The sequence below is a fragment of the Neovison vison genome, chromosome 5 (genome assembly GCF_020171115.1).
Source record: "Neovison vison isolate M4711 chromosome 5, ASM_NN_V1, whole genome shotgun sequence".
Classification (NCBI taxonomy): domain Eukaryota; kingdom Metazoa; phylum Chordata; class Mammalia; order Carnivora; family Mustelidae; genus Neogale; species Neogale vison.
The window spans coordinates 15,919,886-16,064,064 of record NC_058095.1 but is presented as its reverse complement, the minus strand read 5'-3'; the positions used below and the strand labels follow the sequence as shown (position 1 = coordinate 16,064,064).

The 144,179-nt window shown below is 40.9% G+C and overlaps 2 protein-coding genes, 2 long non-coding RNA genes and 1 other non-coding gene across 7 annotated transcripts; 4 read left to right on the top strand and 1 right to left on the bottom strand.

Annotated features, from left to right (window-relative positions):
• Positions 1–55,553: 55,553 nt before the first annotated feature.
• LOC122907566 lies at positions 55,554–60,879 on the top strand. The gene is made up of 3 exons (XR_006384727.1): positions 55,554–55,602; positions 58,967–59,020; positions 60,769–60,879. It is a non-coding gene; the product is annotated as an uncharacterized LOC122907566 (long non-coding RNA).
• Positions 60,880–83,965: 23,086 nt separating this feature from the next.
• EFCAB3 (EF-hand calcium binding domain 3) lies at positions 83,966–108,478 on the top strand. Its single transcript, XM_044250371.1, has 9 exons — positions 83,966–84,051; positions 86,831–86,901; positions 93,755–93,898; positions 95,206–95,277; positions 96,339–96,459; positions 99,369–99,562; positions 99,932–100,116; positions 105,856–105,978; positions 108,152–108,478. Exons 1-9 carry the CDS (start codon positions 83,978–83,980, stop codon positions 108,476–108,478), a joined length of 1,311 nt encoding a protein of 436 aa, XP_044106306.1. The 5' UTR covers positions 83,966–83,977.
• Positions 108,479–113,339: 4,861 nt separating this feature from the next.
• Positions 113,340–126,670, top strand: METTL2A (methyltransferase 2A, methylcytidine). Of its 3 annotated transcripts, XM_044247684.1 has the most exons (9): positions 113,340–113,466; positions 113,674–113,765; positions 115,424–115,779; positions 117,937–117,986; positions 118,275–118,335; positions 121,340–121,479; positions 123,388–123,494; positions 124,872–124,937; positions 125,735–126,670. In XM_044247684.1, the coding sequence occupies exons 1-9, from the start codon at positions 113,357–113,359 to the stop codon at positions 125,935–125,937; spliced, it is 1,185 nt and encodes a 394-aa protein (XP_044103619.1). In that variant the 5' UTR covers positions 113,340–113,356; the 3' UTR covers positions 125,938–126,670. The 3 variants fall into 3 exon arrangements, with proteins under 3 accessions (XP_044103619.1, XP_044103621.1, XP_044103620.1); XM_044247686.1 differs by lacking the exon at positions 117,937–117,986 and having other exon boundaries at positions 115,424–115,600; positions 118,319–118,335; XM_044247685.1 differs by lacking the exons at positions 117,937–117,986; positions 118,275–118,335.
• A 742-nt stretch (positions 126,671–127,412) lies between these two features.
• Positions 127,413–132,552, top strand: LOC122907564. Its single transcript, XR_006384726.1, has 3 exons — positions 127,413–127,603; positions 130,963–131,126; positions 132,269–132,552. It is a non-coding gene; the product is annotated as an uncharacterized LOC122907564 (long non-coding RNA).
• Positions 128,347–128,461, bottom strand: LOC122908119. The gene has a single exon (XR_006384898.1). It is a non-coding gene; the product is annotated as a small nucleolar RNA SNORA67 (small nucleolar RNA).
• Positions 132,553–144,179: the final 11,627 nt, after the last annotated feature.

The window sequence follows — 144,179 nt, the reverse complement described above, 5'->3', positions numbered from 1 at the left end:
GATAAAACAAATTAGATAAGATAGATGGTTTTAGAAGTATCATATTCTTAAGAAGTGTATTTTATTATAGGCTGGTTGGCTTGTCCCTATTTTTTTTAGAGCATTAATAAAAACATTCTTTTGACAAGACTTAAAGCAATCATGTTATCTTTTAACCCCTTCTTGTGATTCAATTAGGCAGGCCCCATTGTTTCCTTGCTCTTCTGCCCTTGTATCTCTAACGAGTTGAGATAGTGCTGTTTTATTATGATTATCTTAAAGTAGAATTATTATATATGAAAATTCACATATCACACTTCCCATCTTTTTAAAGGTGGTAAAATTAATGCCAGTGACACACAACTTTATCTGGAAAATTTAGGGATTGAATTAACAAAGAGAGAAAGCCAGGAGCTGCTGAACATATTGCCATTGGATGGTAAGCATTTCAGGCATTGTCGTGGATTTCAGAGAGTATTTAGTTATTGTATAAGATTCTGGAAGCATAACTCTTTAAAGTGCTATTAAAAATTTTAAAAGGTTCCATCCTCGTCATCGCAAATGGCAAGATTTCATTTCTTTTGATGACTGCATGGTATTCCATTGAACTAGAGGGTATCATGCTTAGCAAAATAAGTCAAGCGGAGAAAGACAACTATCATATGATTTCCCTGATATGAGGAAGTGGAGATGCAACAGGGGGGTTAAGGGGGTAGGAGAAGAATAAATGAAACAAGATGGGATTGAGAGGGAGACAAACCATAAGTGACTCTTAATCTCACAAAACAAACTGAGGGTTGCTGGGGGGAGGGGGGTTGGGAGAAGGGGGATGGGGTTATGGACATTGGGGAGGGTATGTGCTTTGGTGAGTGCTGTGAAGTGTGTAAACCTGGTGATTCACATACCTGTACCCCGGGGGATAAAAATATATTATATGTTTATAAAAAATAAAAAATTTTTTAAAAAAAGAAAAAAATTTTAAAAGGAATGACATCAGCAACATGGCATGTAAGTTGTTCCTCCTCTATAATCGCCCATTTTGATCAGTGATTTGGACACCCACACACAAACAAGAGTGTTTTGGAACTAGCACCTTTCTCCAAGGGACCCAGGAGGAGCCTCGATCACCAGTGCAACTGTAAGAGACAGGCAATCTCCATACAGGGCTGCAGAACCAACACAGTCAGCAAAATTGCCTATACCTCTCTCTCGGGCAAAGATCTGGTGAGTGCTGACCCAGGCATGAGAACTTGCAGAAGAAGCCCAGCCTTCCAGGAGGGAGACTCCAGCACAGCATCAGAGAAAAAGAAAGACAAATATGAGTTTGGCCACAGCGGAGGCACTTAAGAGAAACTTTCCCGCACCGCTCTCCCCCAAGGGAGTGATACATGGGCCACAGTGACCTTTCCCACAGGGGAAAGGAAAGCAGTGAGTGAGTGCCTGGCTGCCACAGCAGAGCAGGACCAGCTGAGAAAACCCATTTTTCTCCACCAGCACCCACAGCACTAAGTGGGGAGCTCCCTGACTGGCAAAGAGGCAGAGATGATTTTCAGCTGGCATTCAAGAGATTGCACTCAGCAGGAAGTCAACCCGTGAGCCTCTGCGAGTACAAATACCTTGGGATCTCTCTGTAGTTGTCAGGCATCTCCAGTGCTCAGATGCTAAACCCACACCTCCCCCTATTCTGCTGCTAGTTCCTTGTGCAAGGGCCACACGTGCATCCTCCTGAAGAGCTACTGCAGTAAGCACGCTCAGAAAACGAGCTACCAGGACTCACTAGGGGCGAAAACCATAAACTTAAGCTATAGCGCCACCTAGTGGAAAGCAAAAGTTCTCAATAGCCAACCTAGTGAATCATAAGAACCAGAAAGAAATCATAAAAGCTTAAAGGCATTTCTGTTAAGTGTAAGGTAACATCTCCTTGTGGTTCTGATTTGCATTTCCCTGAGATATAACCTTAGAACTGTCAGAATGGATAGAATAAAAAAGACAAGAAATAACAAGTGTTGACAAGGATGTGGTGAAAAAGGAACCTTTGTGCACTATCATTGGGAATGTAAATTGGGGCAGCCATGGTGGAAAACAATATGAAGGTTCTTCAAAAAATTAAAGTAGAAATACCATATGATCTAATAATTCCACCACCAAAGACACAAAAACACTAGTTTAAAAAGATATGTGCGCCCTTTATTGCAGCAGCATTTATAATAGTCAAGATATGGAAACAGCCCAAGATTGATAGATGAATGGATAAAAAAGATGTGGTATATATACACAATGGATTATTTATCAGCCATAAAAAATGAAATCTCGGGCGCCTGGGTGGCTCAGTGGGTTAAGCTGCTGCCTTCGGCTCAGGTCATGATCTCAGGGTCCTGGGATCGAGTCCCACATCAGGCTCTCTGCTCGGCAGGGGGCCTGCTTCCCTTTTTCTCTATCTGCCTGCTTCTCTGCCCACTTGTGATCTCTGTCTGTCAAATAAATAAATAAAATCTTAAAAAAAAATGAAATCTCCATTTGCAACAACATGGATGGACCTAGAGGGTATTAGGCTAAGCAAAGTAAGTCAGACAGAGAAAAGCAAATTCCATTTGATTTCACTCATATGCGAATCTTTAAATTAAAAAAGATTAAACAAACAAACAAAAACCAGGATCAGACCTATAAATTCAGAGAACAAATTGATGGTTGCCAGAGAGGGGAAGGTGGGAGGTGAGCAAAATGGGTGAGGGGAAGTACAGTAACTGGAGATACAGGCATCCAGTTATGAAATGAATAAGTCACAGATACAGCATAGGGAATATAGTCAATGATATTATAATAGCATTGCATGGTGACAAATGGTAGCCACCCTTCTGTTGAAGAATGTTCCTTCTATCCATACTTTTTTTATGGTTTTTATCAGGAAAGGATCTGTATTTTGTCAAATGTTTTTTCTGCATCTATTGAGAAGATCATAGGGTTCTTATCTTTTCTTTTGTTAATGTGGTATATCAATGTCGATTCATTTGTGGATGTTGAACCATCCCTGCAGCCCAGGAAAAAATCCCATTTGGACATCATGAATAATCCTTTTAATGTACTTTTGGATCTGATTAGCTAGTATCTTGTTGAGAATTTTTGCATTCATGTTCATCAGGGATATTGGTCTGTAATTCTCCTTTTAAGTGGGGTCCTTGGTTTGGGGATCAAGGTAATGCTGGCCTTGTGAAATGAGTTTGGAAGTTTGCAGAAGAATGAAACTTGCTTACACCATAGACAAAAATAAGCTCAAAATGGACAAAAGACCTAAATGTGAGACAGGAATCCATCAAAATCCTTGAGGAGAGCACAGGCAACAATCTTTCACCTCAGCTGCAGCAACTTCCTACGAGCCATGTCTCCAGAGGCTAGGGCAACAAAAGCAAAAATGAACTATTAGGACTTCATCAAGATTAAAAGTTTCTACACAGCAAAGGAAACAATCAACAAAACTAAAAGCCAACCTATGTCATGGGAGAAGATACTTTCAATTGATGTATCAGGTAAAGGACTGCTATCCAAAAATCTATGACGAACTTATCAAACTCGACACCCAAAAACCAAAAAATTCAATTAAGAAATTGGCAAAAAACATGACCACGCATTTCTCCAAAGAAGACATACAAATGGCTAACACAGAAAAAAATGCTCCACATCACTCCTCAGCGTCATGGAAATACAAACCAAAACCATAATGAGATACCACTTCACCCCGGTCAGAATGGCTAAAATGAACAAGTGATCACAGATGTTGGTGAGGCTGCGGAGAAAGGGGAATCGTCTTACACTGTTGGTGAGAATGCAAACTGTAGCTGCCACTCTTAACACAAGTGTCAAGGTTCCTTAAAAAGTTAAAAATAGAGCTACTACAATGAAGCAATTGCACTACTAGGTGTTTATCCAAAGGATACAAACATAGTGATTTGAAGGGGCACATGCACCCCAGCGTTTACCGTTTATCGCAGCAATGCAGTGGAATCGTGGTTACCACAGGCTGGGAAGCATAATAGAAGAATGGAGAGATGTTACTTAAGGATACATACTTACTAGTGGATAAATGAGTCCTAAAGATGTGGTACACAGTAAGGTGATTTTAGATACAAAACTGTATTGTAAACATTAAAATTGCTAAGTAGCCAGATCTTAATTGTTCCCAACACACACACACACACAAAAAAAAATAATTATTTGACATGATCGAGGTATTAAGTAGTGATACAATGGCAATCATATTACAATATAAATGTTTCAAATCAATATACCTTAAACTTCACAATCTTTGTGTCAATCATAACTCAATGTTTAAAAATTAAGAGAAAAATGAATGTAGAGAGAGCCTAAAATATTTTATCCTTACCATTTAAATCTTAATTTGGCAAATAATGTTCTCTTTGGGTATTACTGCTGTGGGTAAACATTTTTAAATGTTGGAACCAGCATCTATAATAAGTCTAAAGCCAAAGATAGGGAAAAGGTGATAAAACAGTTGTAAAAGGGAAAGAAGGGATATTTTAGAAAAAAAGAAGAGAAGAAATCTGTTTCAATGTTAATTTCAAAGTTGCACCAATAATACATCAGATGTCAGAGAATGAATACTTATCTTGAGAATCTTTGTCATTTCTTTGCTTCCTTCTTTGGAGTATAACTAACAATAACTTATAAAATCTAAAAATAAGTATTACTATCTTTCCCAATTTCCACTTCTTGATAAACTAAATTGACCCTTATGTTACAGATAATAAAAAGGTGTATAAGAATAGATTGATGGATGGAGTGAAGACCTACAGAGGTGAGTGAGAAGCATGGTGGGGAAGAGAAAACATCTTCAAGCTTATGCATTTACTTTTCTAAAATCTCTCTTATTTCTCAATGATTAGATTACTAATTCTGTTATTCTTTGTTTTTTAATGAGCTGGTATTCTTAATTTTATGCAATCACATTTGGGAAAATGGCCTATGTATTTTGTCATTGTTGCAAACGTGAAGTCTTACTTAATGGTAAGAAATTTGTGTATTGGTTGTCTTCTTTGCTATAATTCAGCTGTCTTGCCTGTTCTTCTCTTTCTTCTGGGCAAACCCACCCTAGAAATTTCTGTAGTAGTATTTTCTGGGAAATTGAGAGGGAGAATTTTTCTACTCTTAATTCCGAACTAATTCTTTTGATCATTCCAAGACCTTTATGGTGACATTGCTTTTTACTTCCTGTTGGTGTTGGTCAATTTATACGACCAAACATTTTTTCCCTCTCTGGCATAAATACATATTTATTTTATTCTTATCTTTTTCTTTTTTAAGGAGGAAAGGTTAATGTCAATAAACTAGACGATGTTCTTGAAAACATGGGATTCTCACTTGAGGAGGAAGAAATTGAGGAACTGTGCACTCACCTGCCAATTGATGGTGAGCATTTCAAGTACACAGTGCCCTGTAAGGAAATTTTTGTTTTTCTGTGGAAACCTCTCAAACGTACTTATTAATTTCATGGAAAAACCAGAATTTTATAGAAATCTGATCCTAAAGAATGGAGATATACTGTCTCAATATTAATCTTAGATAAAATACCAATAATTGCTCATGTTGCTGCTTGCAGAGTTCCTATGCCAGAGAATACCAAAACAAAATGACAGTCAGTGTTGGGATCAAACAAACATTAAAAAATAAAACAAAAAAATTACATTGAGGGGTGGGAGAGAAAATTATATTTTTTGAGGGGTGGGAGAGAAAATTATAAAGGATTTCAGAGAGCAACAAAAAGAAATTGGAGGGAGGGAAGAGTGCTAGAAACTGTTTGGGTTTTTTATTTTGTTTTGTTTTGTTTGTTTGTCTTTAAGATATTTATTTATTTATTTGACAGACAGAGATCACAAGTAGTCAGAGAGAGAGATGGGGAAGCAGGCTCCCTGCTGAGCAGAGAACCCAATGTAGGGAGCAGAGAACCCGATCCCAGGACCGTGGGATCATGACCTGAGCTGAAGGCAGAGGCTTTAACCCACTGAGCCACCCAGGCACCCCGCAAGTGCTGGAAACTGTTAAACGTTGCTTGTACTGTTGCAAAATATATACAATATATATCTAACAGTTACATTAAATAAATGTATTCGTATTAAACTTTAAATTACACAGTAATTACCCACCCCCTCCAGACTATGTTCAAATAGGTCTTAGGTGGAGTCCATGAATCTTAATTTTAAATAAGCAACCCCCACTACAGTTAATTTTTTGAAATAGCTAACCTTTGGAGCACCTGGTTGGCTCAGTCGGTTAAGCATCTGCCTCCAGCTCAGGTCATGATCCCAGGGTCCTGAAACTGAACCCCACACTGAGCTCACTGCTCAGCAGAGAGCCTGCTTCTCCCTCTCCCTCTGCCAACCCCCACCCACTTGTGCGCTCTCTCTCTCTCTCTCCCAAAAATAAATAAATAAATAAAACCTTATTTTTTAAAAAAAGGAATTGGGGTGCCTGGGTGGCTCAGTGGGTTAAAGCCTCTGCTTTCGGCTCAGGTCATGATCCCAGGGTCCTGGGATCGAGCCCTACATCAGGTTCTCTGCTCAGCGGGGAGCCTGCTTCCCCCTCTCTCTCTCTGACTACTTGTGATCTTTGTCAAATAAATAAATAAAATCTAAAAAAAAAAAGAAATAGCTAACCTTTATCATATAAAGAAAAACATGTATTAGTAAATTTATGTGGCATTAGTACTTTTTTAGGATTTTATTTGAAAGAGAACAAGCAAGAGAGAGAAACACGAAGCAGGGGAGAGAGGTAGAGGGAGAAGCAGACTCCCCACTGAACAGGAAGCCTAATATGGGACTCAGTCCCAAGACCCTAGGATCATGACCTAAGTTGGAGGCAGCTACCTAACCAAGTGAGCCACCCAGGCACCCCACAAGATTAATACTTTTTGGCATGATTTTTAGCAACAGCATCTGATCAGGGCAGTCTATATAACTCTTAGTATCTTGAGCATCTTAGCAGCTTTAACATCTTGAAATGATTCTATTGACTGACTAATATTTGATAAGCATTCTAGAAGTGTTGGTTTACCTAAGCTTATCTAATATGATCTGATGGTGCTTAAAATCAAGACTTTCTGCTTTTCAAAAAAGTGGTCTCCTATTTCTTTTCTAATTCTAACCCTTTTCTCATAATTCTGTAACACATAAGTCAAGCAAGATTATATAAAACTCCTGCTGGAATTGGAATATGGCCCCACCCTAAATTATCTAGAGGGCAATCTAACTGAATGTCTCAAAATAAATATCATTGCCCCTGCTCAGTAAAGGCACCAAGATCTGAGTTTTAAAAATATAACCAAAGACAGGCGCCTGGGTGACTCAGTGGGTTAAGCCTCTGCCTTTAGCCCAGGTCATGATCTCAGGGTCCTGGGATCAAGCCCTGCATTGGGATCTGCTTGATGGGGAGCCTTCTTCCCCCTCTCTCTCTTCCTGCCTCTATGCCTACTTGTGATCTTTCTGTCAAATAAATAAAATCTTTAAAGATATATATATTTTTTAATATCTTTATATATCTTTAAAGATATAATATATATATTCATATTCAAAGAAACAAAGATACAGTGATAAACCAAAGAGAGCCAAGGAACAGGGAGATAGTAAAAGCACTTTAAATAAATTCCTGTTTTATTGCAATGCTCTATTGTTTGGTCTGAAATTATTCATAACCCAGTGGTTGCTTTGACTTTAGTAATAGCTGCAACAGAAGCAGAGATTTAATGTTGTTTGCTTTGTATTGCCAGCACTGAAAATAGGGCCTGGCATATAAGGATGCATCCAGCAAATATTTTACAAGTTAAAAAATGAAAAAATCAGCCTACATCTAGATGTTGACTGATATCTTCCATTTTGGAACACTGACAAGTCTGGACATATCCTCAACTACTGGTAGCCACTGAAAACAAAGAGGGCAGCTTAGATAATCACAAAGGTTTGAGACAACAAGGAGCTCAGGCTAAGCTTAACAGTAAGGTTTATCTCCTACATGAGACCAATCTAGCAAGACATTGATTGATGAATGGATAAAGATGACAGGGTATATATATATATATATATATGTATAAAATTTATATATTTTTTAACAGGAATACTATTCATCCATAAAAAAGAATGAAATATTGTTATTTGCAACAACATAGATGGAGCTAGATGAAGCTAGAGAGTATTATGCTAAATGAAATAAGTCAGAAAAAAAATAGCATAGGATTTCACTCATATGTGGAATTTCAGAAGCATAAAAAACAGTAAAGGAAAAAAATAAGAAAGACAGAGACAAATTAATTAACAGGCTCTTAGTTATAGAGAACAAACTGATGGCTGCCAGAGGAGAGGGGAGCGAGGGGACGGGTCAACTAAGTGATGGGGATTAAGGAGGGCATTTGTGATGAGCACAGGGTGATGTATGGAAGTGCTGAATCACTATATTGTACATCTGAAACTAATATAACACTGTTTGTTAACTAACTGGAATTCAAACAAAAACTTAAAATAAAATAAAAATTTTAAGAATAAAAGAGGTAGCACTTTTATGTAAAGTACAGAAACCAGGGGAGTCAAGGAAAATGAAGAAGCAAAAGAATATGTTCCAAACAAAGCAAAGATAAAATTCCAGAAACAGACCGTAATGAAATAGATAATTGATTAACCTGATAAAGAGTTCAAGATAATGATCATAAAATTGAGGTCAAGAAAACAATTCATGGACAAAGTGAGAATTTCAACAGATAGAAAACATAAGAAAGTACCAAACAGAAATCCCAGAGCTGGAGAATAAAATGACTGAACTAAAAAATTCAGTAGAGGGGTTCAACAGCAGACCAGCTCAGTGGAAGAAAGAATTAGCAAACTCATATACAGGGCAGTGGAATTTACTCAAACAGAGGAACAAAAAGAAAAAGAATGGCAAAGACTGAAGATAGCTTATGGGATTTAGGGGCTACCAGGAAGTAAACAAATATTCATACTTCACAATATCTCCCAGAAGGAGAAGAGAGAGAGAAAAGGACAGAAAGCCTATTCAAAGAAATAATGCCTGGAAACTTACCTAACATGAGGAAAGAAACAGACATGAAGACCCAGGAAGCTCAGGAAGTTCCAGATCAGATGAAACAAAACTAGCCACACTAAGATACATTAAAATTAAATTGTTAAAGTTAAAAGGAAGGAGGAAATTTTAAATGTAGAAAGAAAAAAATGTATTATATAGAAGGAACCTCCCCCCTCATAAGACCATCAGCAGATTTTTCAGGAGAAACTCTGCAGGCTCGAGGGGAATGGCATTATATATTAAAACTGTGTGAAGGAAAAAACTGCCAACCAAAGATATTCTACCTGGCAAAGCTGTCCTTCAGAATTGAAAGAGATATCAAGAGTTTTCCAGGGGCACCTGGGTGGCTCAGTCAGTTAAGCTCCTGACTCATTTCAACTCAGATCATGTTCTGATACAGATAAGCAGAAGCTGAAGTAGTCCATCACCACTAGAGTAGCCTTACAAGAAATGTTAAAGGAACTTCTTCAGATTTAAACTAAAGGATGCTAATTAGTAACAGGAAAATATATGAAAATATAAATTGCTCAACTAAAGGTAAACTGTTAATTTCAGAATATTTTAATGTAGTATTCAAAGATAAATCACTTACTAATCTAGTATGAACATTAAAAGACAAAAGTGTTAAAAATAATTATAACTACATTAATTTGTTAGTGGATACACAGGTAAAAGATATAAGTTGTAAGAACAAAAGCTTTATAAAACAGGGGGAGAGTAAAAATGTGTAGTTTTGGTATTCATTAAGTTTTTATAAGCTTAAAATAGACTTTTATAAATATGTTTTATGTAAACCTCATAGTGACCACAAAGCAAAAACCTATAGTGGATACACAAAAGATAAAGAGAATGGACTCTAACCATACCACTAAGAAAATAATCAAATTACAAAGGAAAAGACCAAGAGAAGAAAGGATCAAAGGAATTATGAAATAGCCAGAAAATAATTATTAACAAAATGGCATTAGGACACAAACTCTCAGCTATAAGACGAGCATGGCCAGAGAACCAAATGTAAAATATGGTTAATAACACTATATTATATAACTTAAATTTTCCAAAAGAGTAGAAAATTCAAATGTTTTCACACACACAAAAAGATAAATATGTGAGGTGATAGATGTGTTAGTTAACTAGGTGGGGGATTCCTTTCATGTATACATATATCAAATTACCATGATGTGCACCTTAAATATATTACAAATTTATTGGCTAATTATACTTCAATAAAGCTGACACAAAAAAAACAAAAAATGAAAATAATTTCTCTTCTTCCATTCTGGTAAATGAGGAACACAAAAAGAAAAAGTTGAATGAATAGAACAGACATATCTACCATATTTAGCTTTTTTTTTTTTCTTTTTTCAACCTTGTGCTTCTATAGTGTGAAAATAAAATATCTAATTGGGGGGGAAAACAGCTTTGGGCAACTGATAAATCCTTATACTTTACTCCACAGTATAAGAATTTTATGTAATGGGTACCTGTATTAGTCTGCTCGGGCTGCCATAACAAAATACCATAGTCTGTGACTTACACTACAGAAATTTATTTTCTCACAGTTCTGGATTCAGGGAAATCCAAGATCAAGGTACCTGCTGATTCAGTTCCTGAGGGGGATTTTGTTCTATGCTTGCAGAGCCTGTCTTCTCAATATGTCTTCACATGGCAGGGAAATAGAAAAGGTGGAGAAAGACAGGGGGAGAAACAGAGAGACAGAGACAGAAAGGGGTATTGTCCTGTTCTCATAAGGTCATAGTCCTATCAGATTGGGGCCTCACAACCTTAACTGCCTCCTAAAGACCTTATCTACAAATAGTCATATCAGAGGTTAGGGCTTCAAAATATGAATTTGAGGGGACACAATTCAGTTCATAGCAGGACAATATCTAAGTTTTGTCTTGCCTTATAGGGGAGAGAAGAGTTAAACTGGATAAACTTCTGGATGAAGTGGGTGAACTTCTGGGTGAGTGAGAAGAAATTATGATAAGGCATAAAAAAATGATCTCTTAATACTTAAGAAGTTATTTTTAAAGTTTTTTCTGTTATTTTATCCATGATATATTAATCCTGTCATTATATTTCTCTTAACTGGTAATGTACCTGTAACTAAAAAAACAACCTTATAAATTAAATGTTATTCATTATTATAATCAGTTGTTACCTACATCTTATTCAAAAGGCCACAGGGTCCATAGTCTGAAAAACAATCTGAGGGGTTTGAAGTGGCGGGGGTGGGAGGTTGGGGTACCAGGTGGTGGGTATTATAGAGGGCACGGCTTGCATGGAGCACTGGGTGTGGTGAAAAAATAATGAATACTGTTTTTCAGAAAATAAATAAATTGGAAAAAAAAAAAGGCCACAGGGTAATGCATAAATAACAACCCGTATGTTCTTTAGAGTTTTTCAATAATATAATTTTATTTTCTACTATTCTAATAGCAAAATGCCAAGGCAGATTTCATATACAGGTAATATGACCATGTGAACAAGCTCATAATTTACACAAAAATAAAACAATAGAGCAAATATTACATGCTGGCGGAATTATTTACACCAGTTAATTTAGTGGGCTCTTAAAACACCCAACTTTCTTCATACTATACCTTGTTCCCAACACTGATGAACCCCTTTTTACCAAAAAGAAGTTCTATTTCTTGGGCACCTGGGTGGCTCAGTCATTAAACATCTGCCTTCGGCTCAGGTCATGATCCCAGGACCCACAACAGGATCCCTGCTCAGCAGGAAGCCTGCTTTCCCCTGCTTGTGCTCCCTCTCTCACTGTGTCTCTCTCCACCAAATAAATAAATAAATAAATAAAATATTTTAAAAAGAAGTTCTATTTCTGAATCTCCCTCCTAATTTTCTGTAATTAGACAACACTTAATGTTTCCATTGCTTTTTATTCTGTATTTGAGAATGATGCTACACAAACATAGTTGATGATGATGATGACTTAAAGCTTGAAGTCTGAGCTTTTACCTTTGTTTTCTTTTTTAAGGGGAAGAAGTTAACTCTGAAGACCTGGAAAATATTCTGAGAAACATAGGGTTAAGACTCAGGCTAAAGGATAACCCTGTGTTGATGAAGAGTTTGCCACTTGATGGTGAGTGTTTACTTGGCCAGTGAGGTGTTCATACACCCAGTAAAAGTTAATTGGTTGCCATTATACTAGACATAATACTGGGCTCTGAGTTACAAAGATGAAGGAGACAAAGTCCATGTCCTAAAAGCACTCAGCGTAGAGATGGACAGCACATACAAAACAAAAACACAAATGCTAGGCACTATGATATGTGCTCTAATATTAATAATATCTATATTGCTATGAAAGTACAAAGGAGATATTGACCAACTATCCCTAGATTGTCTAAGGCTTCACAGAGTGGTTATTACTTCAAACAAGCCTGAAAAGTTTGATGGTAGGAGGTTCCAAGGACTAAAAATAAAAGCTCTGAAAAAGGCGAAGGGGCATTCCTTACCATGGCAAGTTTGGGGAACCATGTACAGTATCATGTTGGTCAATCGCAGAGTACACATTCACATTATGTGGAAAAACACTTTATTAATTTGACTCAGTCTGATCAATAATTCAGATATAATCTATGAAATAAGTTAATAACAATGCCTATCTATGATGATGGTGAGGATAATAAAATGATATCTATGGAAACATGAGAAATTTTTTAAAATATAAAATAAGGATAGTTATTAGATTTTCTATTTCAAAAACCCAGCAATGTTTATTAAAATAATTTCTATATTTAAGTCGTTTTTCTAGATTCAGGAACTATGGAGATATATGCCAGAATCTTGCTGCTTAAAATAAAAGAGTCTCTGCACTTAAAATGTTCATAATCTGGTTGAGTAGATAAGACAGAGATACATATTTTGAGCTTCTGGATAAACACTGCACTTTTTTAATATTTGCATTTATCTTTACGACTTCCTAAAATACTAAAAAGATGTGAAAGAAATTTAAAAAGGCGTAATCCGCAAAAACTAAGAGAAGAGTAGAGAACATTATAGCAGATAAGAGGTGTCAGTTAAATTTCAAAAAATAGAAAGTGGGGACGCCTGGGTGGCTCAGTTGGTTAAGCAGCTGCCTTCGGCTCAGGTCATGATCCCAGCGTCCTGGGATCGAGTCCCGCATCGGGCTCCTTGCTCAGCAGGGAGCCTGCTTCTCCCTCTGCCTCTGTCTGCCTCTCTGTCTGCCTGTGCTCGCTCTCTCTCTCTGATAAATAAATAAAATATTTTAAAAAAAAATAGAAAGTGGATGAAAGACCATAAAAGGTGAAAACTGAGCCTGAAAGGGGAAGCAAACAAGGTCACTTCAAGGACACTCAGTTGGCTCAGTCAGTAGAGCATTCGACTTTTGATCTCAGGGTTGTGAGTTTGAACCCCATGTTGGGTGTAGAGATTACTCAAAAATAAAATCTTAAAAAAAAAAAAAAGGTAGCCACTTCATGTCACAAAACTGTAAAATATTCAGGAAGTGGAGGCACCTGTTACCTCCAAAGTCAGGAATGTGAGTATGGTTGAAAATAGAAGAATTGGTAGAAAGGCTTTAAAAAGAGCAATGTGATCTACAGATCCCTTTCCTCACTCCACAGTTAAGCAAGTATTTCTTATCCATGCTACATAGACATTTACTCTCTGGAGAGGTTAAACTAGAAAGATTCTGGGACATCAGACACAGCCAAGTTTGGGAGTGAATTTTCTAATGAAACAGGGAGATTAAGTAAAAGTCAACATACTGCATGGTGAGATTTTCCAAGTCCTCTTCTCCCACCAGCCTCCCTAGATGCTGGGAGGTGCTTATTCAGATACTGACATCTCTAACCTGCAATGAAAAGACATTTGTGCTACTAAAACAAAAAAACCTCACCAAGAATCGTATGATATATAAGAAGATTCTGTGATATAAAAGACAGAAATAAGAACTAGCAACAAAGAAGGAACTTGGAAGAAATACAGTCATCCCTTTTATGTGTGGGGGAAATGTTCCAAAACCCCTAGTGGATGCCTGAAACCATGGATAATACCAAACTCTCCGTATATGTTTTTTCTTATATATACCTACCTATGATAAAGTTTAATGTATAAATTAGGCACAGTGAGAGATTAACAATAATAACTAATAATAAAATAAAACAATTATAATACTATACTGTAATAAAAGTTTCATGCATGTGACCTCTTTCTCTGTCTCTCTCAGTATCCTACTGTACTGTATTTACCCTTCTTCTTGTGATGATATGAGATGATAAAATGCCTACATGATGAGATGAAGTGAGATGAATCATGTAGATATTGTAATTTAGCGTTAGGCTACTATTGGACTTCTGATGACACATCAGAAGGAAGGCCATCTTTTTCCAGACAGCAGCTGACACAGGTAACTGAAACCAGGGAAAGAAGAACTGCAGATAAATGGGGAATACTGTAGTCAAAGGAGAAAGGAGAAAAATAATTCAAAATAATTTTAACTAATATCTTAGAAAAATGAGAAAATCCCTAGTTACAAAACAAGAAAAGGAGGCCATGCAACAAGATAGGAAGCACTGTGGAAAGGGAGCACTTTAAAAAAAAATTTTTTTAGGGCGCCTGGGTGGCTCAGTGGGTTAAGCCTTTGCCTTCAGCTCAGGTCATGATCTCAGGGTCCTGGGATCAAGTCCCACATTGGGCTCTCTGCTCAGCAGGGAGACTGCATCCCCTCTCTTTCTGCCTGCCTCTCTGCCTACTTGTGATCTCTCTCTGTGTGTCAAATAAATAAATAAAATCTTTTTAAAAAAATTTTTAAAGCTTTTTGGGAAAAAAGTTAAAGAAATTTAGTAATTCAGTGGGTGGAAGGGCTAGAGGATGAATTTGAATATTGGAACAAAAAGACAAAGGAGATGAAAAATAGGAGGGAAAAAGATAAGAAAATTAATCCTAGAAATCCAACAACTGAATAATAGAAGAATTCCCAAAAAAGACAAAACAGAAAACAGAGGAAAAAATTGTGAAATAAATCATATTTTTAAAGGTCTCCAAATTGGAAAGAATGTGACTCCAGATTTAAAGGGCTCACCAAGTACATTCCACAAGGAGCAAAAAAAGAGTCACACCAGAATATACTGTGAAATATCAGAATACCAGAAAGAAAGGGATTTAAAAAGTTTCCAAAGAGAAAGAAGCAGGTCACTTAGAAAGCTTGGGGTATGTGAATAGTACTAGACTTCACAACTCCTGAAGATGAAAGGCAATTGTGTTATACCTTCAAAATTATTAGAAAAAATTTTCCCACCTGGAATTCTATACCTACTAAAACATCCATCAAGTGTGAGAATAAAATTCATATTCTTACATATTTCAAAATAAGACATTTTCTGAGAAGAGTGTCAGAAAAAAAAAAATTCTGTGTAGATATCATTTCTTAAGAAACTACTTTGGGAGGACGCCTGGGTGGTTCAGTTGGTTAAGCATCTGCCTTCATCTCAGGTCATGATCCCAGAGTCCTGCCTGCTCAGTGGGAAGCCTGCTTCTTCCTCTCTCACTCCCCCTGCTTGTGTTCCCTCTCTTGCTCTGTGTGTGTGTGTATGTGTGTGTCAAGTAAATAAATAAAACCTTTTAAAAATAAATAAAAATTTAAAAATAGACAGTTATCCACAAATGAAAACAACCCTGGGAGACCTCAGGAGTCTACTTAAAAACTTTAAGCAACAGGGTGGAGCAAAAACAAAAAACTAAAAACAAAAACAAAACCCTGAAGATGATCACAAAAAAGGGGGTAAAAAGAGCAGTTTTGTTTTGCCTACATCATCCCATCCCTTAGACCAGTACTTCTTACTGCCAAGAAGGAACTCTCCAGCCCAAAAGAGTTCCCCTCACAAGAAAAAGAGAGTGGGCTGTATGACCAGCTTCCCCAAACTTCTGGGGCACTACACAAAGGACCTGCTTAGGTTTCACTCCACCCAGTAACCAACGAAAGTGAGACATCTAGAGATGGCTAAAAGCAAAGAAAAAGGGAAGGGGATCCCAGTATCAGCCACATAGTGGGAGCAAGCATACTTCCCAGTGGCCTTATCTGCAAATGACCCCATCTGGAAATGACTCCCACAGTTATTGCTGCTGAGGACCTCAGCAGCCCTTGCAAACACTAAAAATAACCCCCAGTTTTCATCACTGAAGACCTCATTACAGACCCCAGCAGGCTGCTCCACAGAGGATCCCAGCAGCTTTTGCTGCTGAAGAAACCAACTGTCAAAACAGCCACTGCAGACTTCCTGCAGATTTTGCCACTGAAGTTTTTACTCCATGGGTTTTTGGGCTCACAGAAGCCATCAAGCCTCATCACTAGGAGTGTATCTGCAGCCAGTCCCTGCTGTTGTAGATACCCCTGCTATTATAGATGCACCTGCGCCAGCTCCCACAGTTGAGCATGTCCAAACCACTAGCTCTAGCCACCACTACCACCTTCCTATTCCCTAGCCACTGGACCCGTGAGTGCTTCTAAGCACAAAAGCCCCTGAAGCCACTCTGGATCTCCCACAGCTCTCACCAAGAAATGTGCAGTTTTTGATGTCATGGATCCCAGAAATGTAAGCAGAAAAGACACCACATACCCCCAGACCTGGAGCCACCACACATCCCCTCTTGGCACCCCACACTGCTAGATCCAGAATCGCAACTCAAGTATAACCTTATAAACAGGTGAAGGTCTTTTCTTACCAAAAACAGTCCATAAAGTCTAGAAGAGGAGACCGCTTCTTCACATGCACAGACACACACACAAGCCTACAAGGATCATGAAGAATTAGAGAAACATGACACCACCAAAGGAACACAGAAAACTTCCAGTAATTGACCCCCAAGAAATGGAGATACACAAATTGCCTAACAAAGAATTCAAAATATCTTGTTCTAAAATACCTTATAAAGAATTCAAAGTATCTTGTTCTAAAGATGCTCAGCTATAAGAGAACTCAGAAAAGCAATTTAAGAAATGAAACAATACAAGAACAAAATGAGAAGTTCAACAAAGAGATGGAAAATGTAAAAATGAACCAAACAGAAACTTTGGAGCTGAAAAATACAATTACTGATCTGGGAAATTCAATAAAGAGCTTAAGAACTCAGCTGAACCAAGCAGAAAAAAAAGAATCAGTGAACCTGAAGAAAGATCATTTTAAATTATCCAATTAAAGGAACAAAAAGGATAGAGAATGAAAAGGAATAAAGAAAGTAGGGGCTCCTGGGTGGCTCAGTGGGTTAAGCTGCTGCCTTCGGCTCAGGTCATGATCTCAGGATCCTGGGATCGAGCCCTGCATTGGGCTCTCTGCTCAGCAGGGAGCCTGCTTCTCTCTCCCTCTCTCTCTCTTTCTCTCTCTCTCTCTGCCTGCCTCTCTGTCTACTTGTGATCTCTCTGTGTCAAATAAATAAATAAATCTTTAAAAAAAAAAAAGAAGAAGAAAGCCTATGGGACTTATAGGACACCATTAAGAGAAAAAAAATCTATACATAATTTAAGTACCAGAAGGAGAAAAGGAAAAAGGAACAGAAAGCTTTTTTTTTTTTTAACTGGGCTGATAACTTCCCAAATTTGGGGAGAGATTTGAACACCCAAGTTCATGAAGCTCATAGTTGCCAATAAAAATTCAACCCAGAGAGACCTTTGCTGAAACATAATATAATAAAGGTATCAAAAATCAAAGATGAAGAGAGAATTTTGAAAGCAGCAGAACAGAAGCTTGTCACTTACAAGAAACCCTCATTAGGTTGTCAGCAAATTTCTGAGCAGAGACCTTGCAGGCCAGGAGAGAGTAAGATGATATATTCAAAGTGCTGAAAGAAAAACCATCAACCAAGAATACATTAAAGTCCAACAAAATTGTCCATCAGCAATGAAGAAGAGGTATTTCCAGACAACCCGGAGCTGAGGAAGTTTATTATCATTTGACATGCCTTCCAAGAAATGCCTCAAAGAGTTCTTCAGGCTGAAATGAAAGAATGCTAATAAGTAACATGAAAACATATGACAATATTCAGCACACTGGTAAAAGTAAGTACATAATCAGAATAGAATCCTCTAATGTGCACCATGGTCATGTGTTAACCACTTAACTCTAGTATAAAGGTTAAAGGACAAAAGTATTTGAAATAACTATAGCTACAATACTTTGTTAATAGATACACAATATAAAAATGCAAATTGTGCCATCAAAAACATAAAATGTGAGGAGGGATTAAACAGGTAGAATTTTTGTATGCGATGGAAATTAAGCTGCTATCAGCTTAAAATAGACTTAAAAAGGGAGTCAAACTATATCACTGACAGAAAATCACTAGTTCACAAAGGGAGACAGCGAGAAAGGAAAAAAGGAACAAAAGAACCACAGACAAGCTACAGACTAATTAGGAAGATGACACTAGGTCCAGCGGCTAGGGAACATTATTTGAGAGACAGAGAGAAAGAGCAGGAGCAGGGGTAGAGGCAGACAGAAAGGGAAAGAAACTCAAGCAGACCCCACTGAGTGGGGAGCCCAATGCAGGGCTCGGGCTCACAATCCTGAGATCGTAAACTGAGCTGACGTTAAGAGTCTGACACTTAACCAACAGAGCCACCCAGGTGCGTGCCCCTCTATCATGCTTATTTTATATTCCTGGCCCTTTAATTCCAATAATTCTTATTCAAATGGAATATATTATTCCATTTGTTTCTTTGTGGTTTGTTTTTGGAGCAGTGGTATTCCTCAGATGATGAGTTACTTTGGTCCTGTGCGCCCTTGTTCTCGGGGCATCGTTAATGTGTTTGGAAATGTGCTTTAGGTCAGGGGACAAAGCCAAGCTCTGTTCCACATCAGCCTGTTGGGTTTGAGAAGAAGGGAAAAGGGAAGGGATGAGCCCCAGGGCAGACAGATGCAGATGCAAATACTGTTGATCATTTTCCTGATCTGAAATTGTTCCAGGCACCACCTCTGGTCAGTTTCACCTTTAAACTCAGGAGTAGAACTGGAAGAAGGCAACCTGTACAGATTGTAATCCAGCAGCTGTAGAGATTTGAGGAGAGAGATGGAAGATAATATACCTGAGGCAGCTTTTCAGTCTTCACCTGTTTACATCCAGTCCTCTCTCCAGAAGGGTTTATATGCTGCCCTGATATTATCTTCCACTTGCACTAGGGGTCTAGGTTTTGCTGCTACTTTCTGTTGAAAAAAAAAAAAAAAGGATGGGCAATGGTAATCTCAGAATCATAGTACAGAGAGGTGAGGGCAGAAGTTTCTTTTAGTATTTCCCTAATTGGTCCTTAACTGCACTGCCAGTAAGCCCTCCACTCTAGGCTGTAAGCACATAAGCTCACACCGGGACAGCTTTCCATCACCCACTGGTGTCGCTGTGGCTTTTCATTTCATTCCTAGAATCCAAGCTTCTGCTCAGACTTCAGTTTCTCCAGGGTTGATTTCTGGGAAAGGAGCCAGGAATTCATGCTAGCACGTCATCTATGTAGGAATAGAAATCTATATTTGAATTTTTGTAAACTATGCAGCCTGTGAGAGAGCTCAGTAAGGGATTACCTTGTGGAATTTATTTTCATGGGCTTGTCAATGAAAATATCTAAAACAATATCTATTTGATATCATGTGAAAAACATGTAGAAATGTTAAATGCTAATATTCAAAGAGGTCCTATTGTGGCCATCAGGTTGTTTAGCTCAGAACTCATCTATCTCTTCATTCATGAGTCCCACTGGATCTGCTCTTACCCTTGGGAGCATTAATGTGTATGACCTTATGCAAAAGAGTAGGAAATGAGAATTAGATGAAAAGATATGAAAAAAGTATGGCAAGCACCACCAATAACTGTTTCAATTGTCAAATCATAAAGTGGGTAGATTACTCTTGAGAGCTTTCTGCCATTGGTCTAACTCTTAAGTTGGAATATAAACGGAAAAAAAATGAGTAAAACTTTAAGAGTTGTCCTTTCTGAAATTGCTATGCTTTGAATTAATACAACAGGTCCCCTTACCAATTCCTTTATTGTGTCCTATCCCACAGCTGCTGGAAAACTGTATAAGCATAGATTGCTGGATGGCATAAGGTCTCTCAAAGGTAAGTTAGCAGTCAGGTAAAATTGAGACTCCTTATGTTTTAACATTTAAGTTTTAAAATCCACATTAATTTTTGGTGATGACAAATTTGCCAACCCAACCCATTTATTTATTAAGTATTCTTGTCTCATAGTTTGCAACATTTTTTAAGGCAGTAGTGGTTTTTTGTTTGTTTGTTTAAAGATTTTATTTATTTATTTGACAGACAAAGATCACAAGTAGGCAGAGAGGCAGGCCGTTTACAACTTCTAATGTAACTACATTAAAAGGAATTATTTTTGTCTTTATCATTTCAAGTCCCATTTTTGGAGTAGGATTATAAAGGCAGTGTCTTACCAGAATTCACCAGACTGGCCTAATCCTTTAGTTTTCTCCTTATAAATGTCTCATGAGAGCTATAAACCTCTGGACAAAAGTGAGGAACAGATTCTGTTCTTGATGCCCATGATAGCTCTTTTCATTTAAATGAATTTATTATTCTTTGATTATATTCCCTCTAAATAATGCCTGGCATTTTTTACTTTATCATTATTATTTGCTTCTCTCACTCCCATCCCCTTTTTCCCTAAGGAGTGGAGCTTAATGTTAATAATTTGGGACCCTTCATGGAAAGTATGGGCTTTGACCTGGAAGAAGAGGAATACCTTGACCTACTCAGCAAGCTGCCTGCTGATGGTAAGCTGCTTCTACTGTGAAACTTGGCATTCATATATGAGAATTTCTGAGAGTATATTTAGAATGTGTAGAAACATAAGAAAAAAAAAAAAGAAAGTTAAGGGCCCAGTCCTCAAGAACTCATCAATTCCTACAGTGGACTTTGAGCACCTAATATACATAGGTATTAGGAATATAAAAATAAGATGACAGATTCTCTGTCCTCTAGGAGTTCACTCAGTCTGGTAAGGAGGCATATATGCTGACAGGTCATCATAACACTATGTGGTTGTGCTATAATACTAAAAATGAATTCAGTAAGATCCTAAAGGTGGGAAAAGCTAAGTTGGCCAAGTAGGGAATTGGGGAAAGACCTGTCGGAAGATATATAGAAATTCTCCAGTAAAAAAAAAAAAAAGGCATTCCGTGGGGACCAAGGAGTGTGTTTGTCGTTATGAGCAGTGAGTAATGTACAGAATTGTTAAATCACTATATTGTATACTTGAAACTAATATAACACTGTATATTAACTATACTGGCAGTAAGATTTAAAAAAAAAAAAAACAATGCTGGGACAACCCCCAGAAAACAAGCACCCATGGAAATTCCAGCAGGCGACAAGCATAGTGCAGATGGAGCCTGTCCTTACAAGTGCTTGCTTACACCCAGGCACCCCAGATGGAGGTATTTTTTCTTATTATATTTTCCAGGTATCTTGAAAGTTTACTGAAATACCACAACAGGGATTTTGGTTGTGAAAGTATCAGCCATCTCCCTGAGTATTACTTTTCAGGTCAATGAGCCCACAGGAAATAGCATTACAGACCTGTTTCAGACTATCCTAAGTCTTCTGTGGGACTAGTTGAAATACATGAGAGTGGATGAGACATTTTCCTGCGAGGCACTAGCAATATCAGGCTGTTCCTTCTACATACCCCCATTTAAGAGGAAAATACAACATAAGGATTTTTAGAATGCAAAATTTAAAAAATTTTATTAAATTTCAATTAGATTGATCAAAGCTTTTTAAAAATATCATGAGTGTGCGTAATGAAAGAACACGGCTAAGTGCCAGCTATCATTCCAGTGCTAAAAGAGACATTATTAATGCTCTAAGTCCCATCTTTCCTATTGAAACATTTGCCCCTTTTAAGATGCTGTTCAGCATCATAATCAATAAAATGGAGTTCTTCCTTATCTGAAAATGGAGGGCTACTTTTTATTTTTATTTTTTTTAAGATTTTATTTATTTATTTGAGAGAGAGCATGAATGGCGGAAAGGCAGAGGGAGAGGGAGAAGCAGGCTTCCCGCTGAGCAGGGAGCCCAATGCGGAGCTCAATCCCAGGACCCCCCAGCACCATGACCTGAACTGAAGGCAGACGCTTAATGAAATGAGTCACTCAGGTGCCATGAGGGGGCTATTTTTTAAGTGTCAGCCCAGTGCTCTGCTATGTAGAGCTTATCTTACTAGAATAAAAACTGTGGTTAGAAGTATGAAATTAAGTATCTCTTTCATAATCAGGGCTTTGTCTTTCCACGTTTTCCATTTAATAAGAAAATCGGATAAAATTCTAGAGCAAATCATTAAAATTTACTGAATTTTGTGTTGTACTTCAGTGATAACTTTTATGTCTTCTATTTCTCTCTATTATTGTATTACACATAAAATTCTATCTTATAGATGAGGGGAAGATTGATGTGAATGTGGTAATGGATGAAGGAAATCTTTTTACAGGTGGGTTAGATCTTTATTATCTCATTATTCAACATCTCTATATCCCAAGTATGAATCAACAAAAACCAACCTTCCAGGAGCTTATTTAGCTGGGCCAAGAAAAAAACTTACAAATACATATGAATAAATGCAGCAAAATGTCATCAGTGCTATGTTAAAAACCTACACAAAGTAAGGAAGGGGCAGAATGGTCACTTGTACCTGAGGAAGAGAAATTGGGAAATGCTTTAATAGAATGGGCAACACATGAGCACATCCTCAAAAGTTAGGTCAGTTTTGTCAGAGTAGGATGGGCATTCCTGATAGGGAAAAAAAATAATAATAAAAGCCACGAAAATGAGAAACTGTATGATACTTTATGGAACTAGAAAAAAGCTGGAGTAGCTAAAGCATAAATGCTGTCGGGAGTTTGGCAAGGAATAAACTTAGAGAATAAGAGTGGGACGTGGTGGGCTGAGTAATGGCTCCTAAAGATATCCAGGTCTTAATCCCTAGAACTTGTGGCTGTTCCCTTATATAGCCAAAAAGACCGTGGAAGTGTGATTAAGGTCTTGAGATGGGGAGGTTATCCTTGGTTATCCAGTTGAGTGCTAAATATAATCATAAGCATCCTTAAAACCGGGAAGCAAAGTGATAGTGGATAGCAGAAAAAGTAGAGGGCAATGTGACAACAGAAGCAAGATGCTACACAGCTGGCTTTGCAGATAGGAGAAGAAGAAGAAGTTAAGGAGTGTAAGTGGCCTCTAGAAATAGAATAGGCAAGGGAACGGATTCTTCCTGAGAGTCTCCTCAAGGAACCACCCAGCTAACTCATTGACTTTAGCTCAGTGAAACTAATTTGGAGCTTCTGACCTCCAGAACTATAAGAGAAAAAAACCTGTATTGTTTTACACCACCATGTTTTTGGTAATTTGTTACAGCCATAGGAGACTCATAAATCACAGAGGACCCTGAATACCTAGTAGAATAGTATGAATTTGATCTGTACAGAATGGGGAGGCATTCCGGGTTTTAAGCAGGAGTCTATGTGATTAGATTTGCATATTAGAAAGATCACTCTAGCAGAAGTATAAAGGACAGATGAAGGTACATGTACAAGAATAGAGTCAAGGAAACTAGTGAGAGAGCATGTTGTAATTGTCCAGGCAAAATACAATAAAGGGCAGAAGTAAATCATTCTCTGTGAGACTTGAGAGGAAGGGACATATAGAAGAGATGTTACGGATATAGAATCCATAGAATTTGGTTACTGATCAGGTATAGAGATAGAACAAAAGCATGGAATGAAGGATGACACCTCAGTTTCTGAGCTGGCTAGTTGGGTGGGTGACAGTGACATTGAACAAAATAAGGAATTCAGTAAAGTAAATATAGAAGTAAAGATACAGTTTCCATTTAGTCATATCAGGTTTGAGGCTCCTGTAAGACACCTAAGGGAGACTGAACCTTAGGCAGTTAAAATATGTAAGAATCTGAGGCCACATCTTTTTCTGAGACCATCAGACTTCAAGTCAGGAAGGATACTGATATAGAGAATCTACATACCTGTGGAAGTAAAATTCAGAGGATCTTACCTAAAAGCTTCAATTTTCTCTGTATAGTAGGAAACAGAATCATCTATGAAAAGAAAGTGCCCAGTGGTGAGGTAGAAGACTTTAAGGAAAGTGTTGATGATTTGGGATAACTCTGATAGAGAATAGGAACTAGAGTTGAGGAATATATATGATGAGGAATATATATATATATGAAAACCCTACTGAGAAGTCCCAAGAGTCTAACCAAGGTCGGGATGTTATAAATAAGTAATGGAAATTGCTGGGTAGCTTTATTTTCAACTTTCTGAGGAAGCTCCATGCTGTTTTCCAGAGAGGCTGCACCAGCTTGCATTCCCACCAGCAGTGCAACAGGGCTCCTCTTTCTCCACATCCTCGCCAACAGCGGGATGGGGTAGTTAGGTGATGGACATTGAGACAAGGACATGGGTGTATACACAACTGAGGAACCACTGGGTGCATACACCTAGTGAGCACTGGGTGTATACACAACTGAGGAATCACTGAACTCTACCTCTGAAACTAATAATATACTACATGTTAATTAGTTGAATTAGAATTTAATTTAATTTGAAAAAAATAAATAAATGGTGCTGGGAAAACTGGACAGCTATATGTAGAAGAATGAAACTCGACCATTCTCTTATACCGTACACAAAGATAAACTCAAAGTGGATAAAAGACCTCAATGTGAGACAGGAATCCATCAGAATCCTAGAGGAGAACATAGACAGTAATCTCTTCTATATTAGCCACAGCAGTTTCTTTCAAGATACGTCTCCAAAGGCAAAGGAAACAAAAGTGCAAATAAACTCTTGGGACTTCATCAAAATCAAAAGCTTCTGCACAGCAAAGGAAACAGTCAAGAAAACAAAGAGGCAACCCACAGAATGGGAGAAGATATTTGCAAATGACAGTACAGACAAAAGGTTGATATCCAGGATCTATAAAGAACTCCTCAAACTCAACACACACAAAATAGGCAAACATATCAAAAAATGGGCAGAAGATATGAACAGACACTTCTCCAATGAAGACATACAAATGCCTATCAGACACGTGAAAAAATATTCATCATCACTAGCCATCACGGAGATTCAAATTAAAACCACATTGAGATATCACCTTATACCAGTTAGAATGGCCAAAATTAGCAAGACAGAAAACAACATGTGTTGGAGGGGATGTGGAAAAAGGGGAACCCTCTTCCACTGTTGGTGGGAATGCAAGTTGGTGCAGCCACTTTGGAGAACAATGTGGAGATTCCTCAAGAAATTAAAAATAGAGCTTCCCTATGACCCTGCAATTGCACTACTGGGTATTTACCCCAAAGATACAGATGTAGTGAAAAGAAGGGCCATCTGTACCCCAATGTTTATAGCAGCAATGGCCATGGTCGCCAAACTGTGGAAAAACCAAGATGCCCTTCAACGGATGAATGGATAAGGAAGATGTGGTCCATATACACTATAGAGTATTATGCCTCCATCAGAAAGGATGAATACCCAACTTTTGTAGCAACATGGATGGGACTGGAAGAGATTATGCTGAGTGAAATAAGTCAAGCAGAGAGAGTCAATTATCATATGGTTTCACTTATTTGTGGAGCATTACAAATAGCATGGAGGACAAGGGGAGTTAGAGAGGAGAAGGGAGTTGTGGGAAATTGGAAGGGGAGGTGAACCATGAGAGACTATGGACTCTGAAAAACAATCTGAGGGTTTTGAAGGGTTGGAGGGTGGGAGGTTGGGAGAACCAGGTGGTGGGTATTAGAGAGGGCACAGATTGCATGGAGCACTGGGTGTGGTGTAAAAACAATGAATACTGTTATGCTGAAAATAAATTTTTAAAAAAATTAAAATAAAATAAAATAGTAAAAAAAAGGAAAAAAATTAAAAAATAAGTAATGGCAACTTTTCACATGATTATGATATTCTTCAGTTGCACCAAAATCAAAGATTCTTAAGGCTAATGTGCCAAAAGAATGAAAGCATAAAGGATTAAAAGTATAATCAAGAGAGTGGTTAAGTGCTCTAGAGTGGATAAGAGAAGTGAAGTTATGATGGAAATTATGAGCTTGGAGGAAAGAGAGGAGGGAATGAAAGTCTCTGTAGAAATGGGTGTGGCAGGAGTAAGGAAGTAAAAGAAGTGGAAGAATGTGAGGTTCTGGACAAAAGTAGATAGGTTAGAATTTGAGATTTTAGAGGCAAAGCATTTCCAGGTGATGACAAAGTTCAGGCTATCCATGATGGTTAACTAGTAAAGAATTTAGGAGACAGTCATGAAGGATAAGGAGCTCAAGAAATTTGGAGGCCAGGTTGTGGAATGAACTCTCCATATGAAGACTGGCATTCCCTATAATGATGCCAGGAATGTGGGTGCAGAGGAAGACTGTGAGCAATGGGACAAGCTCCTTAAGTGACCAAAAAGTCAGTGACAATAAAAACAAATCCAAATACCATAATTCTCACAAGGGGAGGGGTTTGAGTATGGCCAGAAAACAGCAGTCAGGATCTAGGAGATTGCAAGACCTAAGGCAAATGGGATGTAGAAAAAAGAGCAGCTTTCTCTCACAAGGAAAAAAAAAATGAAATAAAAAAGGAAAATATCAGGAACAGGCAAAGTTCAGTTAGGAAAGAAGATAAGAGTCTGTAAAGGGACTGAAGATACCGAGAAATTCATACTTAATGAAATATGACTCTGAGAGGGCACTATGGGAAGAGCAAAAAGAAAGCTAAAAATAGAAAAAATCAGAGTGGTAGAACACAGAATAGATTCGAGAGGATAGAAAATGTTGCAGGCTTATATTTTGAAGAATGGGAATGATACAAATGAATGGTGTGGTTAGACAATCTTGAGGCAGAAGGCCCATGTCTGTCAAAACATGATCAGCATAACAGACTAGAGAACTGCTTTGTTGTGTCTAAAGAATCACTCTTTGGGCTGGTTACTAGGGGGGTATCAGAAGCTCCAGTAGTCCAAGGCATCACAGAAGAGGTCTGAAGCAGTCAGGGCTGGGGGCGAAGGAACAACCCTTATAAACATTTCCTCCCAGGCGGTTGTGCAGAAAACTGGCTAACTCCCCAGATAGTATCCTTCCAATGGAAGCACTGGAGTATGGTTCCAGAGGACAAAAAGCAAGGAGGTCCAAACTGCCTACCTAAATAGCATCTTTCCCTCCCCCTTGCTTTCTTAAGATACAATTGATATTTAACATTGTGTAAGTTTAAGGTATACAACATGATGATTTGATACACATATGTATTTCACAATGTTTGCCACAATATGGTTAGCTAATACATTCTTCACCTCACATAATTACATTACCATTTTGTTGTTTTTGTTGCTAAACCGCCTCTTCAAGCTAGAGGGACAAGCCATCATGAAGGAAATTTTCGCATAGCCATCCCACAAGCAGATTGGGGAATAGCTACAGGGGGCAAGGATAAGTGGTGATCCTGCCCTTCTACCCAGCAACTAAAATCAAGTCCATTACCAAACAAAACTTGTTAGCTTTGTGTCTTACCCCTTTTGGGGATAGTCTAGTGTTCCCTTGTCTGTTTCACTGTAGCACTTATATTAAAGCCCTAAGAATAAAAATATCTATGTGCTAGTATTCCTGGGACACTAAAAAGAAACAAGCTGGAAGATCGTTTCTCGTGCATCTATTTTCCTAACCACACTTAGGGAAGCCCAAAAAGTATACTGGGTGGTAGTAGCTGCCAAGAAGAGAAGAAAGCAAGCCCACCAAATCCCTGAGGCATGACAGAGAGCCAGTCTGGGCTTAGAAAGAAGCCCCTGGAGAAAAGTCCCATATGGTTCCATGATACATAATTAAGAAGTCTCTGCAAAATCAAGATTTTAATGTTGGCAGAAAATTATATTTCAACAGCATTATTTTCCTTATTGACTTTTCACTCTACCCATATACTGGTGAATGTGTACATCTCCTGACTCCCAGCCTACATTTGACCATCACTGTTTTAGCCAAAAAGCTCTAAGATTATGTCTTAGCTGGCATTCTTGTTGGGTTTACTTCATTGTTTAATCAGCAAATGTCATATGGACATTTTTTTGTAATATAGGATCATTATTGTTCAGATTTTCAACCATTACCACCTTTTACTTTTTAAAGGTGAGAAGGTTGATACTAGTAACCTGGATAGTTTTCTGGGGAAAATGGGGATAACGCTCCCAGAAGATAAAGGCCTGGACCTACAAAACAAGCTTCCAGTCGATGGTAAGCATTAAAAATATCATAGTGGTGTGGGGTGGGGCATACCCTGGGTGGCTCAGTGGGTTGAGCCGCTGCCTTCGGCTCGGGTCATGATCCCGGGGTCCTGGGATCGAGTCCCGCATGGGGCTCTCTGCTCGGCGGGGGCCCTGCTTCCCTCTCTCTCTCTGCCTGCCTCTCTGTATGCTTGTGATCTCTGTCTGTCAAATAAACAAAATCTTTAAAAAAAAAAAATCACAGTGACCCTCAAGGAGAGTTAAGTATGTGGACTTTTTATAACTAATACTCTCTCTATAAGGAATGTTTCATGCCACCCACTGCTGCCCCCATCACCAAATGATTTCACCAAAGAGTTGTCTCCACTCTTGTTTTATTCTTGAAAGTAAAATAATATAAATTTTTAGAATAAAACATTTCAAAGTCTATGTTTCTGAACTTAAGCATGTTCTATTTAAATTCATTTAAATATCAACACTACTGCCTGACACTTGAATTTTTCCCTTTCTTACAGACAAAGGAAAGGTATATGTGAACAGATTGATGAAAGAGTTAGAGTTTCTTGAAGGTGAGTAAGAAGCTTGATGAAAAGGCAAGTAAAACAAGTCACCAAGCTTTGCTTTGATTTTCAAAATTTCATCCTGTTTTACAATTTTCAGATTATTAATCCAACTTTTCCAACTATTTGTTAAGTCAGTGGTATTCTTTATATGCTTCAAGCACACTGCCATCACCATAATGGTTTAAATACAGTAACCGAAAAGCAGTGGTTCCCAAATAAAGCTATATATCAGAATCACAAGAGGGGCAATAAAGCATTCAAATAGCTAGGCTCCTTTCCAGTCATATTGATCTTGAATTTCCAGAGATAGTATTTAGGAACATATGCTCTTTAAAAGTTTCCCAGAGGATTATGACAGAGTAAATCCATGGATTGGCTGTCTATCTGGCTCAACAGATGGCTGGATGGATGGATGGGTGGATGGGTGGATAGATGGATTTATAATTCTCCATTAATTTGGCAATTTTTGAGTTCTTCTGTGTGAACACATGTAAAGAGGCTGATTTTAGTCTTTTCCATGACTTACAAATACCCGTAACCACTCACTTTCCTCTCTTAAATGTTTTCCTCAAAGTCCTAACAGAATCCCACAGATCAGGGTTTAGAATTCCTGACTGAGTTACCAAAACCACATTGACTTGGTTGGTTTATTTTTACTTTGCTTTTCATTGTCTATGTAGTACCGATACCTAGGCATGATCTATAATCACCCACTCTTGACATCATTGCAAATATCTTTCATGTCTCATCCCTTTCTTCCCTAAGGGGTGAAGGTGTCTCCAAATAAGGTGGACACTTTCTTGGAAATCATGGGACTTGATCTCAAGGAGAAAGAAGTTCAGGAACTGAAGGACTGTCTACCAGTTGATGGTGAGAGTTTTGAGTGACAGTATACCCGTGAGCCAAACTTTGGACTTGAGGCTGGTCTCAGACCTGGAATGACTGAAGATAGGATGCATAAGAGAGGAAGAAAAAGAAAGAGTGAGGCCTTTAGCATAGCTACCAAACTGGGCCCAGTGGTTATCACTTGGGGAAGGATCACCAAGAATGCTGCCCCATATAGATGGCAAGTGTCACTCTTCACAGGAATTCCAGGGTCTAACAGAGAATACTCAGATTTTAATCTTTGAGTCCCTACTGCTAACCCAGCATTAAATAACAATGACTGACACTACATGGTCCTGACATATGCAAGGCACTGTTTTAAGCACTTTGCGTATATTACCTTATTTAATCTTGCAAATAACTCTACAAAGCAGGTTCTGTTTTTATTCCCATTTCACATATAAGAAAACTTATATGTGAAGACATAGAGAAGTTGAGTAGTGTGCCTAAATTCAGAGAGCTAGTAAGTGGTGGACAGATAATCTGGCTCCAGAAACTGTCTCTTAGCCACTCTGCCATACTGCCATGAACTTCCAGAACTAATAAATTTAAGAAGACAGATAGCAGCACTTCATGTAATTATTTGGCATACATTAGACTCATGCCAGTAAAATCAAGGAAAATTCATGAGGATATTTTAAGAGACATCTGTGCCCTCGAAGAAATAGCAGAGATGCAAGATTGATCCAAGTCAGTGAATATGGGCTTTTCTAAATCAGTAGTACCTTTCATTCTTTTATTCCATAAACTTGAATTGAATGCCTCTGATGTGTCAGCCACTGTACTAGACCCTCAGATCATTTGCCTTAATAAGCAGTTTTTCCAAAAATGACTTTTTCTTTGCTTTTTTTAATCCCTTTCATAGCTCTTTTAATCTACCAACCAGTTCAATAAATGCAGATATTTGTCATTGCCTTGTTTTTCTAGTATACTGAAACATGAGAAAAGATACCAGCACAAGGATTTAAAGTGTGAGGCTAATTCTAAACTAATTCTTACAGACTACTTTGTATATCTGTGGCATCATTTGAAACAGAATGCAAAACTCTTTCAGGGGTCCAGGGGTCTCAATGGAGTTGATTAGGGACCACAAAGTAAAAGACATAAGGGCATCTGTCCTTTATAGGCACAGAATATTCTCCACTAAAGGTTCTTCCTTATCCTACTTGAAAGTCATAACATAATAATATTCTTCATCATCATCATCATCATCATCATCATCATGATGCTATAAAATTATAAAAGGATACAAGAAAAGATTATCATAATTGAAAAGATGTAAAAAAGGATAAGCAAGGAAAAATTCTGTAACTGAGAACCTAGGATATGTGTATGGTTTCAAAGCTAATTCATTCTTTATAATATGTTTGCATTTTACTGGAACTTAATTATAAGTAAATATTTCCTTGGGTCATCAATCTTGTGCAGACCCTTAAACCAATCTTGAAGTAGCAGTAGGAGTACAAAATGATTCTTGGTTTCTCACCCTTGGGGGAATTTACAATCTTAGGATTATTATTACACATAAAATTAGGATGTGAACATGTTTGAGTGGTGATGGACTGATACCATTGTCTAAGTTATAAGTGGAGAAAGAGTAGGTTAGGTTCTTGGTGCAGGGTAGGTCTGTAGACAGCTTAAGGTTCCAGACAGAATCTTTCCTATTAGAGCAATAGCACCTTTTAACTACTAGCTTAACGTTGCAATCCAGTGTTTCTCAACACTGCAATTTCTCAACTTGCAATTTTACAAACTACTAAAAATGTATCCACTGGCCTCTAATAACTTCAGACTTGGAGAAATATACTAAAGAAATCAAGTGCATCATCTATGAAAAAGACTTCCAGTTGAGAATAGACACTGCGAAACAAAAGTGTTGTCATCATACCTGGAAATTTAACTGAATACATCAATGTTATTACCATGTTAGCAACCTAAGAGCATCCAGTCACGCATACCAACACGTTATCCTTTAAGAGGATCACTTGATGCCAAGGTGATCATAAGCCCAAAGGTAAGGTCAGCACTGACAAAATGGAAGCATCATTTTTAAACAAGATTTTTAAACTCTCAAAACATGTCAGACCCTGAGGGATGCCTGCCTGGATGGCTCAGTTGGTTAAGCAGATGCCTTTGACTCGGGTCATGATCCCAGTGTCCTGGGATCGGGTCCTACATCGGGATTCTTGCTCTGCAGGAAGCCTGCTTCTCCCTCTGCCTCTACCTGTGTTCTCTCTTTCTCTCTCTCTCTCTCACACACACACACAAGTAAATAAATGAAATCTTGAAAAATAATAATAATAAAATATTTTCTAAAATAAATTTCAGACCCTGAAAAGAGGTCATTTCAGTGCCTGGAAAGAGTAGCCTAATAAGTAGCAGATTGTCTTGAAGGACAGGAGAGTGCTTTAAACCTTGCCTCATGTATTGTGCTGTATAGATTTTGATAGCATAAAATACAGGAGCTATATTAACTTAAATTGATGACATGAAAAAATAATAAACTTCTAAGAAAAATGTTTCTAAATGGTTGAATTTGGGGTTTCTGTTTCATAATTTTTCTAAAAATCTTTTTGGCACTTTTTTATCTTAAAGATAATGGAAAGACTGACTTAAATGTGTTGATGGATGAAGTTAAAAATATCACAGGTGAGTGAGATGTTATGATGAAGATTATATTATGTGGTCTTGAAGTTTTATACGGAACTATATTTTTAACACAATAGTGATTCCTCCCTCCTTTATTCACCTAACAACTGTTTATTCAGAACTTACTACATGCCAGGCATTGTTCTACAGTTATGATACATCAGCAAACAGAATAAATATCATTGATCCTCTGGATCTTACATGCTACAAGGGGAAATAAGCAATAAACATAATAAATAAGTCATTATAAAGTAGGTTTGAAGTGATAGATGCTTTAGAAAACAGTGAAAAGGAAACTAAAGGAGACTGGAAGGGGAAGGAGGCACTTGTGGCTTCAAACAGATCATCGGGCCTCTTTGAAAAGGTGACATTTGAGCAAATACCTGAAGGAGGTGAGGGTTTTATCCATGTGAAGACTTCTAGGAAAAGAGTTGTAGGCAGAGGGGCCATGGACTAAGACCCAAAGACAGGAGCATGCCTGGACTATTCAAGAAACAACAAGAAGGCTAATGTAGCTGAGGCTGAATAAGGAAGGAAAAAGGTAATAGGAGATGAGGAGAAAGAGGTGGTGGATGCAAAACAGGACTGTGAAATCTCTGCCAGGACTTGGGGTTTGTCCTGAGAGAAATGGAAGGCCATTGCAGGTTTTAGACCAGAAATGTGATATAATCTACCTATGGTTTTATTAGATCTTCCTGGATTCTATGTGGAGAACAGGTAGCAGTAGGGGAGTAGAGCCCTAAAAGGGTTTTTAAAGTAACCCATGTGAGAAACGATGGTGATTCTTACCAGGGCAGAAAGCAATGAAGATGTAAAAAGTAGTTGGATTCTGGATATATTTTTAAAGGAGTTATTGTGGTAATGGATTTCACTAGACTTATTGTGGTGATCATTTCATAATTTAAACCAATACCAAACCATTATGTTGTGTACCTGAAACTAAAATAATGTTACATGTCAATTATATCTCAATTCTGAAAAATAATAAAAAGAGTCAACAGAGTTTCCTCATGGAAACTAGGTAAAGGGAGAAGTCAGGAATGACTCCTAAGATTTTTTTGTCCTGACCAACTAAAAGGATGAATGTGCCAGTAGAATCTGGAGAAACTTTCCAGAAATACAAGCTTATGTGGTAGAAAATTAGCTAAACAAGGCTTCATTGTGCCTAGTTCGTCCCCCCAACCCTACCTGGGATGTTTCATTATGTATATGTATTTCTTTCTGAAGGAGAGAAGATTCCTACTGAGGACCTGAAAAATGTTCTGAAAGATATGGGAATAAAAATCACAGACAAGGAACATAAAAAGCTTCTGAAAACTCTGCCAGTTTCTGGTAAGCACTGAAGTTCTATTTCACTGATATCTAAAAGCTTACTCATTCAACAAACATTTATTGAAGATCTGTTTAATGCATGGCACTATCCTAAACTCTGGGAAAGTAGGTACCGTGTCTGCAGTGTCTCCTATCTCCTCAAGTCCTCAAAACTTCACAGAAGGTTTGTTTTAAAGTTTATATTAGAAATTCTACTCTTTAGGGCATCTGAGTGGCTCAGTCAGTTAAGCAACTGACTATGGTTTCAGCTCAGGTCATGATCTCTGGGTCCTGGGATCCAGCTCTCATTTGCCCCTCCCCCCACCCATGTGCTCGCTCGCTCTCTCTCTCTCTCTCTCAAATAAACAAACAAATATTATTGTTTAAAAAAGAAAGAAATTCTACTGCTTGGAACATTTTATGTCAATTAAAAATATTTTTTTAAAAGACTCAATCCTAGCATTTTAAAAAAATCCTATTCTTACCATTTAAATTTCGGTCTAGGGAGCTGGGGCCTCTTCAGTCAGAGGTCCCATCATAGGACAACTTCTTTTGTCCCTTTCAGAGAAATCTAAAGTCTAAACTGGAAGAAAATGAAAGGATAGAAGGGCGGGAGAGCTGAACAAAAAAAAGAAGTAAAACTTGGGAGGAGAAAATGAGAAAGGAAAAGCTTTGTGTATTTCAACAAACTAGCCACTAACAATAGCCTTGTATTCTGTCCAGGGATAGAGTCAATACACTGAGTTTTCCAAATACTTCACATTTCACTGAGAATTAATTGTGATAAATTTCTAAATTTCCTCTTTCTGAAAGTAAACACTAATTTCTATGAATCATCAAAAACTCAAAAATGTTTTATCTTACAGCTGATAAAAAGGTGTTTGAGAAAGAATTACTGGAGGGTGTGAAATCTTTCAAAGGTGAGTGAGAAGAAGGATAAGGACAATAAAATCTGAGATTGTTGTAACTGGTTTTTTCTGATGATATAAGCAATCAGGAAAGTATGTATTTATTCAACAAATATCCAAGTCTCTACTGTGTGTTGGCTATTTGAGAAAAATCTGGAATATATAAAGTAGCATACAGGGAAAAATGCAATTACCTATAATGCCAGGTAATATTACCTTTTTTTTAACTACAGTTCTTTCTATTCTTTTTTTGTATATATGTATGTATAAATAATTAAACTTTTACTGTATATTTTATATATCCTATACTTAATCCTAAAATTTTAGTGTAAGAATTCCACCATGTCATTTAAAAATTCTTTGTAAACACCATTTTTAATGCTCTATCATCAGGTTGTATTTATAATTTACCTAATCATTCCTTTCTTATTGAACACTTAAGAAGTCTCCAATGATTTGCTCTTATATATCTGTGATCTTTGTCCAACTTTAAGCCATTTTCTTTGGATAGATTCTTCTGGTAAATCCAGTAAATCTTAACATGTTTAAGGCTGCAATAAATGTAAGTGGATAAAGTACAGGTTCCCATTTTGCCCTGGCCACAATAAATTATTTTCACATTTTTTTGATCCTTGCCAATTTGATAAATGAAAAACGGAATCTAATTAATGTTTCGATTTTTTTGTTATTAATGAAGATAAACTGTTTTTATACCATTCTGTCTTTCAGTCTTTTAATTATTTGTTTCTATCTTTTGCCCATTATCCTATCAGAATCCAACCTTTTTCCTATTAATTTGGGTTTTTTCCTATTAATTTGAATGACCACTTTATAAATTAAAGATAATAGCACAATTGTCATAGCTATAGAAAATATTTTCCCAGGTGGTTATTTGCATTTTTACTTTATTATCTTGTATTTTTTTATTGGATTTTTGTTTTGTTTTTTTTTGTTTTTTCTTGTATTTTTATTTTGTTTATTGGAATGTAATTTACATACCATGTAATTCATCCATTTAAAGTGTACTGGTTTTTAATTTACTAACAGAGATGCATAACCATCACCACAATTTAGAACATTTCATCACCCCAAAAATATACTGTACCCATTAGCTATCATTCCCCATTCAACCATGGCCATCCCAGATGAGCAACCACAAAGCTACTCTCTGTCCATTATGTTTCATTTTGATATACAGACATTTTTAATTTTTATGTTTTTAATTATGTCAGTCATTTCTTCTGTGATTTCTTCTTTTTTTGTATTTAGAAAGTCCTTTACTATCTAGACAGTGTATAAAAAATCATATATACTTAATCTTTGATTTCCTAAGATTTCACTTTTTTCATTTATTATTTAACTCATCTGAAATTGACTCTATAAATCCTATTTTATAGTGACTTGATCAAAACTACAACAGTAGTTTTCAGTTATTCTGGCTTATTAACTGGTGTTTTTCTTTAAGTATAATTATATTAAGAAGGTAATCTGTTGTTAATGTAGCAAGTTTTAAATCTTACTTTTTGGCCAGAATAACATGATTGCCTTTGCCTAATTCACCAGGAGCCAAACTCTTTCTTTACTTTTTTCTCCCTCACATAAATTTCTCTCAGAAGCTCAGTTATGGTACCATGTGCTCTTTCTGACTCCCATACAACTTGCTGTAAATAGCTTCTTTGTACTTCCATTTCTAGGTAAGGTTGATGGCCTGCATTTTTCCATTTGTGATTACTTTTTCTTGTTTTTATTAAGGAGGAAGGGTTAGTGTTGGTAACCTAAAAAATGTTCTACAGAATACTGGGTTCAGTCTTGAAGAAAACGAAATCCAGGACCTGCAGAGCCACCTACCAGTTACTGGTGAGCATTTTAGGATTCCTTTATGCTGGGGCACCTAGCTGTCTCTGTAAGTAGAACATGCAACTCTTTTTTTGTTGTTTTTTAAGATTTTATTTATTTTTTTTCCAATTTATTTATTTTCAGAAAAACAGTATTCATTATTTTTTCACCACACCCAGTGCTCCATGCAAGCTGTGCCCTCTATAATACCCACCACCTGGTACCCCAACCTCCCACCCCCCCGCCACTTCAAACCCCTCAGATTGTTTTTCAGAGTCCATAGTCTCTCATGGTTCATCTCCCCTTCCAATTTACCCAAAAGCACATACCCTCCCCAATGTCCATAACCCTACCCCCCTTCTCCCAACCCCCCTCCCCCCAGCAAAATCGGCAAAGAAGATTTTATTTATTTTTTTGACAGAGAGGGAGATCACAAGTAAGCAGAGACAGGCAGATAGAGGAGGGGAAGCAGGCACCCCACCGAACAGGGAACCTGATGCAGGGCTCAATCCCAGAACCCTGAGATCGTGACCCAAGCTGAAGGCAGAGGCCTAACCCACTGAGCCACCCAGGTGCCCCAGAACATGCAACTCTTGATCTCAGGGTCATGAGTTCAAGCCTTATGTTGGGTGTGGAACCTACTAGATAGATAGATAGATAGATAGATAGATACAGATACAGATATAGATAAATAAGTACCTTTATCCTGTAGACAATGACTAGTCTACTCTGAAAACAATGAGGAAACACATGCTGGGGAGAGAAAAACCAGGGGTAGCAATATAATTTAGAGGCTGCTGCCAAGGTCCAGATGATAAGGGTCTTTATTAAGACCCTTATCTGGTCTTTAAAGGTCTATTAAAACCTTTATCTGGTGATAAAGGGAGAAAGCTAATGTGATGGGGTTGGTGAAAGGAAGAAAGATACTAGAAGTGTGAAACAGAGGTTCATTGCTTATATGATTAACACACACACACACACACACACACACACAAATGAGAGTGGGGGAGAGACAGAAAAAGGAACATAATAAAGAGAAAAAGGTTTAGAACAGTGGTGCCTGGATGGCTCAGTCAGTTAAACATCTGACTCTTGGTGTCAGCTCAGGTCATGATCTCAGGGTCCTGAGATCAAGCTACACCACAGGCTCCCTGCTCAGCATGAAGTCTGCTTCTCCCTCTCCATCTGACCCTCCTGCTTCTTGTTCTCTCTCTCTCTCTCTCACTCTCTCAAATGAATAACTTTTTTTCCTTTTTTTTATTTTTTTTATTTAAATTCAATTAATTAACATATAATGTATTATTGGTTTAATTGGTTTTAGAGGTAGAGGTCAGTGATTCATCAGTCTTATAGAATACACAATGCTCATTACATCATATGCCCTCCTTAATGTCCATCACCCAGTCACCCCATACTCCCACCTCTCCCCAACTCCAGCAACCCTCAATATGTTTTCTATTATTAAGAGTCTCTTATGGTTTGTCTCCTTCTCTGGTTTCATCTTCTTTTATTTTTTCCTCTCTTCCCCTATGATCCTCGTCTTGTTTCTTAAAATTCCACATATCACTGAGATCATATGATAATTGCCTTTATCTGATTGACTTACTTCTCTTAGCATAATATGCTCTAGTTCCATCCACGCTGTTGCAAATGGCAAGATTTCAATTTTTCAAATTTTTTGTGGCTGTGTAGTATTTCATTATATAATGAAATATATATATATGTATGTATGTATTTTGTGGCTGTGTATATTTCATTATATAAAGAAATATATATATACACTACATATAATGAAATACTATATATATATACTACATATAATGAAAAACTATATATATATATATATAAAATCTTTTTATCCATTCATCTGTTGATGGACATCTGGGCTCTTCCCATATTGTGGACATTGCAGCTATAAACATTGGGGTGCAGGTGCCCTTTTGGATCACTACATTTGTACATTTGGGGTAAATACCCTGTAGTGCAATTGCTGGGTCATAGGGTAGCTCTATTTTCAACTTTTTGAGGAACCTCCATGCTATTTTCCAGAGTGGTTGCACCAGCTTGCATTCCCATCAACAGTGTAGGAGTGTTCCCCTTTCTCCGCATCCTTACCAACATCTGCCATTTTCTGACTTGTTAATTTTAGTCATTCTGACTCGTATGAGGTGGTATCTCATTGTGGTTTTGATTTGTATTTCCCTGATCCCAAGTGATATGGAGCATTTTTTTCATGTGTCTGTTGGCCATTTGTAAGTCTTCTTTGGAGAAATGTCTGTTCATGTCTTCTGCCCATTTTTTCACTGGATTATTTGTTTTTTAGGTATTGAGTTTGATAAGTTCTTTATAGATTTTGGATACTAGCCCTTTATCTGATATATTATTTGCACATATCTTCTCCCATTCCATCAGTTGTCTTTTGGTTTTGTTGACTGTTTCCTTCTCTGTGCCAAAGCTTTTGATCTTGATGAAGTCCCAATAGTTCATTTTTGCCTTGTTTCCTTTGCCTTTGGAGACATGTCTAATAAGAAGTTGCTGTGGATGGGGCACCTGGGTGACTTAATGTGTTAAAGCCTCTGCCTTCAGCTCAGGTCATTATCTCAGGGTCCTGGGATTAAGTCCTGCATCAGGCTGTCTGCTTGGTGGGGAGCCTGCTTCCTCCTCTCTCTCTGCCTGCTTCTCTGCCTACTTGTGATCTCTGTCAAATAAATAAATAAAATCTTTTTTAAAAAAAAGTTGCTGTGGCCAAGGTCAAAGAAGTTGCTGCCTGTGTTCCCTTCTAGGATTTTGATGGATTCCTGTCTCATGTTTAGGTCTTTCATCCATTTTGAGTCTATTTTTGTGTGTGGTGTAAGGAAATGGTTGAGTTTCATTCTTCTGCATGTGGCTGTCCAATTTTCCCAACACATTTGTTGAAGAGACTGTCTTTTTTCCATTGGACATTCTTTCCTGCTTTGTCAAAGATTAGTTGACCACAGAATTAAGGGTCCATTTCAGAGTTCTCTATTCTGTCTCATTGATCTATATGTCTGTTTTTGTGCCAGTACCATAATGTCTTGATGATTACAACTTTGTAATAGAGATTGAAGTCTGGAATTGTGATGTCACCAGTTTTGGTTTTCTTTTTCATCATTCTTTTGGCCATTCAAGGTCAACCATTGAATGTGTAGATTGCTCTAGGTAGCATAGACATTTTAACAATATTTTTTCTTCCAATCTGTGAGCATGGAACATTTTTCCAACTCTTTGTGTCTTCTTCAGTTTCTTCTATGAGTGTTCTATAGTTTTCTGAGTACATATCCTTTGCCTCTTTGGTTGGGCTTATTCCTGGCTATCTTAAGGTTTTGGGTGCCATTGTAAATGGGATCAATTCTCTATTTCTCTTTCTTCTGTCTCATTGTAGGTATATAGGATTGCAACTGATTTCTGTGCATTGATTTGATGTCCTGCCATTTTGCTGACTTCCTGTAGGAGTTCTAGCAATTTTGGGGTGGAGTCTTTTGAGTTTTCCACATAGAGTACCATGACATCTAAAAAGAGAGAGAGTTTGACTTCTTCTTTCCTGATTCAGATGCTTTTTATTGCTTTTTGTTGTCCGATTGCTGAGTCTAGGACTTCTAGTACTATTTTGAACAGCAATGATGATAACAGACATCCCTGTCTTTGTTTTTATCTTTTTTTAAGATTTTATTTATTTATTTGACAGAGAGAGAGAGATCACAAGTAGGCAGAGAGGCTGGCAGAGAGAGAGAGAGAGGAGGAATCAGGCCCCCTGCCCCTGCAGAGCAGAGAACCCAATGCGGGACTCGATCCCAGGACCCTGAGATCATGACCTGAGCTGAAGGCAGAGACACAACCCACTGAGCCACCCAGGTGCCCCAGACATTCCTGTCTTATTTCTGACCTTAGGGGGAAAGCTGTCAGTTTTTCCCCATTAAGAATGATATTCGCTGTGGGCTTTTCATATATGGCTTTTATGATATTTTGAGATTATGTTCCCTCTATCCCTACACTGTGAAGAGTTTTAATCACTCCTCCCAGCTCCTACTCTCTCTTGTTATCTCTTTCTCTTCCAAATAAATAAGTGAAATTTTTTAAAAATGCCTTACTTTGCCAATTGCTTTTTTGGCATCTATTGAGAGGATCATATGGTTCTTGTCCCTTCTTTTATTTATGTAGTGTATCACATTAATTGATTTGCGAATATTGAACCCCTTGTCAGCCCAGGAATAAATCCCATTTCATCACAGTGAATAATCCTTTAATGTACTATTAGATCCTATTAACTAGTATTTTGGTAAGAATTTAGATATCCATGTTCATCATGGATATTGGTCTATAATTCTCCTTTTTGGTGAAGACTTTGGTTCTGGGATCAAGGTAATAGAAAGAGTTTGAAAGTTTTCCTTCCATTTTATTTTTTTAAAAAAACAGCTTCAGAATAATAGGTAGTATTTCTTCTTTAAATGTTTATTAGAATTCCCCTGGGAAACCATCTGACACTGGACTCTTGTTTGTTGGGAGATTTTTTAATTACTGCTTCAGTTTCCTTGCTGGTTATGGGTCTGTTCAAGTTTCCTATTCCTGGTTCAGTTTTGGTAGTTTATATGTCTCTAGGAATACATATATTTCTTCCAGATTGCCTAATTTGTTGTTCTTATAATATGTTCTTGTAATATGTTCTTTTAATTGTTTTTACTTCTTTGGTGTTGGTTGTGATCTCTCTTCTTTCATTCAGGATTTTATTTATTTGGGTCCTTTTTTTAATTTTTATTAAGTCGGGCCAGGGGTTTATCAATCTTACTAATTCTTTCAAAGAACCAGCTCCTAGTTTTGTTGGTCTGTTTTACTGTTCTTTTGGTTTCTATTTCATTTATTTCTGCTCTAATCTTTATTATTTCTCTTCTCCTGATGGGTTGAGGCTTTATTTGCTCTTCTTTCTCTAGCCTTGGGGGTTTGAAACCTTTTTTTAAGTATATTTGATACCTTTTTTGTTTCTTGAAAAAGGCTTGAATTGCTATATACTTCCCTCTTAGTACTGTCTTTACAGCATCCCAAAGGTTTTGAACAGTTGTGTTTTGATTTTCATTTGTTTCCATGAATTTTTAAAAATTCTTCTTCAATATCCTAGTTGACCTATTCATTTTTTAGTAGGACGCTCTTTAGCCTCCACGTATCCGAGTTCTTTCCAGCTTTTCTCTTATGATTTGGTTCCAGTTTCAAAGCCCTGTCTTCTTAAAATATGGAAGGAATGATCTCCGTCTTTTTGTACTGGTTAAAGCATTATTGTGGCCCAGTATATGATCTATTCTGGAGAATGTTCCACGTGCATTAGAGAAGAATGTGTGTTCTGTTGCTTTAGGATAGAATGTTCTGAATATATCTGTGAAGTCCATCTGGTCCAGTGTGTCATTCAGTACCCTTATTTCCTTGTTGATCTTCTGCTTAGATGACCTATCCATTGTAGTGGGGGGTGTTAAAATTCCCTACTATTATTATGTTATTATCAATGTGTTTCTTTGATTTTGTTATTAATTTGCTGTTATTAATTGGCTGCTTCCATGTTAGGGGCATAAATATTTACAACTGTTAGATCTTCTTGTTGGATAGACCCTTTAATTATGACATAGTGTCCTTCCTCATCTCTTATTACAGTCTTTGGTTTAAGATCTAATTTGTCCAATATAAGGATTGCCACCCCAACTTTCTTTTGATGTCTACTAGCATGATAAATGGTTTCCACCCCCTCACTTTCAATCTGGAGGTGTCTTTGGATCTAAAATGAGTCTCTTGCAGATAGTGTATGGATAGATCTTGCTTTTTTATTCAATCTGATACCCTGTGTCTTTTGATTGGGGTATTTAGCCCATTTACATTCTGAGTAACTATTGAAAGATACAAACTTAGTGCCATTGTATTACCTATAAAATCACTGTTTCTGTAGATTGTCTGTATTCCTTTTGTCTATATTACTTTAGGATCCCTTCTGATATTTCTTGTAGGACTGGTTTGGTGGTCACAGATTCTTTTAGCTTCTGGTCCTGGAAGCATTTTATCACTCCTTCTATTTTAAAAGACTTCCTAGATGGATAAAGTATTCTTGGCTCCATATTTTCTCATTTAACACCCTGAATGTATCATGCCAGTCCTTTCTAGCCTGCCAGGTATCTGTCAATAGGTCTGTTGCCAGTCTAATGTTTCTACCCTTGTAGGTTATAGACCTCATGTCCCAGGCTGCTTTCAGGATTTTCTTTTTGTCTCTAAGATTTTAAGTTTCACTATTATATGTCAAGGTGTTGACCTATTTTTATTGATTTTGAGGGGAGTTCTCTGAGCTCCTGGATTTTGATGCCTCTTTTCCTCCCCAGATTAAGGAAATTCTATGCTATGATTTTCTCCATAGAGATGGAGATACCTTTTGCCCTTCTTTCTCTTCCTTCTTCAGGGATCCAATTATTCTAATTTTGTTTTGCCTTATAGTATCACTTATCTCTCGAATTCTCCCCTCTTGACCTAGTAGTAGTTTGTCTCTCTCTTTCTCAGCTTCTTTATTTTTCACCTTTTGTCTTCTATATCACTAATTCTCTCTTCTGCCACATTAATCCTTGCAGTTAGAGCCTCCATTTTTTATTGCATATCATTAGTAGCCTTTTTTATTTCAACTTGGTTAGAGTTTAGTTCTTTTATTTCTCCAGAAAGGGATTCTCTAGTGTCTTCTGTGCTTTTTTCAAGCCCAGCTAGTATATATATAATCATTAATCTGGGGGTACCTGGGTGGCTCAGTTAGTTAAGCATCTGCCTTCAGCTCAGATCATGATACCAGGGTCCTGAAATGAGTCACACATGGGACTCCCTCCTCACTGGGAAACCTGCTTCTTCCTCTGCCTGACATTCCCCCTCATGCACTCTCACTTGCTCACTCTCTCTGACAAATATATAAATAAAATCTTTAAAAATAATAATAATAAAATAACAATTATTATTATTATTCTGAACTCTAGTCCTACATCATACTTATAACCACACTGATTAGGTTCCTGGAAGTCAGTACTGCCTCTTGTTCTTTTTTGAGGTGAGTTTTTCCATCTTGTCAATCTGTCCAGAGAAGAATAGATGAACAAGAGAACAAAGTACTAAAATGACAACAGTAACCCCAGAGAAATATACACTAAACAAATCTGAAGAGACCCAAATCCAAAAAAAAGAAAGTTTTAAAAATAGAGAGAGAATATAATCAGACAGGTGAACAGAATGGATCAATACACTGGATCCTGTGTTGTATTTTGGTCTGTTTGTTAGAAAACTGGATCCCAAAATTATAAAGGGAGAAAAATATATATATGTACAGAAATAAAATTAAATACAATGGAAGGACAGAATATAGCTATAAAAGTGAAATTTTTTTTAAAAAAAGAGGAAAACAACAACAACAACAACAAAAAGAAGGAATATAAACAGACAGGTGAACAGAACAGAAAAATACACTATATCCTGAGTGTATTTTGGTCAGTTTGTTAGAAGAAACTACATCTCAAAATTGTAAAGAAAGAAAAACTTATATATATACAAAAATAAAGTTAAATAAATTGAGAAGTTAGAATGGAATTGTAAAATTAAAAATTTTAAAAGACTATAACAAAACAAAAAAAGAGAAAGAAGGGGAAAAAAGAGAGAATATGATCAGATAGGCAAATAAAACCATACATTAGAGTTTGGGTATATTTTGGTCTGTTAGAAGAAACTGCATCCCAAAATTGTAAAGAAAGAAAAACTTATATATATATATGCAAAAATGAAATTAAATACAATGAAGGGATAGAATATAACTCTAAAAATGAAAATTTAAAAAGATTTTTTTAAAAGAATTGATAAAATAAGAAATTGATTGAAAAAGAAAAGAAAAAAATTTTAATTAAAATTTAAAGACTAAAGAATCATGGGGCAAACGCCATGATTTCTATGTGGCTTTTTCTTTTTTTTTTTTTAATTAAATTTATTTATTTTCAGCATAACAGTATTCATTATTTTTGCACCACACCCAGTGCTCCATGCAATCCGTGCCCTCTATAATACCCACCACCTGGTTCCCCCAACCTCCCACCCCCCCGCCACTTCAAACCCTCAGATTGTTTTTCAGAGTCCATAGTCTCTCATTATTCACCTCCCCTTCCAATTTCCCCCAACTCCCTTCTCCTCTCTAACTCCCCATGTCCTCCATGCTATTTGTTATGCTCCACAAATAAGTGAAACCATATGATAATTCACTCTCTCTGCTTGATTTATTTCACTCAGCATAATCTCTTCCAGTCCTGTCCATGTTGCTACAAAAGTTGGGTATTCATCCTTTCTCATGGAGGCATAATACTCCATAGTGTATATGGACCACATTTTCCTTATCCATTCGTCCCTTGAAGGGCATCTGGGTTCTTTCCATAGTTTGGCGACTGTGGCCATTGCTGCTATAAACATTGGGGTACAGATGGCCCTTCTTTTCACTACATCTGTATCTTTGGGGTAAATACCCAGGAGTGCAATTGCAGGGTCATAGCTTTTGCAAAGCACATTAATTCTATGTGCTATCTTCCCCTAGAGCTGGAGATTTGCAGTTGTCATTGATCACTCAACTTCGTCTTGGCTGGATGTTTTTGCTGATCTGCTAGGGGAGGGAACTGTTGTTGGTATTCTCAAGTGTCTTTGCCCCAGGTGGAATTGTATCACCCTTGCCAGGGGGCCAGTCTAAATAATCTGTTCCCACTTGCTCTCTGTGGCTTTTGTTCCCTGAAGGTTTTCTGTGCAGCTTTAGAGAATGAGAATGAAAATGGTGACCTCTCAGTCTCCGGTCAGTCCTGGAGGTGAAAGCTCAGAGCCCCACTCTTCAGTGTGCCCTGAGAGAAAAGCCTTCTGTCTCCCTAGTCTCCCACTACAGTCTATGCTCACCCAACCTGTGACAAGCTTTTCTATCTCAGGCACACAACACTGTTTCCAGTCTCCCAACCCTGCAGACTCCTATGATGTGCTCCCATGCCGCTGTTCCCCATGGAGGAAGGGGGTGGGGGTCCTCAGTGGTTCTGTCACTTGTTGCAACCATGCTCAAAGATCAGCCACCTGACTGTTCTGCTGTTTGAGGTTTATGGCAACCCTGAGCTGAGAGCCCTGAGGATTCCTGAGTTTTGATTGTGTGCTGTGCTGCTATATTACTTGCCAGTAGCCGGCTTTCAGAGGCTGCCTTCCCCCTCACCCCTGCATTCCATCTTCCCATATATCGCCCTGGATTCATTTCTCTGCACCTCCTACCTTTCAGAAAGTGGTTGCTTTTCTATTTGTAGAGTTGTGGCTATTCTTTTCTTAGCTCTCCTGTTGAGTTCATAGGTGTTCAGAATGATTTGATAGCTATCTAGCTGAATTCCTGGGACCAGATGAAACTAAGGTCTCCTACTCCTCTGCCATCTTGGACTTTCTTTCTCAGATAAATAAATTTTTTTTTAAATCTTTTAAAAATTCACATTTGGGGTGCCTGGGTGACTTAGTGGGTTAAAGCCTCTGCCTTCAGCTCAGGTCATGATCCCAGGGTGCTGGGATCGAGCCCCACATCAGGCTCTCTACTCAGTGGGGAGCCTGCTTCCTCCTCTTTCTCTCTGCCTGCCTCTCTGCCTACTTGCAATCTCTGTCTGTCAAGTAAAATTTAAAAATTCTTTAATAAATAAAAATAAAAACTCACATTTGTTCATATCTAATCATATCACCAATCTAATTTAAAAAGTGTTTAAGTATTGAGAACCTATCAAGTCATGATGTGGATATAAGGTTCTCTAAATTTAAATTTTTGTTTGAGAGCTTGAACTATACCATTAAAACATCTACCATCAATTCTTTTCTTAAGATAACAGACTCACTTTGTTCATTTTCAAGAAGATGCTTCCCAAATACCAAACTCTAGGTTTTCTCCATTTTTCCAACTAAAAATGGTATTCATGAAAAAGCAGCTAATTTGCTTGAGGCGCAAACAATCATACAGGTTATTTTCCTCAAGAAATCATTATATTTTCTTAAGCGACTGAAATGCTTTATACAAACTTCTCAATTCATTGTACAGAATATTGAAAAGTTTGTTCTCAATGGTTAAGATTTAATAAAATCAATACCTTTTGCTACATTATCAAGAACATTCTTAAGCGGAACTGACATTCTTTTATTCCCAGTATATACAATGGAGAACACCATGACTAGTAGTACATTTGTTGCCATGGCCTTGATTCATGGGAGATTTCAGCAGTTTCACCCATCTCTGCTTTTGCACCACCAGGCAAAGGGTGGGTGACACCAGAGGTCCCTGGACCACACTTTGAGAACTGTGGCTTAACCCATCTCAGCCTTCTACTAAGTGCAAGAGAACCAGGTCTAAAAAAAGGAAAACTGACCTCTAGGACAGAACTGACTTCTAACAAACAAAACATTCCATTCACCATGACATTCTATAGATTTTTAATAGCTGGGGCACCTGGATGGCTTAGCTGTTAAATGTCTGCCTTCAGCTCAGATCATGATCTCAGGGTCCTGGGATCAAGTCCCACATTGGGTTCCCCCTCGGTGGGGAGTCTGCTTCTGCCTCTCCGTTTGCCCTTCCCCCCATTCATGCTGATTGCAGCTGGCTTCTCCACTCCCATTCATGCTCTCTTTCTCTCAAAATAAATAAAATCTTAAAAAAAATAAAAATAAAAATAAATAAATAAATAAATAAATAAAATCTTTTTTTTAAAGATTTTTTAAAATCTTTTTAAATAAATTTTTAAATTATTTTTATTATTATATTATTAATATTTAAAAATAAATTTTTAAAATTTATCTTATGAAATAAAAAAGTCATGCTAATTGAATGGATATATACTTAAAGCTCAAACCTTTTTGTTATATGTTCCTGTGGATTGAAACTATAATAAAAATTTTAGAAAAAAGGCATGAAAAATTATTGGGATTCCATACACCAAATTTTTTTAAAGCTTTTTTTTTCTCAATTTATTTATTTTCAGAAAAACAGTATTCATTATTTTTTCACCACACCCAGGACTCCATGCAAGCCGTACACCAAATTTTATTTAGGAATTTAGATAGGGGTACCTGGCTGGCTCAGCCAGTAGAGCATGCAACTCTTGATATCAGGGTTATGAGTTTAAGCCCCATGTTGGTTTTAGAGATTACTTAAAAAAATTTTTAAGGGACACCTGGTTGGCTCAGTCAGTTAAGCATCTGCCTTCAGTTCAGGTGGTGATCTTGGGGTCCTGGGATTGAGCTTCACATCAGGCTCCCTACTCAGCAGGGAGTCTGCTTCACCCTCTGCTAACTGCTTCCCCTGCTTGTGCTGTCACTGTCTCTCTCTCTGTGTGTGTCAAATAAATAATCTTTTTTTTAAAGATTTTTATTTATTTATTTGACAGAGAGAAATCACAAGTAGATGGAGAGGCAGGCAGAGAGAGAGAGAGGGAAGCAGGCTCCCTGCTGACCAGAGAGCCCGATGCGGGACTCGATCCCAGGACCCTGAGATCATGACCTGAGCTGAAGGCAGCGGCTTAACCCACTGAGCCACCCAGGCGCCCCAAATAAATAATCTTTAAGAAAAACTTTTAAGGATGGCTGGGTAGCTCAATTAGTTAAGCAATTGCCTTCAACTCAGATCATGATCCTGGAGTCCCAGGATCAAGTCCTGCATCAGGCTCCCTGCTCAGCGGGGAGTCTGATTTTCCCTCTGACCCTCCCCCCTCTCATGCTCTGTTTCTCTCATTCTCTCTCTCTCTCTCAAATAAATAAATAAAATCTTTTTTAAAACTTGTAAAATCATATTTTTAAAAGTTTATTTTAAAAATGACTTCTATATGGGGGTGCTTGAGTGGCTCAGTCAGTTAAGCATCTGCCTTTGGCTCAGGTAGTGATCCCAGCGACTTGGGATCGAGTCCTGCATCCGGCTCCTTGCTCAGCAGGGAACCTGCTTTGCCCTCTGCTGGCTGCTTCCCTTGCTTGTTCTCTCTCTCTCTCTCTCTCTCAATATTTCTGACAAATAAATAAATAAAATCTTTAAAAGAATTTTTTTTAATTTTTAAAAAAAAAAGAATTTAATTTTTCAAGTCGTTTTGTTCATCTGAATCTAAATCCTGAATTTTTCTACAGAAGATGAAAAGGTTGATTTGGATACATTAATGGAAGCTGCTGGTGCTTTTACAGGTGAGTGAGAACTTGTATAAGACATCATAAAATTGAGGTCTTGACACCTTATAGAGAATTATTTTTTTAAAGCAGTAGTTTACCCCCTTCAGTCAGCATTAGTAAGTTTGCTTTGCTCTTTTACTTATTTATTGATGATTTTGTCTTATTGACAATAATATAGATCATTAGAGATTTAGAAATGTGGGCACACTCAAATATTTTGGCCAGTCATGTGTTCATTTCTCTAGTGTTCAAAGAATCAAAATACAGGTGCCGGACACAGTGGATCTCATTGTGAAGTTTTTGCACCAGTAAATATGGACACTATGAACGGTCCAGCTCTTAATTCAGGTCATGGAGCAGTAACAGAGATATTCCTTACCAGTACAATTATGTATACTCATTATACCATCATAAATCATCAGGCATTTATATTCCATGCTATCTTGACCCATATGCAGAATAGGAGTGTTATATTCTTATTTTGACTAAAGAAAATTTTCAGGTACTGAATTTTACAATAACTCTGTGTAAGTGAAGTCAGTTCATGTATTTCAACTTCATCCTGTGGTTAGAAATAATCCTGTACGGGGTTATGTCTTTCATAGTTTAGAATAATTGTATTCTTTAATATTGTCACCTGAAATGATTCCCATCTATTCAAAGGAGAAAAAGTTGAAGCCAACGACTTAAAAAATGTGCTAAGAAACATGGGAATTGAGATTACTGAAAAAGAACATTTGATGCTGTCGAAAACTCTGCCAGTCTCTAGTGAGTGTTTAACATGCCATCATGGTGCTCAGGGAATTGTGGTTCTGTGGGCTTCTGGATGAGAAATGTCTAATCCCCTAAGAAACTCCCTAAGGAAAATGTAGTCCAGACATAAGAAACCCCATTCTTGTCACTTGTGTTTTAGTTTAGAAGTGAGAAGCTTGTAAGTGAGAAATTTCTCTCTTTTCCATTCAGTCAGTGGACCCTTTGATATAGATCTCAAATGCTACACAGATAAATTCTTCTGTAGCCTCCTGAATGTGCCCCCACATCCTCAGTCCTACCCCTGATAGCCCTCCCATCTCCCCATAATCCAGCAACTAAAAGATAAACACCTGAGAGCAGGGGACCACCAGGACCATGTGTTAAACTGTCAACATTTGATTCTGATTGGTCAGTGATCTAACCAGTCTGTCTCTCAATAATTCCACCTCCAGGGAACCTGCATATGCTTGTCCCCAGAGACCCTAGAGGCCAGCCTGTGCTTCACATGTGCCTCCTGTCCACTCTCAGGGACCTCCATGGAGACATTCTTCCCCTCACTCTATAGCACCTGTCCCCAGTTGTCCCCCAAACAAGAGCAAGCCTACACATCTTGGTGGGTGCTAGTACTCCTGATGGCAGAAGCAGGAACCCAGGGAGCAAATGCTCAGTGCCTATCCATATTCCCCTCACATATACCTAAGGCTGTGGCCACTCCCTATTTCTAGCGTTCCCCCAGATCACTCTCAAGGGGCCAGCTTTGAGAATTGCAGCATGCTTAGGATATTGGCTCTGGGGGAACAGGGTAGAGATGCACAAAGAAGCAGATGGACTATAATGGAGACAACTACAGCCACATGCCAAGCACTGTTTCTGTCAACACTGTAGACACTCCTTCCACAGGAAGGGGGTGGGGGACAGACAGCACCTGTAGAGATAGATTGGGCTGGCAGATGTCCCATGTTCTCTGCCCCTGTTGAATTTCCCCTCCATTTATGAAAAGAGTTTGTTTAAGGAACAAAATATACTTAAATATTGTTTTATGCTACTGTTCGAATTGATTGCTATTTTTAAGAAAATCCCTTTATAGACTCTACTGTTCAGGCTAAACATATATGAATACCTTATGGGCCTAGAGCATGGGCAAGAAAAAGAGAAAGACAGAGGGGTTGAAGTACAGTTCAAGAAGGGAAAAATAAAAGTAAAGAAACACATATGTGGGTTATATGTAGCCTGCATCAGTTACTGCCATATGTTCCAGTTAGGGAATAGACTGACCACGATGTGGGCATTCCTTTTATAATTATTTGAGGGTGAGACAGAATAAACTTCTAGAATTATATAAAATGTCTTTAAAAATTATAGCTCCTTATCCTTTTTCTTTTGACTTGAATTTTACCCTATCTCACAGGAGATGGAAAGGTGTATAAGAAGAGATTACTGGAGAGTGTGAAGCCGCTCAAAGGTGAGAATCATGGGAACAGCAGCTAAAATTTATTGTGCTTTGCATTTGCTTTTTTAGATTTCTGACTAGAATCGTGCTGTGTCATTATTCCACTGGTTTGGTGACACTGAACATCGCCTCATAACCCACCACTCTTCTTTCAGTATAATTACATTTGAGGAATTTATTCTTAGTAATATGCAGCAACTTTGAGATTTTGATTTCATTTACTCTGGTTATCTTTATCAATTAATCAGACTTATCTAATTCTTCTTTCTCATCCATGATTATTTCAATTAAAAGTTATAGCACAATGATGAGGGCGCATTTTCTCCTCTCAACTCCAACACTGACTATCTGGGTTCATTCAAAGGGCCAATGTTCCACTGTGCTTACAGTGGGTGCACACTCGAGGCTGGAATCGTCCACTTCCTGGACTTACTTGAATTATTTACATCCTCTTCTTTCCTAAGGGAAAAAAGTCAGTGTCAAGAACCTGAACACCATTGTAAAGAACATGGGGATTCAGCTTAAGAAAGAGGACTATCGGGACTTACTGAACCACCTGCCTATTGACGGTAAGTCTTTCAGATAACCAGTGTACCACAGGGCAAATCTTAGGGCCTCTCTATGAGGTCTTCTGAAAATACAGCTATTTTTTAATCTCTTTGAAAAACTTATGAAATATTTCAAACATCTATCAAAACAGAAAGCAAACACTATGACAAACACTTGTGTATCCACTGGCTAGAGTTAACAAATATTACCATTTTGCCATATTTCTTTCCTATATCTGCCTTCCTTCCTTTCCTTTCTTGTACACTTTTTTTTAATAAGATAAGGTTTCATCAATGACTGAATAAGACCAATTTAGCTGGATAAAAATGTCACAGAGGCAAAGATGATAGAATTCATTAGAAAGAATTTGCTAATGGGTGAGTCCCAGGCTAAAAATTCCTGAGGTAGAGAACTCTTAGATTCAAACATAGAGCCATGGTTTCCCATTAAAAACCTCATGCAAGGGTTGCCTAGGTGGCTCAGTTGGTTAAGTGTCTGCTCAGGTCATGATCTCAGGGTCATGGGACTGAGCCCCACATCAGGCTCCCTCCTCAGCAAGGAGTCTTCTTCTCCCTCTGCCTCCCCTCCCCCCTCATGCTCTCTCTCACTCTCTCTCAAATAAATAAACAAAATCTTTGAAAAAAAACTTGAAGAAAAACAACTTATAAGAGAGCAAGACAGCACATCTTCTAGCACAGTCAGCACATGCCAAACGAAAATAAACAAATTGTCCTTATTCCCTAATTCAGGGTTCCTATTCTCAACTAATAGGAAGTTGGCAGGTGTGGCCAAGGGAGGCCACTGTCACCAACAAACATCTCCTGCCCCCACCTGTAGCTGCTGAGTTGGAACTCTTTGTATTACAACTTAAATTTTTCTTTTTTTTTAAGATTTTATTTATTTATTTGACAGAGAGAGAACACAAGCAGGGGAAGCAGCAGAGGGAGAGGGAGAAGTTGGCTCCCCACTGAGCAGGGAGCCTGATGCAAGGCTCAATCCCAAGTCCCCGGGATCACGACCTGAGCTAAAGGCAGACGCCCGACCAACTGAGCCACCCAGACAACCCCCTCAACTTAAATTTTTCATATCATTTTTCTAAGTCTAAGGTTGGTCTCTGTGCCTAAATTGTCTTTTCTTACAGAGAATAAAATGGTTGATTTGAATGTGGTGATGGATGATGCAAAAGCTTTTACAGGTAAGTTGTGGTAAAAAGGGAATTCATTATTAACTAAGACCCTAGTGCTTTATTTAAATTAAAAAAAAAGATGTTTTTAAGTAGAAGTTTTCTCTTCAGACTATTACTGACATGTTAAGTTGAAACCCTACAAATTTAATGATTAAATGTTTGTTTTATAACCTTACAGTTTGCTTAGGTATTTTTCCTGTTTAGACCTATATTATGGGGAGTTTGGGCCAATAATATTTTCTACGTCACCATTGTTTAATCAACAAAACTGGAGATGAACTCTGTTCAATCCCAAGGTGAAGCTTTTGTAGGCCATCCAGGAAATATGATCACTGTGTCAAAAGACCCCATAATTCAGGCTATATTATTGGTGTTTGACTTATACCTAGGATTATATGTGCTTTTCTTTTTGCTTGAATTAAAAGTATAAATTTTATTTCTGACATGATCTATACACATACGTGTACTCAGAATCTATATAAGTTAACAAGTTTCATTGTCAATTTGCTCTTCTAATTAAGCCTATAGCCCATAGGTCATCTTTTTCATCATTTGAAATCCTTCACCCATTCCTAAAATTCTTATATGTTAACAATTTCCATATATCCAAAGGAGAGAAAGTTAATGTCAATAATCTGAGCAATGTGGTGAGGAAAATGGGACTGGTACTCACTGATGAGGAAAAGAAGCAGCTGCTGAAAACTCTGCCCATTCACGGTGAGTATTTAGCACATCTTTGAAACCCAGATTTATGGGCTTGTGTGTGAAAACTGCTGAAATTATGTGTATGTCCAGTAAAACACATTTAGAAAGCACAGTTTCACAAAAAGAAGAAATCCTGTTCTTGTCACTTACATTTTAATATTGGAAACTGGCAACATCTTTCACAGGTCCCCACCATCAAGACTAAATTATCCCGTTCCCCCTAGAAGCATCACCTCCCCTAAGTCATGACCAAGGGAAAGAGGAAAACCAGGGGAGTAAGAGTAGGAAGGAAAGGGGGAGAAATAGGGAGATAAAGACTTTTAAATTCAACCACAAGTAGATTTATATCAGTGAAAGCTTTATCTTTGATTTCATTCTTATTTGAGGGCAAAATAAATAAAATCCTGAAGAAATCTGAAGGGTTTTTTCTGCCTGAAATTATAGATGTTGTATTGTCTTTGTTAATCTTCCCTTCATTTAACCTCTGTTCTTAATTGTGTCTTGTCTTACAGCTGATGGAAAAATATATAAAAACAGGTTGCTAAAAGGCGTGAAGGCCCTCAATGGTGAGTGAGAAACACAGTGAAAGAGCAAATAAAAATAAAATCCTCGTGTTTACCATTTGTTTTTAAATATTCCAACTTTGCTTCTTGCTGGGGTTTTTTTTTTAAGATTTTATTTATTTAAAGGGAGAGCTTGTCTGCACAAGTGGGAGGAGGGACAGAGAGAAAGAGAATCTCAAGCAGACTCCACTGAGCACAGAGCCCGATGGAGGACTCGATCTCACGACCCCGAGATCATGACCTGAGCCAAAATCAGGAGTCTGATGCTTAACCAGCTGAGCCACCCAGGCACCCCTGCTTCTTGCCAATTTTTTGATCCATTGTTATGGACTTATAACTTGCCATTTTTCTTTGGGTACATTGACATTTGGGGATATAAGGAGAAGTATCATCTTACTGTAGGAAGTTCTAATACTGTTTTCTAGGTAGAATTGTACAGACTGGTTGTTGTTTCAACTATAAGTAGATGTGCCAATTCCTCCCTGTTCACCTCTCATGGAAAACTGAAGGGCGCCTGGTTGGCTCAATTGGTTGAGTATTTGCCTTCAGCTCAGGTCATGATCCCAGGGTCCTGGGATTGAGCCCTGCATAGGCCTCCCTGCTCAGCAGGGACCTACTTCTCCTCCTCCCTCTGCCTGCTGCTCCCCTTGCTGTGCTCTCTCTCTGTCAAATAAACAAATCTTTAAAAAAAAAAAAAAGTGTGCCTGGGTGGCTCAGTTGGTTAAGCCACTGCCTTCGGCTCAGGTCATGATCCCAGAGTCCCAGGATCAAGTCCCCCATCAGGCTCCCAGCTCTGAAGAGAGTCTGCTTCTCCCTCTGACCTTCTCCCCTCTCATGCTCTCTCTCACTCCCTCTCTCTCAAATAAATAAATAAAATCTTTTTAAAAAAAAAAACTGAAATTCCCCTGGGTGGGTATTAAGGAAAATATCCTATCTCTACTCCTTATACTAATTCTGCTGTAAACAATTCCATTTTTAATTTTTGATTAGAAATATACTGTTAAAGCACAAAATACTACAAGAAAAACTATCCAGTTCTACCAGTTGGAAAACAGATAAAAGAAGTGTAAGTCAGGTCATGGGGATCTAATGTACAGCTTGGTGACTATAGATAGTAATATCATGTTGTATATTTGAAAGTTGCTAAGAGAACAGATTTTTTAAAAGTTCTCACTACCAGAAAAAAAAAAACTGTAACTTTGTATGGTGATGGATTTTAACAAGAATTATTGTGATGATCACACTGTAACATATACAAATACTAAATCATTATGTTGTACATATGAAACTGTACATATATTATACATATGAAAATGTTTATATGTCAATTATATATGAATTTTTTAAAAAATGAGAGTCCCTCTACCTCTCACCAATCTCATCCCTCCCCATAAAGGTAAATACTGTTTACTATTTACCTTTTTCTCAAAGGTTATCTTTCTCAATTTTTTCCTATTTTCAACAGACCTATCTAAATCTGGGAGATATATATGTATTAATGGTTTCTTTAAGGCCTTGTGGTTTACCCTCCAGTTGGGATTTATGGTGCATGACCATGATTAGCATTCTTCAGTCTTAAGCACCAATATTCATGAAATTATTTCATGCCCCTCTTTCTTAAGGACCAAGGGTCAAACTCAGAAAAGTGAAATCCGTCTTGGAAAACATGGGGATTAAACTCAAGGAGGATGACCTTGAGGAAATAATGACCCAAGTACCAACCGATGGTAAGTGTTAAGGCATCATTATGCTCTTATCTATGTTCATTATATTCTTTTTTTTTTAAGATTTTATTTATTTATTTGACAAAGAGAGACACAGCAAGAGAGAGACAGAGCACATAAGCAGGGAGAATGGCAGAGGGAGAAGCAGGCTTCCAGCCAAGCAGGGAGCCTGACATGGGGCTCAGTCCCAGGACCTTGGGATCATGACCTGAGTCGAAGGCAGCTGCTTAACAACTGAGCCACCCAGGTGCCCCTATGCTCATTATATTCTTGCCTATTTATTTCTTTGAGAGAGAGCACGCATGAGCACAAGCAGGTTGAAGGGCAGAGAGAGAGGGATAAGCAGGCCTCCTGCTGAGCAAGGAGCCCAATGTAGGATTCTATCCCAGGACCCTGGGACCATGACCTGAGCTGAAAGCAGACACTTAACTGACTGAGCCATCCTACATATAACTTTTGACTCCTCCAAAACTTAACTACTAATAGCCTACTATTGACCGAAAGCCTTACCAGTAATGTAAGTCAATCAACACATATTTTATATGTTGTATGTATTATATACTGTATTCTTACAATAAAGTAAGCTAGAAAAAAGAAGGAAGAAAAAATACTTTTACAGAACTGTACTGTATTTATCAAAAAGCCCACATAATATTGTTCCCCCACAGTTCAAACCCATGTCATTCAAGGGTCAGCTGTATTTTTTTTCCCATTCAAGCTCAAGGACTCCCTGAATTCTATCATTAGAGAGCCCATAGACCCCAGGTTAAGAAATCCTGATTAAAACCTAATTAATTCCTGATATAAGTCACCCATGCAATACACTGGCCTCCTGTTCCTTGACCTCTCTAATTTTAATCATCTTTTACTCCCATCCCTTTAATTGCTCACCTAATACTTGACTAATACTAATACTTTATCACCCCCAAAATCTGTTTCATCTACACACTCTCTGACCTTTATCATTCCAGTTTATTTACTTGAAGATATTCCTGCCATAACACAATACAGGAATGCCTGGAAAACCTCCCTTTCTAGAAAATTAAAATTGCCCACTAAAGTGAGCTTATGGGGAAAATTGGAGAAGCCCATTCAAAATATGTGCCACCTTGTGACCAGAACTAAAGCAGCAACTGATACTGTGTGAAGAAGCTTAGACATCACAGGCAGATAGCTCAGAGTAGCTGGAGATTATTTTTTTTTTTTAATGTACATACACACCCACAAGGAAAGAGTTGAAAAGCTGGCTTGCAGCTCTGAAATCACGTAGATGGAAGCAGAACCCTGAGCCATGGAACCTGGTTCCCCTTCCTATATTACCGGCAGGTATTTTTTATAATTTTACTAAAATAGAACTGAAAAGGCCCCTGCCATAACCAACCCAGAATTTTTTCTTTTCCTTCTGACATTCGTAATTTTAATTCTTCCACTTAGAAAACAGGTGTGTGAACCAACTCACCATCCAGATTGCTGGGACATTATTCCATCCCACAACTGAATGTGATGAACTCGAGTCACCGAGCAGGCGCTAGAGCCCAGGGGGCTGCAGAACTCCCGCTCTAGCTCCCCGCCACCTAGAGGCCATCACCTCTGCCCCTGTGGTGGGCGGGCCCTTCCACTGGTGCCCCGGATCTCATTTCCCCTTGCCTCCTCCAAGACTGGACTGCTGCAGTTTCCCCTTCTCTCCTGAGTCCTCAAGTTCTCCCTCTCTGCTCTCTCTCTCTGTAGCTCCCACTGCCCTGCAGATCATGCTTTCGTCTTCCCCTGGTCCCCTGCTGCTACCACTCCACCTCTTAGCTCTCTTCACAGCAGAACCTCTCAGAACGTTGTCATTGCTTCATGTTGGGTGGTGACTGGTCGTGGCCACCCTTGCCGTGAACGCACTGTAATGTGCAAAGTTGTCAAATCTCCATGCTCTTCGCCTGAAGCTAATGCAGTATTGTGTGTCAGCTGTGGTTCAAAAAAAGAAATCCCAAACTCACGGCTCCTTTCTGTCTCCACTTCCTCACTCCCATTCCACTCTTCTTCAGTCCTCTTCCTAGGAGACTGCCTCCAGCCTCACCGGGTCAGATACCTTCTTGAAGCTGACCAGAGCAAATTTCTATCTCCCACTCAACCTCCGTAAGTCAGGAATGGTATCTCAAACTAGCTATTTGATATCTCCACGTGGATATCCAAAAGGCATCACGAATTTAATGGGTTAGTAATCAATCCCCCTCAAAAGAATTAATCCCCCCCCCCCAGTCATGGCATCCCATCTACTCTGCTGCATGAGAAGGCGGTGGGTGAGGGGAGATGAACAATTTTCTTCCTTGATTTCTCCTTTCCCTTATATCCCACATTTCAATCTCGGCTCTACCTGAAACATATGTCCTGAATCCATTTCTCTGTGTCCCTGCTGCTGCAGCTATAGCCCAAGAGAACAGCATCTCTTCCCTGGGCCACTGAAACCATCTCCTGTCTTGTCCCGGTTCCTCCGGTTTCCCCATCCTGCACACATCAGCCAGGGTGCGCTTCTGAAAGCTGACGTCAGGTTAAATTACTCCCCTTCTTCACGGCCTCCAATGACATTCTACTGCAACATAATAAAACCCCAACTTTATCATCAGGGCCAACAGTTACCTTCATGATTTGGCCCCTGTCACCCCAGCCTTTTCTCTGCCCCTCAGTTACAACAAAAAGCAGCAACTGATACTGGGTGAGGAAGCTTAGACAGCCCAGGTAAATAGCTCCGTTTCATCCCCATCTGAGGGCTGCCACACATGCCGTTTTTTCCTCTCCTAGTTCTTTCCATGACCACCCTCCTCTCATCATTCAGGTCTCAACACAAATAGACTCTCCCTGATTTCCCTGTCTAATGCACCCTACCATTGCTCTTTATTATGCAACCCTATTTTATTTTAGTACCTCAAATGATCCTTTTTGTTTTGGTTACATGCTGTCTGTTTCCTTCTGCTAGATGTACACTCCTTGACAGCAAGAACTCTGGCAGTTGGTTTACTTTTGTATCCCCAAAGCCTAGCAAAGTGCCTGGCACATAAAAGCTACCCCCTAAATATTTGTTGATTAACTGACTACATTAAAAAAATACTCAGGGTCAGGTTCATTTGTCCTGTCTCGCTATACTCAACTGTAACAAATCACTTCTTAATTTAATCTAAAGCAAAAAGAAGGGAGATATAAGAATGATTTGTTACAGATTGAAAACTTTCTTCATTTCTAAGATAGCACTATTATCTCTGAGAAGTCCGTAACATTCTAGGAAAAATTTGGGGAGAAACTGCTGAATACTTCTGGTCTTCATTGTTTCAGGGTCTCAGTAACATCAGTTTGTCTGATTCTGAAATTTATTTCCCTTGCCTTACAGGTGATAGAACAGTTGGTCTGAATGATGTGATGGATGCTATCAGTGGGTTCAGGGGTAAGTTGAAAGCTATGATGAAATGACACTATAAATAACATCTTAATATTTTGCAATATTATATTGCAAATACAATATTTTGGTGGAGAAAAATATTTCCCCTTCATATATATTTAAATTCTTTCATATATGTTCCATTTTTATGGATGCTTCTGAACTTGGGTAAACAGTAATTAATGTGTGTTAACATATCAGTGCCCATGACATTCTCTGAAACTTTCCCCAAAAGAGTTTTTCAACATAGGGCTAGGTATTAAGAGTCAAAGAACTATTCCTTTTCCTGCACGAACCTCACTCCAAGGAATTTATCCTCTGGAAATAGTTAAGCTGAATAAAAAGGGAAGAAACCTCTGCTTAAAGCCCTTCAGAGAAACTTGAAACAGCTGAGATATCTAACAGTACAGGAATTAGTACATACTCCATGGCCTGGTAAGCTAGTAGAGTATCATGTGTTCAAATGTCAACTGTGAAGATTATGTGGCACTTTGGATGTTAATGATGTAATGATGTAATTTGTTAATGATGTAATATCAGGTTGGAAAAGCAAAATACAGAATTGTGTGTATATTATATTTCCATACAATGGAAGTACAGCCTTATTGTCAAAGACCAGAAATGGAATATAAAAAAACTACAATGGTTTTTGTGGTAGAGTAGTAGAATTGTATTTTTCCCCCTTTATTAATCTTTAATGTTGTATTGTTTTTATGATGAATTAGAGAAAATTACTTCTGTGTTGAGATGAATAAAAATCTTGAATGCATAATGGTCAGAGAAGCAAACTCCAAACAAATATTTTTAAATGAAAATAAAATTTTAAAAGCTGGTCTATAGAGGGGCACCTGGGTGGCTCAGTGGGTTAAAGCCTCTGTCTTCGGCTCAGATCATGATCCAGGGTCCTGGGATCGAGCTCCACATCGGGTTCTCTGCTCAGCAGGGAGCCTGCTTCCCTTCTTCTCTCTCTGCCTGCCTCTCTGTCTATTTGTAATCTCTGTCTGTCAAATAAATAAATAAAATATTTTTTTTAAAGCTGGCCTGTAGAAAAACCCTGAATTTTTCAAGTAGGGTAGGAGGAAGAATAAAAATAAAACCAAATCCCTGTATGCAGCTTAATTTACTATGGATTTTATAATAAATCCCAGTCAGTTCCTAACCCATGGTATACTTTGTTTTTTTGTAGCCACCAGAATTAAAGACACAAGACTTTTCTTTTTTTTTTTTTTTTAGATTTTATTGATTTATTTGACAGAGAGGGAGATCACAAGTAAGCAGAGAGACAGGCAGAAAGAGAGAGGGCGAAGCAAGCTCCCTGCCCAGCAGAGAGCCCGATGTAGGGCTCAATCCCAGGACCCTGAGATCATGACCTGAGCCAAAAACAGAGGCTTAGTCCACTGAACCACCCAGGCGCCCATCTTTTCTTTCTTTTCTTTATTAAGATTTATTTATTCATATGGCAGAGAAAGGAAGAGAGAAGCTCAAGCAGGCTCCCAGTGCAGACTCTGCACTGAACACAGAGCCTGACACAGGGCTCTATCTCAGGACCCTGAGATCAGGACCTGAGCCAAAACCAAGAGTTGGATGTTTAACCAACTGTGTCAGAAGGCACCCTGACACAGGACTGTTTTCAGACCCTACTGTTAATTCTGGGTCTATGTGGACAATCATATATATAAGTACAGATAGCATTTTTTCATCCTTTATATATAGTTCTATAATGTTTCTAAAATTTATTTCTTAATTTTTCTAAGGAGAGGTGATTGATATCCAGGACTTAGACAAATTTCTAGTGAGTGAGGGGATCGAGCTCACAGAAGAAGACATGAAGGAGCTGATGTCTCATTTGACTGTTAATGGTGAGGTTTTTAAAAATTCTCTTGTCTTTCTAGAACCATCTTTGTTATCCTGTATATAAGATCCTCAGGAATGATCCTTATCTTTTTTTTAAGATTTAATTTATTTATTTCAAAGCGAGAAAGCATGAGAGCAGGGAGGGTCATGGGAGAAGCAGACTCCCCACTAATCCTAACTGCTGAGTGAAGAGCCCAATGTAGGTCTCAATCCTGAACTCCAGGATCATGAACTAAGCCAAAGGCAGACACTTAACTGACTAAGCCATCCAGGTGCCTGATCCTTGTCTTTTTATCATCTACAACAATGCTTCTCAAACTTGAACATGCATATGTGTCACCTGGGCATTTATTAAAATGCAGATCGTGATTTGGGTCTGAGTTGGATCCTGAAAAATTCTGCATTTCTAACGAGTTCCCAATGATGCCAGTGCTACCGCTGTATGGATGACACTTGCCCATGAATGTCTTCAAAGATGTAGAAATGATAGATTACAATTGTACCTGGCCTTTCATTTCTTAAGTCACAAGTACAAGCAATATTTAATTTGTGCTTGAGGGTGAGATTCCAGCCCAAAAATAAGAATAAAGAATATTAGGGTAATTGAAATAAAAAAAATAAAAATGAGTATTAGGGAGAGGTACACAAGAGGAAGCAGGGTAGTTAAGGGTTAACTGATTTCATTTATGCTTGTTCTTTTGTTTGCTTATTGAGATTTTTATTATCGTTTATTGAATCCAGCTACATGACTTATCTGCAGACTGTTCTGTTCTATAGCTACTTTAGATTAGTCTTCTTTTATTTCTTCTACTTTCTTTGTTGTTCTGATTTCTTTTAAAAAAAAAAAAGGTGATCTGGGAGCATTTGAGGAGTGACATTTCTTTTTTTTTTTTTTTAAGATTTTATTTATTTATTTGTCAGGGATAGAGGGAGAGAGAGCGAGCGAGCACAGGCAGACAGAGAGGCAGGCAGAGGCAGAGGGAGAAGCAGGCTCCCCGCCAAGCAAGGAACCCGATGCGGGACTCAATCCCAGAACACTGGGATCATGACTGAGCCGAAGGCAGCCGCTTAACCAACTGAGCCACTCAGGCATCCCTGGGGAGTAACATTTCTTACCATAATGCTTCAGTGATGTTGCTTGAATTCTGACCTTGAATGTATAAGATTGTATATTGATTGATTCAACCAACAAGTATTTATTGATCATTGAATATGTGCGGGCACTATACTAGATGCAAGGAATATAAGAGTGAAGCAGGGAGTGCAGGCTTGGTTTTCTCTGCTAAGCCTAACTGAAAATGGGAAGTAAAACACTGAACCAATATGTTTCTCAAATCCCAGTTTTAAAGCAATCAGTTTGAACCTATTCATGGCAAACATCACTTTCTATTCTCTCCAGTTTACCATTTCTTCTTGTTCACCTAGACTTTCTTCCTCTCCTCTCTCCAATGGAGTAAAAGGCTCCTTTCAGCACCTCCAAATCCATTGCTCTTGACTTGATCATCTCCCACTTTGTCAAAAATTATTTTTTTAAATTGAGATATAATTGGCATACAACCTTATATTTTATTTCAGGTGTACGACATAATGACAACATAATGGTTCAATATTTTTACAAAAAATCATTTCTTCCATAATTCCTTTCCAACACATTCAGTTTCATCTCTTTCTCTCTACTCTGCCTATGAAGAAGCACATGGTCCCCCAGTCCTTTTACACACTAACCTTCAGCTGGTTCTTCTGCTTCCTAATTATGATCATTCATCCCTTATTCCTTTCTCAATCTGCCTCTTAATTGTCTATAGGAGCCACTTCTGCTTCCTTATTTCACATTCTCTTTGAATCCTTGCAGTTGGCTTCCCCACTCACGTAGCCTGTGAGGCTACAGAAATAGCCCTTAGAATCTAAAATCATGAATAATTTCTTTTGCCAGCCTCACTTATTCTATCTTCCAAACATAGGAACAATCGAGGGTTTGTTTCTCAGTCTTCTCAGTTTTAATTCCTTCCGTCTTTTGATGATATCACTCCTTGATTGTTGCTTTATTATCAGCTCTCTATGGCAGCAGTTCTCAAATTACCATGAGATTAAAACTATTTTTAAAATAACACTAAAACCTTTATCATTTTCATTCACTCACAAGTGTACAGTAACTTTTCTAATAAGTTATATGATATATTCACACATGATATATCTGAAAAACCTATTAAAATATTTCTTTTCTGGGGCGCCTGGGTGGCTCAGTGGGTTAAAGCCTCTGCCTTCGGCTCAGGTCATGATCTCAGGGTCCTGGGATCGAGCCCCGCATCAGGCTTCTGCTCAGCAGGGAGCCTGCTTCCTCCTCTCTCTCTCTCTGCCTGCCTCTCTGCCTACTTGTGATCTCTGTCTGTCAAATGAATAAATAAAATCTTAAAAAAATAATAAAAAATAAAAAAATAAAATAAAATATTTCTTTTCTGGGTGACTATAGGTGACTCAGACAGTTGAGCATCAGACTCTTGATTTCAGCTCCGGTCATGATCTCAGGCTCATGTAATTGAGCCCCTTGTCAGGCTCACACTGGACATGGAGCCTGCTTGAGTTTCTCTCTCTCCCTCTGCCCCTCCCCTACCTGACGTATTCTCTCTCTCTCAAAAAAAAATAAGTAAAATAATAAAATATTTCTTTTCTGACTACATAACTCTATAAGGCCAGATTTTCTTCAACTGAAAAAACATATCACAGAAAACTAAATGCAGAAACAGATTGAGGATCCCAGCTGTCTTCTATTAAGCCAGACATTAAAGAGATTTGCAAAAATGTAAAACAATGCTATTTTTGCCTAGGCCGCTATAACAAGAATACCATACACTAGGTGGCTTCTAAACAACAGAAATTTATTTCTCACAGTTCTGGAGCCAGAAATCCTGATATCAGGGTGCCAGCAAGGTTGAGTTCTGGTGAGAAGCCTCTCCTGGGCTACAGATTGTCACCTTCTGGTGGTTTCCTCACATGGCAGAGAGCACGGAGCAGCAGTCTCTCTCCTCAACCATAGGGTCAGTAATCCCATTCATGAGGGTCTGTCTTCAGGATCTCATCCAATCCTAATCACCTCCCCAAAACCCTGCCTCTTAATACCATCACATTGGAGACAGAATTTTAATATATGAATCTGGAGGGACACCAATGTTCAGTCAGTAACACTACCATTCCCCCTAATTTTAATGCCTTATTTTTTTTCATTTTCAGTTAATATATATTTTTTATTAAAAAATATGTTTACATATACTAGATTTAGAGATGCCTGGATGGCTCAGTCAGCTAAGCACCTGCCTACAGCTCAGGTCATAATCCCAGGGTCCTGGAATCAAGTCCCAAGTCAGACTCCCCACTCAGCATGGAGTCTGCTTCTCCTTCTGACCCTCCCTACTCTGAGTTCACTCTCGCTCTCTCTCTCTCTCTGACAAATAAATAAATAAAATCTTTTTTTTTTAAATGTACTGGGTGAAATAAGTCAAGCAGAGAGAGTCAATTATCATATGATTTCACTTATTTGTGGAGCATAACAAATAGCATGGAGGACATGGGGAGTTAGAGAGGAGAAGGGAGTTGGGGGAAATAGGAAGGGGAGGTGAACCATGAGAGACTATGGACTCTAAAAAACAATCTGAGGGGTTTGAATTGGCAGGGGGGTGGGAGGTTGGGGTACCAGGTGGTGGGTATTATAGAGGGCATGGCTTGCATGGAGCACTGGGTGTGGTGCAAAAATAATGAATACTGTTATGCTGAAAATAAATAAAAAATAAATTTTAAAAAAATGTACTGAGACGCCTGAGTGGCTCAGTGAGTTAAAGCCTCTGCCTTCAGCTTGGGTCATGATCCCAAAGTCCTGGGATTGAGCCCCACATCAGGCTTTCTGCTTCTCCCTCTCTCTCTGCCTACTTGTGATTTCTGTCTGTCAAATAAATAAATAAGATCTTTAAAAATAAAAAAAAATTTTTTAAATTTAAAAATGTACTAGATTTATTGCTATTTTAAAACATTTTTTAAAGATTTATTTATTTATTTGTAATAGAGAGAGAGTACAAGCAGGGGGAGCTGCAGGCAGAGCAGGCAGAGGGAGAAGCATGCTCCCTGCTAAGCAGGGAGCCAGGTGTGGGACTCGATCCCAAGACCCTAGGATCATGGCCTGAGCTGAAGACAGACTCTTAACGACTGAGTCACCCAGGCATCCCTATTTTAAAACGTTTTTTAAAATTTCTCAGTTTTAGTATCTAATGTGGTAATTATAACCCACATAATAGCTATAACTCACATAAACCTCTTGGAGGTCCTCAAAATTTTTTAAGAATATAAAAAAAGGGTCACCTGGGTGGCTCAGTGGGTTAAGCCGCTGCCTTCGACTCAGGTCATGATCTCAGGGTCCTGGGATCGAGTCCCCCATCGGGCTCTCTGCTCAGCAGGGGGCCTGCTTCCTCCTCTCTCTCTGCCTGCCTCTCTGCCTACTTGTGATCTCTCTCTGTCAAATAAATAAATAAAATCTTAAAAAAAATAAAGAATATAAAAAAAGTCCTGAGACCAAAATGTTTGAAAACTTTAGTTCTCTGGATTATTCTTTGTCACCACTTTTTCCAGCTGCCTACTGGATATTTCTTCCTTTTTGTCCCACCAGCACCTTAACCTGTTCTTGTGGGGAGAGAGTGGACTTCTCCTTAAACAGCAGATACATACAGCTGAGCTAATCAAACTCCTCAGTTATGGCACACTATCATCATTGGTCCGTGCAAGGACAGTTTGTGTTTTGTTTTATTATTTTCCCCTTTACCTCCTACTTCCATTCCTATTTCCTTCCCCCAACATAGGTACATTCTCTATTATAGCTACTGCATATTCTTCCAACCCACCTTCCTCATGTGTATTTTAGATATGTGTTTATCCCTTTAAAAATGCAATGTGAGGGTACCTGGGTGGCTCAGTGGGTTAAGCCTCTGCCTTCGGCTCAATTCATGATCTCAGGGCCCTGGAATCGAGCCCCGCATCGGGCTCTCTGCTCAGCAGGGAGCCTGCTTCCTCCTCTCTCTCTGCCTGCCTCTCTGCCTACTTGTGATCTCTGTCTGTTAAGTAAATAAATAAAATCTTTAAATAAATAAATAAAATTTAAAAATAAATAAAATAAAAATGCAATGTGTGTGGTATTTAATTTCCTTAAATGGTATTGTGCTATAAAACTCATTTTTTTCAATCAACATTTTTAACAGCCCTATTGAGATAGAGGTCACATACCCAACAATTATCCATTTAAGTATGTAATTGGATGGTTTTTAGTACTGACAGATACAAGCAACTATCACCACAGTCATTCTAGTACATTTCCATCATCTTAAAAAAGGTGCTATGTGTATGCAGAAGGTGCTAAGGGGGTCTTTAGCCAAGACTGGGGTTTTCTGGAGAAGACCCTACGCTGAACAAGTATGGGAAGATCATTCCAGCCGGAGAAACATACTCTGTACCCTCAAGAGTGACAAGTCTACCACCCCAAATATGTTGGTTCTCAAGAAATCCTTGGTAGAAGAAAACACAGAGCAGGTCCTTCCCTACCTATTCCAACTCTGAGCAATTTGCCAATATAGTCACTTCATACCTATTTTTTTTTTCATTTTTTTTCCAATTTATTTATTTTCAGAAAAACAGTATTCATTATTTTTTCACCACACCCAGTGCTCCATGCAAGCCGTGCCCTCTGTAATACCCACCACCTGGTACCCCAACCTCCCACCCTCCGCCCCCCCTTCAAAACCCTCAGATTGTTTTTCAGAGTCCATAGTCTCTCATGGTTCACCTCCCCTTCCAATTTACCCAAATTCCCTACTCCTCTCTAACGCCTCTTGTCCTCCATGCTATTTGTTATGCTCCACAAATAAGTGAAACCATATGATAATTGACGCTCTCTGCTTGACTTATTTCACTCAGAATAATTTCTTCCAGTCCCGTCCATGTTGCTACAAAAGTTGGGTATTCATCCTTTCTGATGGAGGCATAATACTCCATAGTGTATATGGACCACATCTTCCTTATCCATTCATCCGTTGAAGGGCATCTTGGTTCTTTCCATAGTTTGGCGACTGTGGCCATTGCTGCTATAAACATTGGGGTACAGACGGCCCTTCTTTTCACGACATCTGTATCTTTGGAGTAAATACCCAGGAGTGCAATTTCAGGGTCGTAGGGAAGCTCTATTTTTAATTTCTTGAGGAATCTCCACACTGTTCTCCAAAGAGGCTGCACCAACTTGCATTCCCACCAACAGAGCCCTGATATGGACCCTCAACTCTATGGTCAATTAATCTTTGACAAAACAGGAAAAAATATACAGTGGAAAAAAGACAGTCTCTTCAATAAATGGTGCTGGGAAAACTGGACAGCTATATGTAGAAGAATGAAACTCGACCATTCTCTTACACCGTACACAAAGATCAACTCAAAATGGATAAAAGACCTCAACGTGAGACAGGAATCCATCAGAATCTTAGAGGAGAACATAGGCAGTAATCTCTTTGATATCAGCCACAGCAACTTCTTTCAAGATACGTCTCCAAAGGCAAAGGAAACAAAAGCAAAAATAAACTTCTGGGACTTCATCAAAATCAAAAGCTTCTGCACAGCAAAGGAAACAGTCAAAAAAACAAAGAGGCAACCCACGGAATGGGAGAAGATATTTGCAAATGACAGTACAGACAAAAGGTTGATATCCAGGATCTATAATGAACTCCTCAAACTCAACCCACACGAAACAGACAAACACATCAAAAAATGGGCAGAAGATATGAACAGACACTTCTCCAATCAAGACATACAAATGGCTATCAGACACATGAAAAAATGCTCATCATCATTAGCCCTCAGGGAGATTCAAATTAAAACCACATTGAGATATCACCTTACACCAGTTAGAATGGCCAAAATTAACAAAACAGGAAACAACATGTGTTGGAGAGGATGTGGAGAAAGGGGAACCCTCTTCCATACCTATTTTTTTTAATGTCATCTGTCTGAGTTCAGAAAAGATGATGTCAGATTTGAGCCTTGGTTCTTCTTGTAATATCCCTTCTCTACATGTAATCTTTGGAGTTTCATACTTTGAAACATAGAAAAGAGGAACTGTATTGAAGAAGTAGAGAGATTTGTCTCACTAAAGATTTATCCTTTCTTCCATTATACTCACCTGAGGGAAAAACAAATGCAATTTCCACGCAAACCAGTTTCTCTAGTAGTTCTAACTCATAGGAGAAGTTCCAGTCTACCATGTCATTTTAATAATTTCACAACTTTTATCAGTTTTATGAGTTTTTTATTTAAATTCGATTAATTAACATATAGTATATTATTAGTTTAGAGGTAGAGTTTAGTGATTCATCAACCCATACAACACCCAGTGCTCATTAATTACATCACATGTCCTTCTTAGTGCTCATCACCCAGCTACCCCATTCCACCACCCACCACCCCTCCAGTAACCCTGTTTGTTTCCTAGAGTTAAGTCTCTTTTTTTTTTTCTTTAAGATTTTATTCATCCATTTGACAGACAGAGATCACAAGTAGGCAGAGAGGCAGGCAGAACGGGGGGAAGCAGGCTCCCTGCTCAGCAGAGAGCCCATGTGGGCCTCCATCCCAGGACCCTGAGATCATGACCCGAGCTGAAGGCAGAGGCCTAACCCACTGAGCCACCCAGGTGTCCTAGAGTTATGTCTCTTAAATGGTTTGTCTTCCTCTCTGAATTCATCTTATTTCACTTTTCCCTGTGATTCTCTGTCTTGTTTCTTAAATACCACATATGATAAAATCACATGGTAATTGTCTTTCTCTGACTGACTTATTTCAATTAGCATAATACCTTCTATCTAGTTCCATCCATGTCAGATATGGACAAAGAGGGGAACCCTCTTACACTGCTGTTAGGAATGCAAGCTGGTACAGCTGCCCTGGAAAACAGTATGGAGGTTCCTGAAAAAGTTTAAAAATAGAATTACCCTCCAACCCAGCAATTGCGCTACTGGGTATTTACCCAAAGGATGCAAACACAATGATCCAAAGGGGCACCTGCACCCCACTGTTTAAAGCAGCAATGCCCAAAGAGCCAAAATAAAAGCCCAGATGTCCGTTTACAGATGATTGGATAAAGAAGATGTGGTATATATTGGGGTGCCTGGGTGGCTCAGTGGGTTAAAGCCTCTGCCTTCGGCCCAGGGTCCTGGGATCAAGCCCCACATCAGGTTCTCTGCTCTGCCTGCCTCTCTGCCTACTTGTGATCTGTGTCTGTCAAATAAATAAATAAAATCTTAAAAAAAAAAGATGTGGTATATATACAATGGAATATTACTCAATTTTTATGAGTTTTTATGTGACTTCCTCTGTGTCTGATTCAAATGTTTTACAGGAAATGGGAAGGTTACAGTGGATTCAATAATGGAGGGCCTAAAGAAGTTTAAACGTGAGTGGAAATTCATGATTCATCTTATAAAAATGGATAATCTGGTGCTATGAGTTTATCTTTACATGTGTTTTCTTGGTTGGTAAAGTAATACATGTTCATTATAAAAAATTTCTATATCCAAAAAACAAAAGAATGCAAAAGGGAAATTTTAGTAATTCTTAATTCTATCACCCGGTGATATTCTATAGTTTTTCTCACCCCTAATTTTTTTCCTTGTACACACATAATTTTTGTGTATTCAGCATTAAAGCCTCACTTTCAAACTACTCTTCCATTTTCCTATTAATGTTAAAATCTTACCTATTGATAGGTATATCTGAATACCTAAAATTCCTTTTTGGATGCCAGTGAAATTTAACACATAACCTCAGAACTTTCTGTTTGCAGGCCTCTTAGCATATTTATTTCTAAAATAAGTTTCCCAATGCCAAATGCCACCGTCTGTACTTACTTAGAAAAGAATGAATGGGAGGTTTGAAAATGATGCTGTGAAACCCATCAGGAGAGGCAAGTTAAGACTTGTCTTCTGCCCTCTTACCCCCACACACGACCTCAATCTGTACTTCATTCTCCAGTAATTTTGATTTGCTCTCTGCATTTTTTCAACAAGAATGATTTTTTTTAATTGATGTGTCTCTGAAAGCCTGATCGTGTTTCAAAAAGAAGAACTTAAGAATAATTTAAGGTGCTTTATGTAAGTATCTACAAAATGAATGTTAATAAGAGAAGATAAATTTAAATTCTGGGCACCCACACTTAACATTTCCAAATGAGTCCTCTTGTATTTTATTATTTGCAAAAGAAAAAAGATCTCTTTGAATAGGTCCCATTCTATCCCATATATTGCTGCTTCTGTTACTGGTGCCAGAAAACTTTTGTAAATGTCTGCTTAGTAGCTTTTAACCCCAGCATTTAAAATCATGATGCTGAATTTATGGATACTGAAGCAATCCTCTGTGATTATGTATAAGATCAATGTTTTTGATTTATTGAGTACCCACCCACTATAAAAAATAAAGTTAAGCGGTGAAAAAGGGACAAAGTTCCTGCTCTCAGCAAGGCTATTTTTGAGTAGATAGTACGTGCGCAATAAATGCTTGTGGGTTGACTAATAGAGGTTCTAGTCTCCTGCTTTCAGATAATGGAAGATTCACTAACCCAAGCAGCTATATCAAGGTCATTCTCATAATAACCCTCCCAATCTGGGCCATTTGAAAGAGTTATATAACACCATGTAAAACCCCAGGGCATGTAAGTGAGTCATCCCAATCAGAATCAATTGTTAAAACCCTTCTACAAAGCCAAAAAAGCATGGCTTCCTAGTCTTGCCTGCTTACTTTTCCATCCTTCTTCTTTGTCCCCTTCCATTTCTTCTTTTTCTCTGTTCTTCTCTTCTTCCTATCTCTATTAATAGATTATTTTTCTCTCATTCCTGCTTCTACTTGTTTTCCCACTAGTATTGCCTTTTTCTCTTTTCTTTCTAGTCTCCGTCAAACATACCCAGTTCACATGCCCACCCTGCTCTCCCACTTGCTTTCTTCACTATGTAAGCCATTCCACTTGCTGCCATCAAAATGTATGTTATTCTGTGAAGTCCACAGAATTAAAGAAAATGTAGACATTGAAAAGTGTGTTTCATAATTTTAGAAACCTTCAACATTAGTGTGTATTCCACAAATTCACCAAATATTACTCAGTGTCCACTTACTGTGTTTTCTTTATAGATACAGGTACTAAGAGAACAGATTTTATTTCTTTTTTTTTAAAGATTTTATTTATTTATTTGAGAGAGAGACAGTGAGAAAGAGCATGAGCGAGGAGAAGGTCAAAGGGAGAAGCAGACTCCCCATGGAGCTGGGGGCCTGATGCGGGACTCGATCCCGGGACTCCGGGATCATGACCTGAGCCGAAGGCAGTCGTCCAACCAACTGAGACACCCAGGAGTCCCCAGATTTTATTTCTAAATACTGTATACTGTATTGACATTTTTTGAACATTCAAACATGTGCTACCTATGATTTAAGTTTTCACTTTCAAATTTCTGATGACTAGATATACTCATTTTTGAGACTGGCATTTTTTATACTTAAGTTATCTTTTTTTCTTCAATCCCCATTTCACCATTTCTCTTTTTCTAAGGAATAAAAGTAAATTTCAGTTACCTAAACATAATAACATGAAAATGACACTTCTATATGAACAACTTCAAGACCGGCTAACATTTCATGTCATTTGATGGTGATCATTCAAAATTCTACTCTGGCTTGTAATGGTGTAGGTTGTAGGGTTCTATATGAGAATTTCTCTTTTATATATAATTTTTTATTTTTTTTATTAACATATAATGTATTATTAGCCCCATGGGTAGAGGTCTGTGAATTGACAGGTTCACACACTTCATAGCACATACCTTCCCCAATGTCCATAACCCCACCACCGTCTCCCTACCCACCTCCCTCTGGCAATCCCCAGTTTGTTTTATGAGATTAAGAGTCTCTTATGGTTTGTCTCCTTCCCGATCCCATCCTGTTTCATTTATTCTTCTCCTACCCTGCCAAACCCCCCACGTTGCCTCTCAACTTCCTCATATCAGGGAGATCATATGATAATTGTCTTTCTCTGATTGACTTATATGAGAATTTCTAAAACCATACTTATTAGGACTATAGAGAAACTCTAAAAACATTTAGAAAAAAATCTACTGTGTAAAAATAAAGGCTGCCTCTTGTCAGAAACAGAAATCTTCCAAGTCCCATTCCCAACCAGTGTGGTGCCACATGCAGCATCCCAGGATGGCACAGGATCCCTCTAGCAAACTAATGTCTAGGCAGGGAAAAGAACCAAGCAATAGAGAAGAGAAGAGAGAGAAGGGAGGAATAAAGGTGTTTGCTTGGTTCTTCTTAATCCTATAAATTGTGTTTCATGTTAGTATTAATCTCTCCCTTTGCATAAAGAAAATGTAGTCATTTTGTGTGTCCTGCTTTCTGCATGATATATTACCCTGTATAGGCTTTACAGCCTAAAGGTACTACCAAAACCTTTCCATGTTTCCATAACCTGCAACTAACCTTTCTTGATATCAAAATAACATTATTGGCTTTATCTGGCCAAACTAAACCAAACTTAGAGCATCTCCTGAGTTAATCGCCTTGTGCCTAGAAAACCAAACTACCCAACATTTTGAGAGGACGAAAAGAAAAGAATTGAATCTACTATTAAAGTACTTGTTTCATTGTTCTTCTGGCCATAGGATAGAGTAGGGCAAGACAGATAGATTTCGTAGTCAATATTATAACAAATATTATATGTACATACTTCACAGGAGAATTCACTAGAAAGAAATAACTATATCACAAAAAGGCATGTAATTAGTCAACAGGTTATAACCAAATCACTAATGAAAATGAAATGGGTAGCAAGTTGTCCTCCTTGAGTCAACAATTTTTCAAAATTGCTTCATTTCTTTTCATCCTAAAAGATGATAAGTGAATAGTCTTTCCTTCAGTGCTGACTCTATTTGTTGTTTCAAAGACAATTTTTTTGGAGTTTGATACATTAAGGCACCAAAAGAGGCAATATGAATTAAGAGGTATATCTCTAACTGAGGATGAAAGAGTGCACTTATCATGATGAGTGCCAGTGTTGTATGGAGGTGTTGAATCACTGTCTTGTACACCTGAAACTAATATTACAATGAATATTAATTAACTGGAATTTAAATAAAAACTCTAAGAAAAACCAAGAGATATGTCACATATAACTGATATTTTCACTTTCCCACTCATAGGAGGAAAAATTAAAAGAAAACTGTAATTTGCTCCTATTCTACTTTTCAAAACTTCAGAAATGTATATAACTTTGACTCCTAATTTTATCTTTAAGCAAAAAGGATGGTGCCACTGCATAAGTTGATGAAAACTGGACATGATACTAAAGGTGAGCGTGAGACCTGACGTGAAGGTACTTAATACTTTGACTTCTGTATTTCAGTCCCATAGTTATATTCCCTCATAGTTTTGTCAGTCACTACCCTCTGTCTACTTGTTGCTAGGCAACTGTACGCTTATCTCTCCAGTTTTTTTTCTGAGCTCTTTTTGCTTTTATAGTCCATACCACACTGCATCACAGGTGATTATCAAATATTTTACTTTGTCTTCTAAGGGATTTATTTGTGATGGACTTGTTTTTATCTCTAGTTACTTTGTAACTTACTTGGTGCAATTTATTTGAAACACAAAGCAGGTGTTCCTAACTCTGCCACTAAAGAGATGAATTCAACTCATTGTGCTTTAGTGTCCTTATCAATAAAATGAAAAAAGGTGAATTAGATTAATGATCTGTTAGTTCTTTCTCAGCTGTAAAATTCTAACTTTTGTGGTTAAAAAGACACTATCAAGAAAATGAAAAGACAACCCACGGAACAGGAAAAATATTTGTAAATTATGTGTCTGATAAGGGTCTACTATCCAAACATATAAAAAAAACCCTTGTAACTCAACAGTAAAAAAACAAATAACCCAACTTTTAAAATGGGCAAAAGATCTAAATAGATATTTCTCAAAATAAGATATAAAAATGACTAATAAGCACATGAAAAGATGTTCAACATCATTAGTCATTAAAGAAAAGCAAATCAAAACTGCAAGCTACCACTTCACACCCACTTGGATGACTATAATAAAAAAAGACAATAACAAATGTTGATGAAAAATTGGGAAACCTCATATATTGCCGATGGGAATGTAAAATAGTGCAGCTGCAATGGAGAATAATTTGGCAGTCCCCCAAATGTGAAACATATGACCCACAATTCTACACCATGGGATATACCCAAGAGAAATGAAAACATATGTCCACATAAGAACTTGTACAAGATTGTTTATAGAAACATGACCCATAATAGTCCAAAAATGAAGACAATCCAAATGTCCATCTACTGATAAATGGATACACAAAATGTGGCCTATCCGTACAATGGAATATTGTTCAGCCATAAAAAGGAATGAAGTATGGATACATGCCAAAGCACTGATGAACCTTGCAAACATTATACTAAGTGAAAGAAGCCAGACAAAAAGGCCACATACAATATTATTCTGTTTGTATTAAATGTCAAGAATAGGCAAATCAATAGAGATAGAAGATAGATTAGTGGTTGCCTGCAGGCAACTACGGTGAGAGGGGAGTGTGGGAAGTAGCTGCTAGGGTACAGGGCTACTTTCTATGAGATGAAACTACTCTGGAAGTAGATGGTTACTGATGCCTGTACAAGTTTGTAAATATACTAAAAACCACTGAACTCACACTTTTAAAAGAGTATGTTTTATGGTATGCAAATTATATTTTAATTTTTTTATTATATTATTTTAATATATAACATATTATATTTATTATATTATATTTTAATTATTTTAAGTGTAGGACTGACCTATATATATATGTGTGTGTGTGTGTATATATATATATATATATATTATATTATATATATAGTATATATATAAGAGCTTGACAAATAAACAGGTGCAAATTTGGCATTCTTGTTTTATATATTTATATATATATATATATATATATATATATGATATATATACATAGCTTCACAAACTGGTGCAGATTTGGCATTCTTGTTTTTTTTTCCCAGCAGATGGGTAGTATAGTATATATATTATATATCTACAGAGCTTGACAAATAGGTGCAGATTTGGCATTCTTGTTGGTTTAATTAATTATATAATAATTAATTATTAATAAATAGTTGGTTAATTAAATAAATAATATATAATATATATTTTATATATGTATTTTAAAAAACAAGAATGCCAGGTCTGCACCTGTTTATTTGTCAAGCTCTGTAGGTGGAAAAAATAAACAATAAGCTGGACCCAATATAAGTCCTAGCCCCAAAGCACCTTCCATATATCCAGCGTACCTATCTGTGGAACCCAGCTTATGTCCTAGTACTATCAGCCCCACAGATAAATACCACACCAGTCCACCAGTTCTAAGCTACCTAGGATATGCCCATAAGTAAATTAAGTGAAATCAGCCCTTCATCCCATTTGGTTCTGGCTAGATGACTATTGGTGTAGCTAAATTATAATACATGCCTCCTCCCTGGGATATTTTAATTCCGTATGTATACCACCCTATTAATTTTGATGACTTCTGTCACCACTGTTCACTCATAAATCGTGGGAACCCAAATTTGAATGAACTTGTCCCACTTCCCTGTCAGCTACTTTTGGGTAGGCATGCCATCTTTTAAGTCTTTATGTTCTTTTCCTAGCAGATAGTAGGTATCTGCTGAAGGGATGAATGGATGTACAATCAGTGTCTACCATGTGTCAAGCTTTATCCTACATGCTTAGGACAAAAATCCCTACTCTCGGGGTACTTACACTGTAGTGAAGAGATATATGCAACAACAAAAAATAAGATAATAGTATGACAGAGATTACAGAGATTAAAATAAAGCAAAGACATGTTTCCAAAGAAGACATCCAGATGGCTAACAGACATGTGAAAAGAAGCTCAACATCATTCATCATCAGGGATACAAATCAAAACCACGATGAGATACCACCTCACATGTGTCAAAACTCGGGAACCATACGGAGGTTCCTCAAAAAATTAAAATTAGAACTGCCTTACAATCCAGCAATTGCACTACTAGGTATTTATCCAAAGGATACAAACATAGTGACTTGAAGGGGTATGTGTACCCCGATGTTTACAGCAGCATTATCAACAGTAGCCTAACTCTGAAGAGAGACCAAATGTCTATCAACTCATGAATGAACAAAGAAGATGTGGCAATATATAAAATGGAATATTACTCAGCCATCAAAAAACTGAAATCTTGGGTGCCTGGGTGGCTCAGTGGGTTAAGCCGCTGCCTTCGGCTCAGGTCATGATCTCGGGGTACTGGGATCGAGTCCCGCATCGGGCTCTCTGCTCAGCAGGGAGCCTGCTTCCCTCTCTCTCTCTCTGCCTGCCTCTCCATCTACCTGTGATTTCTCTCTGTCAAATAAATAAATAAAATCTTTAAAAAAAAAAAAAAAAAAAAACTGAAATCTTGCCATTTGCAACGACATGGATGGACCAAGAATGTATTATGCTAAGTGAAATAAGTCAGTCAGAGAAAGACAAACACTGTATGATCTCACTCATATGTGAAATTTTTAAAAGATTGTATTTATTTATTTGAGAGAGAGAGAACGCAAGCAGGGGGAAAAGGACAGAAGGAGAAGCAGACTCCCCACTGAGCAGGGAGCCCGACATAGGGCTCAATCCCAGGACCCTGAGATCATGACCTGAGCCAAAAGCAGACTCTAACTGACTGAGCCACCCAGGCAGCTCTCATATGTGAAACTGAAGAAAGAAAACAGGTGAACATCTGGGAAGTGGGAAAAGGAAAAAAAAAGAGAGAGGAAAACAAGCCATAAAAGACTTTTTTTAAAGATCGGGTGGGAGATTGGGGTACCAGGTGGTAGGTATTATAGAGGGCATGGATTGCATGGAGCACTGGGTGTGGTGCAAAAATAATGAATACTGTTTTTCTGAAAATAAATTAATTAATTAAAAAAAGATCTTATTTCTTTATTTACTTATTTTTAGAGAGAGAGAGACAAGCAGGGGGAGGAACAAAGGGGATGGAAGAGGGAGGGGAAAGAATCTCAAGCAGACTGTCCTGAATGCAGAGCCCAACGTGGGGCTCACTACCCCAAGACCATTATCCAAGCTGAAACCAAGAGTCAGATGCTCAATAGACTGAGCCACCCAGGTGCCCTGAGACTCGTGACTGTAGAGAACAACCTGAGGGTTGTTGGAGGGATTGGGTGCGGGATGAGCTAGGTGGGTGATGGATATTGAGAAGGGCGTGGTTATCATGAGCAATGGGTGTTGTATGTAAGTGATGAATCACTAAATTCTTCGCCAGAAACCAGTATTGCACAGTTAACTACCTAAAATATAAATTTTAAAAAATGAATTAATAAATAAGTAAAGCAAAGGAAAGGGGTATAAGGAATTCTGGAAGTGAGGGAAAGTAAACAAGAAAGGCCTTGCTGATAAAGGACATTTAAGCAAAAAGGTTAAAGAGGTGAGGGAGTGAGCCATGCGTAATCTGAGGCAAGCACACTCCATGCAGAGGGCAGAGCAAGTGTAAATGTCTTTATACAAGAGTGTGCTTGCAGGATTTGAGAAAAAGCTAATTGGCCATTCTGGCTAGAACAGAGTGAGCAAAGGCAATGTAGGAAGAGATAAGGTCATAGAATTGGGGACAGGACCATCACATTCAGTCACATAGCCTATGCAATACGCAGTTCCAGGGTTGTGCAATAAGGTGTTCCAGTAAGTGGGTGGGGCAGGTGCAGCCAGTAACAGATCACATAAGCCTGAAGGCTATTGTAAAGGTTGGATTTTTACCCTGAGTGACGGAGAAAACTACTGGAGGATTAGAGCAGAGACATAACGTGCTCTGACTTAAGTTTTGAGATTATCCTGGCTTCTATGTGTAGGATAGACTTGGCAGGTAGTGGAAAAGGCAAGAGCAGAAGCAGGGAGACCAGTTAGACCGGAAAAGCAGGTAGCGGTGGAAACGGTGGAAAGTAATCTGATTCCATATATATTTTGAAGATGGAATCAACAGCATTTCCTGCTAGGTATATTCCTTGATATATCCCAGGGCCTAGAAGCACAAAAAATATTTACAGAATGAGTGGATTGGATTAGATGTCAGATGGAAGAGGATTGGAGCATATTCCAGGGGTTTTAGCCAGAAAAGAGGATGGAGCACAGGCCTGGAAGGATGGAACTTCCTAAGGTGCCACTTCCTAAGGTGAAGAGATGAATGACGAGGTGACCAGATACATGGTATTATACTTGCTCGGTTAGTGAAGAAATTAATTCAAATCCATATGGATGCAAATACTGTAAGAAGAGGAGATATAAAAAAAAATCAGAGTATTTAGGGGCACCTGGGTGTCTCAGTCATTAAGCATCTGCATTTGGCTCAGGACAGATTCCCAGGGTCCTGAGATCACCCCACATCAGGCTCCCTGCTCAGCGGGGAGCCTACGTCTCCCTCTCCCTCTCCCTCTGCCTCCCCTTTCATGCTATCTTGGCCCCTCGCTCTCTATCTCAAATAAATAAAATCTTTTTTTAAAAATCAGAGTATTGGGACGCCTGGGTGGCTCAGCTGGTTGGGCAGCTGCCTTCGGCTCAGGTCAGGATCCTAAGGTCCTGGGATCAAGTCCCAAGTTGGTTCCTTGCTCAAGAGGGAGCCTGCTTCTCCCTCTGCTTGTGCTCACTCTCTCTCTCAGATAGATAGATAGATAGATAAACAGACTATTTAATGGCTTTCAGTTATATTAAAACTTGCTATAAAGTTGGTGCTGGTGAAATTTTCTGGTACTTTGGATTGATTTTTGAGAATAAACCAATAAGGAGGAATATATTCTATATTTTCCTCCTATTTTACATTTTTCTCCTATTGCCTACATATGTTGATTCTTATAATCCCCCTCACACCCTTACACTCCATGCCTTGTTTGAATGGTGTGGGGGTAAGTGTGTATTGCTAGGTATTTTCACTGTTGCTGCTCAACAAACAAACTAACCATGTTGGTGTACATAAATTTTTAAATTATGCCTCTTGGTCAAAATGAGTAATAACTAAAGTGGTATTTTATAAAGGAGAGTAAGCCCTTCTATTTCTGCAAATATTTCCATTTGCATTAATCTAGATTAGTCAGGAGGGAGCAAGAGAGGTATTGGGGCTCATCAGGATTAGGCCATTCCAGAGGATTTTGCCTACCCAGGTTACCAGAGTTGAAGTTGGAAATAGTTCCTTCTTGCTAACATACCCTGTTGATTTCTAGATTGTTGAAGGCTGAGAAAAGCCACAGAGGTGGGAGTAACGATGAAGCACAGTATCTCTGCCTAAAAAGGAAGGAACATCTTGCCTTTCTCCAGTCATTCACCGAACACCTCTTATGATTCTGTCATACAACCTTGAGCTTTCAACCTCAAGGTGCTTACGCTCAGTGAAAGCAAAACAGCCAGGGAGAGAAGGGAAGGAACCTTCCTGTAAAGAAATTGGCCTACGGGGGCAATATCTCTAACAGGGAGGCAGCTACGTTTTTTTTTTTTTAATTCTGAAAAGTTCAGTTCCATCAATCTGGTAAATGACAGAATTTGTGAGATTATCTTCTCCTTGAGGTTCATATATCTTTAACTTCACAAGATGAATTAGACATTAGATATTGGGTTTTCCGGACTTACAAATTATAAATCACGCTGAGACACAATCTTTTGTCATGAGGCTTTTTTCCTTTAGCAAAACAGTACTGCATAGGAAGAAGCCTTATATCAGATATTCATTTCCTTTCTATTCTTCATAAGGTCTGAAGAGAATATGAGCCTAGACAACTATTAGAGTAATATGGTTGAATTAATTCCAATCAAAAACAGCTATATTCATTCAACATTCCTACTCAAATATCTTCAGGATTCTAGCCAGTGCTAATAAAGACCAGATTGCCTTAGCTTAACAATGAAGATGTGCATGTGTCTTAAAAAATAAAATTTAATTTAAAAACCAGATTAAATGAGTAACATGGCTGATACAAGAAACTAAAAAAAAAAAAAATGATGGGGACTATGGCAGTCAGGAATCTTAGGGTTTCAGCTAAAAGAGTGACAGTTGTTCTGCCCCAACCAATTACTGCTACACCAGAAAGTGAGCCCTGTGTTCTGATCTTTGGGTTTTTCACGCAAAGTTCTAAACTGATGTTTTAATTTATCCATGTTTTCACTTATGAAATTCAAGTTTTTAAATGCTCTGTAAGCCAAAAGAAACTTGTATAAGGAACAAATTCTCAATTTCTGTTCTGTTTACCAAGCCCAACCCATATACCTAATCTTTTTAGTTTCCACTACCTCACTTTGTGTAATCCTGTCCTGTACTGTGTCTTCACTGTTCCTCATCTCCTAATCTTTGTGATTATTCTACATGCTTTTGGTCTTCCTTCACTCTAAACTGCTCTTCCCTCAGTGCTACACATTACAGTTCTACTTCTCCCTACACATAAGACCTAAAACAGTAAACTCTTAGAAGAAAACATAGGAGAAAAGCTTCATGACTTTGGGTTTGGGAATGATCCCTTGGATATGACACCAAAAGCACAGGCAACAAAAGTAAAAATAAATAAACTCGACTACATAAAAATCTAAAACTGCTGTGCATCAAAGAACATAATCAACAGACTGAAAAGGCATCCTACAGAATGGAAGACAATATTTACAAATATTTTAAATAATAAGGGCTTAATATCTGGAATATATAAAGAACTTATACAACTCAACAGTAAGAACATAAAAAAAAGTGGGCAAAAGAACTGAATAGACAGTTTTCCACAAAAAATATGCAAATAACCAGCGAGCATATAAAAAGATACTCAGGGTGCCTAGGTGGCTCAGTCAGTTGAGTGACTGGCTCTCGATTTCTCAGTTCATGATCTCAGGGCCCTGAGATCAAGCCCCAAGTCAGGTTCCCCGCTCAACAGGGAGTCTGCTTGAGTATTCTTTCTCTATCTCCCCATCTGTCTGTCCCTCCCCATCCTCAAATGTGCTCTCTCTAAAATAAATAAATAAATCTTTTTTAAAAAGAGAGAGATACTGGGGTGCCTGGGTGGTTCAGTGGATTAAAGCCTCTGCCTTCCACCTAGGTTGTGGTCCCGGGGTCCTGGGAGCAAGCCCCACATCAGGCTCTCTGCTCGGGGTGGAGTCTGCTTCCTCCTCTCTCTCTGCCTGCCTCTCTGCCTACTTGTGATCTCTATCTGTCAAATGAATAAATAAACTCTTAAAGAGAGAGAGAGATACTCAACATTACTAATCATTAGGGAAATGTAAATTGAAATCACAATGAGATATATCACCTCACACCCAATAGGGTGGGGTTTTTTTTTTGTTTGTTTTGTTTAATGAAGGTTAGAGACTTGTTTTTGCAAGATAAAAAAGTTCTGGAGATTGGTTGCGTTCAATGGGAATATACTTAACAGTAATAAACTGTTAAGTATAGATCATAAATGGTTAAGATCATAAATTTTATGTATTTTTACCACAATTTGAAGTATTAATAATTAAAATAATAATATTAACTTATTTCTCAATGATCCATCCAATAGAAGCTGCCATTATTCCCATTTTAATCTTGGTAGGCCCTAACATAGTTGGCCCTTATTAAATACTTGTTTAATCAATCTGTAAATCAAACCATCATTTTCTTTCCCTTTGTATCCCAAAGCAGAATAGGAGGCAATGCACCAAGTTCAGAAAGACTAGAGAAATGTCAAACTATGCTCACAGTAAACAAACTCTAAGAGCAGGAATAGAAAGCTTCTAGAACTGCTACTAAGTGAGGCCTGAAGCAATTTGGGGGGCTCAAGCTAAACCTTGGGTGCCAAAGGCATCTATGCTTGGCCATGATGAAGACTAAGGACATGCCTAACTCCTATTCAAGATGATTTACAATGCCATGAAACCTGTGAGATCTTGAATATTAAAGTTTCTAATTAAAGCAATCATAATCTTTATTTAATTGCTCTTTTTAAATCACTCTTTCCAATACTACTATATAGTCTGCAAACCTATGAGAGTTTGGGGTATTTTTGTCCTTCTCCCTAGGCTTAAGCAATTAATGAAATCAAGGCATTTGAGTAAAATTTTTCATTTGAACAACTTCCAACTCACTAATTATTTTTTAAAGATTTTATTTATTTATTTGACAGACAGAGATCACAAGGAGTCAGAGAGGCAGGCAGAGAGAGAGGGGGAAGCAGGCTCCCTGCTGAGCAGAGAGCCCTATGTGGGGCCCGATCCCAGGACCCCGGGATCATGACCCCAGCCGAAGGCAGAGGCTTTAACCCACTGAGCCACCCAGGCGCCCCCAACTCACTAATGTTTAACATGGAAATATATTAATACAGAATTAAAACAAAACAAAAAAACTCCCCCTTCCCTGAAATTCCCACAGTGTCAAAATGTTCTCACACCCACACATCCCCCAAGGGTGCTAGATAGACCACATTGAAAACATGGTTGCTCTAGAGCTGGAAGGAGGTTATAGGTCATTCTCACCTGGGCCTGAGCCTGAGAAGTGAATGAGGTCACAGTTGTATGATGGAACAAACCCTTTATTGGATTCTTGATCTGACTGAAGCCCAGAAGTGGTAGGTAGCGCGGCTTAAAAGTAGGCAAATATCTGGATTTTTTAGGAATCGATGCTGAGTCCTTTTTTTTTTTTTTTAACCGATTGTCTCTATGAGAGATTGAAGGTAGTTTGTTTGTTTGTTTGTTTGTTTTTTAAGTAATGATTATTTTGCGCCCTGAGGATGATTTCACAGCACCTTTCAAGTGCCTAAGTTATTGAGCCCCTCCGGAGTCCCCAGCTCTGTGGTAGGTTTCCAGATTTTGAACACATGTAACTGAGTTGGTTAGAAACAACTGGCTTTCTAGGCTCTGAGGTGAAGACATAGGAAAATGGACCAAACTGTAATCACACATTCAAAGACATTTTCTTTGTGGTTTCATAGTATTTGTCTATCATTCCTGAATTGGTAACCCAGTATTCTTGTCAGTGAACCACCTAGTACAGTCTATACTTTGAAAATTGTAATTGGAGAGGTAAAACCAACAATAAAAGGGGGAAGCCTGGGGCGCCTGGGTGGCTCAGTGGGTTAAGCCTCTGCCTTCAGCTCAGGTCACGATCTCAGGGTCCTGGGATCGAGCCCCGCATCAGGCCCTCTGCTCAGCGTGGAGCCTGCTTCCTTCTCTCTCTCTGCCTGCCTCTCTGCCTACTTGTGATCTCTCTCTGTCAAATAAATAAATAAATAAATAAATAAATAAATAAAATGCATTTATCTTTAAAAAAATAAATAAATAAACAAAAGGGGGAAGCCTTACCAACCCATCTTCTAGTCCATAGGCGGCTGAAGTGGAAAGGGAGGACTAGGGAGGCTCTAGTGGTTAAAAGTCCATCCAGGAAGGTCTAGGCTGGCAAAACGGCCTGTATCCCACCTCTGCTCCTGCCAAATGAGTTCCCATACAGTGAGTTCATAAGAACTGACAGGGCAGGGCCGGACCTCCCAGAAGGAAATTCTGAAAAATCTGTTTATTACCAGGCAGGTATCCAAGACGTAAACAATCAGGTAAATATTTTAAAGACGCTGTAACATTTTACTCTCTGTCGATTATAACATGAAATGTTCTACTGATTTCAGAAATAAATTTTGTCTTTATTTCAAGTTATTTAGATAAGTTTTTGTACATATTTCCAGGATGCTTTATCTATGTCATGTGGTATCCCTCATTTTTATATATGAATAGAATGACATTATTTGAAGGGGGGAGACATAAGACATTTTGCTTAGAGATCTTGGGGCCGTGAAGCAGTCCTTCCAAACGGCCTTCCAACCTTGCACACACCTCTAACTTGAATTTGCACATATAACCATTCCTCAAGGCTCTGGACTTCAAACTCTAGATGTTGAGGTAGGAAATTTGCAAAAGAAAATAGAAGAATTCATCTGTGATTTGATCCTATTTGTATCTGAATTCCAGACAGAGTTATTGGCCCCATGGCAGTTTCTGACATTAAAGCAAAACTTAAGCTGAATCCTCTAACTAAAGTACCCAGCTCCCGTGGCAAGAGGTAAGTAATGAATGTATTCAGATGATAGATTAAAGTAAAGATTTTTTTTCTTCTTCAGATTTTACTTATTTAGGGACACCTAGTGGGTCAAGTCAGTTATTTGTCCACCTTCAGCTCAGGTCATGATCCTAAGGTCCTGGGATTGAGCTCCTTGTTCAGCAGGGAGCCTACTACAGCTTCCTCTGCCTGCCACCCCCTCTGTTTGTGATCTCTCTGTCTCTCTCTGTCTCTCTCTCTCTCACAAATAAATAAAATCTTTTACTAGTTTAGAGAGAGAGAGAACATGCATGCATGAGCAGGGGGAGGGGCAGAGGGAGAAGAAAGAGAATTTCAAGCCAACTCTGCTCTGAGCATAGAGTCCAACTCAGAGCTTGATCTCATCACCCTGAGATCAGGACCTGAGCCAAAATCAGGAGTCAGACACCCAACTGACTGAGCCTTAGGTGCCTCGAATAGATTAAGGTAAAGAACTATTAAGATGATAAATATTTTAAATACCCATAAAGGCTATGAGTAAACAAGTTAGACGGCTCTTCAAGTACCCTGTAATAAATTTAGTTATAAAACCAAATATATGAATTGAAGATAAAGGGCTTTTTTATGAAAAGAAAAGAATATGTATCTTTTTAGTTTGGAGAAACAAAAAGTTCTCTTTCCTATTCCCCCGATTGAGAGGGAATTTTTGTGCAGGGGATCAGAATATCCTGGAGGGCTTAAGAAGTTGTCAGTAATACATTAAGATATTTTGAGTGCCAATTTAAATAAGAATGAAGTTAGAGGATCAGGAAGAAGACCTAATCTCCTAAGCAAGTCAGTAAAGAGAAAGGTTCTATAGCTCAAATACAGCCAGTAAAATGAAATCTTGGTTAGTCATGACTAACCTTGAGCTAAAACTGAGAAGGGAGATTTGCCTGTGACATTAATACTAGCTTTTTTCTCAGCCTGATAACTACAAATTCCAATAAACCAAAGCCACTAATGACTGAAAATAAGATCCTGATCTATATTTTATCAAAGCATAAGAAGAAAAGCCTCTCTTCTCTCTCAAAACATCCATTTTCTGGACGCCTTTAAGAGTATTTCCCCTAGAGCCCTTGATTGTGCCACTGCTACAAGAATAGATTATGACCTTTTTCCAGGGATGTGGGTAAGAAAACCTTACAAGCCGCCAAATCCCTTGATCTCATTGTTCCCTTACCCTGCATTACAAGCTGTCTCTCAAGTGACATCCTTGTCACTGAAAGTAATCAAGCAAAGACCTGACAATACCACACATAGAGGGAATTCCTACATGAGATGAGAGGCTAGACTGAGCTCATTCCAAATCTAAGGTACTTCAAACCTTTGAAACATTATAAATTAAAAAGATTGTGTGAGCCAAGATATGATTTGAAATTCTGCCAAGAGTATCCTTTTTTTTTTTAATGTAGCTAATAAAGACTTCATACTGCCTGGCCTGCTACTTTCCTCTTGCTTCTTCAGAACTCCGTATTTCTCCATCTATTGCATTTTTTTATTATGCAAAAGAAATTTGTTTATATTTAGACATACAGCAAATATAAAATAACGTATCTGAGTAAGGGCCAACTTGAGTTTTCAGAAGTTCAGAGAGGTGATTAGAACAGAAACATCAACAGAAGAAATCAGTGTTAGTAAAAGCAGAGAAAATAAGACTAATTAGGTAAAATTCCATGTCAAAAAGGAATGGTGCATTTTGAGACCTTATCACCTCAATTTTACTAGGTCCATCTTTGAAAATGAGTTGAACCTACTAGATACTCGAGGATACTAAATTCATAAGCCATAACTTTTTAAGTGCACCATGTTTAGTATTTCTTCCTGCTTCGCTTTTTTAACTGCTTCTTATAAAAACAAAAACTCAGAGATTCCATGTTAAAATTTTCAGTTTAGTACCAAAGCTAAATATTTTTTAAATTAATTTCTGAAATCATGATTACTTAAGTCTACTTATAAATGACCATATTATAAGCAAACTCAGTTTTGCATAATATATTTTTATGTTCCTAAACTAATAACCTCCTGCAGATCTATACAAAATACACCCAAAGTATTAATACATTTTCTCTTTTTCCAGATTTTTTCTGAGAAAATGAAAAGTCACCCAGGGTTCCAGACTTTCCAGAAGTGCTCTCTGTCTCAGATGACAGATAAATAGATAGACAGACAGGCAGATGATAGATAGTGATACATACATAGATGCTATATAAGTTATAGATATAGTTGTAGATATATCTGCCTCTATCTAATATGCTGGTAAAAATACAGTTTAGCAGTTAAAGTCATAAGATAAATATCATTACAAAGCTTTCAGGATATTCACTGTAAGAGTATTTAAACCACTTAAAAATTTGAAACAACTTCTATTTCTAGCAATTGGAATAGTGTAGGGCTTATGTACTTGAGCTTTGGAGTCATATAAACCTGAGTTTGAATCCCATGACTTTCACCTGTTATCTGTGCAATTTGGGACAAGTTATTTAATCCTTCTGAGATTCAGTTTCCTCTTTTGTAAAATGGAGAAAATCAGATATTTTAAGAGCAATGGACAGGTATAGGGCAGATGTGGACCTCACTGGCCAGCATTTCCTCACTGTCCCTCCTGTAACTATTGACAGGAGACAGTAACAGGTCCCTTAGGAGGTGAGACTCTGGATGTATTGTGATGCTTACAGCCATTCCATTCAGCAAAAACTGATGAATAGAACTAATATTTGCAGGTTTCATGTATGTATTGAATCTTTTCATGTCTTTTGTTCAGGGATAAATATTTACCAGGATATCTCCCCTGCCAAAGCAAAGAAAAGACGCTGAATGCTTCACAAATGCAAGGTAATGACGATAATCCCTCAGATGAAAGCATCGACTAATGCCCCTTGATAAATCTGACCGTTTTCTTCTCTAAGAGAGATCTGCAGTTTCAAGAGTTATCTGTACAACTCTGCTTTTTGAGAGCAAACGTTCTAATTCAATGTCTAATTTGTGAGAAGGAAAAGGGACTACTTTCAAACAGACATCTTCCTAGAATTTGGATAATCCTGGTCAAATATTTTTATTCAAATAAGAACTCATGAGCATACAAAAGAACAAATGCAAAGTCAAATAGAAATCAAATAATGGGGCAGTATAAATAGCTATACTGGCTGTAGTTTATTAGTCCAAACAGCAAATATTTATTTAAAGCCCACAGTATACCAAGCATGGGAAACATAGCAAGTAACAAGTCAGACATGGTCACTGCCCTGATAAGGAATCCTTCAGGGAAGTCAGGCCATTAAACCATGAACTTTTTTTTTTAAAGATTTTATTTATTTATTTGTTTGACAGAGATCACAAGCAGACAGAGTGGCAGGCAGAGAGAGGAAGGGAAGCAGGCTCCCTGCTGAGCAGAGAGCCCGATGCGGGGCTCGATCCCAGGACCCTGAGATCATGACCTGAGCCAAAGGCAGCGGCTTAACCCACTGAGCCACCCAGGCGCCCTAAACCATGAATTTTTGAGTGAAACATTTAAATCACAGTATAACACAAGTTATGATGGGGAAGTACAAAGTATTTCAGCATAAAAGAAAGACCTGACTTGGTCTTGGGAGGGTAAGAGGGGAGTCCCAGAGAAGGTGGGATAATAAGTAGGAGGCAAATAGTGCAAAAGAAGTGTTCTCGGCAGAAAGAGTGGAATCTGCAAAGGCCCAAAGGAAAGGGAAAACATGACTCCCTGGGAAAAAGAAACAGAAAAAAAAAAAAAAAAAGGAAAGAGAGAAAGTCAAGCATGGCTGTGTTTGGGTTCTGGAAGGCTAGTGCATCACCCCTCCAAGTTTGGAACCAACTGAAAACAAAACAGAAATTTAAGAATCACCTATATTGCTGGGAAAGCTGGCTTAAAAAACACAAAAGATTATCAAAATCAGAATAACATTTTTTATTGTTGAACTGAGCTAAATGCCTTAATAATAAGTTTACAGCCTTCTAAAATTGTAAAGTTCCTAACGTACATTCATATACATTGGTGCTTGTATTTTTTTTAAGATTTTTATTTTATTTATTTATTTGACACAGAGAGAGATCACAAGTAGGCAGAGAGGCAGGCAGAGAGAGAAGGGGAAGTAGGCTCCCTGCTGAGCAGAGAGCCCAACGCGGGGCTGGATCCCAGGACCCTGAAATCATGACCTGAGCTGAAGGCAGAGGCTTAACCCACTGAGCCACCCACGCGCCCCCATTGGTGCTTGTATTAAGGGTTCCCAGGATCTTTTTTTTTTTAAGATTGTATTTATTTTATTTAAGAGGGAGAGGGGGGTACGCAGAGGCAGAGAATCTCAAGCCGACTCCATGTTGAGCATAGAGACTGACACGGGGCTCAGTCCCACCACCCTGAGACTTGAACCAAAACCAAGAGTCAGACACTCAACCCACCAAGCTACCCCGGCGCCCCCTGACCCAGGATCTATTTTAATCAGGTATTATCAGACATACAGACACAGAAATGACTGTCAAAGAGGAAGAAGTATTTTATGTTCATAGATCTCTAGAAATAAGAGGCGAAGGACAGCAGGAAGGGCCCCAAGCACCATAGTCAGTCAGGAGGCAAGTAGGGGGAAGTGGGCAAGAGCCTTTCCTGTGGTTTCTGAAGAAGGAACAGGTTTTAAACACTATATGCTAACAAATCTCAAGTGTATATGTCTAGCCCACACCTCTCTCCTCAGCTCCAAGCTCATATCTGATTGCCTCCTCAACACCTCCAATTTTATGTCTAATAGACACCCAAAATCAGCATGTCCAAACGGAACTCCTGATGTGCTCCTCATACTCATTTTATTGTGATAAAATACATGTAACATAAAAATTACAATTTTAGGGGCACCTGAGTGGCTCAGTCAGTTAAGCATCTGCCTTCGGCTCAGATCATCATCCCAGGGTCCTGGGATCAAGTCCCACATCGGGCTCCCTGCTCTTCAGGGAATCTGCTTCTCCCTTTGCCTGCCTGCTCATACTCGCTCTCTGCCTCTCTCAAATAAATAAATAAAATATTTTTTAAAAAATACAACTTTAACCATTTTCAAGTATATATGTACAGGTCAGTGCATTAAATATGCTCACAAGTTCTACAGCCGTCACCACATCCACCTTCAGAGATTTTCATCTTCCCAAACTGAACCGCCACACGCACCAAACAGTGGCTCTTCCCCACATCCTCTTACTCTTAAAACACGCTCTACCCACAGCCTTTGGCACCTCCTTTCGCTGTTCTGGAAGAAATCTTGGAGACATCCTTGACTCTTCTGACTCAACCTACCTGTCAGTGCATCAGGAGATCTCACTGGCTCTACCTTTAACATATATCTAGAAGCAGCCAATTCCTACCACCTGTGCTACAATCGTGGTCTGAGGCACATTGCTGCTCACCCACAACAGCCCCCAACACTATCTCCATTCTTCTACCCAAACCCTTACAAAAGTCTGTTTTTCTAACAAAAGCCAGAGTGATCTTGTTAAGTCATGAGTCGTGTGCGAGCAAGGGAAGGAGCTGACCTCAGGAACTTAGAAAATGGTGTTTTGACTAGAAACTCTTAAGACCTAATACAAGGGGCGCCTGGGTGGCTCAGTGGGTTAAAGCCTCTGCCTTCGGCTCAGGTCGTGATCCCAAGGTCCTGGGATCGAGCCCCACATCGGGCTCTCTGCTCAGCGGGGAGCCTGCTTCCCCTCTCTCTCTGCCTGCCTCTCTGCCTACTTGTGATCTCTTCTGTCAAATAAATAAATAAATATTTAAAAAAAAAAAAAAAGACCGAACACAAAAGGATCTATACATAAACCACGTACTCCAGCCAGCACAGTTGTTTCTCATTAGGAGGACAGCATAACAATTCTGAAGCTGTTGTACATGTCTACTAGGATGAATAACTCAGTAGATGGATGGTGGATGCTGGGAGCCAAGCTTCCCACTGCTGGAGTGGGCAGTTACAGATAAACAAGGGGAGAAGGCCAAAGTGAACCACTGGTACTGGCTTGCGTTTGAGACATTACTGTGAACTCATGTGAACTCGGGTTTAACTTCATATGGATACAGATGGATGGATCAAGAAGTAAATGCGTGTGTGTATACGTGCGTGAATACTAACTCTAGTTAGCTCTGTCTGCTGAGAGGACTTAGAAGCTGTGACACCCCCGCAGCAACACGCAGACCGGCCGCCAGATCTGGACTTCTAACGCCAGCCTCCTGTGAAAGAAGCAGAGTTGCCTGGATAAACGGCCAATTCTAGGGCCCAGGCAGGGATAACAAGACAAACCTGGGACATCTTATAGTGACAGAAAGGAAGGGAGCGCTCAAAAAACAATAGGACACGGGAGCCTCTCAAAGGGATGCAGAAGCCAACCTCAAAGCGTTCACAATGGGGAAAGCTGGAGAAATTTGGGCAACAAAAGTACAGTAAATAAGATAGTATTGGGTTATAACTCAAAGTACAAAATAAATACCTGCAAGTCCAGACTGACAGAAATAAATGACTGAATTTTTTAATGAAGAAGAGACAAATCTCTCTTACAGGAGAATTCCAAATAACGCATGGAGATATTACCTCCTCCAGGAGGTGGAACGTAAATCCCCCTGTCCCCAGCCCTCTCTCCCTTGAGTCTGGACTTCCCTTAGTGACTTGCTTCCAAAGAGTAAAATATGGAAAGGAGGGAAGTTACTTTATAGTGGAAAACCCTGACAAACACTCGCTCAGCCAGGTAATCAGGATAAACATCATCGGTGATGTCACTTTGGCAATACGTAGCCTTGTTACGATGATGAGAGTGAGTGGTACTTCACCTTGGTCACCTTCTTTCCAAAAACCCATCATCTCAGGCTAACCATGAGAAAACCCCAAACTGAAGGACTTCCACAAAACACCTGAATAATATTCCTCAAAACTGTCAAGGTCACCCAAAACAAGAAAAGTCTGAGAAACTGTTAGCAGAAAAGAGGCTAAAAAGATGTGACAACTAAATGTAATATGGCATCCTGGATGGGATCCTGGAAAAGAAAAAGGGCCTTAGGGAAAAACTGATGAAACCTGATCAATGTCTACAGTTTAGTTAAGAGCACTACACCAATGTTGGCTTCTTAAATGCAGTAAATGTGCCATGGTAATGTAAGGTGCTAACATTGGGGAAACTGGATGAGGCACCTGCAAATTCTCTAGGCTATCTTTGCAACTATATCCAAAACCAATCTAAAATAAAATTTAAGAGGCCCCTGGGTGGCTCAGTCAGTTAAGTGGCTACCTTTGGCTCAGGTCGTGATCTTGGGGTCCTGGGATCGAGCCCCGCATCGGGCTGCTCAGTGTGGAGTCTGCTTCTCACTCTGCTCCCCTCCCCCACTTGTGCTCTGTGCTCATTCTCTTTTAAAACCTTTTAAAAACAAATAATAAATTAATAAAATAAAATAAAATTTAAATTGTTAAACATTAGCATGCACACGCATGCACATACACACACATTACCTTTCTGACCTCTCTTATTCTTCTGCTGCTGCTCACTCTGCTCCAGCCTCACTACCCTCTTCGCTGTTCCTGGAACATGCCCGGCCCTAGTGCCTTTGCTCTAGCTCTTCCCTCTGTCTGGCCCTCTCCTCTCCAAGAAATCCACTCCCTCACCCCCATCAAGTCTTTGCTCTGATCTCAGTTATGTAATACAGCAACCTACCCCTCAAACCCTAGAACTCCCATCCACCCCCAACTCCATTACTTCATCTTTTTAGCAGAGCACTTGCATCTTCTAACCTTCTAACATGCAATCCAATTTCCCTCTTCATTACATCCATACAAGGGCAGAGATCTCTGTCTGCACTAATGTATCCTAGCACTGGGAGCAGCACCTGGCACAAAGAAGGCATACTCTAACATGCTAGAAATACTGGGGAAAATTAGAAACAAGTCAGAGATGGCTCCAGCCCTAGAGAAGCCTGTCTTCAACCAAGGGAGAAAGATATTACCCATTCACACCCTCGTAAGGCTATCATTAAATCTCTGTAGAGCGAATCACTCTCACACATCCAGATGCTAACACTCGAATGTTGACATGAAATGAGTTTTCTTCTGGTGCCCTTTGAGATATACTTTGTTCTGGGTGTATTTCGTCATTCACAAATTTTAGGAAATACATGTCTAGGGGTGCCTGGGTGGCTCAGTGGGTTAAAGCCTCTACCTTCAGCTCAGGTCATGATCTTGGGGTCCTGGGATCGAGCCCCATATCGGGCTCTCTGCTCAGCAGGGCGCCTGCTTCTTTCCCCCCCAACTCTCTCTCTCTGCCTACCTCTGTACCTACTTGTGATCTCTGTCAAATAAAAATAAATAAAATCTTTAAAAAAAAAAAGAAAAGAAAAGAAAATACAGATCTAATTTGGGCTCCAGTTAATACCCTGCATATGTTTTAGAAAAAAAACATTGAGTCTATTCAAAACATTCACCGCATATAATTTGGGTCCATTGTAGTGCATCAGTTTTCTGTTGCTGCCATAACGAAATGCCACAAACTTAGCAGCTTAAAACAAAACAATTTTATTATCTCCCAGTTCTGTGGACCAGAAGTCCAGGTGGGCTGGACTAGTTTTTCTTCTCCCAGTCTTCCAAGGTCAAAGTGAAGGAATTGGCCAGCCTGGCTTCTTATCAAGAGGCTCTGAGGGGGAATGCTTGGTTGGCTCAGCTGTTTAAACATCTGCATTCAGCTTAGATCATGTTCCCAGAGTCCTGGGATTGAGTCCTACATTGGGCTTTTTGCTCAACAGGGAGCCTGCTTCTCCCTCTGCCTGCCCCTCCCCCTGCTTGTGCGCTTTCTCTCTCTCTCTCTCTCTCTCTCTCCTCTGACAAATAAATAAAGTCTTTGAAAAAAAGAGAGACTCTGGGGACGCCTGGGTGGCTCAGTTGGTTGGACGACTGCCTTCGGCTCAGGTCAGGATCCCGGAGTCCTGGGATCGAGTCCCGCATCGGTCTCCCAGCTCCATGGGGAGTCTGCTTCTCTCTCTGACCTCCTCCTTGCTCATGCTCTCTCTCACTGTCTCTCTCTCAAATAAATAAATAAAATTAAAAAAAAAAAAGAGAGAGACTCTGAAAGAAAACCTGCACCTGCTTCCAAGCTTATTCGGGTTCTTGATGGAACCTAATTCCTTGTGGTTCTAGGGCTGAAGTCCCACTTCCTTACTGCTGCCAGCCAGGAGCCTCTCTCAGCCCCTGATGGCTATCTGTGTCCCATGTCACATTGTCCCTTCCATCTTCAAACCAACAACAGAGTCCTTGTCATGCTTTGAATCTCTCTGATCTCTCCTTCTGCCACAGCTCTCTTGCTTCTATTGGCCCAGGGGACCCTGTGATTAGATTGGGCCCACTCAGTAATCCAGGGTAATTTATCTTAATTACATCAGCAAAGTCCCTTTTGTCATGGAAGTAATACATTCACAGATTCCAGGAATTAAGGTGTGGACAGCTTCAAAGACCATTTTACCAAAGTATTTTGTTTTCCACCACGCAGTTTATTCCAAATCAAATCTCATGGAAGGACACTGTCCTTTATATGAAATGTCTATTAAGTACTCATTTTTCTCTCAATACCTTTTCAGAATATGATGTCCAGTCAACTATATAGTCAGTCCTAGTTCCATTAGAATATGTACTTACTCTTGGATAACTGCCCAACTGACTTAATTATGTTTCCTCAGCCTTCCAAGATGCCTACAACTTCTTTAACAAGGATAAAACTGGCTGTATTGATTTACATGGAATGATGTGCACTTTAGCTAAGCTGGGAATGAATCTAACCAAGCATGATGTCTATAATGAATTAAGATGTGCTGATATTGATCGTGAGTACTTTAACTTGTAATTAATTTTCTCATAAAAGCTTTTTACAAATACGTATTTTTTTCAATGATTATAAAAACAGAAATAAGGGGCGCCTGGGTGGCTCAGTGGGTTAAGCCTCTGCTTTCGGCTCAGGTCATGGTCTCAGGGTCCTGAGATTGAGTCCCACATCGGGCTCTCTGCTCAGCAGAGCCTGCTTTGCCCTTCTCTCTGCCTGCCTCTCCACCTACTTGTGATCTCTCTCTGTCTATCAAATAAATAAATTTTAAAAAAAAAAACAGAAATAAACTTCATTATCAAAAGTACATATATGTGTTCCTCTTTAAGGATATCAGTACGGTATGTGTACAAGTTACAAAATCAATTTAATGCAAAAAAAACTAATGCTACCAAGTAGACTATTCTTTGAAAAATCCTATGCAGAAACTAAAAATGATTATGACATTTCAACATTAAATTCAGATTACCTATGGTGATGTACACTTTGGAGGGTGCCTTGAAATAACAGATACAAAGGCATTGACAATTTCAAAAAATGACACTTTACCAAGAAAATCCAAGCCCTTTGTTTCCATTCGAATCACGTTAGTACAAATCTTCCTTTGATTCATGGAGCCCACCTATATTGAATTTTAAACGCCACAGCATTTACGTTGTTATTTTTTTTAATTTTAGATAATATTTCCTTTGAATATAGGGACCTAGCGATTATAACCCGATCTGATATGGAATATATAGTCAGCAAATTATCTCCTCTTCACCTCTCCCCACCCAATGGCCAGTGCCCCATTTAATTAGCATAAGTTCCATGTGTGAATCAGTGTCACCAGTTAATTAAGGTGTCACTTGTTGCCACTAACTCTGCCCGATTTTCCTGTTCTTGCCTCAAAACATGCACACCTGCTTCTAATAGTACCATCCTAGTTATAGGAGACTGGGTACAATTTAGGGGTTTTAGAATAATAGAAATATCAGAGGTAAGAAGGGAGTGGGAAAGCAGGAGCGGATTCCTTGCAAAAATCGCAAGTCTCGCAAAAAGGTGTGAGTGGATAGGACTGCAGGGGCTGGGGGCCCCTAGTTTGGTGTTTGTACCCCACGATTGCTTCTGGCGGCTGTGGGTGACTCGCCTAACAGTGCCAAAACCACTTCAAGAAGACCAGTGCTTTCCTGAGCGCATCGGCAGCCTTAACGTGTGGTCTGACTTTAAGTATTGGACAGTCCCGTGTGTTTTCATTTTCTATTTAGTATATAATCTGATGACTAAAACGCATCTGATATCCTTGTTCTGAGCCTTTGATTTCTGTTGCAGAAGACGGGAAGGTGAATTTCTCGGACTTTATAAAAGTCCTAACAGATAAGAACCGCTTCCTGAAAGCTGTGGGTGAGTAGAGATACTGCTGAACGTGGCCCTTGTGTGGCTGCGATTCGCCGCAGTCACCACTATTCCTCTAAGGCCTCCGAGCAGGGACAAGTGAGGGAGATGTACACTGGCAGGAACTCCAAAACAATATTTGCCAAGCAAATGGATACAATTTTAGAATTTTAACTTAAATACATCAAGTCCCTCTGCAGGAGACACTGCTTTTTGGTCTCCAATGCGGAACACATGGGAATAGTGTAGAGAGATTCGGCCCCTCTATAATATTCCTCACCCAGTGCATGTGCTACTCTGGGAGGTGCTCCCTTGACATACGAAAAAAAATTTTTTTAGAAGAAGAAAAATGTTCTCTCTCCTGAAAATTTGGGGCATCGATAATTCACTATTCCTAAAAAATATCTTCCTCGCCCTGAGGAAGTCTGCCCTCAGTGTGACAACAGGAGAGTCGACTGGAGGCTAGGGAGCGTGATCTCACACAAGGTCATAAGTGATGTAGACGTGTCCTTGACCTGCTGTTATTAGTCCTCTGATGGTTTGTTTAGGAGTTTAAAGGTCTATCGTGGAAAAACTAACCGCAATTTGTATCATGTTTTCTGGGGTAAATACATTCCAAATTCCAAATACTGTGTGTGCTTTCGAAAATACATTCATTCATAGGCTGTGAACTGTCCTTAGAAGAGACGGAAGCTACTGCTTCAAGTACTATTGTAGTAACAAGGGTTTGCCTGCAAGCCTGAGGCTCGTTTATCAGCAATTCCTTTACCCAGAAGAACGGGACAATAGTCCTTAATACATTAATCATGTTTATGTTAAATGTATTAACTTACAAGTCAATATTTACTTAGAAGTCATAGAACTAAAAGCATTTTTTAATGATTATTGTGTCTGTTCAGTAATCAAAATGACCTTTTACCAAATAGAACAAATTTTGAATGTTTTTCTATAACTCTCTAGTACCTGGCTTGGTATTAATATTGTAAATAGACTGAAAAGACTGTCAGCTTATGACTTTTTTTGACAGATTTTTTTTCAGAAGCCACTTTGAATTTTTTCCCCCCTTATAGTTCCAGAAAAGGAGAAATGTTTAGATTTAGCCGGCAACCCAGGGATCCTGTTGTTTGAAATCCTATCAAAGCTTGTAGAGACTTCAGCTTTACCCAGAAGGGCTATAATGGAAATAGTAAGGTAAGTGGCAAAGAAGGGTAAAATCGGCCTTCTCAGAAGCACTTGTGAGGGTTAGGTTTAGGGTTAGGGTTAGACTGACCACAGACCATCTTAGGGCCCACTGAGGGCCTAAGATAGCCAAGAAAGTTCAGACTCTTACCCTAGGCTAGAAAATCCCAGAAGAGTAAGACTTTTCCAGGGATGACTTTGGGTGGGCTTGGAAATCTAGTTTGGAAGACACTCCCATTCACGCTGCAACTGCCAGGGGCTCCCAAGAGATCTTTTGATTCTGTGATGACGTAGAGCAATTTTAGACCTCCCAAAGCAGCTGTGGACTGGAGAAGAGCCCAAACTGGACTTGGGACTAGAGGATGAAGAAACATTCTCACACCCAAACGTGCTTTATTCCAGCAAATACCACGAAAGATAAATTTCCTCAAACTATATCATTGCATTATAGATATTGAGTATTGCTATTATTCAAGGATAATGTGAATATCCTTGGCTCATCTTCTTTCAAAGCATTCTGCTTCCCCTTTTAGACTTAAAAATACAGAATGTTTTCAGAATCCTCAGTGGATAATCTCTGTGCTATCCTATATTTGTCAGATGTGGAACCAGCAGGTACACAAAATTCTATTCTTCATTCCATTTCAAAGGCATTTATTAAATGCCTGCTGTTGATACACAAATTTGACACACTGCTTAACTTCTCAGCCTTGGTTTCCTCGCCTACAAAATGAGACCAAAAAATGGGAACAACAATATTAATACCTACCTTAAAATAATAATAATACCTACTTTATAGGGCATTTGTGGGGATATGTGATAATACAGGTGAAGTGGTCCAATAAATATTCCTGGAGCTCAGTAAATATTATTATTATGCAGAAGTAGCTAGCATAGTCATAGAACAAATACATTATCTGCTTTAATCCTCATCTCCTTAATGGGCACTATTATCCTCATTTTACAGATGAAAAACTTGCAGTATAAGTAACTTGCCCAAGAGGCAATAGTGCCTAGATTTTAGCACAACAGTCTGATTCCAGAACCAATCCTCTTATCCACCCCCCTAGACTGCCTCTCAGGAAATCTTAGCCAATGTTGGTGTTTTTATTACAATAACGATTATGTTGTTACTTTTCATATACCTGGTTTCTAAGGAGATCAAGTGTTTAATAGTTAGCATTTGCATTTAAGGAAATTAAAATATAAATTGAGAGAAAAGCCATAAGTAAATATAAAATTCTTATGAAATATACAAAAGTGAAAGGACACAAAGTATATCACATAATTACTGTCCAATGAGTGGCAAAGGTCATTCATTTAGTTTCCGAGAAAGCCAATCTCGAGCTGGATATGGTAGAATTTGATAGGTATTCCCGTGGTTGACTACAGCATTTTTTGAGCATTACGTGCGGAGTTGTGTGCGTGCACTTTACATGCATTAGCTTTTTCCTGGATTACTGTCTCCTAACTGGTCTCCCTGCTTGCACCTTTTGACTCCCACCCCCATGACCTGCCCACTCCACAGTCTGTTCTCAACACTCCCTCTGCCTAGCTGAAGCCTTGACGCCTACAGCACCAGATGATCCTTTTAAAACCACCCCTGGGTCTTTGTCAGATGTTGTCATCTCAGTAGGGCCTTCTCTGGCCTTCTCTGGCCGCCCTATCTAAAATTCAGCCCTCCTACCATTCCCTGTCTCCCCTTCTCTTTCCATACTCTCTATCACCTTCTAATATAGTATGTAATTTACTTACTTATTTTTTTTAATGTGTTTTCTCATGCTAGAATGTAAGCTCCAAGAGAGCAAGGATTATTTCTGTCTGTTTTATTCACTATTATATCCTTAGTGTCTAGGAAAAAAAAAAAAAAACTTAACACTCAGTAACTCTCTGTTGAATGATCTTATTTAATCACTACTTCAACACTGGGAGATGGTTTCCAACAACCCCCTGACAGGCAAGGAGAACAAGGATTGGGACAGATCAGGCTGTCTACCTAGCCTAGATCCCCCTCTTGAGTTTCCATCTGCCTACTGGGTAGTCCCATAGGTACCTCAAACTCAAAATGTCAAAACCTAATTGTCCTCCTTCACCCACCTCCACTTCCGCTAGTTCTTCCACTTGGGTTCCAAATCTCAGTGAACGGTCCACCATCTCACTGTGTTTATCCAACTGCCGAAGACCCAGCGTCCTCAGCTGCCGCTGCTCTGTCACTCCCCACATCTAACTAATCATGAAATCCCCCCTATTTGACCTCCTAAACCTGCCTCCTAACCCTGCACTTCTCCCTGCCCCGAGGCTGGGGAGGGGGCACAAAGAAGCAGAGGACTGAGGACAGAACCATAAGGAATTCCCTTGTGGAATGGAAACAAAAAGAGGGGTCAACAAAGGAAACATTAGTCATCAAGAAGGGAACCAGGAGAGTGTGAAGTCAGAGAAGCCCGGGCCACAGAGAAATCCAAACCAGGACAGACGTCCCCCAGGATTAAATGCTAAAGTGAGGCCAAGGGAATTCAGGACTGAAAAGGTAGAGTTAGATTTGGTAGTTAAGATGGGAGTTAAGAAATCATAAGGGGGGGAGACATGCCTGGTTGGCTCAGTTGGTTAAGTGTCTGCTTTCATCTCAGGTCATAATCCTGGAGTCCCAGGGATCAAGCCCCACATTGGGCTGCCTGCTCAGCCGGTAGTCAGCTTCTCCTTCTGATCCTCCCTCCCGCTCATACTCTCTTGTTCGCTTGCTCTCTCTCTCTCACTCTCAAGTAAATAAATAAATCTTTTTTCAAAGAATTAGTGTATTCAGCATATAACTTGCAACTGGAATTTTTTCTTTTTGTCCAATACTTAGACACTTTTTCAGCAGGATTATATAGCACTTTCTATTCATTCTTGGATTACTTTTTTTTTCTTTTTTTTTTTTTTAGCTATTTCCAAAGAAAATTCCAGGATTCCACATTGGGAATGCCGTGGAGTCCCTACACTGTCGGTTATGGGAAAAGAAGATTGAAGCCAGACATCTGCACACCTCCAGCCTCAAGCACAGCTGCCTTTGCTAATGCTGCCCGGATCTCAATAATGAAAGAAAAGGATTTACTTAAATTGCTTGAAGAGATCAAGAGTAAGAACCATTTATCCCCTTCCCATTATTGTAAAGGACTTGTTTGTATATTACTAGGCAGAAATAAATACTAGAGGCCAAGCGCTAAAGAAACCAGACCACAGCCTATTCCAAGTGACTGGCCTCTGTCACAAAGGCATCATTTGAAAGCAAATCTACATCTTCACCTGTATCCTCCTGATACAGGTGAAGCCTAGAGACTGGATGAAGCCTAGGATCTATGGATGGGGAGGGGGTGAGGAGAGTGAAAAGAGGGGTCATGGCCACTGAGAAGACTAGACAAAGAGCAAAAGAGGAACCACATGTATGTCTTTATGTGAATTTCTTCTTACATTGTTCATAATACCATTTTTGTTTTTATCTTTTAAGGGTACAGTCCTCCTTCAGATAGCCCATATTCCAAAATACCCATCTTTCCCTTGTTTCCTAATGTGGATGGGGTGGTGATGGGAAAGCCATTCAAAGACATACAGAAATTAGAAATGCTAAGGAGAAGGGAGCCTCTGGATTTCTTTGAGAACTATTTTTTCCATAAAAGAGACTGGAAGACACAGGTAAGATTTTGGTTATGCCACATTAGTTAATTTAAATACTTAAGTTTTCAAGTTCTTTTTTTTTTTTAAAGATTTTATTCATTTATTTGACAGAGAGAGATTACAAGTAGGCAGAGAGGCAGGCAGAGAGAGAGAGGAGGAAGCAGGCTCCCCGCTGAGCAGAGAGCCCGATGCGGGACTCGATCCCAGGACCCTGAGATCATGACCTGAGCCGAAGGCAGCGGCTTAACCCACTGAGCCACCCAGGCGCCCAGGTTTTCAAGTTCTAACTTAACGGAACTAATTTGTTTTAAAGATTTTATTTATTCATTTGAAAGAGAGAAAACACAAGCAGGGAGAGAGGGAGAGGGAGAGGGAGAAGCAGGCTCCCTGCTGAGCTGGGAGCCCATTGTGGGAGTCAATCATGACCTGAGCTGAAAGCAGATGTTTAACCATCTAACCCACCTGGGCACCCCCAGAACTAATATTTTTTTTTTGAAGACTTTATTTATCTATTTGTCAGTGGCGGGGATTGGGGGGAGAGAGAAAGCTCACGAGCAGAGTGGCAAGCAGAGGCAGAGAGAGAAGCAGGCTCCCTACTGAGCCAGGAGCCCAATGCAGGACTCGATCCCAGGACCCTGGGATCATGACCGGAGCCAAAGGCAGTGGCTTAACCGACTGAGCCACCCAGGCATCCTTTTTTTTTTTTTAAAGCTTTTATTTATTTACAACTAATATTTTTTTTAATTTTAAAGACTTTATTTATTTATTTGACAGAGATCACAAGTAGGCAGAGAGGCAGGCAGAGGGAGAGGGAGAAGCAGGTTCCCGCTGAGCGCCACCCAGGCGCTCTAGAACTAATTTTTTTTAACTAATTTTTTTTTAATGATAAACATTTTCATTCATTACATTTCAAACCAGATTCCATAGCCATGTTCCTAAATTTAAGGCCAGGTATAAATATTTCATTTAAATTCAGCAAATAGGGCACCTGGGTGGTTCAGTGGGTTGAAGCCTCTGCCTTCGGCTCAGGTCGTGATCCCCAGGGTCCTGGGATCGAGCCCCGCATTGGGCTCTTTGCTCAGTGGGGAGCCTGCTTCCTCTCTCTCTGCCTGCCTCTCTGCCTAATTGTGATCTCTGTCAAATAAATAAATCTTTAAAAAAAAATTCAGCAAATAGTTAAACTTACTGAAAAATACAACCCTAGATTTGGGTTTAGAGGTGGGGAGTATAAGAACAACAATACAAAGGCCCTCAGATCCTACCTACCCCTGCTCTCCCTTCAACCTATCGGCCAGAAGCTCCATTTGGGCTCCCTCAACTGGCTCTAGATTGTGGCTGGGCCATACACCATGGGATGAGAGGAACAGTTCCACAGCTCAGTGGAGCAGTCTGTGATGGAGTAGCCATCCTGCTCTTGGACTAGTAGCCTACTTACATTCCCGGCTACACCTTCTGGCCTCCTTCAACCTCTGAGTGTTAAGGTCTCAGACAGCCATGCCTTGGTTTCTGGATATTTTCTGAGGAAACTCTAGCCTTATTTCTGGTTTATGAAAGGCCTCCCAGCCTGCAAAACATCGTCAAGATTTTACTGGAGGGGCACCTGAGTGGCTCAGTGGGTTAAGCATCTGCCTTCAGCTCAGGTCATGATCCCAGGATCTTGGGATCAAGCCCCGCATCGGGCTCCCTGCTCTGTGGGGAGTCTGCTTCTCCCTCGACTGCTCCCCCTACTTGTGCTCACTCTCCCTCTGTGTGTGTGTGTGTCAAATAAATAAATGAAATCATTAAAAAATAAATAAATAAAAGAGGGAGACAGGAGACTGACTGGAGACCACTGAGGCATCTCTGGGTTCCAGAAATCCATGTAGTGTTCACATCACTATGAAACCTCTCAGAAGGCCCCCCAGGCACAGAGTTTAATAGTCCCTGGGGCTGGGAGCAGGGGGTAACGGGGAGCTGCTAATATCAACAGGCTTACAGTCTCAGTTATGCAAGATGAGTAATTCTAGAGATATGCTGTACAACACCATGCCTGTAGTTAACAAAACGTATCGTACACCAAAAAAAATGTGTTAAAAGCATAAATCTCACCTTAAGTGTTCTTACCACAGTAAAATAAAAAATTTTTTAAGATTTTAGGGGAAAACAGGTGCTGGCAAGGATGTAGAAAAAGGGGAACCCTCTTGTACTATTGATGGGAATGCAAACTGGTACAGCCACTCTGGAGAAACAGTATGGAGGGTCCTCAAAAAGTTAGAAATAGAACTACACTACGACCCAGCTGTTGCACTATGAGGTATTTACCCAAAGAATACAAAAACACTAATTCAAAGGGATACATGCACTCCAATGTTTAGCAGCATTATCTACAATAGCCACATTATGAGAACGGCCCAAATGTCCACTGATACATGAATAGATACAGAAGAGGTGGGGGGTGTGTGTGTGTGAATGTGTGTATCTTTTTTTATGACTGAACAATATTCCATTGTGCATAAAGAATGAAATTTTGCCATTTGCAATCATGTGGACAGAGCTAGAGAATATTATGCTAAGGGAAAATAGTCAGTCAGAGAAAGACAAATACCTTACGATTTCACTTATATGTGGAATTTAAGAAACAAAACAAACAAGGGAAGAGGAAACAAAGAGCGAGAAGCAAGAGACAGACTTAATTACAGAGAACAAACAGATGGTAGCCAGAAGCAGGCTGGGTAGGAGGTGGGTTAACTAGGTGATGGGGATTAAGGACACATTGTTGTGATGAGCACCAGGTGTTGTATGCAGGTACTGAACATCGTATGTTAACTAACCAGAATTTGAATAAAAACTTCAAAAAAAAAACCAAAGACTCTAGAGGAGTATCACAGTCACATATGACCTTAACTTCAGATTTTGAATTTCTCTCTCCAGATGAAGTCATACCCACAAGCAGACATCACTGACAAGTTGGAAATAAGGGGAACTTTATTCCCCTTTAAATTTATTTCCCAGCACCAAGGCCTCCTCCACCTGTGATCTGTATGTGTTTACTGTCAGTCTCTCCAACCAGAATATAAGGTTATGTAGGATTATAAGTTACGTATATTTCTTTCACTGAGGGATCCAATCACCTAGAACAGAACCTAGCCCATAGGAGACTCAGTATGTTTTGGATGAAAGGAAATTATAATACAAAGCCTTTATTTATTGAGAGCAAGACTTTCTCTAATCATATCAGCCAGCAGAGAGAGTGTCAGTAGCATCCTGAATGGTCGGTTCTGTCTTCGTCCTCCGCAGTCTGTTCTCAACACAGCAACCAAAGTGGCTCTGCTAAAATCAGCTCCAAACTTGCCAACGGGTTTTCATATCACTCAACGTAAAAGCCAGAATCTCTCCTGTAACACTCAGGGTTCTACACCATCTAAACCTGAGTCTTCCAATGATGGTAGCCACAGAGGCTATTGAAATTTAAATGTTAAGGTCACCTGGGTGGCCCAGGAGGTTAAGCATCCAACTCTTGATTTGGGCTCAGGTCATGATCTCAGAGTCCCGAGATGGATCCACACACCTGGCTCCCCACTCAGCAGGGAGTCTGCTCCCTCTCCGTCTGCCCCGCCCCACCCCACACTCCTGGGAGGGCGCACTCGCGCGTGCGCACACATGCTCGCTCTCTCTCAAATAAATAAATAGATCTTTTATAAAAAAAAGAAAAGAAAAGAAGAATCACTGGTTTGAATCTCTAGTCAACACGAACTAAAATACTATTTGCCACAGTGACACAGGAGACGAAGAGCGTGGTACTCAGAATTAAAGCTTTCTCTATTTTGTTAAATTTATTCTTTATTTTGTTAAATTTATAATGAGTGTTAAAAGTGTGAGGATAATCATTAAAAGTAATCATGAATGATTTAATGAATAATCATTATAATGAATAACTTTCGAATAGAAGGGGGAAGAACAAGAAAAAAGGGAAAACACGAAATAATAGAAAGTGCAAAACAGAATAAGCAGAAAAATCCAAATACATCAATAACAATAAAAGATTAAAACATACTAGTTTAATTAAGAAGTATTAAGAAAAAATAGACAATGGATCATCTTTCAAGTCTAAAAGAAAGGATACTGAGACTGATTTTTAATAATTTTCAGATATCTGTTCTTTAAAGCAGATACACCTAAAATATGACACAGAATGTTTGAAAGTAGAGGGTGGAGGGTTAAGTGAGCCCGATGATGGGTAGTAAGGAAGGCACGTATTGCATGGAGCACTGCGTGTTATACACAATGAGTCATGGAACACTACATCAAAAACTAATGTATGGCAACTAATATAACATAATAAAAAAATTAAAAAAAATTTTTTTAAAGATTTTATTTATTTATTTGACAGACAGCGATCACAAGTAGGCAGAGAGGCAGGCAGAGGGAGAGGGGGAAGCAGGCTTCCCGCTGAGCAGAGAGCCTGACACAGGGCTCGATCCCAGGACCCCGGGATCATGACCTGAGCTGAAGGCAGAGGCTTTAATCCACTGAGCCACCCAGGTGCCCCTAAAACAAATTTTTAAAAAATAAAGTTTAAAAGTAAAAGGACAGGAAAAGAGAGAAACTGAAGACATAGTAGAGAGGCAGGACTGGCTACGTAATTTGTGGAGCCAAGGGCAAAATGGAAATATAGGGCCCTTTGTCCAAAAATTACTAAGAATTTAAAGACTGCAACAGCAGAGCAATAAAGCAAATTCAGGGCCCTTCTAAGCACATGGGCCTGTGGGATGGCACAAGTCACACACCTATGAAGCCAGCAATGAAACAAGGAAAACTGAAGGGAAATGGTCCAGGAAGGGAATTAATAAAGATTCAGGGGGGGAGACTTTGGCCTTGGAAATCAGGAGAAACTCTCACATGGAGGAGGCAAAAAGAATTCTTGTTAGCTAGTCCTGGAGAGATGATTATTAGCCGAGGAAGTATGCAGATCCAGTTTTCCAGCAGGCACTAAGAGGACAGCCGTGAGATCTGTAACAGAATTAACAGCATTCAGCGGAGAAAAGTAGGGTCAAGCAGTACTAAGGGCCCAGATGAGACTGGGAACTACACATTTCCCAAGAAAGCAGTCCACATATTTACAGGATTTCCATCAGCATTGTTCAGCAGCCCAGGAACAGGGAAAATGGACAGCTGGTTCCCCAGGGCAAGTTTGGAAGTAATACAGGTTGTACTCTGTGGAGGGCACCTTCTTCACTTTTCAGTGCTTGGTGATGACTTGGGAAATTTGGTGAGGCTGGAGTTGGCTCCTCTCTCCCCTCCATGTCCATTCCACACATAAACCGTCTTCCAGTCGGTACTTCTGAGTAGGCATCATCATTAAGAAAGAGAATGTGCGGGCGCCTGGGTGGCTCAGTGGGTTAAGCCGCTGCCTTTGGCTCAGGTCATGATCTCAGGGTCCTGGGATCGAGTCCCGCATCGGGCTCTCTGCTCAGCAGGGAGCCTGCTTCCCTCTCTCTCTCTCTCTGCCTGCCTCTCCATCTACTTGTGATTTCTCTCTGTCAAATAAATAAATAAAATCTAAAAAAAAAAAAAAAAGAAAGAGAATGTGCTGAGTGCTCAGTTACACACGGTGCTGTACCAGGTGTCCCCAAACAACAGACAGGTGGCTTAGCAATAACCTTATAAATCACATAGAAACCCCTTCCTAGTATGACATATTTCTGTGTATTATGTCTTTGTTATATAATTTAACCCAAAATATATCACCAACCTTTGTTTTTTCAAATGTGCATAAAGGCAGCAAATATAAAGCCTTTCGACCCAGTCTCAGGCTACCCAAATGACATCCTCGCCATTGACCAACTACTCAAGAAGAAGCAGAACTGGACCGTGACCGACGCAGCCGCCATTAAACAGCATGTGAGTATTCACTGTTGCCTGCCCTCCCAGAACGCGTCGACCAGCATGTTTTCCTCTTCAATATCACAACCACCCAGACCAAAGATATTTTTTCCGCTCTGTGTCTTTAAAATAAGACAAGACCATCTCTTGTTTTTACCCATCGTAATGATGCTTCTTGCTCTATGATCAAATGGATTCAAATATTAACTGTTATCATTCATCTTACTAATCACCCAGGGAACAACATTCAGCATCGTTTCTGAGACCTTTGTTTGTGTCATGCTGGGAATAGTTAAGGCAGTAAACCAGCAGTCACAGTGAGTGTGGTGTGCTAAGAGATACATGATGCATGAAAACTGGTTACAGCAGCTAAAGGAAGGCGGAGAGTTTGAGTGCCCTTCGTAGGGGCCAGGCAGAGTGCTCTAGAAGTACTCTACGGGCGCTAATTCATTTACTGATCACAGCAGTCTCCTTCGGGGTAGGTGCTATTATCATTGTCATTTTAGAGACAACGCACAGAGAGGTTGACTTGTCTAGAGGCAGAAGTAACAGAGGAAGTCATAGAGCTGGAATTATAAGCATGAGCAGCTTGGCTCTGGAATCCACACTTTTAGCCATAACTCCAGCCGCCTGTCTGCTTTTGTGCCCTAGCAACCTCCGTGCTTCCCAGAGATGGACCGGGGTGTGTGGCTTCCGTGCTGCCTCCCTCTTGCCTTCGACACTGGTTATCAAGCTCCCCTTGACATTTTCTGCTTCCTTGGCCTTTACAACACTGCACCTCGCAGCTCTGTGGCTCTTCCTCTCGCTTCTCTTTCCTGAATGTTCATCCCTTTAGTCTTGATATTTCTTTGTGTTCTAGTCCCATCCTACTGCTCTTCCCATTATAGGCATTCATCTATTCATTTGTTTAGTAAATATTTTTATGTTATTTAGTATATATTTAGTAAATATCAGTAAATATTTAAAATAAAAAATAAAATAAAATAAATATTCACTTGGGGGTTCTTGGTGACTTCAGGTGTCGATACCACTACCTACCCTGTCAGTGAAACTAGAAGGCCAGGAATCTTCCTAATTTATGTGTTGTCCTCACTCCTTACATCCACCTGCGACCAAATGTGACTACTCGCGTTCTCCCAAAGATTTTTCAAATCCTCCCCTTCATCCTACCACTGCTGCCTTAACCGAGGCCCTCACTTGGTCTTGCCTGGACAACACCCTCCAACCCCCTATCCCTGCCTCACAGCTGCTCCCCTCTACCCCTTCTCCACACAGTGGCTAATGATCTACTGTGAAAATATAACTACATCCCTGTCCTGCTTACAAATGAAACTTCCCCTCTCGACAAGGGCAGGATTTCTTCACTGTATTTTCTGCTCCACACTGAGATTTGTCTCACTTCCATCAGAAACACTGGCTTATCTGCTTTCGGCTCAGGTCATGATCTCAGGGTCCTGGGATCGAGCTCCGCATCGGGCTCTCTGCTTGGCGGGGAGCCTGCTTCTCCCTCTCTCTTTGCCCACCGCTCTGCCTACTTGTGATCTCTGTCTGTCAAATAAATTTAAAAAAAAAGAAACATTGGCTTACTACAGCATGATTTCCACGAAGGCTCTGTCAGCCTCACTGAGATCAAGTCGAAGGGCCATTACAGCAGACAATGTCTTGCCTGCCTTACCTGCATCATTCCTTCCCTCTCACTTTCAAAACTTGACACTTTAGCAATGCATGCTTGTGCCTTCCACCAACTCCACAGGTGTATTACCTCTGTCCCTTTGTTTATGCTGTCTCCTTTCCCTGGAACACCTTCCCATCACCACTGCTCCCTCAATCTGGTCAAATCCTTGAGGAACTTCTCAGTATCTTCCTCCTCCCTGCCCTAGGCGGGATTGAGTGCCATTCTAGACACTCCTTTTATATCTAGAGACTATCTCCATCCCCCCTTTCCTCCTCGGTTTAGTTTATTGTGTTTTTAATATTGTCATAAAATGTCTTATCTCATTATTCCCAAATCATACATGTTGATTGTCCGTCAACTCCTAACTCCCACGTCCTTCAGAGGTTCCACCCAATGTATAAATTCAGTGTTTTTCAACTAGCCTGGGAATGTAACTCTTGGGATATCTACAATTGTGGCTCATAAACCAAAGATATGTTCATGTAACTACTGCAAATGTCTGCTCTCTCGCTGCAGGTGAAGAGGGCTACAGAGGCCTATAACTTGGGAATTGCCCTTGAGCACCGGAAAGACATGCTAAACCTCTGGCGGAAGATCCGAGGAGATCTGATTGGAATAGACACTAAAAATGAGGCCTTTTATGACACCTTTTCTACCTATACATGGTCCTGGAATGTTTGCCAGGAATTACTTTCGCCGAAGGACTTAAGGTTATATGATGCCTACATGAATAGGAACACCTTCCACAACTCTGTATCCTCTTCTTCCTCGGATATCAGTGAATGTGACATAGAGATAGGAAGAAAAAGAAAACGGAAAGGTTCCAGAGGGTTCCGACAATGAAATTTCTACATTTTCTAAACAGCTCATTGCAAACTACTTTTTCATAGATATCAAAATTATGGTTTCTTGCTTTTGTCTAGTACATTCTTAGCGGCTGGAAATGTTGACATCTTTTGAATTCTGACCAGTAAAAAAATTTAAGTCATAATGTGGTTTCCCTTTCCTTATTCTTAACAAGTAAACAGAGGTCACGCGGTTATCTCCCCAGCAAACAGCTGCGCTCTGCTGCCCCCACCTGGCTGGAAACTGCCTGGACAGAAGGAGGAAAGCAGAACACAGGCTCTTCCTCAACACACGGCTGCCCCTCTGAGCTCCTAAGGGCTCTCCCAGTAATAAGCATCTGAGTTTATGTGACCGTAAGTGACACTAGGTTCTTGATTATTTGTAAAAGAGGCCACAGGCAGCAGATGACAATGATCTTTCAGTTCCAGGGAGCAGTATCACCATCTCCCGGGGAATCTTGATTAAATTTGGGTGTTCCTAAGGCTCCTTTGTCACATGTCATTAGGCTGATCTCCTGGATCCCGCTAAAAATAGTTGATCTCACCCACTACCCTGGTTGCTGTCTTTCTTTAATGTATTTAGTAAAGATGCACATGTATAACTATTACAAGTTTGTACTTTTGTATTATAGAAAAATACGCTTAAAATTTACTATTTTAATCCTGTTTAGGGATTATCATCCATTACATTTTTTTTCCTGTTAGAAAAAGGAAAAGATGTGTTCAATATTGATGGAGACAGTGGCTTATAATATAAAATCATACCATGCCAGAAAAAAGCAAGAAAATAGGGGTGCCTCAGTGGCTCAGTGGGTTAAAGCCTCTGCCTTCAGCTCAGGTCATGATCCCAGGGTCCTGGGATCAAGCCCTGAATCAGGCTCTCTGTCAGCGGGGAGCCTGCTTACCCCCCCCCCCTTTGCCTGCCTCTCTGCCTACTTGTGATTTCTGTCTGTCAAATAAACAAAATCTTTAAAAAAAAAAAAAAAGACAAGAAGATAGTGAAGGCTGCTGGAAACTATTTCATGAAACGCACTTGAAGTAAATTTGTGTTAACCTTGAATATTCAAAACTGCCTAAATATATTTGACATTCTTTACAATATTATGATGTTGATAAAGAGAACCCTGGGGCATCTGGGTGGCTCAGTCAGTTAAGTGTCTGCCTTCAGCTCAGGTCGAGATCCCGGGGTTCTGGAATTGAGCTCCATGTCATGTTCCCTGATCAGTGGGAAGTCTGCTTCTCTCTCTCCCTCTGCCCTTCCCCCTGCTCATGCTCTCTCTTGCTCGCTCTGTCTCAAATAAATAAGATCTTGAGATGCCTGGGTGACTCAGTCGGTTAAGCGTCTGCCTTAGGCTGAGTCATGATCTCAGGGTCCTGGAATTGAGTTCCAGGTAGGGCTCCTTGCTCAGCAGGGAGCCTGCTTCTCTCTCTGCCTGTCGCTCCCCCTGCTTGTATTCTCTCTCTCTCTCTCTCTCTCCCTGTCAAATAAATAAATATTTTAAAACAAATAAATAAAATATTTTTAAAGAATCTTATAAACAAGTGACCACTGTTTCCTATGCAAAAAACAAGATTTATGGTTTCACACTTTTTTTTTTTTTGCTATGACTATGACTGTAGTAGGCAATTTAAGAAATATAATTTGGATGACAAAATATTAAAATTCCTGAAATATTTTCTTGGATCAATGGGATAACAGGGCAGAATATTTTTAAGTCTATCTGTCCTGGAAAATCTACGATGTATAGTAATACGGTCTATCAGTCTGTCCTACACTGTGGTTGACAGTAGAAACTGGCATCTTGCGGATGAAGTATAGTATAGCAACAGGTATCCAGCCATTCCTTCAACAATTATTTATTGAGTTGCATACTGTGTGCTGGCCCCTGTTCTAGAACTTGGATGTATAACAGTGAATGAACAGAGAAAATGCCCTGACCTCAACAGCTGAGTAATGCAGCTAATTATAACCACTGACTCAGTACTTCCACTTCTAGAAATTATTCCTAAAGAAGTAATCATGAACATACAAATGATTTAAAAATGATTTATAAAGATGATTATCATGTTGGATTTTTAATAGTATGAAACTTAATGTAGCCTGAATGTCCAGCAAATCACATACAGCTCTATAATACAATACCAAGGTCATTAAAACAATGTTAGAAAAGAACATTCAAAAAGAAAAGAAAGAAAAGAACATTCAAGCAGAAGAATGATATTCACAAACTATTATCAAGTTATAAAATAGGCTACAACTGCTCAGAGCCATGAGAAAACTTGATGGGATTTTTCTAAAACCTAATAATGATGGTAGTTGCACAAATATAGATTTTTATGAAAATGTATCAAACCGAACACTTAAGACAGATGAATTTAATTGTATGTAAACTAAACCTCAATGAAGCTGTGGGGAAAAAAAAGGCATAATGCGACTGTGAAACTATTTTAACTCAAAAGTTATTTGTATAAATCAATTAGAATAAAAGACTGGAAGGATATAAATCAAAGTGTTTAATGGATTAAGGATGGAATAGGATAGTTTCTTTTTTTCTTTTGTCTAAATGTTCTATAATAAACATATTTATTTTGCAATAAGAAAAAAAACCACAAAGTCTGTTTAAAGTTGTTAAACCAGAATATTCAATTCCCTAAAAGGGCTCCTGCTTGTTCCGTGAAACTTTAAGAACAAATTAGGACACCCTTCCCCCACCTTTCAGTTCCAGAGCACATGCTTAAACAGACCAGAATTTCCACTGATTGGAACTGAAAGAAAGGCATGAAATAATTAACTACTCCTGTCCCAGGTTGACACCCAAGGCAATAATCCAGACTGAGAGCTGTTAACCTTTCCAGGCTTTGAACTCACACCTCCCGGCTAGAAGAGCTCTTGCGGCTCACCACCAGAGGGACCCATAGGTCTCCGGAAAAGTATTGCTGAAGTAGTATATAGTGTGATACCACAAAAGATGCCCACGCATGTCTTCCAAATTTCTTCAGAAAAATGATCTTAGGTGCTTCAAAAGATGAAGAAAAGTGAGCTGTACAGGTCAACCAAAAACAATTGTATAAAAATTAAGTTTAGGATACTTTTATCACATTTCATCAAAAGGGCCCAAGTTGGTTGACAATTTAAATGACTAATTATTGAAATTAATATAATAAATGACTTCAAGGGAAAACAGACAGCCCCATGCAAGAAAATATGTGGTAGGACTGCTGACTAAGAACAATAACAGTTTTTGGTGTAGGAAGAAAAAAAGCATGTGAAAGAACAAGATGCCAAGAATAAATAAAACCAACCACTCTATCAAACAACTGGCCTTGAGAAAAGATAAAAATCCTTGTACTTGTGTTTTGGAAAGGAGGTTTTTGTTCAAAATGTTTCAAAAGACTAGGAGAATGGCAAACATGTTTTCAAATAAGGTACAAGTTCTTTACTATCTTATCTTTTCGATTCACTCACATATTTTTCTTTGAGATTAGGTGGGTTTAGGGCTTGTTCCCATTTCTTTTCTGAGAAAGATACACAATCTCTCAGCTCCCTTCAGTTTTGTCTATGGAAAGAATGTGCAGTTAAGTAAATGATCACTCCTTACCAGTGGGCTGTCTAGTACCGCACCACTTAAATAACTAATTAACCCTTTCCTTAACTTACTGCAAATGGTAGTCCTTACTCCCCTGGAACTCTTCTCAACTAACTTTATATCAACAGGATACTTCCTCATAGATTCTTTCCACAATCAGTTTATCGTAATTATTGAAACAAATGTAAGGCTGAAAATTATTAGTATAACAAACTGTATTATATTACAGTTCTGATTGTGTGACCAAGCTTGGGTATGGATAATTCCAAAAAGTAGATGGTTATAAATTATATAATTGTAGGGGCCCCTGTGTGGTTCAGTCCGTTTAAGCATCATGATCTCAGAGTTCTGGGATCCAGCCCCTCATTGGGCTCCCTGCTTGGCAGGCAGCCTGCCTCTCTCTCTCTCTCTCTCTCTCTCTCCCTCTGCTCCTCCCTCTTTCTCTCTCACTTTCTCTTAAATAGCCTTTTAGAAAATAGTTTAAAAATTATATAATTATATAAATTAACCTCATGTCCTCAGAATTCATTCCATATCGCCCCTTCCCCAGAAAAAATAGTATTCTTTTATTCTTTTTCATAGCTTTTCACAGTATGAAAAGCTGACTACAGAAGCTGGAAAACTGTCCTATTTCCTCAGCCAGCTTGCTATTTTCCTTAAATTCTTCCGCCATCCTGTCTAAATGGACCTAAGGCACCCTTGACAATGAGACACCCTTAATTGTTAAAGTGATTCAAGATAATTTCCCGTCTTAAAACTTGAGAGAAACTGGGAAACCTGCTAGAGGATCCCAGCATAGACAGGAGGCTCAAGTGCAATGGCTCCCCCACCCCTTTTTAGATTTTATTTATTTATTTATTAGAGACGGCGCACCAGCACAACCACGGGGGGTGGGGGGTTGCAACAGGCAGAGGGAGAAGCAGGCTCCCCACAGAGCAGGGAGCCTCATGTGGGACTCAACCCCAGGACCCTGGGATCATGACCTGAGCCAAAGACAGACGCTTAGCCGACTGAGCCACCCAGGGATCCCTCCAGCCCCTTTGCGGGGAAGGCAGAAAGCCAGCTCAGAGAAAATCTGTGGGCGAGCGCCCCTTCCCGGGAGAGCGCCTCCCAACTCAGGGCCCGCCCCCACAGGGCGGAGCTCCAGCTCCAACCGAGACCCGGGAGTTCAGAGCTGCCCCGCCCCTCCTTGCTCTTTTCCCGCCCAGATCCCGCGACTTCCGGAGAGGGCGTGGCCCCGCAGGAAGTTTTCGCGTTTCTGAAAGGCAGGCATATCCGGCTCCGGTGTCATGGCGGACTCCCACCCTGAATGCGCTCCGGCTGCTGTCGGCGAGAAGCGGCAACAGTTTGGGAGCAGATTCCTGAGCGATCCGGCGCGCGTTTTTCACCATAATGCCTGGTAACCAACCTGCCCCTCGTCCGATCCGCGGCTCGCCCTCTGTCCCGCATCCCCGTGTGCTCTGAAAATCCCCTGATCGCGGGCCACGAGTCCCGCTGCCCTGCTCGAGGCGCTGTCCTTCCACGGGAGAGGCGCTGCATGGCCAGAGACTTACCCTGCCCGCAACTGGAACGTGAGGCCCCTAAACTGCCCGTTTGATTTTCCCAGGGACAATGTGGAGTGGTCAGAAGAGCAGGCCGCCGCAGCGGAGAGGAAGGTCCAGGAGAACAGTACCCCGCGGGTGTGCCAGGAGAAGCAAGGTGCGCTTAGGTGGGCCCTCAGTGGTCGCAGCAGCCAGCGTACTACTGTTCGAGGCGCTCTCCCCGAGAGGCTAGAGAACCTAGACCGCCAAGACTGTCCCCGAAGTCTGGGGTAGAACGGGAGGGGAGGGGATGGGTGAGGACGCAAAAGAGTTTCACCCTGAAATCTTGTTAGGGCGAAGAGGAAGTTTGGGTTTTGGCTTTATTTGAGAGGGAGTAACTGTATCTTGATTTTCTACCGATTAATCTTTAGCTAGTCGACTAGACCCATATTACTATGACTATCCGAGCGCAACCGTGTGGTCACATGGCCAACTTAGAGGCTCTGCTTCGTCTATATGATTACACTTTTTTGGCTGAGGAAATGTGATTGAAGCTAGATTCTAGCAATCAGATTCTCAATTTATTCCGGGAGGGAGCTAATGACTGGTTTGATGGCTGTGAGGTTTTAGGGCTTCTGCCAAGGAGAACTGGGTGAAGAGGAGTGTAGGTAAGTGAGGCCAAAGAAAAAAGACCCTTCTGGAGAGGTGGGTGATTTCATTGCAAAATATCTCTAGATACTAAAACTAGGTCTGGCTGAGCCTATGTCCTATAAGACAATTTGCAAGTAGGACTTGAACTTGGGAGAGTAGTATCCCACAGTTCACTATAGCAATTAGAAGATTCCAGTTATAAAATATTCACCTTACATAGTTTGACAGAAACTAGATAGATCAAAGTAAGTTAGAGTTGAAAGGGATTTTGAAAATCATGTAGCCCAATATCCTCTTTTTACAGTTAAAGAAACTTGGACCACAGGACATTAAGTGCCTTACCCAGAGGTAAGCAGTTAGATAGTAGTAGGAGTGGAGAAACTAAAATCCGATTTCTTAGGTTTTGGGGTTTTGTTTTTGTTTTTGTTTTTGTTTTTGTTTTTTTCATTTCTACTACTCTCGTCAAGGCCTTGTATTGCAAAGAGAAAACTGAAGTCTAGGACTTGCCACTGCCTTAATCTATAATCATCTGAACTCTATAATCATCTGAAGACATTTTTCCCTCTTCTCAGCATTTCTCCTTTCCTTTTAGCCTTGTTCCCGTTTTTAGGATCTTTTAGTAGTATCGAATTCATTTCTTAGCTCCACATTCAATAAAAACCGCAGACAGAGGAATGTATGTAAAGAAGAGCTGTCTGTGTCATTAATGCTTGAGTTCACATGGGGAATGACTGAAGAACCTGGAACATTTCGCCGGTAAAAGAGAGGATTTAGAAGGGGAAAATAACTGCCCTTAAATACAAAAGAATTGTTCTGTGTGGCCATAAGAAATAGTAGGACTTTCTGACCAGGAGGTAGTTTCGTTTTTTTTTGCGTAATTGTCAGAATTTTTTTTTTTCCTTAATGCTAGAATTTTCTAATAGCTAAGAGCCACCCAGAGATATGGGTGAAGAATTGGTAGAAAGTTTCCTGGTAGAAGTTCCTCCCGAGAAGGACAAGATGCAGAGGGAATTCAGATAGGGTAGGTGATTAGGACTACAAGGTTTCCAGCTCTGAGATTATGGCGCCACTTGACGATGCTTTTAATATAAAAATGACACTCAGTGAAGCAGAATCACATTTGACATTAAGGGTACATAAAATACCAAGAGATGGGTTTTTAAATTCTTTCTTTAATATTTACAGTTGATTATGAAGTCAATGCCCACAAATACTGGAACGAGTTCTACAAAATCCATGAAAACGGGTTTTTCAAGGATAGACATTGGCTTTTCACTGAATTCCCAGAGTTGGCACCTAACCCAAACCACAATGACTTGAATGATTGGCTCTCAGAGAACAAGAGGAGTGAAGTACCTGAAGGTAGGAGCAAAGAGGAGGGACCTGGTTTAAAAACAGAACAGCACACATGTTCTTCAGATAATCTTGGACATAAAACACAGATGCCTCCTTTGGAAGAAGATGTGACTCGGAAACTCAGTCACCTGGAAATCCATGCCGATGAGTTCCCTGGGTCCTCAGCCACCTACAGAATACTTGAGGTAGGGGCACCTGGGTGGCTCAGTGGGTTAAGCCTCTGCCTTGGGCTCACATCATGATCTCAGGGTCCTGGGATCGAGCCCTGCATCAGGCTCATTGCTCAACAGGGAGCCTGCTCCCCCACCCCCACCTGCTTGTGATCTCTCTCGCGCTCGCATTCATTCTCTCTCTCTCTTTCAAATAAATAAATAAATCTTTAAAAAAAATAAAGAAAAGAATACTTGAGGTAACCCCCCTCTGTTGTCCTGATAGAGGGGTTAATGAGGCTGCTCTCTTGTACATGTGCTCGGCCTGGAGAGGCAGACCCCAAAAGTGATTCTTCCTGAAGACGCTGGACCAGCACTGACCCTTAGGTTGGCCTAGAAACACCTCCACTTTGGAACTAATGACATGCCCTGGATTCAGTCCAGATAGCTGGGTGTTGTGGCAGACAAAGGTAGATCACCTGAGGTGCTGCCTGGGAACCTCCTCTTGCATCCCAGCGTTGTCGTATCTTGCTCTACCGGCCACTGGAGGAGTCCTGGGGGGGACGGGGTTGGTTGGGATGGTGCCTGCTTCTCAGGCAGTGGAGTATTCTTGTCTTCTTAGTGTGCATGTTGGTGCTGACGCCAGGCTAGACCTGGAAACGTGTCTGGGGAGGGACTGTAATGCAGATTTGTAAGTGGTGACTCTGCACTCCACCGGAGGCTGATTAGCCTTGGGATTGAGTACTCTAGCCCTGACCTTGTTCCTAATCCCTTCTCCTCCCCAAGCGGAAGGGGTCTTCCCCCTCTCTGTCTGCCTCACAGCGGTTATGAGAATTACGTATATGAAGATGTTGATGTAAAATGATTAACAATAGTGCCTGGCAAAGAGTAAGGCCTTAATAAATGGGCGCTGTCTTTTTTGGGCTTCGGGGGTTTTTTTGTTTGTTTGTTTTTAAAGATTTTTTGTTTTTAAAGATTTCATTCATTTATTTTAGAAAGAGGTCATGCGTGAAAGCAGGAGAGAAGCAGAGGGATAGGGAAAGGGAGATAATTTCTAGTGGTCTCCGCACTGAACATAGAGCCTGATGCAGGGCTCGATCCCATGACCCCAAGATCATGACCTGAGCTGAAACCAAGGGTCAGGCACCCAATCCCAAATGGTCACTGTTATTAGGACACCCAGCACCATGTTTAGGACACTGTGACCCATATTCTCCTTTTCATGAATTTTTCTGCTAAGTCTGAGAAGCATGTTTGCAATAATGATACAGTGCCGTTCGGTAAGAAAATCTTTTATCTACCCTCTCTGTCTTTTCTGCATCGGGAGCGGCTCTCCTGCCATAGCCCCTCATCCCCGGAAAATGTACACCTGTGCAGAGTTCGTCTCCACGCCCTCCTCGGTCAGGTGCACCTCTCAGCTGTTGAGCCAATCACTGCAGCGGTGCGGAAGGCCCCGGAGACACTGACAGATGAGAGCCTAGCAGCTCGGCAGCCCCACGTCCCCTGACCTCTCTGCTAGCTGCAGCTTCCAAACCAATGCCATTTCAACAGACATCGACACAGTAGCCAAGTTCATTGGGGCTGGGGCTGCCACGGCAGGGGGACTGGCTCTAGGGCTGGAATTGGGACTGTTTGGGAACCTCATCACTGGTCATGCCCCCTCTCCTATGCCATTCTGGGTGTTGCCGTCTCAGAAGCCATGGGGCTCTTTGCCTGATGGTGGCCTTTCTCCTCTCCCATCATGGGGAGGAGCTGTCTCCGCCTCCCATCGGTCTTTCTGTGTCTCGTCTGCCCTGTATGTGCCTTTTCCTATACCTCTCAGGCAGCCTGGGGCAAGTGGTTGGCTCAGGATTTGGCAGGCAAGAGAAATAAATACTGTATCAATAAAAAAATATATATTTCATCTATAGGACCATTTGCTAAAACTCAAAAAGTAAAAGCAATCCATGCCCTTTTTTCCATATCAGCTCCCTTCTGCTATCAAGAGCCCATGCTCTTGTCTTTTATGGCTACCTCTTTTTAAACTTCCTGAGGTCACGGTCAGGGATTGTCATGGGTACTGTTCAACTGTGGTCACTGTACCTTTCCTACTAACACAATTAGGCAAGATTATCTATTGTTGATTATTTATCTAGCACTAGGGAATTAATTCTTTGGAAAGTCCTGTAACTAAAAGTTCATTTCTGTCTGCAGGTTGGTTGTGGTGTGGGAAACACAGTCTTTCCGATTTTACAAACCAACAAGTAAGTGTGTTGTAAAGTTTAACTATAGGACAGCACAGAGGAGAAAGGGGTGTGTTGTTTCTCAAAACTTACTGCAGCAGACTGGTAATAGTGGTTACTGGGAACCATGGGTGACAGGAGGTGTCAATTTCTAAGTTATCTTTGTCATCAGGAAAATTGGTGAGCTTTAAAACCTGTTTGACTGCTAATATCGGATGCCTTTGATATTTTAACTTTGCTACACAGGAGAGAAAACAGAAATAATTCAGTTTCTAGTCTTAACTCTTCTGTTTTTTCTGCCCATTTCAGTGATCCGGGACTCTTTGTTTACTGTTGTGATTTTTCTTCCACAGCCATAGAACTGGTGCGGGTAAGTGTAATAGTTCCTGTCTGTAACTGCCTCTGATTGAAGAGGAAAGGGTCGGGACGCCTGTGGGCTCAGTTGGTTAAGCAGCTGCCTTCGGCTCAGGTCATGATCCCAGCGTCCTGGGATCGAGTCCCACATCGGGCTCCTTGCTCAGCAGGGAGCCTGCCTCTCCCTCTGCCTCTGCCTGCCACTCTGTCTGCCTGTGCTCGCTTGCTCTCCCTCTCTCTCTGATAAATAAATAAAATCTTTAAAAAAAAAAAAAAAAAAAAAACCTTTATAAAAATAAATAAATAAAATAAAGAGGAAAGGGTCCCTTAAAAATCAAGGTCTCTAGCAAATTTTTATTATTCTTACGTGGTTTGAAAGTAAAAGACTTAATGAAACAGCTGAGAGTAGAGGAAAGAACCAAGCGTGAACCTGGAAGGTGTCACTGGCCTCTGTGGAGCGTCAGGCAGGTGTCCTGACCTCTGTAGACGTAGGTTTTAAGTATTAAAATGAGAAGATTGTTTCTAGTCGGGGTTCTTTGAGTTACAAGTCACAGAAACACTTAGACCAACTCAGTCAATGAAAGAGAAGGTCATAGAAGCCAAGGGCATAAAATGTAGCCAGCCCTGAAGAGGTGGCAGATACCAAGGCAGGTTGACTAGCTGGTGACATGTTACCATTCCCTCCTCTTCCTGTCACAGTAACTCCCTCAGGCTCATGGTTTTGTATCTCACTTAGCCCACAGCCCATTTGTCCTTTGTTCTCCTCTTTACAGACCCGCTTTCTGTAATAGGTTTTTCACACGATCCCGACATACCTGCACCTTACACGTCTACCCCATTCAGGCATTCTCAGAACCTCACCAGAACGGCTCGTCCTGATTCCGAAGTCCCCAGAAAGAGTCTGGTTGACCTGGCCAAGCTGGTAATCTACTTGCCCTGTTTGAATTAGCTGTGGCCAGTGAGAAGCGAAGTCACATTTGTGGAGAAGAGAGATACGGAAAGAGAAGTTACCCTAAAATAAGTCTGTTACAATCATGTCCACTGTTCTAGCACAGGAGCTCCAGAGCTGGTAACTCCAGGTCTTGCTGGAGTGAGTTACTTTTATGGATCTAGACCAGTTGAATATGGAGACTTCTCTTTAGTTAATTTTATTTATTTTTATCTTCGTTAATTTTAGGACAAAATATAAAGTTACATTTCCCACATCTCATAGGTTTTCCTGGAGAATTCTGTGATCTGTGTAATATGCTATAGTTGGGTTGGGAGTTGTTTTAAATCATGCTTTTAAATGTTTCAATGTCAGTGTGTTTTTTCTCTCTCCTGATGAGATTTTTCTTTTTCCTTGTGGCCATTTACCTCCCTGAGCACTTTGCAGTCCTTAAATCTAATTTTTGTGCATCAGAGTAAGAATAAAAGTAAAATAGGGGCGCCTGGGTGGCTCAGTCGTTAAGCATCTGCCTTCGGTTCAGGTCATGATCCCAGGGTTCTGGGATCAAGCCCCGCATCAGGCTCCCTGCTCAGCGGGAAGTCTGCTTCTTCCTCTCCTGCTCCCCCTGCTTGTGTCCGCTCTCTCACTAGGTCTCTCCCTGGCAAATAAATAAAATCTTTTAAAAAAAAGAAAAGAAAAGAATAAAAGCAGAATAATCAAGAACATTCTTTTTTTTTTTAAGAGACTGCAGGTGTGGGAGAGTGGGTGTGGGGGGGGCAGGAGAGAGAGAGAATCCTCACGTGGACCCCAACACAGGGCTCCATCTCACAACCCTGAGATCATGACCTGAGTTGAGATCAAGAGTCAGATGCTTAACTAACCGAGCAACCCAGGCGCTCCCCTCATTCATTCATTCATTCATTCATTTTTTAAAATTGAGTAAGCTATACCCTCAACGTGGGCCTTGAACTCATGACCCTGAGATCAAGAGTCACATGTTCTATCAACTGAACCAGCCAGGTGCCACTAAAACATTCCATTTTATTATTTTTTTTTTTTTTTTTTTTTTTTTTTTTTTTTTTATTTTTATTTTTTTTTTTATTTATTTGAGAGAGAGAGACAGTGAGAGAGAGAATGAGCGAGGAGAAGGTCAGAGAGCGAAGCAGACTCCCCATGGAGCTGGGAGCCTGATGTGGGACTCGATCCTGGGACTCCAGGATCACGCCCTGAGCCGGAGGCAGTCGTCCAACCAACTGCGCCACCCAGGCGTCCCAAAACATTCCATTTTAAAAGTACCAGTTTTGGGGGGCGGGGGGCACCTGGTTGGCTCAGTGGGTTAAGGATCTGCCTTCAGCTCAGGTCATGATCCCAGCGTCCTGGGACTGAGCCACCACATCAGGTTCCCTGCTCACAGGGAGTCTGGTTTCCTTCTCCCTCTACCCCTCTCCCTGGCTCATGCTCTCTCTCACGTACACTTTCTCCCAAATAAATGAATAAAATCTTTTTTTTTTTTTTTTTTAAAAAAGGACCAGTTGGGAGTCTGCTTCTCCCTCTGCCTCACCCCATGTTCTCTTCACTCACTCTGCGCTCTCCCTCAAATAAAATCTTTTTTTAAAAAAAGTTTAAAAAAATAAATAAAATGAATGGGGCGCCTGGGTGGCTCAGTGGGTTAGAGCCTCTGCCTTCAGCTCAGGTCATGATCGTAGTGTCCTGGGATCAAGCCCCACATTGGGCTTTTTGCTCAGCAGGAAGCCTACTTCCCCCCCCCCCGCCTGCCTCTCTGCCTACTTGTGATCTCTGTCTGTCAAATAAATAAACTTTAAAAATCTTAAAAATAAATAAATAAATAAAATAAATAAAATGAAAATGCCACTTGGATTCCACAGGCTCCTCCCTGGAATTGTTGGGCGTTCTTAGCCTTTGAGTCAGAATGCACGCCTTCATGATTAGGGCGATAACTCTCGGCAGCCGCAGTTACACTTAAAGCAAGATAAGCTTTCCTCCAGGCTGGGGGAACATTTTCATGTGTGTGTGTGTGTGTGTGTGTGTGTGTGTGAACATTTTCTAACCTGTGGTCTTCCCAATTGTGCAGACAAATTCAGCATATGATCCTCGTCGGTGCTTTGCGTTTGTTCACGATCTGTGTGATGAAGACGCGACTTACCCGGTGCCCGGGGGTAGCCTCGATGTCATCATCCTCATATTTGTTCTCTCGGCAGTCGTTCCAGACAAGTAAGTTTTGGGTCCCTTAACCAGTAATGTAACAAAAACGAAGCTCGGGTCAGGGACCCTGATACCAGGGTTGGACCCCGAGTAAGCAGGGTGATCTGATGGGCCTGGAAAGGCCACTCTGGCAGAGCGATGCAAGTGCCTCACCCCTTTTCCTGAACCTGTCTGCCTGTAAACCTCTGCCTGCTCTGCAGCGGTTCGTTCTTCTTTTCAGTGCTGAAGTTGAACGTCCGGGGATAGGAGTGCGGTCGCCGGTGGGTGTGTGGGGACGCCTCCTGCTGATAGCGTCAGCATGCGGTTTCAGAACGCGGTGTGCCACAGCTGTTAGATACCATCCCCTTGTCGGCCTTTTTATTTTTCTTTAGGATGTTATGTTTAAAGGGCACCTGGGTGGCTCAGGTGGCTGAGCGTCTGCCCTAGGCTTGGGTCATGATCTCAGGGTCCTGGGAGCAAGTCTCGCAGTGGGCTCCCTGCTCAGTGCGGAGTCTGCTGCTCCCTCTGCCTCCCCCCATCCCACCCGCTCCTGTGATGTCTCGCTCATTCTCTCTCTCTCTCAAATAAATAACTAAAATCTTCCCAAAAAATAAATAAACCTATAACATGGTATTTTTAAGTAATCTCTAAACCCAGCGTGGGACTCAAACCCACAACTCTACGATCAAGAGCCACACCCTCTACGGACTAAACCAGCCGGCTTCCCCTTGTTGGGCTTTTCAGATGCTTTCAGTAAAGCAGGCTTATTAACACAATTTATAGTGAAGTCTTACTCAGGGGTTCCTTTATGTTTAAGCTCTTTGGAAAACCACAGTATAGGGGAATTCCGTAAGATCAAGTTCAGGTGAAACGAAAGTCAGTTCCTAAACCCTGCAGGATAACTGTTAGAGCTTCCTGGACATGGGGGAGCCAGCTGTCCTGATGAGATACTGTCCTCAGGAAGCAGCGTCAGCCAGAGACCCAGAGGAATGAGCAATTGTCTCTGTCCCACATTTCCTTGAGGCGAGCACTGAGTCATCTGACCTAACAGGGATATTGTGAGCGTGCAAATAGGCAGGTGCAGGACAGCCCAAAAGGCCAGGTGTGGTTCTAAATGTTCGTAACTGCAGAGGTCTCGGGACACCTGGCTGGCGCAGTCGGTAGACCACGCAACTATTGATCTCAGGGTTGTGAGTTCAAGTTGGCAGTAGAGTTTGATAGCTAAAAGATCAGTAGAAGTTTAAATGCTACAGACTTAAAAGCTGACATGGACTGAAGCAAAACATTAAAGTTAAAACTCTTGATTCGATATTTAAGTGGGCTTTGTAGCATTGATACTTGGAGGTTAGTACAGCCGAAACCAGCACTGGGCCTGCGTGTGTGAATCCTGTAGTCAGAAGGTAGAGCTCTCCGCCCGTGGCACCCGTTCGCCTACTGACTCACCGTGTAAATTGGGAGTGCTTGAGGTTGCATCTTCATTTAACAAATGGAAAGGTGCAGTCTGTGCCTGCGGAGCGCTCAGGCCCTGGGGGCAGATGGGTGAGTCAGCTCACCAGCAATCCCAACCATGGATTCTTATGGCTGGGCCCTGAGAGCCCCGGAAGCACAGGGCAGGGGTAGCTTCCCCATGAGGCCGTCCCAGGAGGAAAAGGAAGGGAACCAGCCGCAGAGTATGGAAGTTGGAGCCCTCCAGCAGAAGCAGGTTACTCTCGGGCCTCTGCATATCGAAGGGAGTGGGTCAAAGCCATGTCCCTGAGCGGACAGCAGAAGGCACTGAGAAGCAGAGTGTGTGTTCCCATGTCACCAAAGCGAGGAGCAGAAATGTCGGGGCTTGTGTGTGTCAGGGTTAGGAAGTCCACTGGCTGTTCCAGGCACACTGCAAGGAAGAGGAATGTCGTCCTTGAGGAGACCTGGTCTTCATTCTCTGTTGGCCCGCAGGATGCAGAAGGCTATCAGCAGGCTGAGCAGGCTGCTGAAGCCCGGAGGGATGATGCTTCTGCGAGACTACGGCCGCTACGACATGGCGCAGCTTCGGTTTAAAAAAGGTATTTTACTGCTATAACCAAAGCAGCGGTTGTGCCATTAGACTAGACCTGTAAGTCAGTGAAATCACGTAGAAACTCTAGAATTAGAGCTCCGTATATAAAGCCACCTAATACATGATGAGAGTCGTTTGTTTTTGAAAACTGGTGCCCTCTAGGTATTGGGGGGATCCCTTAACCAAGACAGCTACTTTCAGAATAGCCACCTTGGGGAAAAGATTTGATTACATAAGTAATTTTAAACGTGGCACGGCCCAAGATGCCATTCATAAATTGAAAGACAAAACATTTCCGTGTCTAGAACAGATGAAGCCTTAGTTATTATCTCTGCTCTTCAAGGGCCTCTTGGCAAATTGATGAGGAGAAGATCGGCCTCCCACCCAAAACAACAGGAAGGAAAATTTTAGAGTTGATTCACCGAAGGGCAGATCCGAGTAGCCAGAAACAAAGGTAGCAAAACTTAAGAGTGAGATAACCACTTCTTAAACCTACTGCTGGCCATTTCAAAGAAGGAGATATACTTTTCTATTACTGGTAGGAGTAACAAGTTGTTAAATGGTGTTTGGGTTTTGTGTTTGTTTTGTTCCGTTTTGTTTTTTTAAGCACACTGGTGTTATCTACTCAGTCTGACAGTCCGTTGGGGAATTACTCAAGAACTAGCTCATAATGTGGGTTTAGGCAAAGTCTTCGAAACAAAGTGAATGCCTCTGCGGAAGGGGGTCATCGCGCCTGCCGCATGAGGCGGACCCCACACCAGTGGTCCTGGCCGAGGGGGGGGGTCTCCATCCTGCCTTCCCAGACGAGAAAAGCAGTGTGCGGGGTAACTGTCTCCAACTGGCTCACGCGTACAAGAGTGGCTGGGGGGGAAGAAGCAAAGCAAGTGAGATTATAGTGACGTCCCAGAGGCGTAGGATTACCTAGCAGGCTGGTAAGCTGACGTTAGGTCAGAGGCCGTGCTGGCTGAGGGGAGGGCACGTGGACCGGACCCGTGAGTGTGTGTGCCCGTGTGGAGAGACGTGGGGAACCGTCCTGGTGGCTCAGGTTTCCTCCCTGTCGGTCTAGCTACAGTCTGTGGCTTTGATCGATCGACTGATTTTTATTTTGTTTCACAAAGAGTCTATGGTATTTATTGAATGCGGGAGGGGGCAAAACATTTGCAGCATGAACCGGCTCTAGACAAGGCTGAGGCCCACGGGATGGAGCATTGGGGTTTGAGCACCTCGTGGGGCTGCCCGTGTCCACAGCATGAGCCCGCAGGTGCCCAGCGTCACCAGGAAAGTTCTCTGCCCAAGAAATCGGTGTCAGTGCTGCATATGGGATTGGCTGTGAGCGTCAAAGAAGCACTGGAAAGTTTCTGATTTTTATCACCTCGCTTCGCAGGTCAGTGTCTGTCCGAAAGTTTCTATGTGAGAGGGGACGGCACCAGAGTTTACTTCTTCACACAAGGTACAAAAACGCTCCTCTTTACGTGCGCCACTGTCCCCCAGACACCAGCTTGGACATTGCTCCGTTCCCCCGCAGAGGGAAGACTGGGGGGCCCCTCCCGCCTTTGGCAGCCTTTTCTTGCCGTTCATCCCCCTGCGCTCAGCCGCCCGGGACCCGCTCCCTGCTTCCAGGAGCCTTCCGCCCTCCGCAGGGCCCTTCTGCTTGTCTCCTCTTCCTCCATGTCACTCTGCCCCAAACAGGAAAGCTGTCCCTTTTTGCGAGACTTCAGTGCAACTGGTGTCACCCTGCAGACTGAGTCGTCCTATAGGTGCCCGGAGCCAGGCCTGTGCTCCCCGGCTCCAGCTGTAGCCCAGAATGGCTCTCCTCGGTGGCCGGCCCTGCCTCCCATGCCCACTGCCATTCTGGGACCCTTTCTTGTGTTGCTTTTTTGAGCCCTGGGTGAAAGTGGCAGAACCTCTCCCCAAAAAAGTGGCTTTGTTATTACATTTGTGTAGATTTTTGTATGTCATCTTAAGGTGTACATAAAGCCCTTCTGGAACATTCCTCCCCTGAGCTGACTTTTCAGCTCTCCCTCTGGATATCAAGCTGCCCTTCCCAGATGGTTTGGGTTCCCCCGTTTAAATGCGAGCTCCTTGCTGTTACCAAGCTGCTACTGCACTTATAAATAAACAGCCCGGCTCAAGCCACTTGAAAAATATAAATAAAAATGGTCTCACAGAGCTCCATTAAACATAGGAAGTGGTAGACAATGTTTTTTCTTCAGCGGGAAGTACATAAACATCTCTTTTCCAAACCAGAGGAGCTGGACACACTTTTCACTACCGCTGGACTGGAAAAGGTTCAGAACCTGGTGGATCGCCGATTGCAAGTGAACCGAGGGAAGCAGCTGACAATGTACCGGGTTTGGATTCAGTGCAAATACCGCAAGCCTCTTGTGTCTGGTGCTGGCCCAGAGCCACCCGTTCCTGACAGGATACTGAGTTCATCGGCGGTTTTTTAAGAAAGAACATTCACAAACGGTGTCTCGTTGATCTTATAAAGTTCAAGGATTCAGACTTGAACCTTGAACCGTGAACAAAATCTTTTTTTTTTTTATTCTAATAATTGCCCTTATTTGTGAAGCCCTTTACTATATACTTTCCTCAAGGTTTTGTAGGGGTTTTTTTCTTTTTCTTTTTTCTTTTTCTGTTTTTTTAAGTAGGCTCTGTGTTTGGCATGGAGCCCATCACTGGGCTTGAACTCACGACCCTAACATTAAGACCTCAGTTGAGATCAAGAGTCGGATGCTTGACACTGAGCCACCCAGAGACTCCCTCAGAATCTTCCTTGCCATTTTGTAATTTATCATAACTAAAATGGTCATGGAAATGATGAACTTAAAGGAATCAAGAATTTATTATATATGAATATAATAAATCAAGACATTATTATGTATCATCAATAACACGTCACTTGACTATGAGTCCCATTAAATTATTTCAGAGTTCAGATACATAGGCTAGCCAGTTAGTTGATAAATACAAAGGTCAATAGAAGTTTCATTCAATGAGAAGCACATCAAGAAGAACCATCTTTCTTTGGATAAAAATACTGCTTTAAAGAGCATCAAAACAAGTTCTTGTGTATTTATTTGGTCATGGTTTCCACTTAACCTTAGTTCTGTGGAATTTTAAGCACTGTTTCCTTTATAACATCTTTATAAGAAATTAAAAGAATCTTGACTTTTAGAAAAATTGTCTCTTTTTTATTTTTTTATTATTATTATTTTTTATTGTGCTCCTAAATGTTTGACACAAAAGGCATTGAGAGAACTTTAAGGATTGAGAGAGAAAGAGAGTGGAGGTGGGAGAGCTGGGGAGGGGGCAGAAAGAGAGAGAATCTCAAGCCAGCTCCCCACTGAGCTCAGAGCCTGAGGTGGGGCTCGGTCTCACAACCATGAGATCATGACCTGAGCCAAAATCAAGACTTGGATGCTTAACTGAGCCACCTAGACGCCCCTGATAATTTCGAACTTAAAAGTAACCAATTACCAAGAATAGGCCATTTTCTTCTGAATCTTTTAAGATTAAGTGGGTTGCAAGGCGATGTCCCAACACTCCTGCATATTTTATTTATTTTTTTTTAAAGATTTTATTTATTTATTTGACACAGAGAGATTACAAGTAGGCAGAGAGGCAGGCAGAGAGAGAGAGGAGGAAGCAGGCTCCCTGCTGCGCAGAGAGCCCGATGCGGGACTCGATCCCAGGACCCTGAGATCATGACCTGAGCCGAAGGCAGCGGCTTAACCCACTGAGCCACCCAGGCGCCCACTCCTGCATATTTTAATGCGTAATTCCCATAACTGAAGGTGTTCTGTATCACCAAATAAATCCATCAAAGCAAAAATAAACCTGAAAACACTACCATCCACAGATTTTCCCAATGAGCCCAATAATACCTTCTATCACCAGAAAAATGTTGCACTTAGTTGTCCTGTCTCCGTCTCCTATAGTCTGGAACAATCCACATTTGTTTCAGTGACCTTGACATTTGAAGATTACAGGCTGTTTTGCAGATTGTCCCTCAGTTTGGATTTGTTGATGCTTTTCTCAGGGCTTGGGTTCCAGTTACACATTTCTGGCAGGAATATCGGTGGTGCTGTGCTCCTCCCACTACATCCTATTGAGGTAACATAATTTTGAATTACCCTGCTGGTGGTGGTAACCTTGATCACTTAATGGAGGTGGTATCTACTGGGTTTCTCTGAAAAGTTACTAAGAAGCTTCTGTGTGCTTTGAAATAGGGTAGATAACCCATTCCTCATCAAACTTTGCCCCCTAGTTTGGCATCTGTGTTGCAATTTCTTGGCTGAATTACCACTATAATGGTAGCCTGTGTCTCCTAATCCTGTCATTCTTTGTACATTTATTGGTTGGCATTCTATAAGGAAAGCTTTCTCTTTTTTTTCTTCTTTTCTTTTTTTTTTTTTCCTGCATCAAAAAACCACATTTATTCACATTTATTCAAAGAAAAAAAAAATGACAAGATGTCCATCCCTTGGCTCCCTTTCCTCCCCACTCCTGTCCCTCTTCAGCCCCCCAGACTGAACCCTGGGTAGCAGAGCAGGACAGCTCCTCAGATGAGGTCAGCAATATTGAGGGGCATCTCCTCAATGGAGGTGTTGTAGAAGGTCTCGCTGTCTCGAAGAATCCTCCTGGCTTCTGTCACCATGATGATAGCCACACCCTTATGGCCAAATAGTCTACCAGGACTGATTCTGTGGGTAATAGCTTTCCCTACTGGTAGGAATGTCCTAGTTGATGACTAAAGAAACCTGCTGCACATCCATGCCTCTGGCCTAGGCCAGGGGAGAGGACACGTCAGCAGGAGAATGAGAAGGGGACACAGTCTATCCAGAAGGGACTGAAGTGTGTGTAGGCAGCCAAAGGAAGGCAAAGGAAAAGAGCCATCCCCTCTCCCTCAACCTCAAGCATGCCAGATTTTATTCCAAGTTGCTACTAGGAAAGCTTTCTTTATTCTTGGACTCAGATTTCTGTTTTATTTAATGATCATTATATATACTATCATTATTTTGGTGCTCAAGTTACCTCAGATTGGGCCAGTGGGGGCCCCTTCAAAGCTTCTGTGACCTTGTGACTCCCCATTGTTCTTTGAGCACAAATTGTTCCAGGCTCATCTTCCCATTTCTCTGCCCCGGTCTCAATCTGCTGTTTCGCCCAAGGAGTTCTGGTTTCTTTTAGTGCAGAAAGGTATTTAGAAACCAAGCTAAGAGTGCTCGTTGCTTTTGGGGTGTTCCTGTTCCCAACGCCCCTCAGTGGACGGAGCTCGGGGATATTTGCATGTATGTGCACACACGCATACTTGCATCTGTATTTCTGTACTTTTCCATTCAGATCAGTGCCTTTGGTGCAGATCCAACACCACAAGCTTTCTTCTAGCTGTTATTCTTTTCTGTACTTGAAGTTTCTTTATCCAACAATCCCAAACTCCCAGGACCCTCAATACGTTGGACCTGTGCCCTCATATGTCACGTTCTCCCTTTGCCACCACTCACACATGGAGGCCGCGTCAGCTCTCGGGCTCTGACAGCCCACTCCAAGTCACTAGAGCCAGAGCTCCCTGCCTCTCGGAGACACTCTCCTCATCTGCCCCGGGTCCAACGCCCCCACCCCCAAACACACCATCCTTCTACCCTTGCACTAACACACACCTTGTTTAGCTTCATTCGTGACTTTTATGGGGGGGCGGGGGAAGCATCCCATCTCTTCCATCACACTGAATGTACTCAAAACTACGGAAGACAGAGTGACCGGGATGGTATTTCATTTATCTTTTGGAAGGAAGAACAGATATATTAAATGATCCACTAAAACCTTTCTTTGGCATCTCTGAGGCACTTCAAAGTAACAGGAAGAGGTTTTACTCCATCTTCGGGCCACCGGGTTTGGGCTTCAGACTTAAAGTATAAAAAAATGAGCCTCTTCCTGCCCGTTGCTCTTTTCTTCTCTGTCATCTGCTAAGCTCTCTTCCCTTCCTCTCTGACTTTTTAATCTGACAAGCTACCTCAAACTCTGTAAGAGACTTGGCATAACTTTTTAGCCTTGGAATCGCTAGTAATGGTCAGAGGAAAATTAACTACGGGCAGGGGAAGATGAGAGTATGGCGGGGCGCCTGGGTGGTTCAGTCGTTAAGCAGCTGCCTTCGGCTCAGGTCATGATCCCAGGGTCCCAGGATCGAAGCCCACATCAGGCTCCCTGCTCAGTGGGAAGCCTGCTTCTCCCTCTCCTGCTCCCCCTGCCTGTATTCCCTCTCTCGCTGTGTCTCCTCTCTCTCTGTCAAATAAATAAATAAATATCTTAAAATTTTAAAAAAAGAGAGAAATGATTAGAGTATGACTTTGGTGCCACTCAAAAACACATAGACGGTCCAAACAATAGGTCTGACTCCCAAAAGTATCACTTGGTATTCTTTTTTTTTTTTTTTAATATAGTCAACAAGCAACGTGACGTCAGTTTCACGTGTATAACATAGTGATTCAACAGCTCTACATGCTGTGTGGAGCTCCCGATGTGAGCATACAACAGTCCTCTAGTCCCATTGACTCTGTTCCCAAGGCTGTGCCTTCATTTCCCCCTTCTTCACTTCTGTCCTCCCCGTCTGGCAACCCCCAGTTGGTACTTTGTATTTTCGGGTCTGATCTCTTGATATTCTTGGTGCAAGAAAAATGCTGCGCTGGCTGGGAAGGCAGCTCCACGTGTGAAGCTGCTCAGGAAGTTATGTGGTTTAGATTCGGGTCGAATGGAGAAGTTTCTGAAACCTGCTACTCTGCCTACGTAGTCGTAATTTGGCTGAGGAGATAAATTTGATGGTGTTTGGAAAATGAATAACGGTTTAATTTGAGTGCTCTAGAACCACGGGAGTAAAGCCACGTTGGTGAAGGTGGCACCCAGGGTCAGGCACCTGGAGAGTGCCAGCTCTTGCCCCATGAACCCATTCATCGTCGGGGCCTCATCTGCTCATCCGTAGGCTTCATCCTGAGCCTGGCCCCTGTGGACGTGGCCACACCTTTGTTTGGCATTGACTCCATGACCCACCTTCTGGTCAGTTCACTCTCTTGGGCTCCCGCAGGCAAATTAGGGCCTTGGAAACTTAATCAGGAAAAGAAAAGCTGATGTATTAAGACATTCTACTTTCTACTTTTCTCCAGCTGATTCCTACCTTTACTATGTTATTTTAGTAATGGCGGGGAGTTGTATCTGTGGCTTAAAAGATGAGCCCGGGGCAAACTGCTTCTTTGACTCTATTCACAAAGGTCTGTTCTCTGGTTTGTGGCTTCGGCCGCTATTTTCAGAGCCCGGGTGCACTGATGCGTCGCCGGCTCTTTCCTACGCTTCTGAAGCTGGCGTGCAGGTTGATGTGGGGACCTTGGGGAGGTGGTAGAAGAAGCCCTGGCAGTAAGTTTCACAGGTAAAAACATTGCAGCGGTGCGCCGTGGCCAGCTCACGTCATTTCCATAAATTTCTAGGTCCAGGATTGGACATCGTCTCACCTGTAGTCAGTGGAACCCAGTGTGTGATCAAGTCACCGAGCAAACAGCCACAGTCAGATCCTGGGCCCCAGCAGGGGGGACCTGAGACACAGAAGCCAGTAGCCTCGACGAAGGCTCGAACTCCACAGCTTCACCCCAAGGTGAGCCTCCAAATTGCATTCAGTCCTTCATTCCCCCACCTTCCTTCCTCTGAGTTTGGATTTCATCATTAAAACTTAAAATATCCTGGGGCAGCTGGGTGGCCCAGTCGGTTAAAAGTCCAACTCTTGATTCTGGCTCAGGGCGTGATCTCAGGGTTATGAGATCAAGCCCCCCATTGGACTCACACGCTGGCTGTGGACCCTACTTAAGATTCTCTCTCTTTCTCCTTCCACCCCTCGCCCACAAAATCATAATAAAAATAAAATAACTTACATTCTTGAATTTAAGTCAGCTGCTTAAATCCCTGAGCCACCCAGGGTGGTATTTTTTTTTTAATATTTTATTTATTTATTTGACACAGAGAGAGAAAGAGGGATCACAAGTAGGCAGAGAAGCAGGCAGAGAGAAAGAGGGAAGCAGGCTGCCCGCTAAGCAGAGAACCCGATGCGGGGCTCGATCCCAGGACCCCAGGATCATGACCTGAGCTGAAGGCAGAGGCTTTAACCCACTGAGCCATGCAGGTGCCCCCAGGGTGGTATTTTTTTAAATAAATATATTTCTATATTAATTATATATACATATATATTACATATACAAGTGTATATATATTTATATATATATAAAATGAGGGACACTTGGATGGCACAGTGGGTTAAGCATCCAACTCTTGGTTTGGGCCCAGGTCTTGACCTCAGAGTCATAAGGTCGAGCCCCATGTTGGGCTCTGCACTCAGTGCAGAGTCTGCTTGGATTCTCTCCCCGTCTCCATCCGCCTCTCCCCACCCTGTGCTGTCTCTCTCTTTCTCTAAAAAATGAATACATCTTTTAAATAAATAAATACAGTGAAAATGAAAGAATCTTGTAAGTTCTAGCTGGATGCCATCACTGCCCAAAGGCTCTGAACCCTAAGAAACCTAGAAACACCACAGCAAACACAGCAGTCACAGCTGTCTTGGAGTTCACATTTGGTGGCAGAAACTCCAAAGAAGCCCATGATACAGGCGGGCAGGTGCCGGGCAGAAGTGGGCCCGGTAGACCGAGGGAGAGGTGGGGAGTGGAGCGGAAAGAGCCCTTGGAGTCTCCTGGAGACTTGGGGTCTCCTGGAGAAGGTGACTTCCCTCCTGCATGTCTGTCCTTCTAGGCAGAAGACTAGCCACTGCATAGGCAGGAGGACTGCAGAGGCCTCCCACGTTCCTCACCCCACAGCATCCGGAGTGTTGCGTTGCTTGCTCTTGTCGTAAATGTATCTGCCTTCAAACACATTTTTTTTTCTCATTAAACTTCAAACACATTTTGATGAGAGTATTACCCAAGTGCACTGTGTACTAAGAAATGAGTAAGAATGATTACCTGTCTCCTCCTGACCCTCATGTCCAGGGTTTGGATTCTTCTCGGTTCATCCAGGAGCTATTAAAATTATGAAGCTCGGGCGCCTGGGTGGCTCAGGGGGTTCAGCCTCTGCCTTCGGCTCGGGTCATGATCTGAGGGTTCTGGGATCAAGTCCCACATCGGGCTCTCTGCTTGGTGGGGAGCCTGCTTCCCCCTCCCTCTCTCTGCCTGCCTCTCTACCTATTTGTGATCTCTCTCCCTCTCTCTGTCAAATAAATAAATAGAATCTTTAAAAAAAAAAATTACGAAGCCAGCCCGACTCGCAAGAACCTGGCACATAAGCCAGGATTATTGATCTTGACCTTAAGCATGACTGAAAGGCGAGGGGACTCCCCCCAGGAAAGGAAGCTACTTGAGAAACTGAAGATCAGAAGTTCATGGTTAAGAATACACTAGAGCCCAGGAGTCAGGTGGCCTCAAGGTTCCCGGCAAACTGAGGTCCTGCACCGCCCCCCCCCATGAGCTGCTGCTGAGCGGATCTGCGGGCACGTTAACAGGCATTTGTTTAGACCTTAATACTCTTTAAAAAGCTTTTCATATGATTTAATCCTCACAGCACCCCTGTGAAATCTAAGTGTAATTATCTCTATTTTACAGATGAGGAACTCTGATGTTCCGGGGGGGAGGGGATACATGGTTTACTGAGGTCAGACGACGAGTGTTAATTGTAAGATAATTAGCCTAAGATTAAGGAGGGGTGTTTTGATATAAATGGTATTTGACATAGTGCCTGGGTTTAAACATTCTTGGCTCCAGCCTACTGCGCCTGGAAAATGCTTCACCTGCTCAGAGGTCAGCCCCGCAGCCTGCCATGTACGGGCAGAGGGAGGAGAAAGGGTACCGGCCCCCCTCTACCCACCCACCCCCAAGGAAAAATAAAACAGCGCAACTCTCAGAAGGGTCCCACGATTATGGAGGGGCCACAAAATCAGCTATGGCGATTGTGTTGGTTTGACAACATGGTACAATTTGCAACATTTTCATGAAAAGAGAAACGTAATCCGCCACCTTGACCCTGTGCTCCGGGCCTGTCTGTGAGCCTCCTGGGGCACAGGGAGAACCTGCGCCTTATCTTCCCGGGAGGGGGCCGGCAGCAGAGGCCGGGTCCTGTTCTGTCTCACCAGCCAAAATCAGAGGGGCCCAGTAAGGCTCACTGCTCTTGCTGTTGCCATCTGGAAATTCTTGGTAAGTTTTAACAAAGGGCCCCGCAAATTGCTTAGCCAGTCTTGCTGTTGCTTCCTCCTTGCTCCTTCTACCTCCCTCTCTCTCCTTTCTTAGGAAGGAGTGGTGTTCTCTTGACTTACTTGACCCTTCCCACCTGTCTGCGGACCCTCAGCTACTCTGGGTGGGGCCCTCTTGGCCCCGGCAGGACCCCTTGCCCGCCCTCTGCTCTTCCTGCCTTTCCAAGCTCCTTCTCCATTCTCCTGTCAAGCAGGCTTTCCAGACAGGCCATGCCCAGACCCCTCAGGACTTGCTGCTCCTGCCCTCAGGGCCCTGCGTTTACCCCACCTGTCCATGACTTGGGTCTTCTCCTCGCCCAGATTTCAACTCGAATGTCCCCTGACTCGTGTGAGTCCTTCCCTGCTGACACCCTTGACCAGGGTCACTACCACCCCCCTAGAGCCCTCTCTCCCGGCCCTCAGTAGTCATACCACATCATGCGGCCTTATCTTCCTCCTGACATACAGCATCGCTCTTAATGTTTTATTATCTGCCTCCTGCCTCTCTACTATGATATGACCTCTTTGGGGTCAGGATTTTGTCTACTTTGATCACAGTTGTGTTCTCAGTACCTACAATGATGTCCAGTACATAGAATGTGCTCAGTGAATATTTCTCGGGTGGGTGGGAACATTGAATGACACCCAGGAACTGGGTCCCTAGAGCATGTCACCAACGTGAAGAAAAGTCCGATGCTGTCATTTCATCCAGCGAGGAGTAGTGTGTCTGGAGATGGAAGCCCCGAGGCTGTGGATGGAAGGTGCCCCCTAAACTTCTCTCAGAAACCAGCCTTCCCTGCGAAAGAGTAGGGAGCAAGGCTGCCCAGCTCCCAAGACAAGGACCAGTCAGAACGGTTTAAAGGTACAGAAACAGGCACCTGGGTGGCTCACTCGGTTAAGCATCCAACTCTTGGTTAGATGCTTAGGGTCCTAAGATCGAGCCCCGTGTGCGGTCCCCTGCTCAGCGAGGAGTCTGCCTTGAGATTTCTCTCCCTCTCCCTCTGCTCCTCTCCCCACGCATGTGCATTGTCTCTCCTCTAAAAAATAAATAAATCTGTTTAAAAAACATAAACAGCTCTAGGAAAACTGGCCAACTGGCCCCGTGACACAGATAAATCAGCACAGCAAACGAACAAACAAGGTGGTCCGCTTTGAATCGCCGGAGGCCACCCATACTTAGATAACTCCCTAATCTGTGTCATAAGCTAAGGCTCTCACTTGAGCCTTGAATTAGTTTATCTAAAGGCCTCCTAGACCTCTCCACTGGAAGGCCTTTGGGCACCCCAAACTCCCAAGTGTCCAGAACAACTCATGAGAGCGCAGACAGAGGGTGAGATGCTGGAGTCACTCTTGGGTCAGTTCTCTGTGCCATCTTGGCCCAGTTACTGGATTCCCCTGAGTCTATCTCCGCAACTGTGACTTGGATTTAAGTGAGAGAATACACATGATCTGGCAGCCCTGGTAGCTCCATCACACAAACCAACTCCTCGCAGGGAATAGCGTCAGACGCCAGCTTCAGTGGGCTGTTCTGCTCTTAATGACTCCTTCATGTAAGGTACGTGTCATTCTGTGCTGCGTATTTAGTAGTCCTATCAATGGTTTGTTCCTCAACCTGGAGAGAATAAACATGTTGTTGTGTGAATGTGTATGAGATGGCGGCAGGAGCACTAATCCACGTTTCTTCCCTAAGGTCCCAAAGAGCTGTGACGAAGAAGAGGTAAGACCTTCAGGCTTTTAACAAATTTGGGGTATTTGCCCTTAGTCAAGGTCAGCTTCTCCATTAGGCACAGAGCACATTCTCTAGGGCACAGTGCCTCTGGCCTGTAATACCTCAGGGGCCCTGGGAAATGTTTATTTGTTTGTTTTTAACGATTTATTTATTTATTTATTTATGTGGGGGGGCATGCATGGGAGGGGCAGAGGGACGAGGGGGGGGGCGGGGTCTCAAGCAGACCCACTACGGGGCTCCATCTCACATCCCTGAGATCACCACCTGAGCTGAACCAAGAGTTGGACCCCTAGCAGACTGTGCCCCTTCGTTTTCATTTATTTTAAAGCCAGAAAATAAAAAATTTAACACTAATGAATAAACGATCTTGAATGTAGCCTTATGTTTGTTTTTGTATCAACATGTATGTGTGATACAGTTCAGAAAGTTGTTTTTCCTTTTTTCTTTCTGATTTTTTTTTTGGAAGGGAGGAAAGACCCACGAAAGCAAAAATGCTCAGGACCCGTGTACATCACAATGCAATCTCGCTGGCATCAGCCCCCCAGATGCAGGGGCAGAGCTAGTAGAGCTAAACGTGGGTGACCTCTCACTCCACCTTCCCTCTTTGTCCAACTCACACTGCCTCAGGGAAACATTTGTGGAGAGAAGTGTTGGGTGAAGTATTTAGCATTTATATATGCACATGGGGGGGGGGGTTCTAACTGGGCGAGATATCTGTGGGGGAGGAGCTTGGCATGGCAGCGTCCAGGGCCTCAAGTAACAAAATCTAGCCTTTTGCATTTATTCTTACAGAAGTGGTTTCTATTTATATGTTTCTTGCTATAAATTCCATTTTCCCAGAGCACAGAAAAACAGGGCTTCTCAGGGTGGATGTCACAAGCAGGTAACCCTCAGGCAGGGTCTTGGAAAGTGAAGTGTTTTTGTTTTTTAAAGATTTATTTATTTTGGAGAGAGAAAGGGCTTGCACAAGAGCTGGGGGGAGGGGCAGAGGGAGAGGGAGAATCTCAAGCAGACTCCACTGAGTGGGGAGCCCGATACGGGGCACAGTCCCAAGACCCTGAGATCATGACCTGAGCCGAGATCAAGAGTCCACCTCTTAACTGACTGAGCCACCCAAGTGCCCTGAGGGCGAAGTTTTCCTGGTGGATGGGGATGAGGTAATAGTGTCTGATCAAAAGAATGGAATTTCACAAAGACCCATTTACACGAAGGAGCACCAAGAGGACAACGTTGTGGATGTCCTGCATGGGACAGGTCTCGGAGTGTCTCCTGAGAATTACAGATGTCTTCCAGTCAGTTCCTCCCAGATAGGTTGTGGGAGCCTCAGATGCCAGGCTGGGCCTTAATCCTGTGGACAGAAGAGGACCACTGCAGAAACTGAAAGGAAGACAAAAGAATAATTGCGTGGGCATTCAAGAAAATTACCTCTGGCCCCAAATCATAGAGATGATCACAGGGGATGAAAGGGTATATGTCTTGGGGGGGGGGGTGATGCAGGGGCAGGGGAGACCAGTGCCAAGGAGGTCAGAAAGAAGATTCCACTAGTTCCAACAAGAGGTAATGAACCAATGCTGTGAAAGTGAGGGCAGAAAGGTTGGAATGGGGCCAGCCACATTTAACCAGTACACAGGATAGGATTGCCGATGGGTATGAGGTAAGGGAAGTACGGAGTGAGAGAAACTGAGAATAACCTGGAAGTTTCTGGCTCTAACTATAGGGGGGGATGTTGATGCTATAATTAGGGTTTCAATCAAGAGAAAGAGGAAGAGATTTGAGGATATGGAGGGAGAGTAACAAGCCTGTAGTTTGAGCCACCCACAGGCATCTCATGGACATGCCAGGTCCAACAGACAGCTAAAAATTTATAACTAAGAAAGAGGCAGGAGAGGATTTAATGAGGGAATCATCAGCACGAAGGTGGTGGTTGAAGTCACTGAGGGAATGAGTGAGAATTAGAAAAAATGGGGTTAAGAATCAGAACTGGGGGCAGCTAAGATGGCTCAGTTGGTTAAGCATCTGATGCTTGATTTTCACCTCAGGTCATCATATCAGAGGTTGTGAGATAAAACCATGGGCTCCAAGATAGCTATGGCAGGGACTTAAGATCCTCTCTGCCCCTCCCTCTCCCTTAAAAAAAAAGAGAAATTAGAACTAAGGGTTGCCTGGTTGGTTTAGCTGTTTAAGATCTCTTGATCTTAAACAACTGTTTAAGTTGTTTAAGGCTCTTGATCTCAGCTCAGGTCTTGATCTTAGGGTGTTGAGGTCAGGCTTTGCATTGGGGGCGGAGCCTCCTTAAAAAAATAAATAAAGGGGGGCTCCTGGGTGGCTCAGTCGGTTAAGTTGTCTGCCTTCAGCTCAGGTCATCATCCCAGGGTCCTGGGATTGAGCCTCACCTCCAGCTCCCTGCTCAACGGGGAGCTTGCTTCTCCCTCTGCCTCTCTCTCTCTCTCTCCACCCCGCTTCGGGTGCCCACTCTGTCTCTCAAATAAATAAAATCTTTAAAGAAAAAAAAAGGGGGGGGACTCATAATTGCATTCTGAGGAAGCTGCCCCAGAGGGGCCCTTCAGGTTGTGATTGGAGCTTGTCCAGGGAGAGGACGGCACAGCCAGAGAAGTCTAACAGTGATTGTCATCAGCTGGTAGAGATGTGGGGTCTCTTTCCCCACAATTTTCTGTATTTTCGAATTCTTTTATCAGTAACTATACACTGGTTTAAAACAACTTTTCACTAACCAAATAAAAGAGGCAGTCCCCAGTAGGTTAAGCGCTGCTCACCAGCGCAGCGCACTGAACACTGAGCAGAGACAGAGACGGTAAACCCCAGTTCATCACACAAACCCCTTCGCCAGCAAAGGCTCCCGCTCCCAACCCTCCAACCCCAGAGGAACTAGGGCACCATGGCTGCCGCGTTTCCGCCCAGTGAGCTCTCTGGCCACAGATGATTGGACGGGGTGTGCATGTGACACTGGCTGAGCCAATCAGAGCCCTTCGCAGGACGTTGCCGAGAGACGGCCGCTGAGGATGGCGGCTGGATCCGGATGATGTGCGCTGCGGGGTGGTGGGCTGCCATGAAGGCGGAAGGCCAGGCAGCCATTGAGATCACGGGTGAGCGTGGCAGGCAGAGGCCAAAGAGCCGTACAAACAAGAGCCCCGAGGGAGGCCAGGGTTGGGTCACCAGGAACAATGGTAGAGGAGGGTCGGAAAGTGCCGGGGCTCGTAAGACCTCCAAGACCACCAAGCACCTCGTGAACCTGCTGATTTGGGACGTTCTCTCAATACATTGAGAAGTTGTAGAAGAGTTTTAAGAGGAGGAGTGGCCCCACCTGGATTATATTTGAAAAGATTAACAGACTCAATACAATGAGAAGCTGTAGAAGAGTTTTAAGAGAGGGAGTGGCCCGACCTGGATTATATTTTAAAAGATTAACATCTGGAAAATGCATTGTGGGCGTGGGGCAAGGGTAGAGAGCAGTTTGGAAGTCCCTGGGGGTGTCCAGGCCACTAAGGGTGGAACCAGATTTTGTGGTAGCCGACAAGATGGAGGGAGCGTGAATGGAGACAGGACCCTGCGCGGGGGGCGGGGGGGGGGCGGGGGTGGAGGCAAGGAAGGAGAGAATCAGGACCAAATGGTAAGTAGGTGATGGTGATGCTGTTAATGAGATGGCAAAGAAGGGAAACATCGGGGCTTCCATTTGGACATAATCAGGTTGAAGGCGCTGCTGGCATGTCCGAGGGGAGAGGCTGAGAAGAAGGCAGTGGGGTACATCGGTCTGGAGTTGGGGAGAGATGGGTTATAATGGGCTGGCCCCGGATGCTGGAAATGTGGGTGGCATCAGTCGGTGGCTCGTGCTAAAGCCATGAGCATAGATGAGACCACCTGGGAGCGGGCGAGGAGGGCCCAACACAGAGGCCTGGGGAGGACAGTCAGAGGACGGGGAGAGGGGAAGGAGCAGAAACGTGGGAGGAAAGGACTATGTGGTGACCTGGAGTCCAGAGGAGACTGCCTTGGTTGAACCCCCATTGAGGCCAGAGAAAGAGCCTTTAGATTTGGTAATGAAGTTACCCTGACCTTGGACAGTCTGGGTGGAGGTTTAATCTGGATGTTAAATTGGGGCGGGCCTCATCCTTCTGGAATCTGGATTAAAAAATAATTATGAAGGACATTTTCAAAGCAAATGGAGAACTGTGAAAGCAGACTTTGTGTTAAATAATATGGTATTAGCATTCAATTTCTTGTAATAACGGTGTGTGGTTAAGTAAGAGTATCCTAGCTCTTAGGAGACACACATTGTAGTATTTGTTGTAGTACTGAGGGGTGAAGAAGCAGGATGCCTGCAACTTCCCAGTGATTCAACAATAGCAACAAAACTAAACATGCCCACCTACATGTATTTATATACGTAATTTGTATATACTCATTTATGCATCTATTACCTATGTATAAGTTATATACTGTATATAGGTATGTTATCTATTAGAGAAAAGAAAAGCAAATGTGGCTAGGCCAAGGGTATTTTAATACTTTTCAACATTGCTGCAGGCTTATGTTTTTCCTCAGAAAAAAAAAAAATGGGAAAAAGGCAACTTAGAAAAAGTGAGCGGCAGGTGAGGAGGAAAGGGAAACCACAGAATTCTGAAGGAGAGAAATAGTATAGGAGCTGGAGCAGAACATGACATCAAGGCAGGATTTTAAACACAATTTTTAAAAATGAAAAAAAGTTTTTTAAATGAGAACATGTGCGTATGTATGTTGAGAGGAATGATCCTATGGGAAGATAAATTGGTGAAGTCAGAACCGGGTGAGAGGTGCAGGACAAGGTCCTTGGGTAGGCAGGCGGCGGACAAGGGCCACCAGCACACGGAGGGCAGCCTGTGGCCCGAGGGGACACTGTCCATGCTGGGCTGGGCCACGGGGGTCACTGATGGTAGATGTTCCTGTCTGATGCCTTCCATTTTCCTCACCCAAGTAAGATCTGGGGCTGGCAGCTGGCTGACAGGACCCCGAGGGCAAGTGGGAGGTTCAAGCAGATGGGGCACGGGGCCAAGAAAAAATTGGCAAATGTGTGTTTTGTGTTTAAGATCTGAATGAATGTTCTTCATTGGCTTAAGGAAGGAGCCAAGAGAGGAGAGATTTAAGTCCTTTCACCTCAGGTTTTCCATCTGTAACAGGAGGGAGTCATACTGGGAGATCTCAAAGGACCCTCCACACTCCAGTGCGCTCAGGGGCCCTTTGTGACAGGCACCTGCTGGGGAGTTTTACTGAAGAGCATGTGTTTGCATTGTTTAAGAATTAGAGATAGCTAGTAAAAACTGGACGCTTGCCTAAGAGATTTCTAATTGAGAGTAAAAACTAACATATACAGAGAGACCCTTGAAAGGCAGGCTGTGTAAGGCTTCGGGGCACCCCTGGGGAGTGCGGGGATGGCCCAGAGGTCCCTGGGGTTCTGAGATGCCTTGACAAGGCGCCGTTTGGGTGAACGCAGCACGAAGCCCTTTGAGAGTAAATTCTGCTCTCTCCTGGCTCTCACTGAAGTTGGCATCGCACAGCGTGAAATGAAACAGCAGATTAATGTGATTAACACTGAATAAACCTCTGTGTGCGGGCAAATATAGCATGAAGTGGGTTCGGGAATTTTAAAATATCTATTATTAAAGACAGCCCGCGGGGCCGCGGTGGCACTGAAGACAAAGCCAGAGGCTGCGCTGGAACTTGATATCCCTGCGGTCCTTTCCCCAGCAAGGTGCAGCTGCCGGCTTCTCTGTGAATGCTCTTTCTGGGGCCTCTGGAGGGATCACCACCTGTACCCCATTTTAGAGATGAAGAAACTAAGAGCAGTCAACAGTCGGCTTCCAGTATCATTGAGGGCAGAGACAGGGGATGTCCTCACCGGCTCCCTGTTACCGGCTGAGCCCCAGGGGGAAGGAAGGCACCTCTCAAACACCCCCCCCACCCCCTCCTAGAGCTGGCTGGCCAGCCAAGTGCATGGTACTGGGAAGTCCATTTCTGGCGGGCTTGCTGGGCGCTGTGCTCTGTGCTGAATGCTTTGTGCAGATGGTCTCACTTAGTCTTGATGACAACCCTCGGCGGTTGGTATTATTAATCCCAAGAGGAAGCCAAGGGCAGAGAGGTTAAATAACTTGCCAAAGGCCACCCGGCAGAATCAGGATTCAAGTTCAGATGTGTCTGTCCCAGAGCTTGTGCTCTCAACTGCTGGTCGGCTGCTGTCTTCCAGGAGAGCACGGTGCGGACCTTGGAACTCTATAGAGCCTTTCGCCCTTCACTCGAAAGCCCTAGCATAGCGCTGAGCTTGACAAGTATCAGTCTGGTTGGGAGAGGGACTCACAGTCTGAACCGGTGAATGAATGAGTGCAGCTGTGAGTGCCTGTCTTGTGGGGTCTTTCTCTTCAAATTGAAGATTTCCCCATAGCTTATGAACGCTCGATCTAATTAAGGCAAAGAGGCATCAGAGAATTGCGGGGCCTTTCCTTTATTAACTGTCAAGCCCAATCTGTAGGCTGTTTATGTGCCAAGGTCAGAGATCAGCCTTTAGCTGCTCTCCTTTGATTCATTCTGCAAAGCCCTGAACATAAAGTTTATTGATGCAAAACTGATTGGCAGGCTGGGGTAACGAGGTGGCAGGGACAGGGCAGAGCAGGAGTCCCAGCCACGCTGGGGTCAGTCGTGTTCCTTTGCCATGCTGACTGCCCGTGCTCCAGGTTACTGGGTCCTAGCCATGTGCGCTAAAGTCCAGAGGGGCAGCAAATGTTGTCTGGACCTTGGGCAGTGTTCCGGGAGCCCATCGAGGTGGGGAGGGGAAGGAGTCCTGACTCCCCGTTTTGTCTAATAATTTGGAAAGGAGAGAGTGAGGGATGGGACTTAGGTAGGGATGGTGGTGAAACTTCACAGACCAAAGGAAATCCTGTGTAAGCCTCCCTGAGACAGGCCTGGGAATCGGAGAAAGGGAGGTCACAGTCACATCTGCAGTTTGCAGCCAGCCCATCAATGGCATTACCCCTGTTACCCCGATGTTCAGCTCTGTCTCTGCGGAGCTCCTGCCAATGTGTCCTCCTCAAAGGAGGTGGGGGGAAGCGCGTGCCACTCCACACCTGCCTCTTGCAGAGCGTCCCAGGAATAAAAACCAAGAGGGAGGCAGTAAGTTCCAGGAGAGGGAGGCAGATCCATGAGTTGCTGAAGCTCCTGCCACTCAAAGCATGGAAAGTTCTCTACTATCATTCCTTTTTATCAAGACCAAACTGGATTCTGTCTGATCTGAGCAAAAGCCATGGCTGCAGTTCATTTTATTTTTTTTCAATATTTTATTTATTTATTTAACAGAGATCACAAGTAGGCAGAGAGGGAGGCAGAGAAATAGGGGGAAGCAGGCTCCTTGCCGAGCAGACAGCCTGATGTGGGGCTCCATCCCAGGACCTTGAGATCATGACCTGAGCTGAAAGCAGAGGCTTTAACCCACTGAGTCACCCAGGAGCCCATGCAGTTCATTTTATTTTATTTTTTAAGATTTTACTTCTTCATTTAACAGAGAGAGAGAGAGAGTATACGGAGGGAGAGCAGCAGGCAGAGTGGGAGGGAGAGCATACTCCCTGCTGAGCCAGGAGCTGGGTGTGGGACTTGATCCCAAGGACCCTGGGATCAGGACCTGAGCCAAAGGCAGCCACTTAAACCGACCCATCCAGGCGTCCCCCCTGCAGTTCATTTTAAATGCTCTCTTAGTGTAACTCAGAAATGGTGATTTTCCACAGCAAACGCGCATCTGGATGGAACCCTGGCCCCCTTACAAATTGAACAGTCCATTTAGAAGCAAAATAATGATGATGATGATGATAATAACAAAATCAAACAAACCAGCCCCCACCCTCTCTTGTTTGATTTCCTTAGGAAACAGTTCAGGTTCAAGGTCTAGTCTGAGGAGGAAATGTCTCCTTTCTTGGCCTGTTTCTGGATAGGCAGGGAGACAAAGTCCCTTTTCCTTTCTCTGTGACAGGGCTGGGCCTAGGCTGCACAGAGTTCCAGACAGAAATGTCCGCCAGGGAGCAGGGAGGGACCTGGGGCTTCAATGGCTGTGACCCTCCCTTGAAGTCACTAAATGATGAGCAACTGTTACCGTCAGGCATTAGGATAGAAAGGTGATTAAGGAAGGATCCTAGAGCAGCACTGGGCTAGCTCGGTTAGTAATACTCTCTCTCTCTCGGTCATGAGTTCATGCCCCATGTTGGGTATAAAGCTTACTTAAAAATTAAAAAAAAAAAAAAGATCCTGGAGACCCCCCCACACTGAGCACTAACTATATAGATATATACTATATATATAGATATATAGATACTATAGAATATATTCTATAGATATATAGAGTATATACTATATACTATAGATCTAGATCTAAATATATACTATAGATATATATCTAGATATATGCTATAGATATATAGTATAGTATACTATACTATATATAGTATATATACTATACTATATATCTATAGCATATATCTAGATATATCTATATATATGACATAATAAATGCTATATTCACAGCAGGAATAAAGTGTTAGGTGCACAAAGAAGGGGAGTGGAAATGGCTGCGGTGGTTTCTCGGAGCGGTTCCCAGACCAGCCGCACCAGCCTCACCTGGGAAATTAGAAATGCAAATGACAGGCTCCACCACAGACCCACTGAATCAGAAGCTCTGGAGGGGGGTA

What these genes read in the sequence shown, in the direction of transcription:
- EFCAB3 (XM_044250371.1), top strand. Translation starts at nt 83,978, where the DNA reads ATGGCAGTTTCTGACATTAAAGCAAAACTTAAGCTGAATCCTCTAACT. An exon ending in GCTATAATGGAAATAGTAAG is followed by an intron (nt 96,460 to 99,368) that starts GTAAGTGGCAAA and finishes TTTTTTTTTTAG; the next exon opens with CTATTTCCAAAGAAAATTCC. An exon ending in CAGCCGCCATTAAACAGCAT is followed by an intron (nt 105,979 to 108,151) that starts GTGAGTATTCAC and finishes CTCTCGCTGCAG; the next exon opens with GTGAAGAGGGCTACAGAGGC.
- METTL2A (XM_044247684.1), top strand. Translation starts at nt 113,357, where the DNA reads ATGGCGGACTCCCACCCTGAATGCGCTCCGGCTGCTGTCGGCGAGAAG. An exon ending in GTTTTTCACCATAATGCCTG is followed by an intron (nt 113,467 to 113,673) that starts GTAACCAACCTG and finishes TGATTTTCCCAG; the next exon opens with GGACAATGTGGAGTGGTCAG. An exon ending in AGTTTACTTCTTCACACAAG is followed by an intron (nt 124,938 to 125,734) that starts GTACAAAAACGC and finishes TTTCCAAACCAG; the next exon opens with AGGAGCTGGACACACTTTTC.